General features: G+C 43.6%; 7 protein-coding genes across 7 annotated transcripts; 2 read left to right on the forward strand and 5 right to left on the reverse strand.

The window, feature by feature from the left end:
* Window positions 1-33949: 33949 nt before the first annotated feature.
* Window positions 33950-46450, reverse strand: cldn19 (claudin 19). Its single transcript, XM_034533125.1, has 5 exons — window positions 45644-46450; window positions 40724-40888; window positions 40337-40421; window positions 38335-38481; window positions 33950-34847 (listed from the first exon to the last, which is right to left on the reverse strand). Exons 1-5 carry the CDS (start codon window positions 45864-45866, stop codon window positions 34799-34801), a joined length of 669 nt encoding a protein of 222 aa, XP_034389016.1. The 5' UTR covers window positions 45867-46450; the 3' UTR covers window positions 33950-34798.
* A 15361-nt stretch (window positions 46451-61811) lies between these two features.
* On the reverse strand, window positions 61812-74929 carry p3h1 (prolyl 3-hydroxylase 1). The gene is made up of 15 exons (XM_034533721.1): window positions 74385-74929; window positions 72194-72346; window positions 71487-71676; window positions 71270-71401; window positions 68918-69057; window positions 67987-68076; window positions 67827-67879; window positions 67574-67701; window positions 66572-66699; window positions 65839-65934; window positions 65586-65736; window positions 64419-64536; window positions 64223-64298; window positions 63083-63223; window positions 61812-62593 (listed from the first exon to the last, which is right to left on the reverse strand). Exons 1-15 carry the CDS (start codon window positions 74823-74825, stop codon window positions 62117-62119), a joined length of 2514 nt encoding a protein of 837 aa, XP_034389612.1. The 5' UTR covers window positions 74826-74929; the 3' UTR covers window positions 61812-62116.
* Window positions 74930-77048: 2119 nt separating this feature from the next.
* Window positions 77049-80421, forward strand: c5h1orf50 (chromosome 5 C1orf50 homolog). The gene is made up of 5 exons (XM_034533209.1): window positions 77049-77242; window positions 77704-77819; window positions 77908-77994; window positions 78243-78374; window positions 79125-80421. The coding sequence occupies exons 1-5, from the start codon at window positions 77194-77196 to the stop codon at window positions 79308-79310; spliced, it is 570 nt and encodes a 189-aa protein (XP_034389100.1). The 5' UTR covers window positions 77049-77193; the 3' UTR covers window positions 79311-80421.
* A 148-nt stretch (window positions 80422-80569) lies between these two features.
* On the reverse strand, window positions 80570-84540 carry ap5b1 (adaptor related protein complex 5 subunit beta 1). Its single transcript, XM_034533208.1, has 3 exons — window positions 84246-84540; window positions 82991-83788; window positions 80570-82654 (listed from the first exon to the last, which is right to left on the reverse strand). The coding sequence occupies exons 1-3, from the start codon at window positions 84381-84383 to the stop codon at window positions 80723-80725; spliced, it is 2868 nt and encodes a 955-aa protein (XP_034389099.1). The 5' UTR covers window positions 84384-84540; the 3' UTR covers window positions 80570-80722.
* A 675-nt stretch (window positions 84541-85215) lies between these two features.
* On the forward strand, window positions 85216-98319 carry nuf2 (UF2 component of NDC80 kinetochore complex). The gene is made up of 13 exons (XM_034533689.1): window positions 85216-85469; window positions 87787-87861; window positions 87984-88060; window positions 88248-88309; window positions 88400-88497; window positions 89214-89287; window positions 95018-95111; window positions 95191-95253; window positions 95401-95538; window positions 95658-95798; window positions 96944-97119; window positions 97870-98005; window positions 98101-98319. Exons 1-13 carry the CDS (start codon window positions 85347-85349, stop codon window positions 98206-98208), a joined length of 1365 nt encoding a protein of 454 aa, XP_034389580.1. The 5' UTR covers window positions 85216-85346; the 3' UTR covers window positions 98209-98319.
* Window positions 98320-99529: 1210 nt separating this feature from the next.
* Window positions 99530-109405, reverse strand: cfap57 (cilia and flagella associated protein 57). The gene is made up of 21 exons (XM_034532086.1): window positions 109249-109405; window positions 108749-109062; window positions 108397-108656; window positions 107961-108126; window positions 107731-107883; window positions 107253-107386; window positions 106844-107009; window positions 106629-106742; window positions 105845-106057; window positions 104996-105169; window positions 104483-104644; window positions 103725-103880; window positions 102858-102951; window positions 102570-102760; window positions 102280-102453; window positions 102016-102174; window positions 101111-101254; window positions 100702-100818; window positions 100077-100211; window positions 99788-99931; window positions 99530-99691 (listed from the first exon to the last, which is right to left on the reverse strand). Exons 1-21 carry the CDS (start codon window positions 109403-109405, stop codon window positions 99530-99532), a joined length of 3489 nt encoding a protein of 1162 aa, XP_034387977.1.
* Window positions 109406-116913: 7508 nt separating this feature from the next.
* On the reverse strand, window positions 116914-132514 carry efcc1 (EF-hand and coiled-coil domain containing 1). Its single transcript, XM_034533130.1, has 8 exons — window positions 131774-132514; window positions 130081-130490; window positions 121917-122068; window positions 121228-121363; window positions 120269-120425; window positions 117848-118006; window positions 117182-117251; window positions 116914-117047 (listed from the first exon to the last, which is right to left on the reverse strand). The coding sequence occupies exons 1-8, from the start codon at window positions 132467-132469 to the stop codon at window positions 116914-116916; spliced, it is 1914 nt and encodes a 637-aa protein (XP_034389021.1). The 5' UTR covers window positions 132470-132514.
* Window positions 132515-143518: the final 11004 nt, after the last annotated feature.

The following is a 143518-nucleotide window of genomic DNA, read 5'->3' on the forward strand; positions in this document are numbered from 1 at the left end:
TTCATACATTAAACACAAGCGCCACACCATTCTCGAGGTGTTGTGTGTTTTTTGTGTGTGTTTTTTCTAACAGCCTGAAGCTAGAGGAGGGAAATTATTCCTCTCCAGATGTATTGCATATGGATGAATGAACGAGTGCCAGGGAGATCATGCGCTACCGATATGCAAATGTGGGGACTAATCGCTCCCAAAATAAAAATGACCAACATCAGCAGAATTCCTGCCTTCCTCGAAACAACGCGGCTGAACACTCAACCAACTCGCGTGGGTTCGTGAAGGCGACTGCCGGTTATTTAGCAATCAAACTGCGGTTGTACCTGTAGTCTACGACTGTACCATCTGCTTCACCTTGTGACAACCTTTAGCAAGCAGGTCAATCAGGTATTCACAAAAAACTTTCACGCTGCATTAATGAATAGTTTTATGTCAGGATACACCCGTCCAACTTGTTCAGTCTCAATACAGATACCTGGGTACCGATCTGATGCCAGTGTTTAATAAGCTCTATAGGCCTCACTGTGTAGAAGAGACTGGGCTCATTCCTCTATGTGTAAGGCAACATCAGGCCTGACATTGTTCTTAATGAATAAATATATTTTTAAAGAGACGCCTGAATTAAAACTGACACCGATGTGAATGTCCCCGATAATGTCTGCGCTAAACTGATTGCAGAGCGCAAAGCTAACATGAGGAATTTCTGTGGGATCGAGAGGATTTGTTTGGTAGCCATACTTCTTTCCACCAAAAGGGAAGAATTGGTTTGAGTGGAAGTGAAATAGAGGCACTTTGGCTTTTGTGTGTACCATGCATGGGGGGGGGGGGGGGTTACCCTGTTAACATGGGCTCTGTCCGACGCACTGCTGGCGTTCTGTTTGGTTGAGATCTGGAGGCCACAGAATAGACCATTCAATTAGCCCTCTTACCCCCTGATCCCCTGATGGACGTTTATGTCCTCTACTTCTTATGTGTCACCTGCGTCTGTATGTCTGCTCTGAATTTCCACTATGTGCATCAATATTTTTGTCCTGTGTGCGAGTGGCTGTGTGAAAACGTGTGTGTGTGTGTGTGTGTGTGTGTTGTTTTAAACCGTCAAACACGACATGGCAGCCACTCTAATCTGGGTTGATGCTGCACGCAAGCATTGGCCCAGATGTGTGTGTGTGTGTCTGTCTGCCCCTAAAACACGACATCATGACATGGAAGCCTGCCTCAGGGATGACACAGGGTTAATGAACGATTTAAGCACACACACAGACACACACAGGAACGCCTTGTCACACGGATGATCACGTCTCGCTACTCACCTCCCCCTCTACCACAACTTTCTCTGCCACTTTCATCTGTTCATCAATGAAATATGCATGTATTCAGATGCTGGGGTGACTAAGTCTCAGTGGTGAGCAGGGTCATCCTTCAATCAGAGGATCGGTGGTTCGATCCCCGGCTCTGCTAGACCACGTCGATGTGTCCTTGGGCAAGACACTTTACTCCAAATTGCTTCCGTAGCTGTGCCTACTGTGTATGAATGTGTACTCCTGAGGGGAAGGTGGAACCTTAGCCCCTCCCATCAGTGTCTGAATGGGTGAATGATGTCATGTAGTGTGATAGTGCTTTGAGTGGTCAGAAGGCTAGAAAAGCGCTCTAAACTTTTTGCACTGGTGGTGGAACTTTTTAAGATAAGATTAGTGAGTCAAATCATCTCAACCAAAGATATTGGGTCAGAAGGACGGGGGTCCAAGGTGGTCCATTGGCCCCCCTTACTTTAAGCCCCGGACCCAGCAATATAAACGACAGTGGAGGAAGAAAGCATGTACATTGCCATGTGCAAATGGCCAAGACCGGGTGCAATCCATGTTGCACATATGTTGTTCTTGTTTACATATGTTTACATATTTCGGCATAGTTACAGCTTGATCTGCTACCATCGAGTGGCCAAAAAGATCAATTGCTGGTGCTTTAAGGTGGGTCCTGCTTTGTGGAGGGGCCCTGCGTAAAAAACCTAGTTTAAAGAACATTATTATTTCTTCTGTTTAGCCACATTAGCTTCTACGCTAACATGCACCTTTTCAGGTGGCAGAGGTTTTGTGATGCTAACAGCACATTTTAGGATCCCGTGCTGAATTTTGCATACAGTCCAAAGATTTCCTGGTGGCACACGAAACACTTCTGACATTGTCACTGTCAGTAGACAGTGACAATGTGACAATTGTCACTGTCAGTGAATAGTTCAAAGCTAAACATACATGTGGAGGGTTGCACACACATAGGCTACTAGCATTAGAGCATAGAGAGAGGAGAGAGAGACATTGGAAAAGACAGCATTTTGACACATTTCGCAAGAAAGATGCTTTTGTGATGAGTATGAATAGAAGCCAAAGTTTCCTAATATTGGTTTTCTCCAGTATTCACGAACATGTCTTCACAAGATTGTCATGTTTCTGCAGTAATGGGCACGTGAATACAATGAAGAAGTTGCTACTTCAGCATTCCCATCCCACCTTCACCCCTTTTTTTCAGGGCAGTGTGAGACGCTGCGGGACGGATGGAAGAACTAACAAATTAGTGAACGGGGGTCCGATCTATTGTCCCCCCCCCAACCACCTAAATGTTCATGAATTAAAAAAACAAAACAACAACTTGAAACTGCACCACTTTATTTTCTACAAATAAAGGTGGCAGCTATTCCATTAGCTGTAGCGGCGGTATAATTAAATGCCCGGTGACAGCCATTTAACGGCGATGACCTGGGGGTCTTGATGCCTTAAGTGGTGGAGGCAGAGGTGTGGCGGCAGCTCACAGCGGTTCGCGGAAGGTCGTAACAGGTATCGGTTTGATGCTAATTGGGGCGGCGTTGCGGTGGGCAAATAAGGCGGCGCTAATTGGCGGTCAGGGACACATTTCAAGGACATCTCAAACAGAGGCATCTGCCGCACTCCTGAGCAATTACAAATACACACACACTCACACACAAACATGCACAAGTCCTTGGACAAACCTTTGGACAAACAGTGGCATCTGTGCTTCTCAGCGGCAGTCCTAGGCCGAGCAGAATGCCCGGTTGTGTTCGTCAAACGAGCATCTCCGTCTTCGTGAAGGGGATTCCACATGACCACGACTTTGTCTGTTGAGGGTCCACGCATGTCATGGTTTCACATCAACCCTCGACGCCACAGATGCGTCAGTGAAAGCAAAAGTTGTAGACGCAGGAAGGGCAAACTCACCATGCCCAGAAACCTCGGCAGGATAGAAGAAACACAAAAGCCTCCATCTCTCCTCCAGGCTGCCGGGAGCAGGATTAGGCCGCCTTACCACCGAACAATGGGCAGACTGTTGCGCTGATAATGTAATGTTAATCAGTAATGCTTTTTTCCTCCCCTTCATCTGTTGCAGCTTCACGCTCGCTGTTAGCTGCTGGAGAAACCGAAACAGTACAGTAAATTATGGAGAGGCCATAGGGCTCCAGAGGGCCATTGATTCCGTCATTTCTTCCATTGAAAGAAGCCCAGGAGGTGAAGGGTCGAGCTGGTTTGCGTTGGCCTCGATTGGTGCGATGCAAGCTTTGAATCATCGTCTCCTGGTCTCAAGAGCACAGTTGCTCAGGTGAAAGACGAGGGGGGGGCGTAATCATTTACGGTAAAGATACCATTAAAAGCCTGTATAATGGCGATAGAATCCCAACTGGAATGTCTGGCTGCAACTATTATCACCCTCCCACCCCAAAGGTCCTTTTGATGTGCTGATCATGTGTAACCCTCCATTGCATGAAAGCTTCCTTCCGTAATGAATTTGAAGTGCTGCTGAAGAAGCCGGGTTATCGTAAAGAAATACTTGGTGATTTCAATATAAACTCGTTGGACAAAAAATGATGACCACTATACTATATAACAAGAATCATTATTAATGCTAAATTTTTGACCGACACATTTTATGTGTAATCTGACTAAGCCACCATAGACATGATGACAGTATTTGACATTAAACTATATTATGATCTCATACCACTACGATTAAGGTTCAGGTGCAAAAACTTTAAGGAAACATGATGGTTTGGGGTTAAAATGACATCATTCATCAGGGTATCTTTCCTGTCCGGGTTATAGTAATAATTGGACTTTGTGACTCTAAAACAACATTGCACTATACTTTCTCCTTTGCCCCTGACGCTCATATATTCTCGTTGAATGAAAGACATATTTCGTTCAAGTGACATTTGCCAAAACGACTGATCCTGTTGTTTCTTTGGGGGGACAGTTTCTTCGATGTACACGACACAAAGATGACGGGTATTGTCTTTTAGCGAAGGGAAACAATGCAAAAGTATAAATATATGCCTTTTAATAACTAACTGCAGTGTGTACTATACATTAGTAATCCATGGACTTCAGTGGTCTGACAGTTGAACTTGTACTCTGTGTGGTAGTTGCAGGTCAGAAAGGTCTTTGCAGGGCTGCGTGTCTGAATGGGACCATTGCATGACTGATTTTCCAGTCTGAAAAAGCGTGTGTGTGTGTCTGTGTGAGTGTGTGTGTGTGCGCGTTCACCAACTGGTCAAGTTACTCCAGTCTTCTTTTCTCTCCTCTCTGACTGCACGCCTCACTGGCCTAACACTGTCTGGAGCTCCTCCTGTGTGTGTGACAGAGAGAGAGAGTGTGTGTGTGTGTGTGTGTGTGTGTGTGTGTGTGTGTGTGTGTGTGTGTGTGTGTGTGTGTGTGTGTGTGTGTTATAGACAGAGGCAGAGAGAAAGACAGCCAGCCCCTGGGAAGTAGGATGGTGTGATAACACTCAGAAATGATAGCTTAGCCCTGGAGAGCACTTGACACGCAATATCTCCTTCCTCAGATCGACACACACACACACATCTACACACACACACACAGCTGTCACAGTGAAGGGTAAACAAGCAGCGCCAAGGGCTCTGAGAGCAGGCAGTGAGAGGAGACTCAGGCCTCATCTGTATGTGTGTGTGCTGGCGTCGGCACATGGGGTGGGAGTGGCGTCTGTGTGTACGTCTGTGTGAAACATAAGTAAAGTGGACCAAATTGAGTCTATTGCCACTCAAACAATAGACAGTTTGAGACCGGGGAGAGGGGAGAAAGAGAAGAGTACCCAGTCAACGTGGACATGCCGCTTCTAGATCTCATCTCACCTCCTGTCTTGAGTTTTTTCTTTCCCCCAATTCCCCTCCCACCTTTCACTGGCAGACAGCGTGATGGAACATTAAAATGTCAGACGTATAGGCACATCAAGTGGTATGGCGGCACATGAGGCTCGCTGTGGAGGGAGGCATGAAAACTTTAGTTCTGCTGTATTCTGTTCTTACCGTCGCCAAAATCACAAATGTATAGCAAAATTAGCAGTGTCTGTAAATGCAAATGGAAGCTCTGTGCACAGAAATCAATTTTCTCACCATTAAAAGCGTTCCGTGAAGGAGTCACGATAATTATCTAATTGCACCACTGGCAGAATTTGTTCTTGCGTGAAGAAAAAAATCTCCTGATCTCTGAATGAGGGACAAAATGACCCACCTAAGTGTTTTCTCTACGAGGAAGCGCCACGAAAACTGCAGTTGCTCAAATGGCCATTTCAGGTTGGCTCAAAAATAGGGTCAATCCCAATAGACCCCGTGTTAAAAATGACTATTTATATTGTAGCATAAAGTTTAGCTTAGTCAAGAGTGTGGCAGCTTTGAATGAAAACCTTTCACTCTTCAGAAACCTTTGGTTGACTTAAAAGAGACTGTGGCCATGTTTTATGCAGTCTTTATACAGAGCCCAATGCCTCTATTAGATTTGAATATTATTAAGAAAAATAAACAATTATTGCACTGCAACACCTCTCAACACATGCCACCAATCACAGTTTGTCTGTCACGCACTGTGTGTAGAGCCTGATTGGTACACCTGCGCCTTTTAGTTTGGTAAAATCAGACTCTGGTTCCCGCCTTGATGCGATTAATTTGGGGAGATGTGGACCCAAACAACCGCACCGAGACCCTTGAGAGGAGGTGGTCTCAAACAAACTCTGGAGTGGTTTGTGGTGGGGAACATGATCCGACCCAGATCCGATCCAACTACCAGGTGGACCCTGCAAGTGTGAGCTCAACGCCTCCTGCAGTTAACCGTTGTACATGCTCAGAGTTAGCTCCCTTGTTCTACTCAGTCGTCTGAAAGAAGCACATTTTCTGTTAAGTATTCTGGAAGTAATGATTCATCGATCTGGATCAATATAGGAATTAAGTGATCAACGCCCTACTATCATCAATGCAAAGTGAAAACATCAGCGTCACCATTTCCTTCCAAGGGCACCTCCCTCCTACAGAGTCCAGGTATAAAAATGTCAAATTATATTTTAGTTGCTTTTTTTGAGTTGATATAAATGTACCTGATTGTGTTAAATGGGCATATCATCTCATCAATCGCTGATTGTAATATCAGTGTATTGTATCGTGATCTAAGTCTATTTTCCCTCAAAGTGCATTTAGCATCCTGCTAGTATAGTTTTGGTATATTGCTGAGCAATACTATGTTTACTTGCACACTAATATTTCAGTATTATTCAAAATATTCAGAATTTGATTCGGGTCATGTAAACAGCATATTGCCTGTTTACGGTAAGCTCTGTGCGTTGTACACATATCAACTTTTAAACAACAAGACAGACTTGGATGTCCACAGGTTTTGGAATATTTTCAAGAGACTGCCTGCTGTGTTCGCACGTCGGAACAAGCTCCCTGCTGGTTATGTTGATCAGCGCGGCTGCACAGGGATATAAGTGGAATATTCATCTTCACTCATTTTATTAGCCATATGAATTTAGTCTTTTTCAGAATAAGGGCAACAAAACGGAATTCTTATTGCACGTAAACGTAGTCAGTGTTGCTGTGACAGTAATATGCACTGGTCCACAACACAGCACCTTCCTCCTGTATATGCTTTCTTGATCCCTCCCCGTCTCACTAATAAGCGGAGTGAACGTTCTCACGATGCAACTTGGTTCACGACATCTTTCTCAGCTGATCTGGACCAGAGCAAACAAACAATAGGTGCATTAAGCTACTATTAGAAGGTACATTTATACTCTGTCGCAGAAATGTGTGTGTGTGTGTGTGTGTGTGTGTGTGTGTGTGTGTGTGTGTGTGTGTGTGTGTGACATTACACTGGCTGATAATTGATCAGTAGCATCACAGGGTGTTTGGGTTTTTGATCAGCATTTCTAGGAGAGTACCGAGGTAAAGACAGTGCTGCAGCTGCTCTGTGCCAGCCGGCTTGTTGTTTCCTACTGAGTCATGACTGGGAGCTTATAGTCCCAGGTGAGGATGTCCACGCTTGAAACTAAGCTTTTTAATAATGCTCTGAGTGAGTACAAAATCATACTGCAGCTCTCCAAATGAGCATTTCAGATAGTGTGTATGAAAAACAAATCCTACTTCTTTCAACTCCATCCAACTTTGTTGTTCAGCAGTCCTTCAAGGTATCAAAGAATACCTTTCTACCAATCCAATTCTCTTCTGACTTTTTATCCCGAGAGAGAGCAATCACATTTGTTCCCCCTTGCGTCACACAGGTAACATCTGCCGTTTATCTTTGAAACTCATATTATTACTGGCTTGTGAAGCAAAACGTTAGGGCCACTGCACTCGAGTTGTGAAATAAATCTCACTGACTTTGGGTTGAAAATGATCAGATTTAACTAAGTGATTAGTTGATGAGGGGCTGGTCTTCTTAGATGAGTATATGTTCCCATGATCCCAGTTAAAATAAATCATGAATATTATCCTTTTTTCAAAACTGCGATATAAACATCCCAAAATGTATTGATATTAAATTGTTATTATTCTCATTTGACCTGATAGAGAACATTAAAGAGTGAAAGAGAAAGAGGATGATTCCATGAAAGAAATACTTCACTCGACTGAAAATTGTTAAAATTGGTTTTGATCTACTACCAAGAATAATTTATGGCTATAAGCCATACTATTAAAAAACATTGTGGGTATACATTTAACCCTATTTTTAATGATTTGGTTTGATGAACCACAAAAAACTGTCAAATGAACATATTGTGGTAATGAATCAATAAGGCAAAATGTTCGTTGCCCTCTTTCTAGCTCAATAGGAGGGCTGGGTAGACTGAACTTAGAGGTGCTGAATACGAGATTTGGAGCATTTCTATTGACCATGGAAGACTCTCAAAACCGGACGGTGAGGCGCTAGGCTTCCGCGACACCGTCGCAGTACAATTTTGTTTCATTTCACCCAGACGACGATCTTTACTTATCTTTCCTCAATGGTGACCACAATCACAGTCATGCGATAAACAGTAAAGTTGGACTTGTCCTAGACGATGTTTAAACATGAGCTATAATAAAGATTTACAGTTGCATTAATCAGAATCAGGATATTTTAATAGCCAAGTAGGTTTACACCTACAAGGAACTTAGCGTGGGGGGTTACAGTTACTGTGCAGCTAATCAGGGGATTGAGGTGAGATGTCACTGAACCAAAGGCACATTTCCCAAGGACATGTGCAACTCTGAAAGCAAAAATAAATTAAAAAAGAAGCAGAAAATCCCCTAGGAAAGATACACAGACAGTAAAGGACATGCGACTTCTGCAAAAGGTGCCAGAGAAACAATGCTCAGAAATGGATCGGAACTGTGTAAGCGCATGGTCAGCCTAGGGGCAAAGTGGAGTCCTCTGTCAGGTACAAATACACCAGATGCTTGAGTTGTAATAGAAGCTCATGAAAGACGAACGTGGGATGCAAACAACCCGTCACTTTAATGTAAACACATAAAATCAAAAGTATTGAGAAACATGGTGTTCAGGAGTACTTAACTAACGTCGGTCTGTTTCAAACAGACAGACGTGGAATTCAAATTCAACGGAGCAAACAGAAGAGAGATTTTACTTTCAATACACTGACCTGGAAAACACATGTGGTTCACCCAATCCAGTTATCATCTATTTCCCAAACACACAGCTATGCTTTGCAGCCGTGTAACTCACCACAGCATGGCAGCACCTGGAAATTGGTATCATGGCAGGGTGCACATCTCCCCTCGAGCATTTGGCACTGCATTGGAGGGGAATCATCAGGCTTGTGGGTGAGGGGAAGGCAGCAGATAGGAATTCACCTCCCACCCGTCAACACAGCACAATGGCAGCATGTTGCCCAGTTTAACGACAAAACCTGAAATGGGGTTAAACTGAAGGCAAAAAGAAAACAGAAACAGAGAAAACTGACAAACGCAAGTTCTGGGATGTCATTTGAACAACGTTGAAGAAGGCTGCCGGAGGCTTAGTAGAATATTAATCCTCAGATTAAGACAGAATGGGATCCCAGGATGATGGGATGTAGAATAGATACAGGGATTATTAGATATTGTCTGTCTCAGTGAATGTGACGAGGAACGGATACAAGACAGATGGTGTGACCACATTCGTGTGATCAGATTTAGGAGAAATTGTTGTTAATAATTTGGGGTTATTGCAAACACATAGTCTGTATGTAGAAAGAAAACAAAAGCCATTCATCCAATGATAATACTGAGATCTTAGCTAATTCTCATCGCTCTAATGAATCCGAATGATTTCATCTGATTTCACCAGAACCCGAGCCGGTGACACAGATGAAAGGCGTTAAGAATAACTATTATTATGTCATATTGAGGCACCAGTATCAAATTGATTGAGTATCACTTTGGAAATAGGTGCAGTACTCAGCTGCAGCCAGCAGCCGCTAAACGGGCTCTGGTGCAATCGCTGCGGGCCTCACCGCCAATGTACGTTGAATTGGGAGTGTGGCGGTGTTGTCCAAGAGTCGAAGAACAGAAAACATAGCTTTGTGTTATTATTATTTCCTGTCTTTTAAATCCCTCGGGAGCCACAAACGCAGCTTTTAATGTCGCGGCCAGCCGAGCCCCTCCAACAGCAGCACATAGTCGCAGAGCGCTGCAAGACTCCACCGCAGGCGGGGTGGAGAGAGTTTATCTCTTCCATCCTTTCACATGAGGTCCGGCGTGAGTGGCCGGGGCCGCGAATGTTGCGAACCTTTCACAGGGCCACGAGATGACAGAACAATCTGCTGAGTCTGCAGCTTGCAGATCACAGCAGGGGAGAGGAGAAAAAAGAAACTCCTTTTGGTGTTTGACGCACAGCAGCCACCGCTGCCCGCAGCTAATGTCACACAAGCGCTACAAGAGAAGGAGGACTCCTCGCTACAGTGCTCTCTCCGATTTCTGTCAGAACCGTGTCCCGAGGCGAAATGGTCTTCACAACATCAGCCAATAACTAGAAAACACACACACGCACACACACACACACACTCGGAAACGTGAATGTGCTCACACGCCGGTTGCCGTCATCCTTTCAAACTGTTCTCGAGGGGTGATCAGAATGAATTTGCATATATTCTTAAATGTAAGCACTGAACTCTGTAATTACCCGTAGCCCCGAGTGTGTGCGATAGACTGTGCCCGTGATTGTTTGTGTGCGTGAAGACGGGGGCATGTTTTCGGCGGTAACGAAAGGGGAGGCGCCCTCGCTGAATGCAGCCCCTTCTAGCAGCTGTCTAACACAGCTGTGGCAATTCATAAAAGATACACTCGCATACCGGCATTATCATAAACACACGCACACACACGCACAGTGTTAAATCTAAGAAGGCCTCCCGGGGACGACACCTTCCTCCTCGTGTTTCCATGACATAGGCGATGATAATTAGACTAATTCAAAGTCTCCTCAGAGCGAGGGCCGGAGATGAGGCGAAGGGAGGCAGTCGCCCCCTGAAAGCACCGCAGATAGGTAGAAACACACACACACGCACAGGGTTGATGTGGAGTTCATCCAGCTAACTTCCATATTGTAGCATAACATTACTGCACCAGGAGATCCACTGGGGAGTGAACCAGAGGGCCGAATTGGGATTGGGGAGGGTACCGCAGGGTGGCTTCCTGACAGTCTGGAGAGAATGGACAGCTGACCTGTGCAGAGCTGAAGCTCAGCCTCGCTGAACTCGCTGTGATAGTTTCTGAAACTCAAAAGCGATGCACTTTCAAAACTAACTTTTAATTTAGTTGGTGTGTAGTGATGTAATGTACATTTTGCAGTTCAAACATCTTGTAAGGCTTTATAATATCACATGCATGATGAGCATACATGGACCTTGGGGGCTACAAATATATAATTTGAGGATATGAGGATGGCACTCAGGCGGCAACCTCCAGGTCTATACATTGAAGCCAATGCAGAGGTTTCTTAGTATAGACGTCCATGACAAAATGACTCTACTTCTCACTTTTTTTAATTTTATTACCTCAGTATTACCTCAGTAAATATTGTACACATGAGTTTATGGTCTGAATCTCTATTTTCAAGTCTTCTTAAATACAGCATGATGTTCATTGAGTAAATTATGGTTAATTTAGAGTCAAATGGACCATAAAGCAGAGTATGCTTTAGGGTCATGAGATCACTACCAGAGAGTTGTCCATGTTTCCTTCTTAGAACCTAAAACCCTTTCACAGTGTGTCTTCAGTTCATGAAAGTAGCATTTTGGTCACCCAGAAATCCGGGTTGTACTTAGCTCCACCTTCTCCCGCACTTCTGGTTCCAAAAACCAAGATGGCGACAGCCAAAGACAAAGATGGCAATGTCCAAAATGCCAAACTCAAGGCTTTAAAACCACAGTCCTGTTTTTTAATGTTTGCAGATGAAAATAAGACCGTGAGCTGAGTCAGCAACTTTTGTGGTCTGCGTAAACATACCTGAAAGACTTAGGAACATGGGACTTTTGACAAGGGTAGGTTGACACAAAGCGCAAAGGGGATTCCAAAACAGAAAGAGTTCATCCTCTGGGACAGCATAAATTGCTTCAATACATGTCATGGGCAATCTTCCCATTATATTTTTATGTTTTCTGCAAAATATTCGGCCATATACATGATCCCAACCAATTTCAGTGTGGCAATTTACTTTGGAACATGGTGTTTGACGGGTCAATTGCCATTTTTATATCAAAGTGTCAAGTGTATTTCTATGCGTTGGAACAAATACAGCGTATAAGTTAAGAGAATCTGTTTTCAAATTCATACAAATGCTTTGATGCAAGAGCCAGTCTGTGTACAAAGTGAATGGAGGGATCTAAAGTGCAGTGTTGTGGAAGGATACAGGGAGCTCTATGACCGTCGCTAACGACGCTAACATACAGTAAATAAGACTTTTAGTGTGTCGTCGCTTCATCTGTTGGAGCATAATGTAAGTAAAGCCCCATCTAACGGGACATTATGCTTGTCTAAGCAGCCCTGCCGAGACTCATAACTACCATACACGTCTGTCACACGCCTAGTCTGCTGCAGTGTTGTCACAGTTTCATAATCAAGTTAATTCATTTCTATCCTTTTGCATTAATTCTTTTTGGAGTCTTTTTTGATGTTGTTGTTTTTTTCTCGCTTTTCAACAGTCAAACGGAAACAAACCAGAGCATTTCCAAACTCAAATTCCCTCTCCACCACATAGGGAAGAGAAACAAACAAACAATCACAAAAGAAGAGGGTTCACCCGGTGCTGCAATGGAGTTCCAGTGGAGGGTATATTGACGACAAATAAAAACAAAAGATGAGTTTGTCTTTTTCTTTTGGAGTGGAAATCTCATTTTGAGCATGTGTTGTGTTGGTTGTTTTGTTGGTATGGAAGCCGAACATCAACCATGTACACATACAGTGACACTGCAACGATATGAGAATGAGATTGGCAGGGGGTTGTTTGAAAATGTTGACCAGTCTGGCGATAGTGTGGTTTGGCACACTTATAAATAATACATAAAAATATACCATGCTGAAAATAAAAGTTGGGCCCTTTTAATAAGTCCGACCGGGCGAAGAACGATTCACTGAGGTTTTACAGTCTTTTCATACACCTGGTAGAAACAAAATTACACTAAAAGAGGTCATGAATGTCTGTGGACAGAGATGGACCTCTATCAGATGACGCCTCGGATGTGACTAGACGATATCACAGTTTCAATAACAATATGCTAGCCTGAATCTGTCTTTTCTGCTGTAATGAAACACAGACATCGTGACAGGATCAGCTGCCGGGTGAAACGCATTCAGGGATTCAGACCCAATAGAAGTTATGAATTTCAGCTGGTAATTTACAGCTGACTACAGAATTAAACATTCAGGTCAACTGCCATTAAAGAAGATAAACTCCAGCAATGGCAGCACGCGGTAAAGGTAATCAAAGTAATCATAAATTATAAAGTATAACAAATTTTCTTTTCTTCCAAGACACAGAAGAGTTATATTAACTGTGCAGGAAGTTGTGGTGTCAGTTTAGCCGAGCCATTACACTTATTGGCCCTGTTTGCTGGGAGGCTCACGACTAGCCTCTGTGCAAAGTCTTTTAGAAACGTCTAGCAACTGTTAAGAAGTGATGTGTTTATTACCTCAGTATTAGGGCAGCAGTTCAATTTTGCCATGATTGTTGAGCCTATATGAACAGAAATGGAAAACAATGTGTTGGAATTATTTTATCTCAAACAAATGGCGGACACATAGCCAGTCTTTCCACTAAGCTAGGCTAACCGTGACCCGGCTCCAGCTCTGTACCGAATGCCCAGACACGAGATTAATATACATTTTCCTATTTTTTTACTAAAAAATGCTTACATGCATTAATGTAAAAAACAACATTATTTTTCCATACTGTCCATCTTAATATACCTGTATTCACCCTCTGTCTGAAACGCTCTGCATCTTTCTCTTTAAGCCACCCTTCCCAGAGATTTCAGCTCTTTCGCATCGGCGCTGTCGTCTCAGCATCACTGCAGCTCACTTGTGTGTCCGCTACACCGGGTATAGCATCACTTACACCAGTGACTGTACAGTTGTGACATCACAACCTTATGGGAGTCCTTACGGCTTATTAAAGGCACAGTTTGTGAAATAAAAAAAACAGTTTGGAGATTTACTTTATAATCAAAAAAGACTTCATACAATATGCAACCTTTTAACAAATCTCAGTACTTTTCTTTCATTGGGGCTTTTAGAATCGCTGTTTGCTAAACTTTATTATGTAGTCCAACAATAAAAAATGAATAAAAACATAACAGCAGTCCACAGACTAAAACTGGACCCTTTATTCAACCAAAGAAATAGCTGTCTTGCCTTAATGCTAGGCCTTTGCATATTCCTACTTTTTGTGTTGGCTGTGGCAATACGGTTGTCATTCACCTTGGCTGGAGCCAGTGTTTAGGGCCAACGATAGCCATAATCATACCTATCCACACAAAGACCCCACCCCACCCTCTCCTCTGCCCGGGCTCGCTGCAGCCAAGGGCACGGATTACCACAAAAGAAAACAATTTAGATGGGCCGCAGCATGCTGCGTCCATCGGAGTCAGAGCGGATATGAGAGGCAGGTTCTTTGTCCCCCCCTGATATTTATCTGTCCGAAGGGCCGAGCAGGAGAGGAGATGTCGCTCCGGAAGAGAGGTCTCCCAGGTCGGCGGCCTGGTATTAAAGCTGATCCATGCAAGTGTCCCAGGGAGATAACACCACACATCACGGGTCGGCTCGCAAAGAACAATCTGAGAGAGAAAGTGGCACCCAGATGCATGCGGACGGGAGGGCGTTGTGTGGTATCACTGCCAAACACATCACTTCTTAATCTGGCATGTAGCCAAGGATAAACCCATCTACGCTTGGTCTGGATTTAGTTTTCTTTTTTTAGCTGACATAATCTTCATTATGAAAGTTTAAAAGATGAAGTATTTAAAGGACAAAAAAGCTTGGAATGTGTTGAACGATTGAATTGTATGGAAAATTATAACCTTGAGGCCACACACTATTTGCTTTTATTTATTTTATTGTCCCTGGTCCAGACTGATATATATATATATATATATATATATATATATATATATATATATATATATATATATATATATATATATTCTTTGAGGCCTCCTGTGTGGATTAAGCCCCAGCTACATTTCAGTTTTCATCAGAAAGTTGTCCTCCCCACTAATTTAACTTACTTTTTTACTCTTTTTTTTTTTTTTCAAAGACTAGTGAGTCGTGTATGAAAGTGTACACTAAGCCCGGGCTCTGTGAAGTAGATTACCCTTGACTAGCCGCCTGTGAGTCTGGACAGACTGCAGCGAGGGAGCATGTCAGCGGCAGCATGGTGAAAAAGTGGCAATCAAATAAAACGAGAGCGAGTCCGAGCGAGGCGCTCCTCGCTTCTCCCGTTCTTCGCCGCCTCCTCAGGGTTAAACCCGGCGAGATCAATCCACAGCTGTGAAGTGGGAGAGGGCACCTTGAAAATGCTGCTATTTATTTGTTTGAAATGTTCCTTTCCTTTCTTGTCCTCTCGGAGCCACCTGGGAATCCGCCATTGATTTCTACTTCAATAACTTGACCTCTGACCCCCAGAAAGGGGGACGTGACGTCCCTCGGCTGGCTACGCGCAGCCAGGTGTGGTGAGGGAAATCTCCAAGCCTCTATTTCGTGGCCTCGCTCATTTCCGTGATTTAAAGTAAAGAGATTTTTCTTTTTTCTTTTTCGTTCTTTCCACTTAGGTTAATTGCGGTCTGTATTTGGGTCCACAACAAAAGAGCAGAAGGCAGTCGCGGACTCACAGCTGTTTCATGTTTTTTTCCCCAAAAAGCTCAAAAGGCCAGCAGCCTCCATTTCAGCTGCAAACCCTGAATCAGAGAGAGAGAAAATTGGAACATTTACATGCATCTTGAAGAAGGAGATCATCTTTCTGCGTGTCTTTTTTGTACCGTGCGTCTGTCTCGGTCCCCGGTCTTATCTTGGCGGCCATGTGCCACGCCATGCGCCAGTGCAATTTGGAGCGACTTTCTGCTGTTTGCAGATGGACTCCCTGTCTGTAATGTAGTCCGGACCACCTGATGGGACGCAGTCAGCCGACACGGAGGCGGCCACAGGATTCACACTGCTCTGCCATCTCTGAAAATGATGGAGCATATGCAAGTTCAAGATCCCGATGCAGATTACAGGGATTGAGCGGTATAGCACATCAATCAATATTGTCCTAATTATGCAGGAAAGCTGCATCTCAGCCGCCACGGGATCACGCGCTGAACGTGGCGCATCCATTTGCACAAGTTCATCTTGAGGGAGCTATAACGGTAGGGTTTATTAATAACACTGTTATGGATTTATGTGTATGGTGTTATTCTTTTTACATGAAGTTCCTAATGTGCCTCACAGTCGAGAACAACGGAAGACAATCAGAACAAAAGGTTGCAAGGGCAGAACAAAGATAACACATGTAGGGTATGAGAGGTGAACCCTGGGTAATCTGACTCTGATAATACACTGTATTATTTAATTTCATAGTGTAAAAAAATTGCAGAGTACATGAAAAGATTAGAGTTTGTTTTCCTATTTTGTGGCGTGAACATTTTTGATGTTATGGATATGTTCAGAATATGTCACGTCACCTCCATCTCCCTCCATGTTTCCTGTTGTTTGCCACTGCTTATTATGCATTTAAAGAGAAATCTAATCTTTTCAAACTCCGTATTTTGCAAATTACAATATATTTGTTCATGTATCCGATCGAAGCAGGAAGACGCACTCGGACCAGGATCCACAAAAGAAAAAGCTATTGGCATGCAAACATGTCACAAAATAAATACTGGAATAAATTGTGTCCATGAGAAATGAATTTTCCCTTTAACAGCAGAGACTTTATATGTATTGATGTGATGTTTTACTTTATGATGCAGTGTTTCTCTCTCACTGTCTCACCATGCGATGAACCAGGCCTGGATGTGGCAGATGGATGCAACCCAGGTACCGTAATATCCAACTGTAACTGGGCTATGCCTCCTGTTGTCTGTCCTCATACCTAAAGACCGAGTAAGTGACCCAAATAATATACATATGCATATTACATAACTCTCACAAAAACACCTATAATTAAATTGTTGGTCATCCTTTGTTGATCTTCACCTACAAAATTGTGAATAAAGACTTTCCGTCCAGACTTGTGGATTGTGGGATGATTATCAAAGGGGCATTTTTCCTGCACACACACATAAGCCCTCTGAGGAAAATTTGTAATTTGTGATATTGGGCTATACATCCAATGATGCATTTCATGCTTCTTGTTCTCCAAAGTCCTAACTAAATGTCAAACTTTTCTAATCTGGCGGGCCAATGTTTGTTGTATTTTTGGAGCAATGGGCTTTTAAAACAATGGTTGTTTGTTTTCGGGTTAAGTTTTTGGACAAACGTGCTTTCGGGCCAATAGGAAATGTTTTGGACTTCAAGGAACAAAGGGTATAGGGAACAGCGCTGAGGGAACATGGGGTAGAGGGCACCTCGTGATGAGGGAATATAGGGCTGAGGGAACATAGAGCAGAGGGAACAGGGTTGAGTGAACATAGGTTTGATGGAACATAGGGCTGAGGGAACATTGGGTTGAGGGAACAGGGTTGAGTGAACATAGGGTTGAGGGAACATAGGGCTGAGGGAACATTGGGTTGAGGGAACAGGGTTAAGTGAACATAGTGTTGAGGGAACATAACACTGAGGGAACATAGAAACGGTCCCAACTTCAGTGCAGCTTCAACGAGCTGCTAGCATGGCTGTAGACTCTTGGTCTTGTTTCACAATAAAGCAACATTAAAAGGTAGATATACACTGTAACGTGCATGTTTACTATCCGGGGAGAACTGAAACCTGCATAGCTGTCTGACACTGTGGGGACTGAACACAGCCCTCAATAGAACAATAGAAGATTTGTCCAGTGTCCAGAAGGTCAACAGAGACAATGTCATGCTATCAGTCAGGGTGTTACATCTGGAAAAGCGTGGCTGTTACAATGCACCCTTCCTCCCTCCCTTTCTAATTGTCAGCAGCTCACCAAAATAGGGTGCGATTGTGAGCTAGAGGGACGTTATATCAGCACCTGCTTTTTCTCTGTGGACTACACTGGCTCTATCCCATCTGGCTTCAGGCTGCGAGAGGTTTACTGAGCAAGAAATATGCTAAAAAATAAATAAATAAAATACCGCGTTCTCTTGGCCTTGCTTCCCCTCCCCTCCTCCAGCACCACAGCCCATCTCTTACCCGAGCATTCTAGCTCGTCCAGATCTGGCCTGACCTATTTCCTTCCTCATCACCCTGTGTTGTCAGTTAATAACCTGGAACCTGGGAGGAGGCATTGCACCGCGGCAGATAGACAGCGCCAAATCAGCGTCATGTGTGCTAAATACGGCGCTGGGGATCATTATTTCTGATTGGACCTTTCAAGTGTTTTTAGCAGCCAGGGGAAAAGAAATGTCCGGGGAGACTTCATTTCCCCCAACGAGATCCACGTCTATAGCACGAAAAGTGTTTACCTGGGCACAAAATAATAAATAATCGGCGAGGCGCCGGGGCCGGGGATAAATGGCACGTCTGTGACTCGGGGCTGATGCAACGGATAGAGCGCGATGAAGGGATGATGAGCGGATATTCAAGATGATGACGGGTGATGATCCGTGGAGAGAAAAGTGACATCCGTAACCTCCATAATCGTGTCTTGTGGCGCAGCAGGGGGGACGGAATTCAGCTGGCTCACTGAATAGACAGTTTAATCGCCCAAGTAAAAATCACTTAGCGCGGCCCTCTACGCCTGTCCTAAAAGGATTGGGAAGGAGAAGCGAGGTAGCCCGCCACTTCATTGTACCCACCGCGCCTTCAACCTCCGCTCTATCCACCCACGGCCTAACTACTTGACTGCCATCTGCTTGTTGGCTCGCTGGAGAGGGGTCAGAGCCGGGGCATCTGAACAGCCAATTTCGGCACTTTAAAATCTCTCCAAGTACCCCCGCTCTTTCTCGGTCACATCCCACACACACACGCAGGGTAACTGGAAACTGCTAATCACCCTAGCAGGGTGCTCACTTCGAGAGCCAGGCAGAGGATGCCTGTCAGTCGGAGGGCCGGGCCGGGCCTCGAGGTCGATGAGGAAATGAGACGAAGAGCCCGCCCTCATGTTTTTCTTTTTCACATGTTAAGATCGACTGGGTTTGAAGGAACGTTATCCAATCTTTTTCCTCTCCTCTTACAGTTTGCTGCGTTACAAAGGCTGTTGTTAGTAACATGAACGCAGACAATGTTGTGCACATCAAAGTCTTCGTTCGATCCCTCTTTACCACCCCCCCCACTCCGTCCGTCTCGCATCATCCCGCTCTGCCTCTGTGATGTGCCCATGAACGAGTTACTCCGGAGTGTGTGAGTATGTGGTGTGCGTGTGTGTGTGTGTGTGTGTGTGTGTGTGTGTGTGTGTGTCTGTGCGCAGACAACCAGAAAGGAGTGCCAGCGGTGTGTTGCCCCCGGGGCTCGGACCTGATCAAAGCAGAGTCTGTCAGTTCGTAGGTACACAAACAGCACAGAACAGAGAGAGAGTTGTGGGAGAGACACCGGCACAGAGTGGGAGAAGGGAGGTTTGGGTAGAGCTGCAGAGATCAGAGAGCATTGGTCTGTCTTCAATCAGGGTTATGTGGAGGTCAGGAAGCGTCAGCGGGCACTCCTCCTTGCTCACCTCAGTTTGGAAGAGCACGTAAAAGGGAATGTAGACTGAGGTTAAACTATCCCAATGATGATGACAGCAAACTGCTGCTTTATTAGTCTCAGTTTCTGCCTGTGTTCCAATACTTCTCATGGTTTAAAAACAATAACAACAATAAAATAGAAAAAATATTTATTAGTTATATTTATCTACCTTTATAAAGTGGGGAGATCTAACTGCTGGTGCAGGCGTGTGTGCTCAGCGAAAAGCTTGCTAATTAATTAAAACAAGTAAAACCAAAGCAGAAATGTGTTCCAACTTGCAGTATCTCTACTGGCTACCAGGGGGTGTTTCCTCTGGTTGCAAAATGTATCTGGTTGCGTAGAGATCTATGAGAAAATACTTCTCACGAGTCCCTCAGTATAACACTGTAAACAGGATTTTCCAGTCTTCTTCAGTACAGCATGATATTCATTTAGCAAATTATGGTCCATTTAGAGTCAAAGAGTCCATTAGGCAGAGTTTGATTTAGGGCGGGCTTACTGTGGTTCACAGGTCGTTACCAGAGCCGTTTACGCCGTCACTACGTCACTCCTCCGCATTCTAGATATGGTAACTTCTGTTCATTGGATGCAAAATAAAAACAACCTGGCGACAGGACGGCCATAATAAAAAATCGCTGTACTCAAGGCTTTAAAACATCAGTCCACTAACCAATGGGTGATGTCCCGATGACTACATTCTCTTCTAATGTACAGTATGGGCTGCATTCAAAACCTTGAAGCTGAGATCATCAGAAGCTTTGCAACCGCAGCGTTATAAAAAGCCAAATAGACAATTCAGCTTGCCATCCTTTTTCAAAAGAAAAGAAGAGTTGCATGATGCTAACTGAGTCAAGAGGCCAATGACGGGGATTGTGGTGGTAATGCTAGCTAGCAGGAGCGGCTGCAGGAGGCTAACGTTACCGCGGCAAGAGCTCACCAGATTCTCCGACAGCTAGCCAGGCTCGACAGCAGGAGGAGGCGCATCAGGATTTGGAGTCAGAAGAGAGTATTTTTAGTGGATAAGAGTTTAGGACGTAAGGTATGGGATGCACAATATTTGGAACCCAACTCAGTTCAAGGTTCAGCAGAGCTACTATTAATTGTAATTGTTTGGTAATGGGGGGGGGGGGGGGGGGGGGGGGGAACTACCAAAGGAATGTGTCATGTAACCTTGGCTGCACTCATGCCAGGACCAAGGCAGACATTTACTGATAAGGCGAGAGGAGATGCCGTAGTACTGCAGGCTGTTCACAGTCAGTCTGAAAAGATAGCCACTAGGCTACAGCTGGAGGACTTGCAAGGAGCAAATGGCTTTGAACATGAGATTGATGGTCAAGGGGTTAAATGGAGCAAGGGGTAGAATTCCTCATTCCAATGTTGCATGTGCAAATATGCAGGAAGATACATTAGATTAAGACGTGTGCACCCAAACTCAGTGTAATGCTGGAGGAATCTAGTAGTTTAAACAACAAGAGTTAATTGATCATATACCTTTGGGTTATGGACAAACCTACAAACTCTTGTAGACTACTGGACCTCGACAACTGGACCTTGTTGTATTGGCCCTTGATTTGAAGCATGGCTATTATTACTTCCTGATCCAGGTACCATCATTCTGATCAGGCTACACTTTTATTTGAAGTTCATTTAGCCATGATCCAGGACATTCACCCTAAATATCACTGTCCTGAATGGCTATCAGAGCAACCTGAGCGTTTCCTAAAATTAGTTACGAATGGTTGGAAATCTTTTATATTTACTCGTCTTTAAAAATATCTAGCTCTTTAGCTTCCAATTGTTCCACTATGCTCCCTAGCTCTCTAACTGTGTCTGTTTGGTGTTGGGCAGGTAGTGTACACAGGAGGAGTGGGTACAACAGCTGCCAACAACTGGAGCTGGGAATTACTTTGGGAGACTGAGCCAAAGTAAAGTTGTGGGCCATAAACACAAAACAGTGAGCTGAAAGATGCTAGAGTGTAGGCACTTCGACCAAATGTGTCGGGAATACCATTGGGAAGCTACATACTGTATCAAAACCTTAAAAAATAAAGATAATAATGGGCTGGCCTGTTAATCACACCCATAGACCCATGCTGTTAATCTCTCTCCAACTCTTTCTTCTTTGTCTGTATCTGGCCACTATCCCATCGCACACGCAGAGAAACACCCATCAGCTCCAATGTCACTGCAGACGTGCCTTCGGTGGCGTCGATACTCGCCCAAATGACGGCACAGACTCTCAAACGTAGCGTTGCATTCGGAAAAGGGTTGTTTGGATGAATCAAAGCATCGAGCATTCCTGACACGTAGCTGACGACTCTGTGTCTCTTGAAGAAAAAAAACAAGTGAGGAACCAGGGGGGGGGGGGGGGGGGGGTAATAGAGCACATCAATGGGCCGGGAAAATTAGAAAGTTTGTCCCTGATGCACCTGTCAGAATGAACGATTAAGATATCTAATATGATGTTTAAAGGCTGCGGGGCAGGCAAGCTGATAACGGCTCAATAAGGCATCGCTTTTTCCTCGCACGTTAATTAGCTTCTTGCTTGCTTTTTTTTGGGGGGGGGGGGGGGGGGTATCTATTAGAAAAGCATAGAAGGAAGAGAGAGGCACCTGCATCAATCATACTTATTTTACGAATACTAAAATGAGCTAAAGAGAGGAAGTCTCCTTCAGAAAGCATTGTAGGAAGAATGAAGTGAGGCTGGTGTGAAGGAGAGTGAGAGAGATAGTGTGTGTGTGAGAGAGAGACAGAGATGAGGCGAATCGATAAATATCACTCCGGCTGATTGGACCTAATTAGAGACATAGAGAGGCATTCTGGACGGGACTGGCTGGAATTGAGTTGGCCAAGTTGTCAGAGCCAATTAGGCCGCTGTATTATTGCAGCAGAGAAGAGAACACAGAGATTAGATTAAGTTTTGCGTGTCGCGTGTGTGCGTGTGCATATCAGAAAGACGTTGCCACCAGGAGAAACAAGGCCAGGTGAGTGAGTGTCCTCCTGTGGTTTGATAAAGTGATACAACAGCAATAATAATCACTCATCGCTCATCATGCACTGTTCCCTGACACAATACTCCAGCTGTCAGCTGCTGGGCGTGCAGCTGCGGAGACACACACTTTTTTTCCGTTCTTTTGTTACTGCATCTCTGACTTATCGTGGGTTCAACTGCGTTTGCATCCCCCTTCCACCGCGTGCATCTGCGCATGAACGCGTGCCAACGTTTGATTGAGGCCGGATGCAATCACTCGTGCGCGGTCGATGCAGCGACGGGAGTCCTTTGAGTCGGCTCTAACGGAGAAGCAGACCTGGGTTCAGCCGGACTTTTGCAGTGGAAGCGTCGCCGGGTAACAGTCGTGCAAGGAAAAAACACGGCTCCATTTTCAATCTGCGTTTTAGCCGGAATGGAGATGGGACTCGTCTGTAGTCCAGCAAAACAAGTGGGGGTGGGGTGGGATTTTTAATATTATTCCTATATCCTGTGTAGCACGGTAGGCCTTGCTCTGCCTTCAGCCATCTCGGAAAAAAGACGTGAAGAAATTAGATCTCAGGAAAAGTATCAAAGCAAAAACAGGAGAGTAATGAGAATAAAAGAGACAAACTAACAGGCATGACTCTTCAGTGCCGCTGTCTTTGAAGACGGCTCCACTGAAGAGTCATACCTGAAAGACTTCAAAGATCAGCGAGACACCACAGAGCAGATGGCAACACAGGGCAACACAGCGGCAACATGTCCCGTTGTAATTGTTGGGAAGTTTAAAGGACTTTATTATTTTTACTCTCCTCTAGGTGGTAGAACTGTTTTTTACTGTCCAGGTTCCTCTGGAGCTGGACTGGATGGAGCTGCTGATTACGATAAATATTGTATTTATTATTAATGGATGGAAACATAAATGCACACTTTGATTATGTCTTTTTGGCTCATTTATCACACGAATAGCTTACAGTTTCTGTGGTATATTTTGTGTGCATTAAAAGGTGCAACGTGCAAGATCTGGCCATAATATAAAACATTTAAAAAATGTGGACGCAGTTATTGTGCTGTCCCCCCCTTGGTTTGTGGACTGCGGTTCGGAAGCCTCAAGTTCATTTTGGCGCAAGTGACTATATTTCGACCGTGGAGGAGTGGTGCTGTAGTAGAGAAGCAGTATATGGCTCTGATAGCAGCAGCGACCTGTCAATCACAAGGTAGTCCCGCCCTAAAGCATACCCTGCTTCGACTAAATGGTCTTTTTGGACACTTTCATTGGATTGAAGTCCGCAAAACCCCCTTTGGAGAATGTCCGATCAACGCGGAAGTAAAGCCTCCGAATGTCGAACACTTTCTTCAGCTAAAGTGGTTTACTGATACACTTTTGATTACTTTCTCCAGCCGAAGTACGCGACATCCAGCCCCCCATAATTTGGCATGCCTGGCGTAAGTGCAGCGTTCGATTTTCGAACCCTTTCACCGGATTGAAGTCTGTGAAATGTCATCGGAGAACGGCCGGTGCTGTGATCCCAAATGGCTCATGGACTTAGTTTTTCTTGTTGACATCACACAGCAGCTGAATGTACTGAACAAGAACTTACAAGGCCAGGGGCAGCTTATCAGTGCTGCCTATGACAACGTCAGAGCATTCTCTACAAAACTTGTATTATAGAAAGCCCAGCTCTCTCAGACAACCCTCTGCCATTTCCCAGCATGCAAGGCACTCATGAATGTGGCCACACCATTCAGTGGTGAGAAGTATGCTGATGCCATTGTAAAGCTACAGGAGGAATTTGATCACAGGTTTGCAGAGTTCAAGACACACAGAGCCACTTTTCAAATTGTTGCTGACCCCTTCTCCTTCGATGTGCAAGATGCCCCTCCTGTGCTTCAAATGGAGCTCATTGTTCAGGGAGGTGAGTGGAAAAGCAGACAAGCTTGGACATTTTTGAGAGAATTACCCCCCACCTTCACTGAGCTTTCCATTTCAAGTGGTCCATGTGCCTTTTTGGGAGCACATATCTGTGTGAAAAGTCAATGTACAGGTCCAAACTTACTGATGAGCATCTTCAAGCCATACTGAGGGTCTCAACTGCTTCCTCCCTCAAGCCAAATGTGGCTCAGCTGTGTGAGAGGAAGCACTGCCGGGTCTCTGGCAGCAAGGAATAGGCAAGAGAAGCCTATGTTCTGAAGAACCCGTTCATGTTCTGAAGAACCCGTCCATGTTCTGAAGAACCCGTTCATGTTCTGAACCGTTAATAATAAGGATTGAGAAGATTGGATCAGTTGTACTGTTTTTTGGAATACTTGCTGGCTCCGTACTCCTTCCGGTGCGTCCTATAAGGTGTTTACGCAACGGTTCTATTTATATCTCCACAGTAAAACGGCACAGAAATATGGCTCGGATGTTGCCGTAATCTGTAGACGTTCTACTTCAAGATCGTAAGTGATTCACACATTGAGCCAAGCGCTTGGACGTGCCATGTGACGTTTGTGTTGAGCTCCGCCCTTCAACGATATTTGTGGAATCGTGTGTCCGTCGATATTTTGTGTGAAGCTATCCAACTTATGCTGCGTTCACACCAAAAGCGTTGGGAATTTTTCGCATGAGTAGATTCCATGCAAAGTCAATGCACAGACGCGAATGGTTACAAATAAAGCTAATTTTTGCCGGGCGGCGCGAAGCGAACAATGTCCGCTATTCGAGAATATTTGCAACGCTTTTGATGTGAACGAAGCATAAGGAAATCACTAAGGACCTGCCCACCTTACGCTTCGGAAAAACACTGCAGTTTTGACTTTTTTTTATATAGGACATATTCTGTTCTTGTTTGGAAAACTGTACTAAAATATATAGTATATATTTAGTTTAAAAACAAAAACGGTTGTAATGTTAATTTTTCATTTGCATACATCCCATAATACTTGATCTGTAGTATGAAGTCATTTCTCAGTCCCATTTTCCCTCTCACATTTGGTGAAAGTACAGACAGAAAACACTTTTACTCAACTTTACTTTCAATAACATTTGGTTTTAGACATTTATTACATGTATCTACTATTTTATTCATATATTCCACCACTTTTGTGAACCTAATGCTTTGGTAAACCAATTTCCAGCACCATCACAAGAGATTTGAAGAATTGTAATAACTTTTCAGTTTTAGCGCCTAATTACCTCTTTACATTGTGCCTAAAGACAAAGGTGATTACTTATATAGATAGCTGAGATTGTTCTGCCATATTTGATGTATAACACATGTGTGTATCAAATGCAAGTGCCTTTTAAAAGGTGAATTTAAGAAATTATGTAAAATTGAGAAAAAGACCTTAGACCCCAGGGGGTTGAAGTCCCTATCTGTGTGATTTGTAAACATCTGATTATGGCAATTACTAGAGGTAGTATTAAAAAAATGCACTGCAGGGACACTGGAAATGAAAGGCCTAAGGAAAACACATACTCCATATAATTGTTTCACCACTCCACAAGTTAAATTAAATGTTGCTAGAATCATATAAGAAGTCAACACACGGTGGAGAAAGCTTGAAGAACACGTAAAGTATAGGAAACAGTTCTCAACTCTAACAATAATACCAGACCCCCTCTGGTCGAAGACGTTTTGACTGAGGAGAAGCCCCAGACTGGAGAAAGTTGCTTCTCTTAGCGAGTCTCCAATCAAAGGAGGATTGATTCCTTTGACCTTGTTCAAATCAAAGGCAGTGGTGCAGAGGTCTCGTGCAGCTACGTCTCAGTATCCCCCCTCCCATGTCCAAACCGAGTCATCACACATACACAGCGCTAACTGTGGTAACGCTGATGAGGAATCAATAGGCGATTATGAGCCTCTTAAGCCGTGACGTCAGGAGATGGGAAGGGGGGGCAGATTGGGACGGGGATCGCGCACCCAAATTGGGCTAATAATCACAAAAAGATGCAACTGATAGACAGAGAAGGACAAAAACTGCCAATATTCACAAACACAGAAACAAATGACTATTTAAATGTGATCTTGAACACCACACACACACATACACACAGACCGCTGACTTGTCACTGTGACTCTCCGTGTTCAACTCCCATTACTAATCACTGGCCCAGCAGAGACTCCAGCAACCAAATCCCTCTATTTTTTATTTTTTATTTCAGCATATTTATTTATTCATAAGACTAATCTTTGTAAATCTCACTTTTAATTATTGTGAAACCTATTAACGCTCAGTATTAATATGCAGAGAGCTTTCTGGATTCAGTATACATCCCTGAAAGTAATTATGGATATGAGGTTTTTTTTTCTTCTTCTTTTCCACTTGTAACAACTCTTCCCAGTGAGGTGTGGCGCGGTATAGGAAGACAAACACTGCCCTCTTCAGCCTCCCTGCAGCAGCTCGGCAAGCCTGCTGGCATTTCCAACAGCAATCCGTCTGAACATCTCCATGCTCCACTCTTTCTGTCCCCTCCATCTGTCTCTTTGTCTCTTGCGCTCCCTTTAACATTTGTTCTCCCTCTGTGATGCTGTTTGAATGTTTCCTCTTTATCTCTTGTCATCTCGGCGCGCACTATCTCTCCTCGCCTCATCCGAGCGGCCTTAAATGGCAGAAGATTTCTTCAGATGGAGCCGATATATATATTTAGATTTTTTTTTTTTCTTCTCACTTTTAAGTCAAAGTTGAAACGGGGGTGAGACTTCTCAAAGGGTAAAAACAAGAGAGGGGAGCAGAATGGAAAGTCATGGTGCAGTTATGAAGGTCATGCGTTAATGTGTTTGGATTCTTGATTCCAGCCCAGAGAAGGCCTCCTCCCCCACCCACACACACACACACACACACACACACACTCCCCAATTTTGGGGGGGAAGTGAGCATATTCACTGACAGAGGAAGGAATTCTTGCTGAAAATGCTGAAGCCTTAGTTTGTTTTATTTTTTTGTAGTTACTTAGAATCAGAAACAGTACGTTTGCACATGCAAGAAATGTGGCTTGGTGAGTGCTGCGTGACAGTTAAGCAAGTGCAATAGTACGAGACATAATTTATTTAATAAAAATATGAAAATGTATAGTAAAATATGGTAAACAATCAAGTGTATATTTTTTATTTTTCTTTATTTTAGTTTTCGTGTTGTTTATTGGTATCCCATCCCCTGGTGTGTCAAAGCCTTCAATCCCAAACTTGTGATGTCACCAATTAGAAAGTCTGGTGCTTCATAGACAATGAATGGGAGACTATTTTTGTTTGTTTTCTTCTTCTTTTTAACCCAAATGCAATGTATTCCTTTATTCTATTGTATTGACAGTTGTGAAACAAGAAATGTACTCAGAACATTCCCCCTGAGTGCTCTGTGTCATCTACAGCAGCGTTTCTAATTCATCGTCCATGGAGCAGCTCCATGCTTTATACTTTATGACATCATGCATTTGAATTTCAGCACTCTATGTTTTGGATTTGAGAGAGTTGTTTAATATTCAATATTGAAAATGGCCGCAGATCCCCTTCAGGTACATTTGGCTGATACTAATTCGGTACTTTTACCTACGTAACGGACCTGAACCCGTCTTCAACCGCTTCTGCATGGCTCATTAATTCCAGTTAAAAGTCATAAATTTAGCTGAAACACAATCCTGTCGGGAAAAATCAGCTGCACTTGTTCAGCCTGGTGGTAGTGCAGCCAGTAGTGCAGCCTGGTGGTTGCTGTGCAAGTCAAACCAAGTCCTGGTTCGTACTGTGCAGTCGAACCAAGGCAGAAAGTTGGAAAAAGGGCGTATTTTAGGAAATATTCATTCAAAAATATTATTATTATTTAAAATGCCCTATCTTACCACTTAATCATAAGAATCATGATAATGCCCATGATCAGGCCTTTTTACACGTTCCAATGTGACTCCTCGTCCAGCAAGGGGCTAAAGGTCAGCTGACCTCCGTGAGTCTGAGCACCCGCTGCCGAGGCCTGTGGAGGGAGTGACAGCCTGGTGGGCCTGAGGACGTGTCACGTGACGATGTCTTACATGGAGCATGTGCCAGGTACAGACACACATCCACGGCAAGCACGTTATCCAAGGCCCCTCTAAAAAGTATTATTATTATTATTATTAAAAGTACAATCTGAGATGTAAAGTAAAACCCCACCAAAATGCAAGATGACAGAACCGGAACCTACCAGATCTTTTGAACACACTGACCAATAATACTCAAAGTATTACATTATATGATTACATTTAGTTCAGGTGTTTTAGTGCTGTTGCTGGCTAGTTTGAACTACTTTATCTAATGTGGATTAGAGTACAGTCTAACAGTCATGTATATTAAACCTAAGTACAAATCGTAGTGTGGATCAGTAAATATTCACAAATCCACCAACATTAAAACCAGAATATTGATAAAACACAAAAAAACTTAAGTGAATGAAAGTACTGTCTTGTGATCATTGTCACCCCTTTAAAAACTAATGAAATGTATTTTTCTATTTTAATATTAATAAAAAGATATTTGGGAATCCCCCAAAAATATTTTTTATTAAAAGACAAACAAAGTAGAGGTGAATTTCAAGGAGTTCTTTTTATTTTATTCTTTATTTCAATCATGAACTTTGCTTATATTCATTCGATTGATTTTACATACACGTAAGGGACAAGTAGATGGACTAAAGCCACATAAATCAACATTCATGGCTTACGCTAGTTTTACGTTAGTAGTTAGATAATATTGAGAGGCAAGCGAGAGAGAAAGAATCAGAGTGATCCATTTTCTAAATCTGGTCTAAACTGTTTTCTCTCATGTGTTTAGGACTTGAACAGATGGAAGTGGAACTGTTGTTGTAATACTAATTTGGGCCACACAAGGCTGCAGTGCACCACTACAACATCTTCTAAATAGGACTACAGGCATGTCTTCTTCCTGGTGAGTTTGAATTTCTCCATGCACAACACATTGTGTTTTAGCAAGATATGTAAATTAACACATCTGTAAGAAAACATGAATACTTTCAGTCCTATTTATGGAGCAGTGGTGCACTTCAACCTCTATTGGCCCAAATTAGTATTACAACGACAAACACAGACGCACACAAAATCCTTTATCTGATTGCTTACACAGATGAAAAAAAGTGGAAAAATAATAAAAAGAAAATTGCTGGAAAAGGTTTATCAAGGAATTTAGATGGAATATTATTCCAAACCCTTTTTCCCATCTTCCTGAATCATAAACACAGGAGAGACAACAACTCAGCAACTTTTTAAGTTCTAGAGCTAAACAGGGAATATAGGCTACTTGAATGTGCGCTGCGCTGCCTTTGGAGACAGAGTTTTCAGTCGGGGGTGTTTTTTCTCATCCCTCCTTCTCACACCTGATTTGCTGGCTATGAGAGCAGCGATGGTGGGGATGCGTGTTCTGCCCTTGGTCTCAGTTCTGATCATAATTCCTGGCCTGGGGGGCACCAAGTTGGTCGACAGCGCCCTGGCTCGGGCCAGGCTGCTGCAGGTCTCTGGCGCCCTCTGTCTGTGCGGAGGTCAGTACTGCGGCTCCTCACTTGCGACAAAAACGGACAAGTTAATCAAATCCAGCCTAAAGCAGTTTGTTGGGTTTTGTGGTTCCTGCCTAGTGGGAGACTACTTTGGATTCATATTATTCTGGTTCACATTTCCACACAACTTCATTAGTTACACTTCAACAGTTGTAACGTTGACCTTCTGACTCGTGTATTGGTTTAAAAATGTGTGTGTGCATCTTAGGGGCGTGTGGTGCAGCTGGTCTTCTGTGGTATGGGGTGGACACTTACACCAGATATATACTAGAGGTAGGTGTCATTGCACAACACCTATATTATAAGAGTTGCTTTTTTCTCTTTTTGAATCCAGCCACACCAGTTTTTCATGCAGCCAGTATCAACCCCATTTATGTCTTTCCATTTACAAAAGAAAAATGTCAAAATTGTTTCCCATTCAGAATTCTTCAGCATATGTTGTCTCAACAAAAACACAGCCAAATTAATTTCCTGTCTAGCAGCCAATAAGCTCACCTCTCTATCGCACTTTAATATTTCAATATTTTCACCGTACTGACAATTAAAATTGTATCAGCACTGTGAATCAAGGAAATCCAATGTATTCTTTTATTAAGATCCTTATTATCAACAGCCTGTTGTGGGTATGTTAATTATCTGGCAACATGTTGATAACAATAAACCCCTTTAATTCATGTTTACCGTTTCCCGGCTCCTGAATATGCTGTGTTTATGTGTGTCAGTAACGGTGGGGTTTCTTTCTGGTAGGAGGAAACTGAAGCTTGATGTCCAGCTAAGAAACAAACCTGCCAACTCAGGCTAAAATAAGTTGAAAGAGCTGCACAGTGCAGTTAGACACTCTGCTAACTAAAGAGCAGGCGATAGAATTCACCAAAAAATAAAAAATGGTCTCACAGAGCGAGAGGACATGAACCTGCAGCACAGGTTTAATGATGTTCACCAAGATTTTTTTATAAAAAATCAAGGTAGACGTTCTTTCGAAATCACAGAATCCATTTTTCCTGAAGTTTTCTAATAAGAGAGAGGAGGAATAATCACAGAAAGTTGTCATGCCTTGAAGGCAAATTCAAAGTAAGCCATAATGTGCTTGCTTCATTATTTCTGCATCTTCCTCTCTAACAGGTGACTCTGGGGGTGCTAGCGATAACATTTGAGTTTGGACTCTCCTACTGGTTGATGGTGGAAATTGTGTTCTGCTCTTTTACCTCAGCTGTATTGACGAACAGGAGTGCATTTCATATCTACGATGCCAGCTGGACGCAACCGAGACTCGCTCCAGGGCAGGAAGCCAGAACCAACACGAGAGTGTCACAGCAGTCTACGTCGAACTGCAAAACTTACATTTAAAGCTTTTTCAATAAAGTTGATCCATGAAGTGCGGATGTCTGCTCTCATTTCACTTTGAAATATGCAGCCCAGTCTCAAGGAAAACATGTTGGCATTTTACGTTTCTGTAAACCACGAATATGTTCCCTTGCGCTACGTTGTTCCCTTGCGCTACGTTGTTCCCTTGCGCTACGTTGTTCCCTTGCGCTACGTTGTTCCCTTGCGCTACGTTGTTCCCTTACGCTACGTTGTTCCCTTACGCTACGTTGTTCCCTTGAGCTACGTTGTTCCCTTACGCTACGTTGTTCCCTTACGCTACGTTGTTCCCTTACGCTACGTTGTTCCCTTACGCTACGTTGTTCCCTTACGCTACGTTGTTCCCTTACGCTACGTTGTTCCCTTGAGCTACGTTGTTCCCTTGCGCTACGTTGTGCCCTTGTTTATAGTTTAGCAATAAAAGGAAATTCCATAGTTTCCAGTCTCACATTCCAAATTGACCCAATCTATGGCCTGTCTCAGACATCATCCATCATTCAAAATGCTAAGAGTTCGAAAACACATTCCTATTTGCATCATAATGGTTTTGTTTCTGCTGCAAGCTTCGGTTCATTGGGTTCATTGTGCATGTAACCTTGGCTCCGTGTTCCCACATACTCATACAGGAATTACAGTAAATGACTATCTCATATCAGTAAACGCTTACCAAATATCTCCTACGGAGCTTAGCAAGATGCTGATACATGTGTTTAATTCAAGTTGTAAGAGTGATATAAATCACGGTTCTTGTGAAATGTTTTTGTATAGTATACATATTGGAGCAGATGTCCTTGTGGGAGATGTGGGTGTTTTTGCATGACAGTCTTAAGCGGTGTGAACGGTCAGCGTTGCCGAACAGACTGTATAGTCATGGGTAGTGTAGGCGCATCCGTACATGTCAGGTGTATGTGAGATTTCACGTCCGTACTCTGTTCCCACCACTGGTGTCTTCAATGTGCGTTTTTCTCAACCTTATTTAAACTCTGTATACAAACTCATGGACAGCCTGTCTCGTTTGATGAAAAAGACAGAAACTGAAACTGACTGTGTATTTGTACAAAAATAATGTGGCATTGATATGATGTTCATTAAAACTAAACTACATTTACATAAAGTTGAAGCATCCATAAACCTTAACATACCGAAGCTGCCATGTGCAAATAATGTAGAAAACAAGAATTAAATGTGTTCTGTAGTTTTGCAGTATGGTCAGATATTGATATTGTTGTCGGTTGACTCAGTCGACAAAGACTGTAACTTTGAACGATTTGATTTTGCTTACCGCTTCTCAGACTGCTCAAGCCTCATATTAACTTTGGCTAAACTTTGGAATGCAGTTTTGCCCAGAATGAAAGTTGTGTATGTTGTCTCCCATCTCTTACCTTGGAATAGCTTTGGGGGAGTATTTCTTCATGGCCAGTATAGACAGGGGTAATGATTGCAACGATAAACTCTTGCAATTTAAAGTTGGACATAGTTGGTGCATATTGTGATAAAGAGTGTAACTTTAAAAAATGTCAATGTAATTCGCCATGATTTTACTAAGGGGTCTAAGTGACTAATGGGGGCAAAACTAAAAAGGTCCAATATTGGGGGAGAACGTTGAAGACGGCAGTTAAACGGGCTGCAATATAATCGCTCAGGGCAACTCCTTCTCGTCAATGTACCTCCAGTAAAAGAGCTTGTTTTTGCTACTGAAAGGCTAAGATTTAAATTGTAGGTGTCTGGCAACATTATGGAAAGAACCCCCAAAACATGTTTCTCTACCTTTCACTTTCGGTATGTAATTGTGACATGTGACTAGCCGGAAGACAAACGTGAGTGAGAGTTGGAGAACAGAGTTTGAAAGCATAGCTTTGTTCTGTCTTATATTTTTAATGTTGAAAAGATTTAGAGGATTTCCACAATGTGGATGCGACTCGAGATCTCTGAACAAGACTTCTCCGAACAATAACAAACGGACCGAATCATCTTATAGGTAAAGAAAAAGGTTTTAATTCTCTATAGGGTTCTTTCCATAATGTAGTCAGACACTTATAATAACAATCTGAGCCTGTCAGTAAAAACAAGATGTATATTGACGTTGAGTGATTAAATGGCCACCCGTTTAGTGACTGCCATTTGCAGAGTTCTCCCTCAATACTGGATCAATTTAAATGTTGTTAGTCACTAAGACACAGAAACATGAGAAAATAGGGTCTAGGTTGAAAAATACCCAAGTAACCCAAGTAGAAGCTAATCCTTTATTCCAAGCTTGTGATTTAATAAAGGTTTACGGCTGAAACTCAACACCGAAAGGAACATCAAGCCTTGTTATCAACTGTAGCAGTGGTGAGTCCACCTTTGAGAATGTGCCACAGTCCAGTGGAGCAGAAGTGGAATTCCACATCTGCAATTATTGAACAACGGGGTGCAAAATAAGTCTTTGAGCCGCGAGGGGAGTGGAGTGGGGAGTGAGTGAAAAGTCAGTCAGGGGTGAAGTACATGACTCATGACTCAAATCCATTTTACATTTTTTTTCGTCTCTGTTTGCTTTATTCTAAAAGAAACAGACATAGGTAAATGAGATGATACACAACATTGAGGGAGGGGGGGGGAAGGGTAAATATTAGAGAAATGAATGGCGTGGTAAATAAATGCAGGCTTGAACGCTCAGTCAACGGGCGTTCCTTAGTACAGTAGGCAACACACAGTACAGTACATCCTATAGAGTCCATAATGCAACGACTCTTGTCATGTCATTCACACAAAATCATATTCGCACTTAACGAAACAAAATGAATACACTGGGTATATCCTCAATCCAGGCAACATGGAAACAGGCACACAGCTTTAATACAAACAGTGGCACACAAGGAACAATGCTTCAGATCTATCATACGTATGTGTGTCTTGTGGTACTGCAGAGTAGCTTCACATTCATTTCCAGAAGTCCGACAATAGATACAAAAAAGGCACACAGAACTGCTGGCAGGGGAACTATGGACACACACGTCCCTAAAGATGGTACTGGAGACTAAAGAATCCATGAAGTCATCAGAAACAAACATGTGCACAAACATGTGTTATAAGGCACTGTAGTAAAACATTATATATGTAGTAAAAAAAAAAAAAAGAAACAAAGTAGGTGGTATATACACCCGGGCATTTTAACATGTTATAGAAAAACATACCCTGAATGACTGTCTCTCCCAAAGTCAGCAAAACAGACCAGACCAATACATCTACACAAAGACTCTAATTCATGTTGCTGCAATGTGCTTGCTGTTAATAAATTCTTTAACGGTGTCTGTTTTGAAGTCCTCAGGGAGAGGGTTTTGTCTGTAGACAGAATCTAAACCATGGTAAGGCCAGAAGAGTCTCCCAAACTACAAGTACTGCTCCCTTTTCTCTGGTGGGGTACTTTTAACATTTGGTCTGCAATTCAAAAGGGAAAAAGAACACGTTTCAGTCAAGGTACAGTCACAGCGCACAAAAGTAAACCCAAAAGTAAACCCAAAAGACACATATTACAAGAAACACCCAGAGGTCATAGGATATAAGAGAAATCATAAATCAGCACAAAACAAAAACCACAAAAGGGGTTTCAATTCATTGTTAACGTTCGGCCAATAGTGAGACAAAGGAGGGCGTGGGAGGTGTAGTAGAGGGTTCACACGAAAACAGAGGAGGCCACCTCATTTCTTAAATAGAAGGTCTTAATTATCGTCCTTTAGGAGTCCATATTTACAGAAAAGGCTCAGAAGGTAAGGGACAAAAATGGGAGACGACAATGCGTCTTGGTTCCCATTACGGTGCAGATGTAGTAATGAAGAAAGTGAAGTATTCTTCAAGAGGTCCAAATTTAGGGTCTAAGAGAAGAACCGGAGGGGGGAGATGAGGTGGGGGAGGAGGGGAAGACAGTGGTTGGACAGTCAGGAGAGTCCTCGATAAAAGGCATGGGGGCTGATCAGTCGGGGAAACTAGTTTCACTCAACAACTCTGCCCTGAATTAGAGGAGAGAAGAAGACAGTGAGATGAGAACAGGAGGAACAGAGGACAGGAGGGGAAAGAAGAGACACATCAAGAACGCTCAGATTCTCGCACCAGCTATGAAGTGTTAGAAAGAAAGTAGAGGTTCTCATGATCACGGGATCATACTGACGTTAGCAGGAAAGAAAAAGGTGATGGAAAGTCAATGAGAAGGAGCACGGGAGGTGATGCTACATGTCAGCTCGCCACAGTTTAAAGAGATTACATATTTTAAATAAATATTAGGCTAATCATGATGGACTGGCTGAAGATGGGGACACTCTTGTGGAGAGTTAGATGAGAAGATTGGTACACTAGAGCCACCGGAGCAAACTATCTAGCTAGACTAGGTTAGCTCAGCTTTTGTGTCCAAAAGTAACAAAATCTACCGGCCAGCTCCATAATTAACAATAATGATGTCTCATTTGTTATGCTTTTTTGTCTTTAGGCACAGCCAGGCTAGCTGTTCCTCCTATTTCTGCTCTAAATGATATGCTAAGCTAAGCTAAACTCCTGCTTTTAGCTTCATATCTAAAGATAAGAGAGGGGCATCATTCTTCTCATCTAACTTTCTAACAAATAAGTATACTTTCTGAAATGCCAAATGATTACTCTAAATGTACATTTTCTTTTCTTTGGACATAGCTTTACAGGTAGTTTCTTTTTCAATTTAAATCAGACTTGTTGACCAATCCCTATTCAAAGCACAGCTGCTAATGACAGACAAGTGACGCCTGACATCCCCCTTATTTAAAGGGCACAAGGAATTTTCTATAGACGTACAACCCCCACCCCAATCTGTCAGAGCACTCCACAAACAAGTGTCTACCAAGAAAAGAGGCTGTATGACCGGGAAACAGGGGGACTAGGAGCGTTTCTAAGAAATGTTAATGTCTTTATTATCTGGAACAGTGATGGACCGGCTCTTTTAGAAACACAAACGGAGGCACATTGATGTGGGAGCATCAAGCGAGGAACTCAAGAGCCAATTTAGGCCCACTGTTGAGTTTTACAGGCTCCACCATGGGGAACATTTAAAAAACATTGCAGACATCTATTGTAATGCATCCTCGTGGAGTAGTCGATGGTTTGCAATAATACGTGACAATCTAATGCTGTGAAGTTAAGTATGACATTTATATTATTCACAAGTCAGGTTTAAACATGCTCACTTAGTCGATCATAAAGTAATAAAACTGTAGTCTTATCGCTTATGATCCTCAGTGAGATTAATACCTGTGTGGGAAGTACATGAATTAGCTTGAATCTTGTTATACAAGAGAGAATATGAGATGATAGTATGTATGAATCTGGAATGATGGTGTTAGTAGATGAAGAAGCATGGTGATGGTGTGTCGATGAGATCCTCTACTTTCTCTTGGTGTACAGTAAAATGGTGGAATGACCATTAACATCATTCATACTCAGTCAAACTAAGAATACATCTTTTTTTTAACAATTCACCTCCACTGCTGCAGTTCAGGTTGTGTCTTTATGTGCAGCCATCTTCAAGTGGTTGTTTTGTGAAATGGGACTACGTAAGAACAAGCTTCTTTTAAAGTGAGGAAGCTCGTTAGCGGTTACAAAATGGCTGCCCGGGGCCTTAATTACATGGGACGGTGAACACAGCTGTTTCTTTATTGTCACTAGTTGGTTTATTCACATGTTAGTTTCTCTTTATAAGACCGTAGCTACTGAGATCATGCCCTCTTGGGTTGTTATGGAGTTCGGAAGTTGTTTAACAACCGGGAAAATGTTCCAGTCTTCTTCAATACAGCATGATGTTCGTTTAATAAATTATGATCCATTTAAAGTAAAATAGACCATAAAGTATGCTTAAGGGTGTCGCTGGCTTGTGATTGACAGGTCGCTACCAAAGCCGTACATAGCATCTCCACGTTCCTCCAAACATGGTCATTTTCGCACACTCTTGGGGATGGTCAAAATATACAGTCCATGGTTTGAACCCAAACCAAGAATTTTTCCTAAGCCTAACCAAGTAGTTATATTGTGTAAGTAAACCTACGTTTGAAGTTTATTTTATTAAGTAGGTCTCAATCGAAAAACTGTACGTTTCCTGTGAACTGACACCTATACAGTGTCCTAGTTTGAAGCGTAGGGCCATTGCTGAGTGTCAGTATTTGACGAGTTGGGACTGAGAACGTGTTGACTTGCTGGATATTTTATAGGGCGATTCAAGACTTTTTTTTAACTCAGTGAAGAGGGGCTCACACAGTACAACCTGCAGCTGTGCTTATAGTTTGAGTAAAGAGAAGTTTAGTACAGTGAATTTGTTGGCTGACCCTTTACACAACATAACTGCACCAGTGGAGTGTGAATACACAAAGAAATATATAGGGAAAGCACAGATGCAGCTCCAACCAGGAAGCATAGGACATGCTAATAAAGTTCACTTTTTCAGTATTTCTAGCTCCATGTCCGTTGTCTCTGGGTTTCTGCTGTGACACACCTTAGTTTTCCTTTTTTTTTTTTTTAAAGTGGGTGACTGTGTTGTGATGTTGGGGGGCAGATTAAAGCTACAAATTTAATTTTCATCTTCAAAAATATATTGAGATATTAGAGAGGTGTCCATGCAGGCTATGTGTCATAATATAAGTAAGCTGGATGATTGACGTGAAATATGTAGGTTGTCTGCTCACAAATATTTTATTAAAGTTTGTAGGGTTTTTTTTAGCCACCAAAATACATACAACTGGTGGATGATGTGCTTGTGTGAGTACCTGTGTCTGCAGTGTGTAAGTACTACATTATTGCATGTGTGTGTTTGATAGTCTTTTTGTTTTGTTTTATAATTTGAGGAAAAGGGTGTTGCCAAGCGTGTCCAATGCTCTCTGTTTGGGTGGCTGCTGGAGGGGTTGGGGTTTACACGTACTCCCTGGTTGTGGAAGGCTGTGATTGGCGGTAATACTGCTGCCCTCGTATGTCCTCTTTAGAGCAGGAGCAGCACAGCAAGGAGCCGCCCAGGACCGTCAGACTTGCCGCCGCCCAGCCCACGAACAGGGCCGAGCCAAACTCATACCTGTGCAAGTGAGAGAGAGAGAGGGAGAGAGAGAGAGAGAGAGAGAGAGAGAGACAACAGGTGTACAGGATTGCTGCTAGTGTCCGAGATTTTACTGGTTTCACTTCCTTCGGAGATGTTAATGTTATAAGCTCCATTTTAAAGTAAAAAACAAGACTTGCTGAAAGCACCTTTACCCAGAAAATATCAAAGAATATCAAACCCAGAAGAAATAATAATGTAAACAATCTTGTATCTTAATTATTAGTTTTACTTATAAATGCACTTTTCTGACTCTCAAAAAAAGACATGATGACAGTAGTGAGTGTATACTACTGTGCATTTCCTCATTTGGAGTAGGCCATACCTCTGAGGGTATTCCCAAAATAATCTCACTACGTGTTTCAACACAATGCTCTGGCACAGATTAAAAGAAATGTATTTTACGGTTGGAGACAGGTATTCAGGGCTGCTCAAAATACAAAAAGGATACTATTTTGCTGTTTTAAGTGCAACTAAATAATAGTATCTCTGATACAACTGTTGCTGCAGCTAGTCATATTCATCAACAATAATTAGGAGCTATCAGCAGCCTAGTAACTAGTAACTATTGGCAGCTATGGCTAGCCATGTGTATCAACTATAATTATGTAAACATAAGCAGCTAAAGCTATAAATGTGTATTAACTATATTAGTAACAGCAGCTAAAGAAAGATTTGTTTATCAACTATAATTAGTAACTATTAGCAGCTAAAGCTATCCATGTTTATCTACTATAATTAGGAACTATAAGCAGCTAAACCTAACCATATTTATCAACTACAATAAGGAACTATTAGCAGCTAAAGCTGTTAGTTAAGTTAACTTGTGCATTTTATTTTGTGCTATTTTTTTTATTTTATTTTTTGCATCAAGGGCCTTGTAACATTTTCCTATAGTCATCCTTTGTATAATGACAATAAAGATAATTTTATTATATTGTAATAGCTAAGCTAAACATGCTATTATTTTAGGAAATGTTAACAGTTAAAGCTTTTTGAGAGCAGCTTGGCTGAATGACCATCTTGGCCAATCAGGGTGTGACAACAGTGTGACGAGCCCCCTTCCTTCGGATTTAGGAAAGGTGGAGAACTACAGGACACAGATCCTTCCTGGGTGTAAAGGATGGCAGTTTATTTTAATGTAAAAACAACTGTTGCATATCCAACTTCAGACAAAATATGAGACTTCTTCAATGCTGTTACTGGACGCAAACTGGTCTGCATTACTTTGGAGGCCGACGTCTGTCAGTGTCTCTAACCTCTGCACAACCTCTTCTCAGCAGCGATTCAAACAGACATCACTCACTTTGTCTTGTTAAATGGGAAACGACTCTAAGGAAGCGGAACGTGTTCATCTATTATTAGTGCAATCATACTTTTGGTTATTTCGAAGGGCAGCTTTTAATAAGGGGGTATTGGGGGTATTTGATATGAGATCTATTTAATGTTGTGTTTACATGATGGTATCCTGTATTCCATAGAATTAAACGCAGGTTAACCCAGTAGATTGTGACAAATCCACCGAATTAATAGTTTGGTGGTTTCAAGATTATGACAATAAACTGCCAGCATTTGCCCATTGCCTCAAAACAGTCCCATACACAGTATGTATTATGTGTAAAATTATTATATTTTACACAATATTTTATTTCAGCCGATATACGAATATGAATTTTAAGAATTTTAAATGGCACATTCATGTGTCCTTAAATTTAAAATCATTAATTTACAAAGTTGCCATGTTTTCTGAGAGCATTTAATGGGCCACGACACTACGACAACAACAAAATATACTATGTATGAAGTTGAGTTTGTCAGCAGTTCTTTCACATACCTGGCGTTGGGCGGTGTGTTCGGGTTGAAGAACTGATAGGACACCTGAGTGGCATACCAGGACACGGACACCAGGGTACATAGACCTGTGGGGGGGCAGGGGGGAGAACAGATAAGTAAGCATTCACTGGAGCTACAACAACACACAAACGAACTGAGATGAATCCGCATCCTATTTCCCCCCTCTGGGTTGGTGGTTTATGTCTGTGGTCAGCGACTAATGTCTTTAAAAGGACCACTTCCTGTTTACAGCAAGGACTCGTAATTACAGAGATGACCCCCCCCCCCCCCGCCCACACCACTGTGCTGGTTGTCGGAGATACTGCTGTATATCTATATGATTGGTTACAAAGTAAACAGCATCAACGGAACACAGCAGAAGTCCCACCTGCAAGCAGGAAGAGAGCTCCTCCGGCCACGGCGATTCGGGTCTTGGTGACTGGGTTGTTGTCCCCCACCTTGGTGCACTTCATGCCCACCACGCTGACGATGATGCTGATGAAGCCCAGCAGCACGGACACTACCATGAGGGCTCGACATGTCTGGATGTGGACTGGATAAAGAAAATGGAAAAGGGGGGGCAGAGGGGAGCACAGAGTGGCAATACAATAGAAGATATGGAAGAAAGGGAAGGGAGGGGAGAGGGGGAGAAACTGGTGAGGGAACATATCTTTTGAGTCCATCACTTGTAACTAAAATGCACATATCTGGACATTAAAAGTGACGATTACGAGGGTATGAAGCTGGTAGATGGGAGACCACATGTCCTGTTATCCCGGCAGGGTAATTCCTGCCCTATTTCGTTTCCAGAGGTGACTTTCTCAGGCCAGGCTCTGGGACCTTTTTAAACGACCCTGTAAATCTTCCCCAGATAATGCTGCTGTGGTTTTGCCTTCTCAAAAATCTAATGCGCCGCCCACAGGGGCCTCAGCACACACATAACTCAGTGGGAGGAACATATTTACACATTATTTACACACACAGACACACACACACACAATATCTGTAGGTGGAATAGATGAAATACACAACTCTCTCTCTCTCTCTCTTTTTTACACACACACCCACGGAGGAGCTGTAGGAGGGCCTGCTTTACATGTTTCACACAGTGGGATTAGTGTGGCTTTGTCACAAAGCAAGATTGTTTTCACGGGGGCCATCGCCACAGCGATCAGACTGATGCCTCAAACCTGTTTGAGGCGACGCAAAGCGCTTAATGATACTGTCAGTGTCTTGTCTCATTTGCAGCGAGGGGATTGTTGACGCCCCAGCAGCGGAAGTAGACACGCAAAGTCCCGTGTATCCAGATTCTGATAACAGACAAAGCTGACAAATCACCAAAAGGAAAACATAAAAGAGCCTTTCATACAGGTTGAACAGCCAAGGTCCTTCGCATTAAAGCCGCAAACACAACGTCACTGAATAGCCTTAAACAGATATAAAAAAAACAACAACAATAGAATAGTTTGAAGAATTCAAGGTCCACTTACAATTTTTTTTCAACTCCATTTCATGTCCTTCAAAGCTTTGTTGAAAAAAAGGTAGAGAGTGAAGCCTTGAGCTCGTGTTTTTTTGGCCAAACTTTCCAAGGTAAACAAAAATGTTTCATGGTCAACTAGAACAGAATAGAATAGAAGATAACGGCTACTCTTAGCCTACTCTGACAATACTTAAGCTTTTCAACTCACAGTTGTTGTTTTTTCGTCAAACTATTACTACTTTAATTTCCAATTAGATTCAAATCGATAGAGTAGCTTGAGAAAAATGTTGCATTTATCCTGAGATTTCAATCACAGTGAAGTCTTCAAAACTCTGGAAAGGGGCTATTAAGAAGCTTGAGCAACAATTTTTTTTGGGTCAAAACTACGGTTTCCAAGGTCAAGAATGATTTTTTGTGCTCCTAGAATGCGCTAGAATATAATTGTTTGACCAAAAAAAACAATCTAAATGAAATGTCACATTTAGCTTTTTCTCTGAAGCTTTCAAATGCATCTCACCATCTTCAAAGCCCCCCAAAAGACCTAGTGACAACAATCTTTTCAGAGCTTTCAACTGCATCTCACCGTCTTCAAGTGTTTTGCAGAATCAACAGTATAATTAGAATTAGAAGAGCGTAAAATAAAATAAAATCGACAAGACCTGTTTGTCGAATGACTATTTCCAATGTCAAGAATAGAATTTCACGCTACATTAGAAGAGACTTTATGTGTGAGAAAAAAAAAGTCACTCCAAAAAGAGCTCTAGGTCAACAGCCTAAGCAGGAACCTGAAGTCATCGTTTGTCATTGTGACAAAAATACACACACCATCATTCATGGTGCAGCAGTGAAGTAGCATTTCAGAAGCTGATCTGAAGGGACTTATGATGGGCGGGGAGGATGTAACAATCTTTGAAGTCTGATTTATGGCTCCAGAGCTCCTTTTGATTGACTCTCTGTATAGTCTTCAACAGAGAGAGGTTTGATTTTCCGTTCTTTCATCCATTCTTGAGCATTCCTCTTTTTTATTTCTGAGGGATGTGCGGGGGTTCAGGCCGATGCTCTGACCCGTTTCAGTTGGTGACAAACCAGAAGGGCGTTCGGGGGCCTTTTGGGGTGAAGGAGAGGCTAAAAGCAGGGAGGGATGGAGGCTGGCTCCCCCATCTCTCTCTCTCTCTCTCTCTCTCTCTCTCTCTCTCTCTCTCTCTCTCTCTCTCTCTCTCTCTCCAGCGTCCAAGGTTGGCAGTGCCAGTCACAAGCTTTCAATGAGGATGTGTGCGAGCTGGTGTGTGTGAGTGTGTGTGTGTGTGTGTGTGTGCGTGTAGCCACTGTAAGGTCCTATTGTGAGGTCACTTGTGACTCTTTTGTATGTAATATCGGTTTTCCCACGGACTACACAACTATGAAAATTGAACTCATATCTGACAACCGCAGCCCTTTTTAAGTTCAATTGTACCTCAAGTGCATACTTGATGTTCAAACCTAATTGTTTTACCACATATTAGTTCACATATCCTAACTGGTCAAGACTAAGCTCTTACAGTAGGTTACAGTAGGTATATATACTTGAATGTGCGTATACTGCACCAGTGCCGGTGTAACTTTTATATTTTTCTCATTGTCAACAAATCCCATGAAAAGATGAATGTATCCTACTAACAGGTATAAAGTGTGTATCTTCTTCCTCTGTGCCATAGCGCTCTATTGTTGTCCAAAAACCTTTTTGAGCCACACTGTTGCACCGGGTGACATTTTGCTTCATTACAATGACCACTCCCACCGCAGTATATTTTTGAATCAGTCCCACAAACACTGTCCTGCTGTCTCAAAATGCTGCAAATAGTCCCCAACAAAATGCACTGTGTCCTACTATTTGAGAAAGATCTGCTAAAAACTACAGTGCTCAGCTGTTTTGGGGAAATTGCTGGGCCTTTTTTCAAATATTGCTGAATTTTTATTTACTTCTTTAGGAGGAATCATTGTGCTTGGGGCCACAGACTGCATAGAGAAGTCAGAAAGTATTGGAAGGCGAACAGGTCTTTTTTATAGGATTTGTCGACTATAAAAAAAACATACACACCAGCCTTAAACATGAATTAATGACAATACACGGGAAGTTGAGCTGACTTGTCTCCTGGGCAGGTTATCCAACTCAATATTACCAAATACCGTGTTCTCATCTACTTAATCTATATCAGCAGGCGCAACTACACTTTTACATCAATCTACGTTACAGAACCGGAGACAAGTTGACAGACGAGAAACGTCATCTTTTTTCGTCCGGCCTAACATTAACACGAATACAAGGTTTATTATGTTATTTTGTGTTTCCGGTTGTGAAGAGCTGTCCTATCAGCACCACCGCCATCCTGAAAATGAAAAAAACATCCTTCTATCAACCTGAAACACCATCTCCTTTTTTGAGCAAAACAAAATTGTGCAAACCCGCAGAGCAGGTCCAACACTTTCTTCCGCCACGGCTGCTTGGCCGCATCAGTGGAGCGCAGCCACAGTCTGGTGAACAATTACACCCTCCATCACATGCTGCCCCCGCTGCGAAAAAAGTAGCCCGTGAGAAGAGCTCCTTCAGAACTCATATCAGCGCCGGTGTTGGCTCACACCAAACGCCACCCCACATGATCGAATGCCGATCTGCTCCGTTTCATAATCTGTTTGGGGAAACACCTGGACGACCTTGTGATCGATCGAGACTCGCTCCGTGCTGCGTTCACCCAACACTGCGCAGTGTGTTTAACCCCCTGTTCAGAATAATTTCTTCACTGTGCTGTCTGCAGCCTGAATCTGCACTCACTGGGTGTGTTAATGAACAAACGGAACAATGTGCGCGTGTGGGAAAGACGGAGCGCATTCTGGGAATATCTCTGGTGTTTTAGCTCAACACTGGCCTTTTCTTCTCCGAACAGCCCCCATTCATCGGCGAAGGACAATGCGTCGTTCTTATCGCCGCGATGAGCCAAAGGAGATGGGGGGATTGGGTCGTTGCGTACTTTTTTTGATCCAGCAGCTCACCAAAATGTTTGCAAACCGCCTCTTTTTGTTGCCCTAAGGCGAGCGTGCCACAGCGGTAAGCGTAATCACAGAGAAAAAAAACTACATTGTTTTATGAAAATGACTTGTGACCTGAGAACCACCCCCCACCCCCCCTGTAGTCTTTCATTATAATCTGTAATAGGTTGATTTAAGCAGACAGTAGATGGATGGGTTCCTGTAATCTGCGTTCCATTAATTATGAGTCACTAGGTCCTACTCACATATTGGAGATGACAGGAGTCTCATATTCTGAGCTAATTTATGTCTGAACCCCACATTCCTGATCCCCCCTCGCCCCTGTCCCTCTCTGACCCTCACTCGCTCGCAAATTACGCTTTGTAGTTTTTAATTGAACTTAATGATTTTGCAAGATTTACAGCTCTTTTTTTTTTCTTCTGTTTTTTTGCAGATGATTGATAACTACAATAGCTGTTGTGATATCATCTAAATTCGGGGAAGACAAACTGAGTGTGAGGTTTTTTTTCCCTGGATCTTTTTGTTGAAAAGACGATTTGATAGAGAAAGCAACGTGAGAACGTTGGTCGAAGAAATCGTTTTTGGTGATGCTTTGCGAGCTGATAATTGAATTATAACTGCCTTTTCATCATCTAGCGAATGTCACTCAACCAGCTCAACCCACTGAGATGTCAGCATATTTCTTAGGTTTCAAATATGATGACACTCAAAGAAATTAGCCACGGGAAGAGGTTTTACCAAAAACAGAAGATGGGAGACAAGAGAATCAGAGAATCAGACGATGAAAGTTAATATGGTACTCACTGTCCAGCGAGAGCATGGAGTCAAAGATCTTGCACTGCACCTGTCCTGTGCTCTGCGAGGCGCAGCTCATCCACAGACCCTCGTACAGACCCACGGCGGTGATGATGGCGTCGCCAGCGTACGACGACTGCTTCCACTGGGGCAATGCGGTGGTGGAGATGATGCCGATCCAGCCACCCAATGCCAGGAAGTAACCCAACAACTGGAGACCTGAGTTAGCCATCCTTTTTGGGTTTTTTACTTCTCTTTTAGCTCTGTCCCTCTAACTCCTGTCTGTCCCTCACTGTTTTCCGGTCGCGATGGCTTTTTGTTCCGAGGGTGACCCTGGCGTGTTGTCCTGTCTTTGAGCAGTCCCCGTGGAAACACCTGTTGTGATCCTGTCACTTGTTTCACTAGTCTCTATCTGGTCACTCTGAGCATCTACCTTCTGCCTCTCGGCTTTAACTTTCATCTGTGTAACTCCCCCTCTTTCTCCTCGTCTCTCAACTCTTTTCTATTTTTTTTTTTGTTGCTCTTGAGCTCTCCACGTCAGTTGGGACGATGAGTCGAATGTCACCCCTCTGGACCTTTCCCGTCTGATTCGTTGATGTCTCTGGGGCACGGTCAAAGTGGAAGAAAACCTTTTCTTGTGGTCAGCGGTTCTGTTCATCAAGCATCGTCGCTGGGCTGCCTCACTCTCTGCATGGCTTCCACCAGTGCGTTCTCTCTCTTTCTCTCTTTTCTCTCTCTAACTCTCTCTCTCTCTCTCTCTCTCTCTCACTCTGTGCTGCTTGCTTACTTTCCCCCCACTACAATCTTTCCATCTGCTCCTGGCTCAAGTGGCTCAATGAGGGGTAGCATGGATAAACAGAAAAAAAAGAAAGGAGTAAAAAGAAGAAAAAAAACGTGAACACAAAAAGTCCTTAACAGGCTGACCAAGGAGGGATGGGGTAAAGGGCTCGTCTGTGATTGGACTCCTTGGTGGAGTAGGAACGCCCACTGGGAGGGAAGAGGGATGGGCTGATTGGGCAAACAATCCCTGTTTCAAACGGATAGGGAAAGAAAAAGATGGGAAAAACAGCAAGTCACAATGACCAGTTCATTAAAGGTATTTTCTTAAAAATATGTTCAAATCCGATTTGAGTTTAAATCTGCATTGCTATCACTTAATCAGACCCTCCGACACGCTGGTGTTCTAGGTCTCGCATGCATTGGTCCTTCAAAGGTTTTGCCCCGGCTGGAGGTGTGGACGAGGTGGTGGTAAAAGTGCAACAAACACACGTAAATCAGAATCGAAACAATGCCTGGCTGAAAAGGACGTGTCACAGCCAGACAGGCTCTCTGGGAATTATGGGCCGCCGAGGCAAGCCTTCCACCCCCCACATTACCATGGTGACCGGGACAAATGAAGAGAGAGAAAGAGAGAGCGGGAGCTCACCCGACTGTACATCCTTGCGAGCTGCAAACGCAGACACACTACAGTCTTTGGTGTGTCTTTTTGGAGAACTTTCCCACAGTTTACGCGCCCCCATCAGCTCTGCTTCAACTCAACTCATTACGTTACCTTTAAGTCCCATTTGGACTAACCACATCGTTCCATTCTGCCAATTAGACTGTCCACGGGGTCCTCGGTCCCGGAGACATCGCAGTTTTATCACATCTGTAAGAGACATGTCTCACCCCCACCCTGCACGCACGCACGCGCACACACACACACACACACACACACACACACACACACACACACACACACACACACACACAGCCTGTCTACACAACATGTTATTGCCTTTACTCTCCAGGTTGGTCTCAAAAGACTTTGGATATATAGATTACTCATCGAACGTTTTTCTCACTTTATTCCATGTGTTAGCCGTTTGCCCTTTTGTTTGCCTTCTTCTCATCTCTCCTACCAACTGGACCATGAACTTGTTCTCCCATAACATCACAAAAACAACACAACACGTGAACATGCATGTGACCGCACTTATCCGGCACTGAGCATGTCTTTGAAAACTCCTAGCTGCACACACACACACACACAAATTCAAACACATATATGGATCGAAAGTGCGGTACATGGAGGTCTACCTCACGGGTTCATAGCATAGAAATAGAACAGAAGTAGAACAGACATGGAGCAGTTTTCCGTGGTCATTTGACTGGTACAAAAGAAAATGCCAGTTGTTACTTGTGGTGGCAACATTTCAGAGAGGCTGTAACGTGTGGTCGCAGCTTGCTGTGAAGTGAGAGGACGTAGCTCTGAAGATGTCAGGCTAGTTAGCTAAGTAGCTTGTTCTTCTCCGGAGCGGTGGGGAATGAGGCAGAGGGACCTTAAGACCCAGCCAGCTGTTTGTATCAGTGGGCTAGCTAGCATACAGCCATGTTTTAATGTTACACTGGTTACAGAGAGTAAGTCGATCAAAGTTCTCACTCATCCGGCAATAGCAATGTGGTTTCCTACGCTGTGACAAGAGTGTGTGGATGTAGCATAAAGTTGTCTGATTTTACTCATTTACTCTTGACGCTTTGTTACGTTACTACTTTACACATTTTAGTAATTATTGCAAAACCTCAGCAAAGTGAATCTGCAACTTGCCATAAGACTTATACGGTGTTATAAGTCTAGTTTATACGGAAGTCAGCCCACTACAACTGACATATCGAAATGGCCGCCTCTCTGACCGTCCTGCTAGGTGGATTTGATCGGGAATGTCCCTTCTACTCCTTTTCTATTTCTATGGTTCAAACCAACCCTGGTTTATTAACCTCCAAGCCCTTCTCATCCACACTATTATCATAGGTGTGCATATTCCTGGGGTATGTACAGTATGTGTGACCGTACCTATTGTGTGCTCAGGTTTGCAGTGTCTAATGAGGGGCTTGACATATGGGGTGAGTTGTGGTCAGAGCACAGAGGTCAGCTGAGCACTGAGCACAGCTGAGGCGAGAAGAGATGAAAATGAGGCAAAGCAAGTGCGCCGGTCAGGTCAAGTGTGGTGGGTGGAGGGCCTGGGGCTTTCTGATTTTGAATCATAACAATACACTGCCATTGGTGGGGTTACAGCGGTACAAGTTCAAGCGGGACACACTCCACTCAGCAATGTTTTGAGTGTCAAACAAGCCTGTAGGCTGAGAGCAAACATAGATGTCGAAAATGCAGCATTTGACCGGATGCATAGTTTGAAGCTTACGGCCACTGACCAAATGTCTGTATTAGACGAGCTGGGAGTGAGAATGTGTTGAAACGTTACACACTTTTTATTACCCCAACCATGAGGTCACTTATCAGGTAAAGACAAACAAACATATGTCCTTTAGGCATATCAACAGACAACAATGCCTTGTATGTTTATTTGAAAGATGGCTCTGAAGGTTGTTCTGAGAGGACAGGTCACAAGAGCTAGCTTTTTGCTACTAGCGTACTAGCATACTTTCAGTTGGTCATGTCAAGATGGTTACCCACAAGTTGTGAAAACATGTGAAAACTCTCATGAGACTCGTTGCCCAACGACCTGTCCTAAACTTAACTAGTCAAGGTCAATGCCCAACCTTAAACATTCAAGGTCAATACCTAACAGTAACTATGTGAGGTAAATGCCTAACTTTACCATTCAAGGTCAATGCAGAGCCTTAACTATTCAAGGACAGTGTCTAACCATAACCATTCAAGGTCAATGGCTAACCGTAACCATTAAAGGTCAATGCCTAACTAAAACCATTTGAGGTCAATACCTTAACCAGTCAAGGTCATAACTTCCGCCATCACACAATAATTTCACAACTTGTTATCTTTTAGATGTGCCCTTTTGGCGTTCGAGTTGCATTGTAGATGCCAAGATGTTATCTCTGCTTCTTTCTGGTTAACTATCTACTGTGAGTCTGAATGTTGTCGGAGTGCAATACATATGCAATTGTTTGCATAGTTTTTTGTGATACAGCATCTCACTCCGATCTCCCGCACCCCAACAGGTGCGTATAGTGTAGTTTGTGCTGTTCACAGTGTTGAACATTTATAAAATTCAACAAATTCAGAGTGTCCCGATCTTTATGGATAAACCAGACTACATTGACGGCAGTTTTCATAGTTCTTTAAGAAGTATCAGTGTGGCTAAGCAAGTTTATTTAAAATGTGGGTTACTGTTTGAAATGACTACTCTTCTGTTAAAACGTCTCTGAAACATCATGTTTCTTTCACTTTCAAGTTACTTCAGTGTAAACCCTCTTCCATAAATAATTGGATAATTGTGAAAGGACATTAATATTGGTGAACGTGTTACCATTCCGAGAAGTCTATAAGTTCTTGTGACTTTTCCTAAAGATCCCTGTAGTGTCACTCTGTGCTCCAGCACCATTACTGATGGATACAGCCCACTACACTACTCTTATCTCTTTGATTTGACTCTCCCCAAACAGGAAGCCAGCAAAAGAAGTTAACAGTGTCTCATACCAAAGCACACACAATTAAGACATCAGGGGCCTATCAGATTATCTGGTGTTGTCAGGGTTACGGTGAGACACATGTGGACATGTAAACAGTATTGGTGGAGGATTATGTAACACAACAGGCAGGTTGTGGATTAGTGCAACTTGAAGAAACGGATAGGGATTATTCAGTGAAGCAACTTCACTTTGATGTCACATGAGGGAAACTTGTATGCAGTCATACATCTGGAAGATACTATACATTGCTATGCAAAGTTGTACATGAGTTGAAAAATTCAAAAATAAACTGAATTGAATTGAATTGAGTTTGCAGTATTTCCAGAGACCTTCTAGGGCTTTCCAGTAATTACAGTGCGTCAAGCCTTTCCTGTCGATGTTTTTCACCCTGGAGAGCTCACATGAAAAGGTGGCATTTGAATGAATGCTAACTCAACACAAAAATGTATAATGTATATCTCTGCCCCAAAGGAGAGCTCCTCTGGACGGGCTCAAGTGCCCCTGAAGAGACTGTTGGCTCTGCTGATTAAGGAGTTGAACAGGGCATCTTTTCAACCACATTACACAGCAGCATCAAGTGTCGCATTGGACAACAACAAAAAGCAGGAGGAGAAAAAAAGGAGAGAGTTGACTGATTAGTATACTTATTGTTGTTCACTAATGTCGTAATTGCTTTTGATTATGTCATTTTGGATATTTAATTCTGAAAGCAACTGCGAGAGGCTGACGAGAGCCCTTTCCAAGAATGCCCCATAGTCCTGTTCATTTAATGACATGCAGAGGCGCACGTCCTTCGAATTCTTTTCATCCCAGTGTTTCCTAAACTCACTGTGGTCAACCTTGCTTTCATGCCTGGCTTCAGTTCAGCCGTTGGGTCAGCGCCTTCTGGTGATGGCAGTAGTGAAGCGTGTAACTGTCAGGGGAGACCCCTCCTTTCTGTCCCCTCCAACCTGCTTATCCCCCATCACCGTACTGTCTTTTATCTCCTCCCTCTTCTCTTCCCTCCAACTCCTGGCCAGAGGATGCATGGTTCAGTGGGTGCCATCAGTCACTCCCTCTCTCCATCGTCCTTCCCCACCTCTTACCTCTTTCCCTCTCCCCAGATTTTCCAGACCCCTGCCGCACTAAGCTGAGCTTAAGAGTCAGCTGAGCTGATCAAAGAACCGTAGCCATGTAGTGGCTAACAAGAGGCGAGAGTTCCCAACGACACAGGACCTCCCAGGGGTTTCCACCGACATAGAGCTACTGTAACTAGAACGGACATGGAAGGACCCGGCTGATAGATGCGTTGCATGAGTAGTCGTGTGGTATACTTACACAAATGGCTGTCTGGTTTTCTGGGAATAGGTACTTGTTCTTGCCGTGGCCGAGCTCTTGACCAAGGGGCATTTTGCCGATTTGCTCTAGCGATTTTACATCTGCCGAGAAAGCCACCCTCCATGACTTAGCATCCCCCTAGTGCGGGGAAGGCCCAGGTCTTGTTCCCACCACTGCCCTCCCTCTCACCTCACCGCCCCCTCCCTCTCCATCTACCACCCTGCCCGTCATGTCGACCCCTTCCAGTTTCTTCAGTATGTTCTGGCCCCCTATTATTACTCTAATTAGCCCTAGCAGGATTCCCCTCCTCTTCCTCCTCCTTTGTTACCCATTTCCTCTTTTGTACTTCATGACATTTTTTACTTCTGTTTTCACCCAAACTGCTCTTGGACTGTATACTGTAGCCCTGCCATAAGCCGCTGGTTGACCACAGCAGGGACGAAACCAATCTCCGGCATCAAGCTTGGTCTTTTTGTTTGCTCGTAAATGTTGGACTAGGGTTGTCACTTTGTCCTCTAAATCTTGCCTGTTGCTCAAAAGAGGGAACAAGTAAAATTACCTTTAATGATTTCCTAATGAAAACATTCCAGTGTGTCAGCGGGCATTCCCAAAATGCAGTCAATAAACTGCTGTTCTCTTTGCAAATGCAAAAAAGGAGAAAACTCGTGAGCAGTGCTAAAATATAATCATTACATTGATCCATCTGAAAAGTAATGTGAGGGGGCATTTTAAATCATGGATATACTGTAGGTAAGGCTCCCTGCCGACTTTGTAAAACACAATTGCCATACAGTAGTTTTACCACAAAGGAAAATCTGACGAGTCACGTTCACTTGTGGAGGCACTGGGAATGAGCAGAACATCAATTCTACAACGTAAATCAGGATTAGACTACATGTGTTGCGTTGAAATTGATTCGAACAAATTACTTGTTTGATTCAATATTTCAATACTATAAAATCTGTTGAATTGAGTTTGAAGTTAATTCAGTTAGTTAGTTAGTCAGTTAAAATCAAAGGACATACAAAATGACATGGAACAATGTGTGAAGGGAGAGGAATATATTCATTATTCATTCCATCTGAATAAAAGATATAAAACAGTAAAAATACTTTAACAAAAAAGAAACCCAAAAATGTAACTTAAATTCCAGCTTTCAACAACATCTCAGTCGTGGACAGAGTTTGCTCATACAGAGCTAATGAGATCGAGCTACTTTTATCCACTGAGGAAGAGCATGACATATGGATATGGATAGTAAAAGTAAAAAAATATTAAACGTTAAATACCGTTACGGGGGCTGGACAGGTGAGAGCTGCGGTACACCCTGAACAGGTTGCCAATGGATCGCAGGGCTCACGCATAAAGAGACAGACGACCATTCACGCTCACATTCACACCTACCTGTAGAGTCAGCAATGAACCTAAGCTGCATGTCTTTGGGTTGTGGGAGGAAGCCAGGGCTGACATGAGGAGAATATGCGAACCCCACACAGAAGGGCCTAATTCCGCTCGCGGGTTCCCAAAAGCACTGCATCACCTTGTTGCCCTGCCAATCTCAATATTAAAGACACAGGTATATACATCAGAAAGATTATTGTAGATTAGTCGTGTGTTGTCTTCGATCATAAATTGTCAGGGAGATTGGATTTATTCAAGACCTGAAGTGTAAATTGTTCAATTAAAAAAATACATGGTTTGTAGAAAAAAAATGTTCCCGTGGTGTGAACTGTATCAAAGTAAGGGTTACTGGATTTGACACTCATTCAAAAATACTTACTATTTTTGCCTCTCTACTTCTATTCCTCTCCTTTATCCAGAATACAAAAAGTTATCCAGTCTATGCTTTGTCTCTGTATTCTGGCGTCGTTCCCTTCCTGCCCTCTGCCTCTTGGCACCTTATTATGCATACCCCCCCCCGACCCCCTCTTGTACCAAATCTTTTGCACCTGCATGTCCAGGCTCTATCCGGTTCCCCGAATTCCTGAAAGCACTGTGCTGATCTGACCCTTGAAGAAAGTCAGGGACATGAAGGGGAAAGGAGAAGGAGGGGGAAAGCCTTTTAGTGGTGCTGCTGTGCTGGTGGTAGTGGGGAGGGCTCCTCTTATGAGTGTGCATTTATCTGGAGATGGAAAGAGCTTTATTGTGGCCTAAGGTTAACCGAGGGCTCTGGAAAAGGACTGCTTTCAATGGGGTTAGCCTTTCTGGTCTGGAGTGGGGTTCCTCTGTAGCAGTACTGCTTCCACTCACCCTTGATGGATTTTGGGAGAATACCGTATATGCTGGGTTTCAATCCAAGGATTGTGATACCAATTTGAATTGTATCAAACTTAGAAAACGCCAACGGGAATGGCAACTGCTTCTTTTTTAGAAATTCTTTTTTATTTCTTCTGAAGAATTGATATGATACAGAACTTGAAATGGATTGTCAAAATAAATGACAACATAGATCTGGCAGAATAAAATAAGCGAATGATCTGATCGTTTTGCAAAAAGAAAAAAAATCAAATGTGATCTTTGAGTAAAAAATGCTGTCTGTGTATAACACGCGTTCCTTGTAATGTTGATCCTATCTCCAGTATATGGCACTGCTAATTAGCTAATGATAATGGAATGCTGGGGCGTAATCACGACACGCTTACAAGTACCTGCCAATATATATAGAAAGTATCTAATTGTCCCCCGAATAATGTGTTCATTTCAACAGTTCTTATAATCTTATAATCATAATAACCAATCTACATACAAATTTAAATGAAATATGACCCTACTAGTAGATCTAGCCACAACCCCCATTATTACTGGCCGTTGAACTGTGTTTGACATTGCACCAATAACCATGAAAACTAGCAGTGACATTAGGTTTTTTTATTGGAAACCTGTGAAACCCATGTTCACTTTTATGAGCGACTAGACTCTTATTCTTGTTGTTATTTATTGTAAAACAGCAAAAAATGTGAGAAGTCAAAAAGTCTGTTTGCGTGTGTGTCAAAAGTCCTGGAAAACAATCAACACAGATGAGGATGGCAGTACAGTGCTGCAAATGTTTGCTCGGGATGACCTTCTTTTCCAATGTGTGAGAAATTCTCTTGAGTGATGGGGCTTTGGTGCCTGGCTATGGTCATTCTGCAGTGTGTGTGTGTGTGTGTGTGTGTGTGTACTGTACGTGAGCCCAACATCAACAGACAGGCAGTGGGAGGTAGAAGGGCAGTAGGCCTGAGGGTGAACAGTTGAGGGATGACTATAGAGAGATTAAAAGGGAATGTGAGACTTAATCCACTGTCATACAGCAGTCCCTCTGAGTCTCCACTCGCCGAGAGAAAGAAAAGAAAAGGAGAGCATTCCTCCCAGCCCCTCGCTGCACAGCACACGGACCAGGGGCTACAGACGCCATTCTCCTGCCATCTGGCCTTAACCAAACACTGAACAGCCCCTCAACCCTGATCTGCCCCAGCCCACCTTCCCCACGACCCTTCTCACCTTCTCCATCTTCACTCTCGAGGCTCTACAGTCTTTCACCTCCTCCTCAGCTCCCACTTCACCGTAATGCCACAAGCACAGTTTTACCCTTACCTATAATGCGTAGAATTGAAAGTCCAGAGTTGTTGTTTTCCCGCCTCAAAGAATTCTAGAGTAAATGTACTTCTTCCTCAGTCTTGATCTCCATTTCCCACATTACAGGAGAGAAGTAGGATGAATTCCACACCGCTCATGTTCAAATATGTGCCACTTGCCTGAAACCAGCACGTTTTCCCACATCCACCAAGCCTTGGTCAAGGACTGTGTTATGTAATGGATGTAAACATTCAGGGGTTAGCACTTCAATGGGATGGTCATGGTCTTGATCCAATGCAAATATGGGGTAGTAGCAAAGTGGAACTTCCTAACACCTAACACACTTAGTCTAGTTTGTTAGCATTGTCATCGAAGCGTAACCTCCCTCCCTCTAGTTCTCTCTGAGGTGAACACTAAAGCTGATGCGGAAGTGACTTACAACTTGCATTCTATCTACTGACCAGCTCCTCTGGTTGCAAAAAGAAGTCTGGTTGTATAGAAGTCTATGAGAAAATGACTCTACTTCTCACTTGATATATTTCCTCAGTAAACATTGTGAACATGAGTTTATGGTCTCGATCTCTAGTTTCAAGTCTAGTCTTCTTCAATACAGCAGGATGTTCATTTAGTGAGTGATGGTCCGTTTAGAGTCAAACAGACCATAAAGCAGAGTATGCTTTAGGGCGGGGCAACTGGGATGGACTGATCGCTCCTGCTACCAGAGCAGTATACGGCATCTCTCCGCATTCCAGATATGGTAACTTTTGTTCATTGCGAAATAAATCAACTGTTTTCAAAGATTCAAGGCTTCATAACGGCAGTCCTCAAACCAATGGGTGACGTCACGATGACTACGTCCACTTCTTATATACAGTCTATGGTTGAGAGGCAATCAAAATGATCCAGATCTTGTATAGCACCTTTAACTCATGAGTAAATGTAAGGCATCTCTATGCTGCAAATGACAAGCTGTTAACGCTGTCTGGGTAACATTTAGCCCACTGTTTGGATACCCGTGTGTACAGAACCTTTCTCACACTCTTTGCCACCTTTTTATTGACTGCTATTCCAAAAATGTGTCATGTACCTGCTGTCTCGTGAAGGAGAATCTCCCCCTCGCTGTCTCGTTCACTTCCACTTTTCCCACCAAACGCATGCAGTAAATACCTTTTTCCTCTTATGCGATGTTCTGTTGTCGGTCCTCTGTGCTAACATCTTTTCCCAACCCCTAGAACAACTTTATTCTCCCATCTGCCTCGCTGTAAGTGGGTGGCAGTGAGCCAAGCATCCTCCCGGTCTGCTTTTGCCGTAACAACCAGAGGAGACGTCTTCATTTTGAATGGGACAAAAGGGCCTCCAAGAATCACAGTTGTTCACCCGGAGGCTTATGCCTACAGGCTGAGAGCTGGAGATTTGGGGAGGAAGGTACAGGTATCAGAGAAATGGGGAGCGGAGGTGCCTGGGAGGACTAGCCGATCACCATGGAGTTTAACCACTCTGAAATACCCCCTAGCACTGTCAATAGCAGTCTTCACAACATTGCAAACACTTCGGTACTTAACATATTAACCTTCAACACTGTGACTGAAGGCAGGACCTCTACTGTGCATTAGGATCATTTGTCTACATCCTTTTTTATGAGGGCCAATAAAAATGTCATTCAGCCGTTAGTGCTGCAGTTTATTCAGGCCCATTAGCTCCTCCACACAGCGCTAAACTAACATTCTTTACCAGAAACATAACTTTAACCAGATCCTCTCGTGCACTGTTGTGTAACTCTCTCTCTCATAAATGCACAATCCGTAATCCAAATGTCAAACAAACATTTACATTTTAAAACAACACTGTCAGCTTTCTCCGCCAGGTGTGTCTGCAACCACAAATGCTGTAAAGTTTGATTACAAATACAAACGTATTTCGACCGCAAGCGTATCAGGCGCATGTTTCACTCGCAGGTCTCACGCAACAGACGTGTTCTCAACTGTATCAATGCAGCCGTCTGCAGCTTCATGTTGTATGGGCAACGCTTCCTCTGATCAGAAACAATCAGTCCTGCTTTGTGTTTAGTTCCGTTAGCTGTTAGCTCTCCCAGCAGCTGTTAACAGTATAGCTCTCCTCCTAACGACGTAAGAGGGCATGCTCCGTTGTAGTCAGAGCTTGGTTAAGTGTGTCATTTGCTAAGCTATATTTGGAGCTTACTTACATTAAATTGTCCTGCCTAGGCGTGCAAATCAAGAGAGAAATAATGTGTGATGCATAGTGGAAACAAGAATCCAAACTGAAGCAGTTTGTCACTTGGTGAAGAGCAGTGGGGAGTCAGCAGTCAATGATGAATATATACTGTATGTTTTCACAAGTGTGAATTACTGCAACCACAAGAACTCCTAGAGCACACAGTCATAAATGATCACAAAAAATATTATTGATCCAGCAGTATGCAAGATTAGCCATGGACAGACGTACAGACAGACACGGAATGCACACATGCGCACACACACACGTTCAAATACATAAACTCCTGGCTGAGATGACAAATCCATATCAGTAATGTTTCAAAGCTCCAGAAAAACAGGATCATTTTATGAGCAACAGACTTCATTCTCAAAATAGTAGGACATTATTATTTACACATTTGCTTCAAAGGTTTTTTTTGTTACAGCACACAACACTCTTCGACATAATAATGTAAAGAAATAAGCCATTTGAGGTTGAACGGTTAAAACATAACGTTAGCAGTATAATAATTTAACAGTGTAAACTAGCAGCTGCCTTACAGGTAGGATGTGAATCCATAGAACTATGATATGCTTTGTAAAATGGTTGCCAGTAATGTAAGTTTATAATAATTGGCTTTCCTCCGCAGCTATACATGCGCCAGACCTCCTTCTTCAGTCTCAGCTGTGGTCCCATGCCCAGGCCGGCACGGCTGTGATCCCAGTCCTATAGGAGAATAAGGAGACAGTTCATGGCGGAGCTGAAGTCATTGGCCAGGCATCCGTCAGAACAGCCACCAAAACAATGGACCCCTCTGTCTCACTAACACAAGGTTGGTTTTAGACAAGAGGCTGAACAGCGCTGACATGGACCGGCAGCAGCAATGGAACTGACAGCTACAGTTTGACCTCGCCTTGTACTGTAACGCCTCACAGTCCTGCGGGGGGAGAGGGGAGCCTGTTTGATTATTATTAGGGTCATCACCTCAAGTCAATTTTGTAAAAATTACCCTTGAAACTGTTTTATTCTGGGCCTGAAACACTTAATTTCAGTAATTCTGTATTCTTTTTCAGTCAGAACATGCGGCACACGCGGCACACGCATCTCCCAGAGGGCTTAGCGAGGGTTTGCAGAGATAAGTGAAAGGCCGATCTTGAAAGTTTCAGCCAAAAGCAGTCGGACAATGAAGGAAAAGTTTCCTTGCTGTATGTGCTGTCGCCGGTAGCCTAGAGGAGCCTAGAGGAGCCTAGAGGAGCCTAGGGGAGCGCAGAGGCAGCGGTCATGTCAGTCCTTGGTAGCGTGCTGTTTCATTCTCCTCTCTCCGGAGTCACAGTCACAGTTAATCTCGGCTCGGCACCCCGCTGTGCTTGACCCCAACCTGCCACCTCCGTCTCCATGACCACAGTGTCGGTGTGGCAACAAGGGCCGACCATATATACACACACACACAGGCCCATGGCGATGCTCTCGCACAGCTTTGTGGAGTTTTAAAGATCGTTTGATACATGTGGAAAATGTGTTGAAATGCGGTCCGGCTGTAGGCCGAACAGTCAGAGATGGCTGTACCAATCGCGGACTAGACTTCTGTTGTCTACTGTACTCTCAAACCGCTCCCCCCTTCTTTCTCCCACTATCTTCTGGAGAAACAATGGTCAAATCCATTGGTCACAAATACACAGAAAAACAAAGCGCCCTATGTGTGTTTTTCTCTCCCTCTTTCAATCAAACAAGAGTAAGACGATACAAAGAAGGCACTGACAGTACACCGCATACACACATACACACACACACACACACACACACACACACTGCAGCAGGGCAGAGGGATCCTGTTCATGTATTCTGCCGCTGTAGGAGGTTGGGAGTTGGTTTATGCATGACAGCTGAGTCTATCTGCCCATCACATTAATCACACTACAAGCTCAATTGAACTTAAATTGCCCGTCCTCTGACTTTTGGAAAATTCTTCGACGGGATCCTTTGTGCCTATATATATGTATATGTGAATATCTGTATTTACATGGACATTGTATGCATGTATGCATGTATGTGTTGGTGGATGAGTGGGTGTAGATTTGCATTGCACTGCATGCGTTGCAGAGTGAAAGGGTCCTGCGTCAGCTCTGACTGCAGGGTGTTTGAACAGAGTTGGAAGAATCTTTCACTAAATATTTGACTCACACACACACACACACACACACTTGACACAGTCTGTATAGCAGGCTTCATACGAAGGGCAGCAGTGGGACTGTCAAACACCTCCTCTACACTCCTCTCTTGAAGAACTGGGCTACTACTGTGTTGTGGTTATCATTTGAGCTGCCATAATTGCACCCTGTGTGTGTGTGTGTGTGTGTGTGTGTGTGTGTGTGTGTGTGTGTGTGTGTGTGTGTGTGTGTGTGTGTGTGTGTGTGTGTGTGTGCGTGTGTGTGTTGTCCAGATGGCCTCTCTGTGCTGGCATGACTTCATCCACATGCTAAACCTACACAGACATCCCTTCGCATACGTCATAGCTGCCTACACTAAGTCCAGAACAGCTAGAAAATGCATTTAAAAAGGGACCGTGTTTACTAATGATCAGATGCAGATGATGATTCATGCTTTTATTTATTTCCATCGACACCTTTGGTTTCCAAATACTTGATACTAAAGCAGCAATAATCCATATATTTATAACAACAATGTTATACCACGTCCCTTTGTGGTGCTGACAAACCTGAATCTGCAGCTCCCCTCGGTTTAATGGGGATTTATAGTGAGTTTCAGCTCACGGTTTAGCTGTCCGGCCCACAACTTTACTGTTTTGGTTCACTCTCACAGCTCTAGTAATATTGCTCTAACAACCCATTGCACACTACTCGGCAGCAAACAGCAGACACAGTTGGAGAATATCTGTCGTACACAGTGAAGCAGCCAAGAAGAGTCCTAGGAGTTGGTAGAGACCAAAAATAGAGCAAAAAAGGGAGTGAATATTAAACCCAAATTAAACCAGTGGACACAAACCTGACTATCCACTTACTGTAAAAGGTGAGAGTCAATGTTGTGTTCACAGCTTGTTTTCTGCTGCCTTTAATTTGTCGCAAGCTGAGGGACACAATCACACATGTGCGATATTAACATCGGTGGATATTCGTCGCTCGCTCACTTCCATTCTTTGTGAGCGAAGAGGTGGAAAAAAACAACATTTGCTTCTGGTGGCAAATGATAAAGTCGTTTTGGGCCCAATGGATCCACACGACCAGAAGAACCAGAAGTTGTAATTCCACGGTTAGTCCACTATGTCAAATTAACTTCACAGCCCACCACTCTTCCAGGGGAGTTGGTCACAACAAATAGCAAAGACAGGTGTGGGGCTGGCCCCACTTGGCACTGCCCACATTCGATACGAATATCTATATCTATGACCTTTGCCCTAAAGCCTCTTAACATCCTAATATTCAAATAGAACTGACCTGAAATGGAAAAATCCCTTTTTTTGGTTGAACCGCTCACAAATAGACATTTTTCTTTTTTGAAGGGGTCGCAAGCTAATAAAGATGAGCTCCCCATTGAATTCAATCCTATTCAAGATTCTTGTGATTACATTTACTCTGCATGGTTGGGCACCTGCTGATATGAGAGAGCCACAGCAGCCCTGTCAAGGTTTGTTGATTGTACCTTGCTTCCGGCGTAACACTAAAGGAAAGTTTATCCATCACTCTCCTTGGACCGAAGATCTGTGAACACGCAACCTTCCTGCTTCGACATGATTTGTTTAGCTGTATGTTAATTTAATATTTTGCTGTCCCTGTATTTTATCACATTTGTCTTTTAATGTGAAGCCCTTTTTGATATCTGCTTTTCAAATAAAACAGAAAGTATTATCAGCAAAATGTTCAAGAAGTATCAAAAGTAAAACTGGCCTGTTTTAGAATGACATAATTCTATATATATTATAATTGAAGCATTATGTATAGTACATGTGTATGTACATTTGTTTTTTTTGAACTGATTAGGTATCTTATCCTGCAAAATAACTAGTCACTATAGATGTGTAGTAAATGTAGTAAGTAAAGTAAGAGATATTTCCCTGTGAAATATAGTGAAGTAAAGTAGCATAACATGGAAATACTCAAGTACAAGTATCCCAAAAAAATTTCACAAGTGCGTACTTGAGTAAATATACTTCCTTAATGATGTGCTTCCTATCGAACGAGGCTCTGTGGGGACAAGCTGAGGCTTGAGATTGAGAGAACTGGTAACTGGTATCTTTTGTGAAGAGCAAAAAAAATACAAATCAAAATTTAATGAACAGCAGCGTCCACAGAGAAAACAGATACATCAGTGAGGGCCTTAACTTCAAACTATTCCTTTTTCCCAAGCAGGCCCCGAGATTTATAATGTGACAGTGCTGAAATGTGCTGAGCCTCCAAGGAAGTCGGGGAGAACAATGAGCACCGCGGCTTTGAATTATTCAGGTTGAAATCAAATCACAGCAGGACTTCCCCCCGAAATCTTGAAGCTTGCCACCTGAGGATTGCTCTTCAAAAGTGAATTTGTTATGGTTTGTTTAAATGAGCAGGGCGATTACCGAGCGGCGCTTCCATCCTGACACCCAGTGTCGGCTTGGAGGATTGCATCGTGTTTTTGCTTCTTTTAATTAATGAAAACTCACCACAGTGTAGAAAACATTTTTATTTTATATTTTTTCAAACGGTTGATCTGGGTTTTTCTCAACAGAAAGGTTCTGCTCATATTAACCCCACACCCCCACACCCCCTCCTGCACCTTTAACCTTCACTTGGTTCCAGAACGTGTCATGACAAACAAAACTAAAATACGGAGAGTCCAAACGGAGATGAAAGTGGGTACCATCTATACAGACGCAAAAGCTTTGTACGCCCGAAACAAAGGGTGGTTGAAGTGATTCGGGCACTCTAGTAGAAAATAGTAGGAAAATAGACACCGTCACAGGCGCTTGTTCGATCACAGCTCCTCCTTGTCGTTCTCAGAATCTGAGGCCGACGTGCCAGCGGCTTTGGCTCTTTTGGAGTCCTTCTTGGCGGAAACTTGTACCGTCTTTTTGATCGCCTGCTTGGCTGGCGTTTTAACCGTCTGTTTCCCATCTTTTTTAGCGGCAGGTTTGACTTTGTCTGCAGTCTTGGCCTTGGCTTTCGGAGTGTCTTTGGCTTTGGCTCCTGCTTTCGTTTTGACGACCGGCTTCACCTCCGCTTCATCCTTTGCCGGGTCGGCTGGTCCGTCCACCTGCGCATCCACTGGTGCCTCCAGCTTCTGCTCTGCTGGTTTGTCATCTTGCTTGTCGGCTTTTCCGGGGTCAGCCTGTGCAGGAGGTTCGACCGCTGTCGGTTTGGGCTCGGAGGGGGCGCTCGCCTCCTTTTGGATGAACTCCGCATTTACAGGGGTAGAAAACATCTTCAGCATATCCTGAGCTTGGATTCTCTCCTACGGTTCAGGAAATAAAGAAATATTTGAGGGAAAACAAAGATATAAAATTAGCCAATTAAGGACGAAAATGTCATGACCAAAAACTCAATTTATATTAGATTGGATTCATGATGAGGATGTTTGGAGAAAATTAGCCACTGGCTCCTGTGAAAATTATTGTTCCATTAAGATATGACGGTTTAAATGAGGGTACACATTATTTATGAATGGCCTCTTTTAGTTATGAATGATGAAAAGACTAGTACAAACTCAATACTGTTTTATTGCTGAGCTATTAGGAGAGTTTTGCCATTGTCACAATTTCACTTTCAAGAGTTTTAATTTGTTATGTTCCTCTTACAGCACAATACATTTCAACTTTAATTGAACTGCATTGCAAAACCATCTGTAAAATGAATTGATTTTATACGCTAATGGATGCTACTGTTAGAAAGTGCTATTGCATAGCTAGTTATGCTGATGTTGGTCCACAGAGATGGTCCGTACCTTTTCCTCGTGAGCAGGATCCAGGGTGAACCACAGCGCCACAGCACACCTCTGGCCCTTGGTGACAGATCTAACGCCGTGGGGGTTTTCCTGTCCTGCTCCGAACCCGATCACACGGCCACACTGTGGCCGCACCTCGGCCTGAAGAAGCATGAAAATATATAAACATGTAACATTTAAAAGTAGAGAAGTGTAATGTTTGTCATCACCTCCGCCAGGAGATTATGTGTTCGGTCCCGTCTGTGCATGCGTGCATCTGTCTGTTTGTCTACGGCTAATCTTGCATTCTACTGGACGCACACAGTCATGTATTATTGGACCTCTTGTGGATGCGGCGATTCAAAAAACATAATATCATACAACAATTGCTTCAGTTTGTTTCCGTTAAGGATTACGAATTGTTCTTCTCTTGATATGCACCCCTACATAAGACAATTGTTAAAATGATGGATGGATGGATGTAACGATCAATCACTTGTCAAATGACAAACTGAACCCAGCGCTGATTACAACAGAGCTCGACTGGTCATGTCAATAGGAGGAGAGCTAGTAAGCTGTTAGCAGCCAGAGTCCTGTGGCGTGTTTGGCTGAGAGACCTAACAGAGCTAACAGCTAACTGGGCTGATACAGCTAATAGAGCTAACAGCTAACTGGGCTGATACAGCTAACAGAGCTAACAGTTTACAGGGCTGATACAGCTAACAGAGCTGACAGCTAACTGGTCTGATACATCTAATAGAGCTAACAGCTAATTGGGTTGATACAGCTAATAGAGCTAACAGCTTACCGGCTTGATACAGCTAACAAAGCTAACTAAACCCAGGACTGACAGTTTCTGTTCAGAGTAATCTTTAAACGGTCAACGTGAAGCGTTACACAATGAACTGCAGTTAAGCTGCTCTGAGCCACTACAGATAGCTGAATGAATAAAAACAAGAGTGTATCTGTTGTGTTAAAACACGCTTGCGGTTTATTCGAGCAGCAGATGTGGTTTGTATTCATTCAATCAAACATTTCAGCAGTGGAAGTTGCAAACACACCTAGCGGAGATTTGTACTCTTCTGATTAGACCTTTCAATTGTTTTGTACATGCAGCACAGGTTGAAAAAAAGACGATGAAAGGAAAAGCTGAATAGTTACCGTGACTGTTTTAGCGTCCAACTCTGTGAAAATGAATTCTCCTCCCTCAAAGTCATTGTTTAGATAAAGGATGGCACTGCAAGGGAGAGACATCGGGATGTTACGTTAGTGCTCGTCATCAGGGTTGTCTGGTCAAAGGGTAGACTCTGTACTGTACTGTGTGTCTATGTGTGTGTATGTGTGTGTGCGCGGTCACCTGAAGTCTCTGTGTGTGTATGCAGGAGGTTCCTTTATACACTCGTTAAGCTCGGAGACCAGCAGACAGTTGTCCACGTGAACAGGGTGACTCAGGTCCTCACGGTCCTTCTGCTTCTCTGAAAAAAAAACAACCGTGCAAAGGAGAAGTTAGAGCATTTCAAACAGTGATCGCACAACTTAGACCCCTCAAGATGCTTTTCAGCCAGCGTGGACTACGCTCTCATCAACCTGGCTACCCGTTTGCAGCAGCAGAGAGCTGTTTTCAACAAACAAGGTTTTGATAAACCCACTTTAACTCTCTACCTGACCGGCAACAAACAGCAGATGAAGTTACAGAGCAGCTGGGGAACATAATGGAACATTTAGCAGCTTTAGAGCAAGATGGTTTATACCAAGAAACTAGAGTCACTACCTTGCAGCTAGTTGAATGCCTCCCCCAACCAGTCAAGTTACAGCCATGTCTGTCCAGAAATGTCACATCAAATCATGATTTCATCCCATTAGACATTTGTCCGAAAATGTCATAGTTAGCATATAATCTCTTGAGATGTGGCCCAAAAAGTTTTTGTGAGGTCCTTGACCTCTGACCACAACGCTTGTTCCACATTTACTGAGATATTGGGTTTGCGAGAATGAGACGTATGTGTGGACATACAGTTGGACAACAAACATAACGCTTCTGGCCACAGCCGCTGCCCTCTAGCGGCCGAACGTGATTAATGCAGCTTCAAGCTTTTAAGGCTACCATTTGGACCACTTCTTTGCAGCTTTGCAACTAATGATTAGTAGCAATGCTATGAAGGTAACATTTGCAACAGTCACGCCCATACAAACCTTGAAGAAATAATGGGATTTCTCAGAAATAGAAGTCACAAAAATGAAAGTAAGTTATCCTGGAGACTTGAGGTAGTTACTGAAAACTACTGAATGTAATTTGTTTGGGGATGGGTGGTGCATTAGTGAAAGGGAACAATTTTGAGAAAACTACATATACTTCCTAAATCCTCCCCATTTTCCTACTTCTAAAGACTGAACTTGTTCTGTTGATGTCTCTGACGGATGTGAAGGATAATTTCATGAACGAACCAACAGAAACCGTCTGGGGACAAAAGCCGGTGGGTTAGTCTCTCCGGCAGACCCAACCTCAGCGAACTGGCAGACTTACCGTCGATGGCGGAGCGACAGACCAGGTGTGAGTAGGAGAAGTAGAGCGGGGCGTCCAGACGGAAGTACGACTCCACCACCTTCTTCACCTTCTCGCTGAGGTCGAAGAACAGACGGGCGCTCTTCAGCGGAACCATCCCCTCCTGTCCGAGCTGTGGGAGGTGAAAACACAGTTTAATGGCAGCAACATGGATGGAACTAACGTCACTTACTATTGCTATGCTTGAAAAGACGTTGGTCGGGGAACTACAGACCTTCACGGCCTTCAGGACGGTGACTCCCTGGAACATCTCACTGGGGGAGTGGGGGGAGGGGCGCCCACTGTAGCCGTCGCCTTTCAGAGCAGCCGCCTGGGAAACATCAACATCACGTAAAATGAAAACCAAAACACAGACATGGGACACAAACAGGCATCTGGAAACATGAAAATACTAGTCTGTGAAAATAAATTAATAAGGCAAACTTGTAAAAACTGTATATTAATGCCAACACTATACACAAGTGTAACTTCAATTATGAGGTATAAGAATTACAGTATGTGTTAATGATGTATATGTTAAACAAATTATTATTATTATAATATTTATACATTTTACTTCTTTTTGTGGTACAAACTGTAACTGCAACTGTACTCCCTTTTTTAAAGTCAGTGTGGCTAACGTGTTGGCAAAAAGTTGAATATTTACACATTTTCCTCTCTTTTAGCTCTTACTTTAGCTTTTGGTTGCTAGCTGTGTCTGCGGTGGGGCGCTGGACGGGTATTGCACAAGTGGCAACATGGTGTTGGTACTTGTCATCGCTTACAGTATTTACTCATGGTATTTTGTGTAGTTTCACGTCTGTTCATGTGATGGTTTTACATTAACGTGGCGTTGCGTGTCATCCTGTCCGTCCTGTTGCACCGCCAAAGCAAGTCCCTCAAAATGTTTGTTTTCATGGCAAAAAGAAAGCTACACTCCTACACACTTTGTCCTGTCCATCACTCACATTGGAGAGGCTGTGCAGCTCCCTGCACTCGTCCTCGCTAATCACCCCGTCCAGCAGCACCCGCTGAGAGCCGTTCAGCTGGTTGGCCGTCATGGTCACCTTAATGTCGTCGTGCAACAGAGCACCACCTCGAGGAAAGAGGACGCAGGGTCAAGGAGAGTAAAAAAGTCTCAGGGCCCTGTTTAAACGATCAGTAGCGCGTTGTCTCGGGCGCTTAGTGTGTTTCACACTCAACTTTTGAGCAAAGTAAGGCGCAAGGTGTTATCTCCCATTCCCTTTAAAATGCTATTTAAAGTGCAGATTTGAAATGTCTTTTTCAATAAATTGTGACTTTATCGACCCTGGAAAGTTATTGAAAATGTTTGGATCACACCAATACTAATATTATTAGTGTAGCCCGATCTTTAGCTGACACAATGAAAAGTCAAACAATAAGAATGTTATGAATGAAGCTTCAAAGCGTCCCACCATTCCGTACAGTCCTAGAATGTATCGTCTCATATTGATCAGTTTCACATTGTGTTTACCGACTTCTCTGTTTACTGTTTGTCGCTGTCCGTTGATGGAGGGGCGCTGAATTCATGTTGCCGTGGTATGTGGGGTTCTGTCCCCTCAACAACTCCTTTTTATTGCATATGAGCATGTGCACCGATCAATGGACGTTGAATATGTTGTTATGTAGGAGCAGCTCACCATCTGACTAATGGGCCCTTTAAAAAGCAGGAAAAGACTTTCTCCTCGGACATTAGACCATGTTTTTTGTTGATCAATGGCGTTTTCTGCTGCCTCGAGATAGAAAGAAGGCACCTGACCACACCGCAAGACCAACGAGATGGGCAAAAGTACATTTGCGAACCTTTGAATTTTCCAAGGTACTGTATTTAAGGTTTTTACTGCTGTCTGTTTAAAATATGAAAGATGACATGACGATGAAAAGTTACAATTAGGAACAAATGCACCATCGTCTCACTGACATCTTGTAATCCGGGGGGTAATATTCACCTTCCTGCGGCGCTATGACCATGGCCATATCCGAAGAGTCCTTCTTCTTCTCCTCGACCAGAGTCTCAATCTCCTTCATGAGGTTTCCTATCTCCTCCGTGATCCTTGCCGTGGTCTCTCTGTCGGCCCTGAGATGCACAGACAGGTGGGAATGACAGAGGCCATGACATCACTTCCACAGTAAACGTATCCTTGCCCCGAACAGAGGTGTTTGTGTGTGTGTGTGAGAGAGAAGCTGTCTCTTCAATCTTACTTCTGCTTGTCTCTCAGCTTCTTAGGCATGACATCTTCAGGTGTCCATGTGTCCTGAATGCCAAGTAACAGTAAAAGGCACCAGTCAAATACCGCCCTGCATGAGGCCGTTGCATCAAATAGGCAAAAAGTGATCGATAAGGAATTACTTGTTCACTCACTGGATCTACAAAGGTGATCCCAAAGGCTTCGTATCCAAAGTAGAGCAGCTCTTTTTCCAATATGGACTGCTGAATGTGCAGTTTCACCACCTGCAAGTAAAAGAAATTAATAAAAATCAAACTGGATTGCATCTGTTGAAACCCAGTCCGCCAAAGATAGCTCCAAAAAGATATGTCAAGAAGATACCCTGTTCGATTGAAAAAACTACGGGGCATTTACTGATCTCTGGTTTTGAGCGGCCTCTAGTGGTGACCAGCAGAACACACTAAACTAAAAAAAAAAAAAAGCGCTCATTAGACATAAAGAGGCTGTTGAGTCTGAAGTCCGATCTCAGTTTAACACTGAAATACACTGTATTCATGCGTATTTATATTGACTGCAGAGACCATTGAGTTAAGAAATCCATGAATTAATTAATTCAGGAGTCACTTCTGTAATAGGAAGGTAAAAAACGTAAGATAGGACCAGCAGCTAGAATATATTTGTATGTGATAACCCTCCAGGTCCCTACAAATAAGACAAATTAATGGTAAAGCAATTTTCTTCGTATTTCCAATTGGTTTCAACAGGATCACCCACAACGACCCCCTTGGGGGTGTTTGTTATTATAAAATCTGAGCGATGGGCCGAAAAGCCAGAAATCAGTGTTATATCGATCAACAACCCTATTAACCCACTACAATTGGTGTCGAGTATGGACGTTCGGAGCCCGGGGCAGTGAACAAATCTTTGAAAAGGCAGCAAACAGTTTATGTGCTTTTAGATCACTGTGCTTTTCTTTGAATGCCTCTCTTGTACCCTTGAGTGCTAATCTTTCTCTCACCACATGTAGTGTAATCTGATTTACTGCCGGTCATTATGGATTAAAAAAAAGGCACTCACAAGACGCTTCGCATCAAAAGTCTCTGGCGGGCGTAGTGTGAGTCGTACCTGTCTGGCCGCTATATCTCGTGCCTTGTCTTCGCCCAGCACGGCAGAATAATAGGCCAAGTTCTGGTTCATCACCTCGTCGCCGGGGTGGAACAACAGGAAGGTCTTGGTGCACTCTATGGCCTGCTCGTACTTCTCACCTGGACAGATGGGACAGAGAGAAGAGAGGTATTGAACATCATGCTGTATTGAAAAAGACTTTAAACTAGAGATTGAGACCATAAATCAAGAGAGAGGTTCAGTCAATTTCTCATAGACTTCTATACAATCAGACTTATTATTGCAACCGAATGGATCGCCCCCTGATGGTCAGTCGAGAGAATGCAAGGCATTACCGCCCTGAAATGCAACGGCGGACCGCAAGGCAGACGGTTTGAACAACTGGCAGTGGGATAAAATAATTGAGAATGATGGCGAGTGCTGTTAAGCGACAGTTAGGAGGAAAAGAAACAACATATTTCAGCTGCTGCTAATTCCATTTTGACTATTCGTTTTAAAAACCTGTCCCCTGTGAGCCCTACAACTGTATGTAACTGCAACATTATTCACTTGAAAAGGAAAGGGAACATTATTTGGTTCAAGTAAGAATTGCAAGATGGTGAAGGGGGAAGAGAACTGGCCTCTTCTGGGAGATTCAAAGAGGTTAAGAACTGTGATAATAATTTGATTTTGCTGGAGAATGTCAGAAATGTTCTAGACAAAATAATGTCCTTTGAGGTGATTAATTGCTCCTTAAGAGAAAATGAAGAACATGTGTTCAACTGTGGTCAGAGATGAACCTTTATCGTGAGGACTATAAAGACAGTAACCTTAATAAGGAGGGGTCCCCTGTTTACAATTCGAGAGGCATCCTTACTAAATTATTGTAACACTAATAAAGGCCAGATGGCTGTTTGGGGCTGTCAAAATTACATTACTTAATTATTCCTTCTTATAAAACACCTATAGGTTGGAACTATTTTTGCGGAACATGTCTAGCTGGTTAACGCTTTTGTTACTTCTAGACTAGATTACTGCAACTCCTTATTATCAGGCTGCTCTAATAAGTCTCTTAAATCCCTCCAGTTGATCCAGAATGCTGCAGCTCGTGTACTCACAAAAACTAACTAAGAAAATATCCTGTATTAGCTGCTCTGCACTGGCTCCCTGTAAAATCAAGAATCACATTTAAAATTCTTCTCCTCACCTACAGAGCCTTGATTGGTGATGCACCATCATATCTTAAGGAGCTTGTAGTACCATATTGCCCCACTAGAGAGCTGCGCTCACTAAATGCGGGGCTACTTGTGGTTCCTAGAGTCCTAAAAAGTAGGATGGGAGCAAGAGCCTTCAGTTATCAAGCTCCTCTTTTATGGAACCAGCTTCCACTTTCAGTCCGGGAGGCAGACACAGTCACCTCATTCAATAATAGACTTAAGACTTTCCTCTTTAATAGAGCTTATAGTTCGTGCTGAATCAGGTTTGCCCTGGTCGAGCCCCTAGATATGCTGCTATAGGCTTATAGGCTGCTGGGGGATGTTTTAGGATACACTGAGCACCTATCTCCTCTTCTCTCTCTACTTATGGATGAATTTACATCTCTCCATTGCACCTTATTAACTCTGCTTCCTCCCCGGAGTCGTTGTGACTTCACGTCTCGTAGGGTCCATTGGACCTGGAGGTGTCTGATGCCTGGTGAGCCGGCCTCCCACGCTGGCCCTGCTGATGCGCCCCGCCCCCCCTCCTCTCTACCTCCTTCTGTTTCATGGATTGGAGTTCCATTCATACATTGTCATATTCATGTAATGTGTTTATGTAACTCTGTAATGCTGTTCATTCTGTACACATGACATCTATTGCATCTGTCCATCCGGGGAGAGGGATCCTCCTCTGTTGCTCTCCTGAAGGTTTCTTCCCTTTTTTCCCTGTGAAAGGTTATTTTTGGGGAGTTTTTGGGGAGTTTTTCCTGATCCAATGTGTACAGATTGTAAAGCCCTCTGAGGCAAATTTGTAATTTGTGATATTGGGCTATACAAAATAAACTGAATTGAATTGAATTGAATTATGAGAAGGCAAACCGATGCGAGGGGGATAACTTCACGTATAAATATATGTATTTCAACATGAAGATGCATTTTAATTTAACCTCACAATCGAAGATCAATTTCCATAATCAAACAACTCTTTGGAACGAAATTCGTTGTAAATAAAGCGACTTCTCATCACTGAGTACCTCCTCTGTCATCATCAGTCAATACAATACGGAGACTGGACGGGAAGTCGTTTCTTTTTTAAGATTATTTTCCCAATATTCAGCAACGATATCTGTCCACTTCCATTGCGGTTGAGGACGTTGGTTGTTGTTGGACTCACTGTTGTAGTAGGAGAACTGCAGGTAGTTGAAATGCGAGGGGAGGAAGTCCTCAAAGGGCTTGTCTTTGCCGGCAGTTGAGGCCAACTCCACCGCGCAGTGCTGCTTACAGTTCAGCACCTGCATGTAGTGGTCTGACAAAAGGACAATGGTTAGCAACTTCATGCAAGTCTTTTCTGCACAATCCCCCCCTCCACAAAAAAGGAGATTCTGTCTCACCTGTCATGGTCTGGAAGAGGTCGGCACTATACTCCATGTAGTTGTACCCGTCGTAGTTGTAGGCTCCCTCACACATCGCTTTGCACTCCTTGTCGGCAGTGAAGTACTCATCTACGGCCACCTCGAAGTGATTTGCCGCCAGGCCGAAGGAGTCATCGCTGTAGTAGCTCTTCCCCTGCAGGAACTCGGCCTGAGAGAGAGAGAGAGAGAGAGTGCAAAATTACTAATGCTGGGACATATAAAAGTGTGACTTTTCTAGGTAATAGCAGGGTACTAACAAAGAGCACACAGGGTTATTACAAAGACGGCTCTGGGTTTCATTTTGCTAGTTGTTAGTTTGAATCAGCATCAGATTATTGCACAAGTAGGTTTTCACCGACAAGGGATTTCATTTGGTGCATGGATAAGAAACAAAGTACAATAAAAAAATACTTAAAATATATAAAATCTAAAATAATAATGTTAAATTTAAACAGTTGATAAAGGAAAGAGCTAAGGCCGAAACATTTGTACAGCTATTTGAAAACGTCTTGTGACAGCTTGACTGTAGGGAATGGACCAGGTGACATAATGGCCCGAGATTTCTGAAACATACTGAACCACAAAGTGCTGGAATGTGACCCAGAGAGACAAAACGTTGCTCCCTTTAAAGTCTGGCCTCGAGGCAAAAAAAGGCCATAAACTCAACAGAGGTGTTTTGCTCTCACCATATGCGGCTTGGCCTCCAAATCTTTGAAGTCCTCCGGCTGTACTCCTGCCATCATCCGGTAGTAGTCCAGGTTCTGTTTCATCTCCATGTGATCTGGGTTTGCCAGGAAGAACGTGTGGGCAGCTGCCACTGCCTTGTCCAGCATATTGATCTGGGAAAGAAAAAAAAGAAGGAAAAAAAACACACAGGTGTTCAGCTCCTGGCCTCTGAATAAAGATGTGCTAGTCAGCAAAACCACCTCGGAAACATCCAGACCCAATTTGACAGGAATGTTGCCATGTGAAAGCGTCTCTACGAGCCTCTCAGACCTGGTTTAGTCCATCCAACCTCCTAATCAGCATGGATGATAATTGTGCTGTATATAAAGCTCTTTGCTAACACGTTGATACAACCTGATACAGTGAGGCAGCAATAAATTATTTATTTTCACAACACAACATCTATATATTATCACTTCATGAGGTCGTTATAGCTAACGTTTTAGCGAACTGTAGCTTATTTCACACAAGCAGAGCAACATTAGCATCCGCGCTGAGACATGTTTCGGCCCTCCTGGCGAATGAAATTCCGTTATTCTGTCCCTTTTAGCTCCGTTTTTGGTCCCCACCAACTCCCAAGGGAAATGTCTCTTTAGCTGCTAATGGCTCCACTGCGCTCACTGGCTCAAAGTCGCTGACTTTGTTGCTCGTAGCCGTTTGTGGCTGCTGGTTAGCTTACAGTAGGTTGAGAGGAAAGTAACATTGAGGGTCAAGCAATGAGGAGAAAATGCTTCTTTTCACATTGCATCATCATTTGTCCCATTCTTCATAGAAAAATGTGTATATTCTGTCCCAGTTGTACTTGACTAAACTTATTCAATCTGGCATGAAAAATAAATCCTATTTCAAGTCCAAACCAGTCTCTTACTTCACAATAACGAGATATGTTGCATTAAGATGATTAATAAAGAGGCATTATGTAATTTGTAGGTTATATTAACCTATAACATTGACCTGCAGGAATTGCAACCACTTTTTTCCAGGGCTGTGTTTTGGCAAGATTCTGGCCATGCAATACTGTATATATATATATATATATATATATATATATATATATATATATATAGAGAGAGAGAGAGAGAGAGAGAGAGAGAGAGAGAGAGAGAGAGAGAGAGAGAGAGAGAGGGAGATATAACGCTATATATTGATCTCATTTTAGGAAAGCTGATATAGTATAAAGACAAGGCTCCATTCGCCAGAGTATATGGCTGATGATAGATAACAACACTTCTGTCCAGCATCCAGGGTGTTTGAACGCCGCTGTCTGCCACGAATCTTAGCGTTCAAACTATTCATTAAAATCCCATTGTGTTTTTTGAGAATCGACACAGTATCACAAAACGACAAGTAACACAATACTCAAGTGAATCTATATTTTCTCGCACCCCTGACTTATTGACTTCTACATAATCCACAGCAACCCCCGCTTGTTTCTGTCATTTTAGTGGCTTGTAAGTAAACTTTTAGGATCAGTGACCAGTAAATTGGGTTAGAGCTGCGTTCAAATGAAACTGATCAACAGGATTTTAGTCACCCTACTATGTTATTATCAAAGTTTTTAAAGTTAGAAATTTGAACAACCACTTTGGTTAGAAGGTCGGAACTCTTATCTGCCTATTTGTGTTGCTATATCCTGCATTATGGAAAATGCACTGTGATTATATATATATTTCTTATTTCAGTGACAGTTATGATCGTGCTGCTTTCAAGTTCTGCCTGAGGGTAGTATTTTTCGATTAAACACAATCCAAGAAAACTGTGAATATGAAAAAGTTTAAAAAAAAATAACAATATAGGTAGTCTAACTTTGCCCATCTCACTTTACAGCTACAAGTCCACCAACGTGGCATTATTTACCCCTTCATCTTTTGACAAGTGTGAGTTTGTAAGTAGAGTTTGAAAGCAGCACGATAGGCCTTTAAAAAAAATCGACGTCTTTACGTCAAGACTCCACAGAAGCTTGACTCCACCTTAAGACGTGGCACGGTTTTTCTTGGTTTTGGGGGGGTTGGGGCTTTTGCAATGTCCAACTAAAAAGTTATTTGATTGTTTTAAACTAACACATGAAGACACGTCTGTGATGTATGCTGCATTTTCACAAGGGGACAGCCCTGACTGGAGCTCATTCGCTGCTGCACTTAGCTTGTATACCTTAAAATACGCGACTTGCAGGTAATTGTAAGGGGTCCTCTTCTTAAACTCCAGCGCCACATCTTCAGTGACCTCATGCAGAGTCCGGGTGCCCAGCTTGTCCGTCTCGCAGGAGTTCACGCAGTCCGCCCGTTTGAGTATTTTCTGGAAGAAGCCCAGGTCCTCTACGGAGCCGGCGCCCGGTAGAGGAGCATCCATGCCGGACGGGCGGTCGCCGAAAGCGGTCTGGTTGGCGCAGCTCAGGCGACACTGAGCCTTCACGCTGCGGACCGTGGCTTTGTTCCGGAGCGCCTTCTCCATGTTCAGGATCACAGTCAGCCATTCCCCCTTATAGTAGGCTTCCACTGCCGTGTCGAAGAGGAAGTCGTAGGGCTCCAGAATGTGCGCGGCGCACGAGGGAGCTAGAAGGGAGAGGAAGAGCAGCGCATAACGGAGCTCCATGGCGCTAAAGATGTCGGGGCTCTGTAGCCCGATCCAGGAGACGAGGAGCCGGTACGAGGGAAGCGCTGTTAACTTCGCTCTCCCTCAGTAACTTCCCTGTGGGCGGGGTTTTTGCAAAGTTGAGCCCCCCCCACCCCCCCCCTCACATTCTGTCAAATGTTCACAATAGCTAAACCAAACAAAAAATCATATTAAATCCAGGCAAAATCATATTATCATCATCATCTTCATCATCATAATCATAATCATCTCTTCCTCGAATACAGACTTGTTTCTTTTCACAGGCTTCTGAATATGTTTCCCAGTAAAAGAGACTTAGCTGTATTGTATTGAGGGTCATAAATGTCAACGTGTACAGAGAAGGCAACAGCATATATATGCGAATCAGAACTGTTTATTGCTAAGTACGTTACACATAAACTAATTTGACTTAGTGAAAGGTGCATAACAATAAACAAAAACAGAAAACAGTGCAATGACATGAGACACATTTTTTAAATATAAAAATGTACAATAAAAATATGGTAACATTTTTTTATAACAATATACTTTGAAACAACTGTATTTCAATAATAATATCAAAAAGATGTGCAAGAGTGAGTGACAGTGACACAATGAACGCGATATTCTCATGTCACAATATAATTTTTCTTCACAGTATTAAACCATATCAACAGAGCGTACTTTTGTCTTATTATAAAGACACGCGGGTCTCGTTATTGTAACAACCTTTTCTTGTTCTGTGGAGCACAAATAAGCCATGAGTTAAAAGCTGCGGATGAGCGCTTTTTGACTTAAAGCACTTCCTCTTCCTCACGCACAACTGAGACAAACAACTAGATTTAGAAGAATATGCTATTAACATGTCAAAACATTTCATACTCATCCGACCCGGTCAGAATTGACTTTTACAAAGCAAACTTCTTCTAAAACAGCTTATGAACATGTGTTGTCATTGTGACATAAGATCAATCTATACGAAAAGTGTATTGTTTTTTATTATTATTATTAGTATACGTTGTTATAAATAGTTACTTATTTTGTTATTAAGAAAATAAACGTTATAACACATTTTCTAATCGCAGGAATGCTGCAGATGCCTTTTCTCATCATTAGCAGATACATTTATACACAGACCAGTAGTGGTCTATCTATAAGTGTATTTGAGCTACTTGTACTTAACTTGAGTATTGCCATTGTCTGTTACTTCTACCCCACTACATATCAGACATGTTTTAATGTAGATGGAGTAAAAAGTACAATATTAGCTCAAACGTCTTTATTTGTCTGACAGCTGTAGTTACTAATTACTTGTGGAATTAAATTGTCACAAAGGTGAAAACAGAACTGTCTTTCTGAGCTCATTAGCACAACTTGACACCTTCAAAAACACCTTCAGCTCAGACTGGAAACTTCTGCTACACCTGCATGTTCTGTGCGAGTTGTTCCTTTTGTTTTCCACTGAGGTCATTCGAGGTTCAGAGGGTAATGCAGCAGTAGTATGAATACAGAAATACCATGTATAATACTGTCTGATGCCATTTTGTTGCAGAATGAGCACTTGACGCACAATGAGCACTTGCCGCAAATACTTAACTATTGTTTGAGTAAAGTTTTGCGTGCAGGACTTTTGCTTCATGGAGTATTTTCACTGTGTGATATTGCTACTCTTATTATACCACTGCACATGACTATATTTAACTTGTTCGGTTATCCACAAATAAAAACAACTAGAAATACTTCAATAATGGAGAAACAACCTCTACTAGCCTTCCACCTATAGACTGTATGTTTTCAAAAGCCCTGAGTCAACACTATTGTAGTATATCATATACACCCCTGAGTATATCCTATACCCCTGTGGTTTAATGCAGTGTTAAGTTGTTGATTTGACAAGTGTATCCCAACAACTATTCCACGGTGACATCGCGACTTTGCTGGTTTGGTTTATCAACAGTGACACATCTTCGGTTTTAAATGTTCTGTAGCGAGGTGGGGCTGGTTATGTTATGCCCGAAAACTCATCCAAATAATAATGGCATGGAATATGAAATATACCACATACTTTGGTCTTATATAGATAGAACTTTGGATGGAAGTTGTACACTGGAAAAGGTGAATGTATTATAATCGAAAAAGATCCGACAAAGCGTTTTATTTGAAGTCTTTTTGCATAGGCACAAAGTAATACTACCATTTGGGCAAAATGTGGCGGAGATTTAGGACCCCGTGAAGCCTCCAGTGTTTCTCATAGTATTTTTGGTCAAATATTAGCCGGTTACAAAACCAGCAGTTGGACGGGGGGGGTGTTATATAACAAGTGTCACACGAGAGAGGAGTTCGTAGTAAAAAACTGAACGAAGACAACATGGACAGGACGGTCAGCCTTCCCAATCAGCCCGACAAAACCACCACGGGTAACAGAAACGGACCGAGTGACTGACTGTAACGTAAAAACCTCACGTCAAGCCTTCCCAGCGTTCCGAGCAATAGTTTGTTTTAAGTTGTCTCCCAGAGCGTCACTGTCACCTCGAGTGTGGTTGTACTTCTTTAGCTTGACTCGAGGTCTGCATTTCAACCCAACCGAATGACGTCAGCTCCATTAGTTGTTTTGTTTTATGCTGCGTGGTTTGCTAACATACTGTTCACCCAATGTGTCGAAGAGTTTCGCGACTGTGCCATTTGATTCATGATGTATTCGTACTGGAATCGTAGTAGCAGCTGTTGTGATCGTCCAGTAGCAGCTACTACAGATAACAGATATAGTAAAGACGGCGCTGCCAGTTGCAATGTGACTAGTTGCATTACCAATCATGTTTCTCCTGATGATTCGGTTACATGCATGGTATAATAGTTGTGTGTATTTTTTTTGCCACAGTGACTCTGGTTGAGAGCAGCAGCGCCCCCAGCGGGGTGGATCTGGTCAGTTCCTACCAGACCAACAGAGTGGGGGACCCCATGGACTTAGTGGCCCTGGCATCACAAGTACAGAGGGTATGGACTGAGATGTATTGAACACAAATAATAATAACTCTTGTTAGTGAGGTAATAATATATATATATATATATATTTTTTTTTTAGGGAGATGATTTTACAAGAGCCAACGCTTGCAACAAACTGACAGTCATTGCTGACCAGATCAGATACTTGCAGGAACAGGCGAGGAAGGTGAGCAGCAAAAACGAGTACATGCAATGAATGTGGTAGTGACCTTTTCTTTTAATGCTGCTGTAGCTATTTTGTGGCTGGTCATCTGATCGTAATGCAAGCAAAACACGTTTACCTCCCAATATCACTGCACATTTTAACAATATGAGCACTACGGATGAGCTTTTAGCTGTTTATCTAGTAGTATAATATAAGATAACACAATATATGCTCTCCTCTCTCCCTCCCTCTCTTCTCTCTCTTCCCAGGTTTTAGAAGATGCCAAAAGAGATGCCGACCTCCACCATTCTGCCTGTAACATTGTGAAAAAAGCAGGCAACATGTATTACCTCTACCAGCGGCCTTCCGGACAGAAGTACTTCTCCATCATCTCCCCTAAGGTCAGCATTCTACTGACGCATACACCAACCAACCAGAAGTCCATAAAGCTGCCTTGAGCGTTATGTGGATGCAAAGTGTTACGACATGCCAGCGAGAGCCTGTTGCTTAACATTCCCCTCAGGGAGCGTTCCTCCATCTACACATGAATGCCTCACCAAACGTGTGTGTTTGGGATGTTTCTCGTATTCAAAGGTCACGTAACTAAGAGGAGAGCTGATAGTGAGCAGACGGACAAAAAAAAAAAAACACTGGCGGGTTCAGGTTGAGTTTGACCAGTTGCAGTTTTTATTTTTTGTCATCGTGGAATGCCGGGGAGGAGCTTTAAACGAAGAAAATGTATGTGTTGCAACTACGTATTCTTTTGTCATCGTTTTCATCAATTATTCTGCCGTTAAGTTTCTTGAAAAATGTCTGAAACTGGTGGAAAATAGCCATTTTAAAAGGCCACGGTGAGACCAAGTTGCTTGTTTTCTCTGACAAAATAGTGTAAAATCTAAGAAACTAGTCATTTTACTTTTGACTGGACACAAAAAATTCATAGGCTGGAACTAGATAGTGTTTTGGTATTTCTGCTTGAAAAATTAATCACATGATTCAGCTTTTTGAACAGAAACGAAACCGAAAGAGGGAGGGAATTTAGGGTTTATTAACTGATTTATAGAAGGGAGGAAAAAAACAAGTGTTTGACTTCTGACAGTGCAGCACAGTTCATCATTGTCCTACTTCCTCCTCCCTCTCCCCTTTTGAAGGAATGGGGCCCAAGTTGTCCGCACACATTCGTCGGCGCATTCAAACTTCAACACGACATGTCCTGGACCCCCGTGGACCAGGTGGCGAAGAGGGACGCGGAGATCGCCATCATGGACAAGGTCCTCAGCCAGCAGACCGCCCTGCCGCTTTACACGGAACCCAACTTCAAGGGCCTCTCGGAGTAAAGGATTTTAAGAGGACACATGGAGACCAAGATCCATTCGGGGACTGGAACCGCTGATGTCAGAGCATCTGTTCCAGTGTTTTGGTAACTTTCAGACACGGACTAAAGGAGAGACGCTACAGGTCAACATTTTAACTGATGCTATCATGAACCTTCCCCAGTTGATTGCTGACATTAAGACAATAATTTGTCGTATTACAAGCTGTCTGAAATGTTATCTTTAAATATGAAATTGGGGCATTATCTAATTTTAAAATGTGCTAATTTGCATTATTTTGCAGAGCAGAAATGTGATTGTTGGATAAAGCCTGTTTCAAAACTCCTGTTTTCATTTTGTTGACATAAGAGTGAAAGTTTTTTTTTACAAGGGTGATTTTGGATATCGCTTCTGTATCGCTCCGTAAATCCAGAAATACTGTCCACAGCAGATTAGAGACAGCTTCAGACTAGAGAGGGATGAATCTGTAATGCTTACAAGTTTTGTGAGATGTTATGAAAATACAGAATTATCTAATAGTAACGTGCACTTAATTTAGGAGTCATCTTCAGATGCAAATAAACAAAGTAGTATAATATAAACCACCTGAATGTTTTTTCTTTCCACTAGTCTGAAAGAAAAATAGCCCAAAAAGAACAAAGGTTTTGCCTGTACTGTCACACAGAGCGCAGTGAATTACTACAAGTCTTAATTTGTATACACATCGATTGGTGATGTTAGTGTCAGCCTTCGGGATGGTTTACTAGAACTGAAAATACCAAATGGAGCTGCACTGGCCAGCATGTGCATTAACACTTTAAAAAAAATCAAATTAAGATTTGAATGTTCTATCAAATCAGTTTCACTCACATTTAGTCGATTATCTGATGCGTCACACGGAACAAAACAAACGGCATGATCCAGTGTTTATCTCCAGAATGTATCGTGTATGCACAACAAACACGATGAGTATACCCTGCTCTGCTCATTTGTTTTTCTCTTAATGAATTATTCATTGTTTACGCATGTCTTCTTCTCTGCTTTTGTTTCCAACAACTGTAAATCAGCGTAAATCCAAACAGCATGAACTGAGTCTTGTGATTTGAAAAAACAAAAAATAAACTTCATAGGTTAATGTGTCCTTACTTTGAATTTTAGGAGGGAAGTACAACTTCTGCTCAGCCACCGTATTAGTGACTCAAGTCAATTATGTCTTTAATTTATCGACTGTAACCAATGAGGTTGTTCTGACTATTTGGGAAATAAACATACTTTCACACATGTTTAATTTCTCGTCAAGACAATTAAAATGCAAAAGCTTTATTTTGAATCGACTGTCTTCAGCAACTTAATTTCAAGTACAATTGGAGTATGACTGATGATGATTTTGTTATTAAAATTATTGTTTAAAAGCGAGCAAGTAAGCTGAATCCCAGTCAAGTGTCTTCCTGTGAGGACGTGATTGTCAGAAGATAAGAATTTAGGTGACGCAGAAGCTGCCAGTTATCCACGGCGACATTGAAGTGCACAGGGTCCCCCGGTTTTATCTTCAGCAGCACGTGAGACCGCGGTGGGAGGAAGAAGAGCACTTTGACCTCTTCTTCCTCGGACAGATCCGATATGAGGTAGGGGAGGAAGTGTTTCTCCACCAGGTCAGTGAGAGCCCCCTCCTTCAGCCGGCAGCAGAACAGGCTGGTAACACAGTCTGCCGGGTCCTCTCCACTTTCTGCACCCATTTCATCCCACAAGCCCTCGAACAAGCACCGTCTGCTGCTGTTCCCCCAGGCCGGGGGGGCGGGCAGCGGCGCGAAGACCTGCCGGAAGGCCACGTGGATGTGCGGCAGGACGGTGAGCCAGGAGAGGCCGTCCTCAGTGGTGAAGATGGCGCTGGCGTGGAGCGTGGTGGGGTAGGGACGCCTGGGCTTCAGTCTCAGCCTGACTTCAGGCGGCGGCCTCCCCCGGACCAGACTCGGGACGCTGATGTCGCCCAGCTCTTCGTAGTGGTCGTCTGTGAGGCCGAAGTGGAGGCGGATGCTGAAGAGCTGATCGAAGTGGGAGTCGCTGTCGATGCGAGTAAGCCGGTAGTTTAAGGTGATTTCTGAGGCGAATCCGGGGACGAGGAACTGAGCTCTGTATTCTTCCAGAGCTGCGTTGGCCTCTGTTGGCAAAGTATCATTCTGGTGGGGGTCGCTTACTTCCTCGGTTTGTGTTTCCCCTTGAGGCGGCTCAGAACGGGCCTCGATTAGCCCGAATATCGACTTCTCCGTCTGGTGAATGGTCAGCGCGCTCGCCAAGCCCTCGCTCTCAGCCATGATGCAGGACAGCGATCGCTTCGTGACCTGCCGCCCTCCCTCTGCAGAACCCTGCGCCAGAACCCCGGCCAGCTTCTCCTGGGACAGCGTGGTCAGGAGGGTGTAGTAGAGCCGGGCATGGTCCTGGATGTCCGTGTCACCGTAGTGGCAAGTGAGATGCAGCAGGATGTCGGCCAGAGGCAAGAGCAGCGAGTCCAGGCTAGGGTGGACGAGGAGGCGGCGGCAAACCCCCAGCAGGCCGTTGCCCAGGCGCCAGTCGCCGGAGGTGCACAGAGAGGAGGGAGACGGAGCGATGACGCTGGATAGGAAGCTGACGGTGCTGTGCTGGTGAATCTCTCCCTCCTCCGCCACACGGGCCAGTGTCTTTAGGTGCCAGCTCAGTTCTCGCGGGGTGAGCCGAGCAGGCGGGGCATCGGCGATGACTCCCTGGAGGGCCCTCAGGAACCCCACCGCCCAGTCAGACTCAGCGAGCTTGTCCTGGGCCCGGTCGGCCAGGTTGACGATGTGCGGTGCTAGGTGGGTGTGGCGGAGGTAGAGCTTGCACAGCTCCTCTGTCAGGCTGCGACAGTAACTCTCCACGTGGCAGAAGGAGAAGAGGAAGAGGAAGGCGGCCCTGAAGAAGGTGACAACGATCTCCCGGCTGCCCCCGTTTGCCACGACGCGCAGCAGCGAGGTGAGGTGCTCATAGAGGTAGGCCAGGCCCCTGCTTTCCTCCCCCTCCCCTTCCTCTGCTTCCTCCAGGTAGACCAGGGACAGCAGGTTGAGGCGGGCCAGCGCTGTGGCGCCGTCGTTGAACACGGTGGGCGCCAGGGCCGAGGCCAGCCGCGGGGTTAGCAGCACGGGGAGGGTCTCGTCGCCGTCGCCGCCGCAGCCGATTGGCCGGTTCTCGGGGAAGTGCAGGAGGCAGTCCATGTAGAAAAGCTTCTCGGGCGTACCCAGCAGCGGGTGCTGGGAGAGCACGACCAGCCGCTGGAGGATGAAAGCTTCGTCCTCGGCGCTGAACAGGCTGTCGGTGAACGCACACTTCAACAGCAGCGTGGCGTGGAGGAGGCAAACCTGGGAGGAGAGCAAAGAGTTACTATGTTAAAGCTGCTTATGTGAAGACTTTTTATTGGATCTTTTTCTTTTATTGTCATTTGAAAAAGCCCAATGAAGTAATCCCCCAGCCCCCAGTATTTTAATTCTGTGAAGCAGTCCTTCTTTTTACTCGCGGGTTCCGCCTTTCCCCGCAGTATTCAAGTAAAATTCACATGCAGAGCTTCACAGGAAAATGTTATTCAATTGAGATGAAACGAACGTTTTAAGACCTAAACACACGCCAATAAAATGCTTGTAAACATGAACTGGTGAGTAAAGTACATTGGATTCTAGTTAATTCCATGTGACACAAACCTCGCTCGTGCCCAGCAGTCGCAGCAGCTGAGCTCTGAATACGGCCGGAGGGACACCAGGCACCATGGCAACTACCTCTGTCAGTCTGTGTAGCAGTGCAGCCTGGCACAGAGGAGTGAGGAGGTAGGACTCCTCCAGAAGGGAGGAAAGGACCGAACGCAGCTCCTTACAGTCGGGCCCAGTCTGGAGGGTCGGCACAGTACCCATGGGTCCCAGGATAAGGGACGATAGTATGGCCGAGGGGTCTTTGTCACTCATCGGGCCCGAGTCCAGCTCGGCCTCCCACGCCACAGATGTATTTCCTTCCAGAAGCGCCTTGAGGTGCTCAGCGCCAGCTCCAGTGTCCTGGGTGAGCCGATACACAGCGTTTCTCAACACCAGAGTGTGGAGTCCCGCGTAGGCCTGGTGGAGCCGGGAGGTTTCCCGCTGCCTGAGCCCGCCCAGGAGCTCGAGGCGCTGCGAGAGGAGGCCCGGGGAGCAGGCCTCCAGCTCCCGCAGGCAGTCGCAGGCCGTGGCCCGGAGGGAGCGCAGAGCGCCATCCCCGTGCAGGTCCCCGGTGTCCTGGGCCATCTGAAGGAGCAGGTCCAGGAAGTCCTGGGACACACAGGAGCGGACGCTCATGCAGGCGGTGCAGACGAGCACGGTGGTGAGGGCCAGGAGGAGGTGGCAGCGGAACTGGACGGACTTGGGAGGACACTGGTCCAACACCGACATGAGCTCCAGGGCCGTCTCCTCGCCCACAGAGTCGGAGGGACACAGCAGGGTCGGATGCTCGCATAGCGGGGACAACAGGAGGACCTGAGGTGGATGCAATGGAAGAATTATGGACATAATAACTTGTATTACATTAAACACAACACAGGAAAACACCACAGATAATACAGGTAATTATTAGTGTTCACTGCTGTCAATTACTCAATTAAAAAACAATCATTTTTAAATTTTGTGCGAGCAAACCGTCCAAAAGAGATGTGTAAATGATGAGTAAAAAGAAAACCCGGTTTGAGAAACTAGGTCCAGCGGGGTTTGGGGGTTTCAGACCCCGCTTAGGGTTTCGTTGACACCGGAAATGCCAAAGTCCTTTTAAAAATCGGTCGATTAAGTGTTGTCGGCTGAACCCACGTCGCACAGCACCAGTGCGCGGATGTGGAGACACGGTTGCTTTCGGCTCGCTCTGCTCGTGACTCTCATTGCGGCAACACATTAAGGAAGCATGGGAGTTTAATGTATCGTACATTTCTTTTGTTGTTGTTACCTTAACACTGTAACTGGCTCTGTCATCTCGGAGCTCACGGAGCAGCTCTGCGAGGAAAGCCTCAGCTGTTGTCCTGGAGAGGAAGACAGACGGACTCCGGGAGAAAGCGGAGATCCTCTCGGCCCAGTTCGCCGCCATTGTTGGCTCAAACCCGAAACCTTTGCGACGAACGAATGAGCGGATCAGAAACTCCTTCCAAAGTCATTGCACGCAGTAAGCTCTGACTTTGAAATGTGACAGAAAGTTCCCCTCCTCAGCATCCAGGGGCACAGCAGCAGTGAGTTCCGTGTTTTGTCACGTGCACGTTTAACAGTCGCGGTGTCACATCAGCACCCCCTGCTGCTACGGAGGGTCGACCAGTATGACATAGAGCTCAGCTAAAAGAAGTTTCAAATGTTTTTAATAAATAAATACAAACAGTTTGTCTGGAATAATCCTGCTTTTTCCAAATTACATTTCAAATAATGTTCTTATTTTTACTTTGTTCGGAGATAAATCATGCTTTTCTACATTGCAAAAGAACAGCAGTCTGTGAACTCTTCAAATGGGATTAAGCGTTGCTCCTTTAGTTGTTTTACCGCCACACCACAACAATATTATATATTAATACACAAAGGTTTCGATTAACTAAATAAGTATATCCCTCTTGGCATAATCATACAACATCTATTAAGACAATATACTATACTTGTCTTCACCATTGCTTATTTGTATAACTGTAAAATAGCTGCTATTTTATGTTTTTGACTTTATACTATATATTATTGTGCACAACTCTTATTTGGTTCTTAATTTATAACGAAATGTGCTTCGTAAGACACCCAAACATTACACATTTTAAATTAAATCCTAACAGCAGAATGAGGTCAACATGAAAGGGGGAACAGTTCAAGAGTTGTACACGGTGAGTGCGCTAGAGGGCGCTGGTGAATCATCTCTCTCGTACAGAAGAAGAGTTAAACGACCAATCAGATTCGCCTTGGAGAAATCAACAAGGAAGTCGTATTTAACCCGCCAATTTTTGTGTCGTTGTTGAAAAGTTCCTGTGTGCGCGCGTTTGTGTTTTAATCCCTATTTTTAACTGGCACTAAAACTGCGACAATGTCTGAAAATACATTCCCCATCTCTAACCCGGATGCGATAGTGCATTTTTACCGAACCGAAGTTCTCACCGGTCAAGAGGCAAAACACTTCACGAAGAGCGACCTGACTCCAACTCCAAAGGTAAAGGAAACACCAACGTCTGCGAATAGAAGAGAAACGTCCGATAATAGCGACGTGATGAGCGGGTTTGAATGGTCCGTGAACTGTAGTGTAACGGAAATGGTGCAATAAACTGAACCGAGGAGTTTAATATTTTGATATAGCTTTATAGCGGGTAAAATAAGTCTTGGAACACGCCACTACTTTTCTATAACAGTATATTTCTAAAAGGTGCTATTGACATGACATGTTCACCAGATGTCGCTAACAACCCAAGTCATCCATACATACAAAGAAATTAGCTAAGTTATGTGTAATAAAATGGAATGACACAAAGAAAAAGTATTGGAACACGTTGAACAAAAGCCAACAACAAAAGCCTTTGTTGGTAACGACAGCTTCAAGACGCCTCCTGTTTGGAGAAACTAGTTGCAAGTATTGCTCAGGTGTCTTCAAATCTTGAAGCTTCAAGATAAATATATATGTATATACAGTGCATCCGGAAAGTATTCACAGCGCTTCACTTTTTCCACATTGTTATGTTACAGCCTTATTCTAAAATGGATTAAATTCATTATTTTCAACCCATAATGACAAAGTGAAAACTGTTTTTTTTGCAAATTTATTAAAAATAAAGAACGAAAAAACAACATGTACATAAGTATTCACAGCCTTTGCTCAATACTTTGTTGAAGCACCTTTGGCAGCAATTACAGCCTCAAGTCTTCTTTGGTATGATTCCACAAGCTCGGCACACCTATTTCTGGGCAGTTTCTCCCATTCTTCTTTGCAGAACCTCTCAAGTTCCATCTGGTTGGATGGGCAGCATCGGTGCACAGCCATTTTCAGATCTCTCCAGAGATGTTCAATCGGGTTCCAGTCAGGGCTCTGGCTGGGCCACTCAAGGACATTCACAGAGTTGTCCCGAAGCCACTCCTTTGTTATCTTGGCTGTGTGCTTCAGGTCGTTGTCCTGTTGGAAGATGAACCGTCGCCCCAGTCTGAGGTCCAGAGCGCTCTGAAGCACGTTTTCATCCAGGATGTCTCTGTACATTGCTGCATTCATCTTTCCCTCAATCCTGACTAGTCTCCCAGTTCCTCCTGCTGAAAAACATCCCCACAGCATGATGCTGCCACCACCATGCTTCACTGTAGGGATGGTATTGGCCAGGTGATGAGCAGTGCCTGGTTTCCTCCAGACATGACACTTGGCATTCAGGCCAAAGAGTTCAATCTTTGTTTCATCAGACCAGAGAATTTTGTTTCTCATGGTCTGAGAGTCCTTCAGGTGCCTTTTTGCAAACTCCAGGCGAGCTGTCATGTGCTTTTTACTGAGTGGCTTCCGTCTGGCCACTCTACCAAACAGGCCTGATTTGTGGAGTGCTGCAGAGATGGTTAGCCTTCTGGAAGGTGCTCCTCTCTTCATAGAACAACACTGGAGCTCTGTCAGAGTGACCATCGGGTTCCTGGTCACCTCCCTGAATAAGGCCCTTCTCCCCCGATCGCTCAGTCTGGCTGGGCGTCCAACTCTAAGAAGAGTCCTGGTGGTTGCAAACTTCTTTCATTTCCAGATGATGGAGGCCACTGTGCTCATTGGGACTTTCAATGCTGCAGACATTTTTCTGTACCCTTCGCCAGATCTGTGCCACGATACAAATCTGTCTCGGAGGTCTACAGATAATTCCTTGGACTTCATGGCTTGGTTTATGCTCTGATATGCAGTGTTAACTGTGGTACCTTTTATATAGACAGGTGTGTGCCTTTCTAAATCGTGTCCAATCAACTGAATTTAGCACAAGTGGACTCCAATCAAGTTGTAGAAACATCTCAAGGATGATCAGTGGAAACAGGATGCACCTGAGCTAAATTGAGTGTCATGACAAAGGCTGTGAATACTTATGTACATGTTATGTTTTCGTTCTTTATTTTTAATAGATTTGCAAAAAACTGTTTTCACTTTTTCATTATGGGTTGTTGTGTGTAGAATGTTGAGGAAAATAATGAATTTAATCCATTTTGGAATAAGGCTGTAACATAACAAAATCTGGAAAAAATTAAGCGCTGTGAATACTTTCCGGATGCACTGTATGTATATGTATATATATATATATGTATGTGTGTGTATGTGCGTATATATATATATATATATATATATATATATATATATATATATATATATATATATATACACACACACGTGTGTAAAGGAGATTTTTTTTGTAAAGGAGATTTTTTTATCTCAATGAGGCTTTTCCTGGTTAAATAAATTTAAATAAAAAAAATATATATAGATAGATAGATGCCGATTGAGTTCTGTCTCACTTCTGTCTCTCTTTCAGCCAGAGGCGATTCAAACGCTGTACATGAGGGTGTTGCATCTCCTGTTCCGTTTCCGACCTGAGTGCCACTCCATGGTGAGTACCAGGTGTCCCCAGTTCCACTGAGCAGTCTGATGATGACCATTGCACATTTATGTACGGAATGTTGTTATCTTTCCTATGTTGAAGATGTGTTTTTTCTCTCTTTGTCCCCCCAGGTTCCACTTCTGGAGAACATTCAGAACCCAGTATATCATGAGGGGGCCACATCTATCATGAGCGTCTACATACGCATGTGAGTTTTCTTTCTTCCTTCGTCATATATATATATATATATATATATATATATATACACGTGTGGATGTGTATATATTAGTATGCACCAACCTCCACTGAATACTTTATTTAGATCTATGTAAAGCCAAATAGACTCTGAAACTGGGTTTCAATGTGTTTTGTTGCTGCGTGTGATCTTTTCACAGGCAGCAGTTTCTGCCCATGTGCTTGGTTTATGATTTTTCGCTGAACGACCTTCTAGCTCCAAGTACGTACATGTCTGTTTTATTTTATTTTTTCAGATTAACCCGAATTTTTTCCTGAAACCATATAACCGTACTTGTTCTCCCCTTTCTAGAAAAACAGAAGACTCTGACTGTTCTGAGCGCCATCATGAACTTCCTTCACTTCAGGAACCAGAGGATGGACTTGATCTTCGAGAAGCAGGCCAAATTTGTATGCCATATTGGTCCATACTGGTGTAGTGATGTGGGTTTGGGGGGTAGAGGCTAAAACAGAGTGGTCTTGTATCCCGTGGGTCGATGGTTAACATGCTAGGACCGGAAAGCATAATAATCTCTGCAGCATTGAATCTGCCCTCAATTTTTACGTAACTCTAGGTAATCCACTGGAGGCCAGCATCGGGTTCTATAGGCAAAAAGACAGATTCAACAAACAGACAACAAAGTGGCTTCATCTACATAGTAGCAAGAACCAATCACCCAGATAATAAATAAGTTGAACATGATGAAAACATAAAATAAGACATCAGATTACATGAAAAAAGATATTTTAAATATACATCGTAAATGGAAGCTAGGTAGCCGTTTTAATGCAGAGAAGATCCTTTATGCTTCCACCTTCAGCAGTATGCCCCCTTCCAAGTTTTCGTTTTTTCAGCACTGGCCCTACTCCATAAACGGTAATATTTATACTACTGTTTCTGTAGTGACAAAAAGACTGCTCTGTCAAATGCACGATGGATCACCCTGGGTTTGTATTGTTCTTATTTATTGAAATCCTAGACAAAGACTGCTTTTTTTTCTCTCTAATTTATATCTTTATAATCTCATTATAAAGCATTATCAAGATTTCTTTCTATAAATAACAAGGTTGCAAACATGCCCCTGGTCTCAGTGTGTGTTTGTCACAGTTACTCTCCTTGTTGTCAGAGGGCAGACATGGACAGGCTGCAGACTTACACCAAAGGCAACATGGAAGCAGAGAAGAAGATCGAGACGCTGACGTGAGTAGATATGTGTGGCCGCTTGTCGTTTGGTGCACATCTGCTTCCAGCTGCTTTAATGAGATGTTTTGTTGCCGTTTTATATCTTTTTAAATGTTTGTTGGGCAAAACAAGCCCATTTCTTCACCCTGGGCTCTCTGAATGTTTAATGAACCAAATCTGTAGGCCAAATATTAATTTCTTAAAGGGATAGTTCACCCCACTTCACCACTATTTTCTTTCCACCAAACCACTTCCTCGTGCTGGTGCGCAACTCCCTCCGAAAGTATGTAGTGTAGTGTCACGGGCTGTCGCTAGGACAGGCTAGCCTGGGGCGGTGCAAAGAGAGAGATGAACACAGGCACGTCCAAGGGTATTTAACAAAAAGTCCAGGTTTATTTCCCATCCCACCAGCAAGGTAACATCCAAAAACAACAAAGTCTCAAAAAAAAGGTCCAGTTAGGTAACACAAAACATCCCGGAGGAGAAAGTGGTTAATTAACCAAACAAAAACTCAATCCTGGTGAATCCAGGCTACGAGGTCCTCTCCCTTGTTGTCCTCTTCCAGGTGCTCGTGGGTTCACCTTCCGCTCTCCTTTCCAGGTGCTCTCCCTTAAGTCTCCCAGCCCTGCCTCAATCAGGTGCCTTAAGCAGCTGCAGCTGGGTGAGCGGTGAGGCAGGCTGGGAGATGTAGTTTTTGCACTGGTGGCCACTCTGTAGCGTCCCTCCACTACCTGTCCCCTTGTGATGCCACATATCCCTCTCCCCGGGCCTGACGTCCTCGGCAGGGTGAATGAGCACCAGAAGGCATCACGGCTGGACAGGGCATCTGCGTTGCCATGGCGTCGCCCTGGCCTGTGAATGACAGAGAAGTTAAACGGCTGGAGGCTTAAAAACCACCTAGTTACCCTGCTGTTTGTTTCCTTATTTTTTGCCATCCATTGCAAAGGTGAATGATCTGTTACCAGAGTGAACCTCCTTCCAAGCAGGTAATATTTGAGGGTTTCCAGGGCCCATTTCAACGCTAGGCACTCTTTCTCCACTGTGGCATAGTTCTTCTCCCTTGGCAGCAACTTCCGGCTCAAATACAGAACGGGGTGTTCCTCACCTTCCTTCATCTGGGCTAAGACAGCACCCAGGCCCATCTCAGAAGCATCTGCCTGGACCACGAACTCCTTGCTAAAGTCGGGGGCCATCAGGACTGGTTTCGAACACAAGGCCCTCTTCAGGTCGTTAAAGGCCTCTTCTGCGGCCGGGCACCATACGGGAATGTTTCTTGGTCGTCAGTTCGGTGAGAGGGGCCGCTATCAGAGAAATCCGGGATAAAACGTCTGTAATAATTGGCCAGGCCCAAGAAGGATCTCACCTGTTTTTTGGTCAACGGCTTTGGCCAGTCTTGGATGGCAGCGAGTTTCGCATCCTGGGGTTTCACAAGGCCCCGCCCGATGGTGTACCCCAAGTAGTTGGTCTCCCCAAACGCCAGCCTACACTTTTTGGGGTTGGCGGTCAAGCCTGCCTGTCGGAGGGAGTCGAGGACCTTCTGAACCCGTGGTAGGTGGCTCTCCCAGTCTGGGCTCTGAATTACCACATCATCCAGATAGGCCGCTGCATATTCTCGATGGGGTTTCAGTACTTGGTCCATCAGGCGCTGGAAGGTGGCGGGGGCTCCAAACAGGCCAAAAGGCATCATCCGGTACTGCCAGAGGCCTCCCGGGGTGGCAAAGGCTGTCTTCTCCTTCGACCCTGGAGACAATGGAACCTGCCAATAACCTTTGGTGAGATCCAGGGTGGTTAGGAAACGTGCCTGGCCCAGGCTTTCAATTAGCTCATCGACACGAGGCATGGGATATGCATCAAATTCAGAAATGTCATTTACTTTTCTGAAATCATTACAGAACCGGGCTGTTCCGTCCAGTTTGTCAGCCAGGACGATGGGGCTTGACCAGGCACTCTTGGATTCCTCAATCACGTTCAACGCCAGCATCTTCCTTACCTCCTCGTTAATCAGCTTCTTGCGGGCCTCCGGCACCCGATATGGCTTTTGGTTCACCGTTTTTCCCGGCTGGGTGCGTACCTCATGTTCCACCAGGTGGGTGTAGCCTGGGAGGGATGAAAATACCTCCTGATTTCCTTCTACCAGCTCCTTTGCCTGCTGCCGCTGGTGCGGAGAGAGGTCCGGGCCTAACTGCACCTCGTCCCGGGCGGGTTCTCTCGACTCTCTGGGGGAAAGGCCATTGAACAACACCTCTCGCTCATGCCATTTCTTTAGGAGGTTAATATGGTAGATTTGCTCACCTTTCCTCTTCCCTGTTTGTCGTACTTTGTAATTGACTTCCCCAACCTTTTCAATTACTTCAAAGGGCCCCTGCCAAGTAGCCAAGAACTTACATTCCACAGTGGGGACAAGAACTAGGACTCTGTCTCCAGGGTTGAATTCCCTGGGTTGTGCTGCTCGGTTATAGGCGGCCCTTTGATCCCTCTGAGCCTTCTCCATGTGTTCCTTCACAATGGGGAACACAGCTGCCATCCGGTCCCGCATCGCCCCCACGTGTTCAATCATGGTACGATGGGGACAGGGTTGCTCCTCCCACGTCTCCTTGGCGATGTCCAGAAGGCCCCTGGGTTTGTGAGAATACAACAGGTCAAAGGGTGAGAAGCCAGTGGAAGCCTGAGGCACCTCTCTTACCGCAAACAGAAGGTAGGGTAATAGCTGGTCCCAGTTTCTTCCGTCTTTGTCGATGGCCTTCCTCAGCATGGCTTTCAGGGTCTTGTTGAACCTCTCCACTAGCCCATCTGTCTGGGGGTGGTAGACCGAGGTTCTCACCTGTTTCACGTGTAACAGCGCACACAACTCCTTGGTGACCCTCGACATAAAGGGGGTCCCCTGGTCGGTAAGAATCTCCTTTGGAATCCCCACGCGGCTGCTGAAGAGGAACAGTTCTTTTGCTATTTGTTTAGCATTGGCCTTTCTTAAAGGGACGGCTTCCGGATAACGGGTGGCGTAGTCCACTATGACCAAGATGTACTGGTGCCCTCGGACACTTTTGGGCAGGGGACCCACAATATCCATGCCTACTCGTTCAAAGGGGGTTTCTATAATAGGCAAAGGGATAAGGGGGTTCCGGTACGTCGGTTTCGGAGCGGTGACCTGACAATCTGGGCAGCTGCGGCAGTAGTTCTCTATCTCCTTGTGGACTCCGGGCCAAAAAAACCTCTGTAACACCCTCTCTTTAGTCTTCTCTACGCCCAAGTGCGCTCCCAGCAAGTGAGTGTGGGCCAACTGCAGAACTGTGGAGCGGTGAGGCCGGGGCACAAGTAGTTGCTCAACGATTTGGTCCTTACTTCTTGTTACCTGATACAAGAGGCCATTTTTCACTGAAAAATGAGGGTAGGAAGGGGTCAACCGGGTTCCCACCAACGTTCCCTCTAGGACCTGGACGTTTCTTAAGGCATTACCCAGAGTCAGGTCCTGCAACTGTGCGGTTCCATACTGACCTTTTAAGGGGCAGTGTTTCTCGAGGGCCATCAGTGTCCTCCTCACTTGGCCCAGGTTGGGGCTCAGCGTCATCAGACTCAGCTCCACTAGAAGCTTCTGCCAAGGCTTGGACTGACACTAGAGGGGACAAGCATGGTTTGGCAATGTTAACCCAGGTTTTACTCAATTGTGGATGGTTCGACTTACGTTTGCGGGGCTCTCGACTAAGCTTCTTTAGGGCTTCCCTCCACAGCATCCGGAAAGCTGGGAAGTCACGCCCGATCAGGACTGGGACCGGGAGGTCCCGGATTACTCCCACCTCGACATTAAACGTGCCCTTAGTTGTGGTCAGTTTCACTACGGTGGTCGGATACTCTCGGGTATCTCCGTGGACACAAACCACCGGGACGGGATCGCCTTGAGCCGGGGACGTTGCCTCCAAAACTGCCTCCTGGACTAGGGTCCGAGCACTTCCTGAATCGAGCAAGGCTTCTAGGTCCCGTCGATTCACCTTTACGGGGCACGTTGGTCGCCGGTCCCTACTTTTGCCCAGGAGGGCAGCAAAGTGGACATGGGGGCCGCTGGCGGATTCCGCTGTGGGCATGGGCTCGTCTAGCCTTTCACACTGCCAGGAGATGTGGCCGAATTTGCCACAGCGATAGCACTGGCGGGGCTCTGGGTTCCGGAACGCTCGTGGCTGTCCAGGTGAACTACCGCCTCTGCTGGGTGGGTCCGAGTGAGGGTTGGCCAGGGCCGGACCTCTTTGGCGACGCACACTTGGCCGGGCCAGAAGCCACCGGCGCTTCACAGGGTGATTGGAGCATGTCCGAGGCCGCCTGGAACTGTTCTACGGCTTCTACCAACCCTGTGGCCGTTGTTAACTTTTGGTGGCCAATTATTTATTTTTTGCCTCGTACGGTAGACCCCGTAGATACTTGTCCATAACCAGGGTTTCTATCATGTCCGCCGGGCTGTGTTTGTCCGGTTCCAACCACCTTTTCGCCACTCGTATCAACTCGTGTATTTGGGACCGGGGTGTCTCTCCGCTTAGGAAAGTCCAGTTATGAAACCGTTGGGCCATGCTAAATTTGGTGAGCCCCTGGCGACTCAAAATCTCCCCCTTTAACTGGTCGTAGTCGTGGGCAATATCAGCCTCTACATCTCGAAATGCTTTAAGGGCCTCACCGGATAGGAACGGCGCCAGAAGTCCAACCCACTGTCTCTTTGGCCACCCTTCTCGAGTCGCCGTAGCTTCAAAGGCATGAAGGTAAGCTTCCACATCGTCGGTCACGCCAAGTTTAGGGATGTAATCAGCAGCCCTGGGCTTCGACTCTGGCCTCTGCCTGAGCTCCTGCTCCTTCAGTTCATTAGCCCTGATTTGCTGTGCCAACAGGGCACCGCTGATTTCCTGCTGCGCCCTCTGGCTCTCCAACAGCATCTGCATCAGTGGCTCCATTTTGGATTGGTGGCCTGGGGTTTGAAGTTCTGAAAAAAAGTTGGGACAAGTCGTCAATATCTCCTCTCTCAATCATCCGCACTTTGGCCCCAGTGCCCGCATCCTCCACCACCTGTAGTGTCACGGGCTGTCGCTAGGACAGGCTAGCCTGGGGCGGTTTAAAGAGAGAGATGAACACAGGCACGTCCAAGGGTATTTAACAAAAAGTCCAGGTTTATTTCCCATCCCACCAGCAAGGTAACATTCAAAAACAACAAAGTCTCAAAAAAAAGGTCCAGTTAGGTAACACAAAACATCCCGGAGGAGAAAGTGGTTAATTAACCAAACAAAAACTCAATCCTGGTGAATCCAGGCTACGAGGTCCTCTCCCTTGTTGTCCTCTTCCAGGTGCTCGTGGGTTCACCTTCCGCTCTCCTTTCTCCTTCCCAGGTGCTCTCCCTTAAGTCTCCCAGCCCTGCCTCAATCAGGTGCCTTAAGCAGCTGCAGCTGGGTGAGCGGTGAGGCAGGCTGGGAGATGTAGTTTTTGCACTGGTGGCCACTCTGTAGCGTCCCTCCACTACCTGTCCCCTTGTGATGCCACAGTAGATTGATAAATAGCACTACAAGCGGAAAATATATAGTGTTTAGAATTTTGGGGTAAACAGTCCCTTTAATCGGGCGTATATATTAGACATGAATAACTCATGAATAATTCTGTTTTTCATGATCCTAAGCGGTCAGAATGCAAGTCGTTGCGTGTCCTCTCCAGTCTCATAAAAGACAAACGTTTCGTCCTGCACTCTTTTATTTTTCTTTCTTTTCTTTCCTGGTCCACGTTCAGGACCATCCCACCAGAGCAGCAGGCCGAGGCCGAGGAGCTGGCAGCCGTTCTCTCCGAGCTGCAGTCCACCAAAATCCACGAATACCAGGAAGTGGTAGGTGGTGATGAAGCACAGTCGCATGAAGAGATATGGTGTGTGAGCGCTCTCCAGTAAAAAACAAATCTTATTTCAGGATGCGAAAAATGAAAGCATCGCAGAGTGGAAAGCCAAGATTGCGGAGAAGACTCAGAAACTGGTAGGTGAACGTTTGACACCAACAATATGCGTTTGTGAATCAGTTCCTGAGGTGCTTTTGGTGCGTGTGCCAAAAGCACCTCAGAGAGAACCCAAAATCAAGCCCCTTTATTGAAAAGCTGTGCTGTTTTGGGGGTGGGGGTCTCAGGCCCAGGTGAAGGTGGACGTCTGTAACCTGAAGGAGGACGTCAGCAAACTCAAGTCTCAAATCGTGGAGTCTCCAGAGGAGCTGAAGACTCAGATGGAGAAGATGAGGGAGAACGTCAAGAACATCAAGAGCTCCAACGTGAGTAGAGGGGGGGAAAAAAAGTGTGTGTGTGTGTGTGGGGGGGGGGGGGGGGGGGGGGGGTCGTCTCCAGAGAGCTGCCGTTTTGAAATGACAATTTGTTTGGTCTTTGATTTCAGAAAGAGATAGATGAGCAAATGGTGGAGCTGCAGAACATGGTGCAGAGTGTGACTCACACTGAGGCCGAGATCCAGCAGATGTACAGCCTGCTGCAGGACCTGGAGAGCAGCATGAACAACACCAAGCAGCGGGCGGATGAGGTACGCACTACACCGCCTGTCTCACCATCCTCTTCTGCTCCGTCTTCCATGAGGTCACCTGCGAAATAACAGATTGGCCGCTGCGCGTAGTGAAGGTAGCGATAGCAGACTGGTTACCTTTTTAATTAAAAATCAGTATGTTATTATAGTAATGGCAGAAAGTGATGAGGAAAATGGTTGCCTAGATTGTCCAACATTTAATGCAAATATAGCTAAATAAACTCTAAAATTCTGTATTCATTTTATTTTTTTGCCTGTCGGAAAAAGTTTCAAAGGCCCAGTATTAGTCCATGACCGTGTGTTTAAAAAAAGATGACATTTTGATTTATTTGTAAAGTGAGGTTATATGAGGTACTTATCCCGGGCCTGAAAGGTAAAGCCAAGGAGGAAGTGCCTTAAACATGCATTCTCTCTACTGACCAGCAGGGGGCGACTCCTCTGGTTGTATAAAAATCTATGAGAAAATGACTCTACTTCTCTTGAATTATTCTCTCAGTTTACATTGTAAACATGAGTTTATGGTTTCAATTTTAAGTTTCAAGTATTCTTAATTACATCATGATGTTAATTGAGTAAATTATGGTCCATTTAGAGTTAAATAGAACATAAAGCACTGTATGCTTTAGGGCGGGGTGATTGACAGGTCGCTACGTTATCTGGTCATGGGAGTTGGAACGTTAACCCTTTCATAGTGTTTTCAGTTTACGAAAACAGCTATATTTAGAATATTTTCCCTGCCTTGTCTTTCTGTCGGCTCTTTCTCAGTGGGGAACTGACTGTTATGTTGATCGACGCTCTCTCCCAAAGCCACCAATCTCCATTTACAAAACCAGTGTTGTACCTGGCAGAACACGGGAGCTGCTGGTCTACCACTGCCTCCATCGGTTACTTTGTTTGTTATTTTGTGACTTTGGTGCATCCGAAACTAACCCTTTTAAAACGCCAAAGTTACACACAATAACACAAAACAAAGTTAAAACGACTGTTTCTCTCAAAAGAGTCTGGTGGCTTTGAAGAGAGCACAGATAACTGCTTCCGTTTCTCATGTTGGCAGTACATGCTGGTAAAACCTGTGACCTGGAAACACCGGAACCCTTTCTTTACTGTGTGTGTGTGTGTGTCTGTGTCTGTGTGTCTGTGTCTAGCACAAGGAGTTAACTGCTCAGTATGAGAAAAAGCAGAAGGAGCTGAGGAACCTGTGCGTGGAGGAGGGCCAGCTGAAGCGAGCGCTGGCCATGAAGCTGGACAAAGAGTCCAAACATAAAATCCGCAAGCAGAAGAAGAAGGAGATGAAGGATCAGCAGATCCAGGACGTGCTGGGGTATGTTGAACGCATCTGCAATGCCATGGACCTTACTGGTGGTGTAACCCTGGATTAATTACACAGTTTAACCGTCCCAGTGTGAAATAACGTTTTACTGCCGATCATTATCGGCTGATATTCAGTCAAATATCCAATCAGGACATCAGCATTCATGCTTTTCTAGTCGCGGATCTCTGATAATGTTCCACTCTGAACAAATGATGTTTAATCAACCGTAGGAGAGCTGCTAACAGCTCTGATTATTCTGATTTATATCAAATGTGGTGAAAACCTTTTAACTTTGATAGATTATGATATATTAATAAAACTCACTAATGACAAGATTTTTTTAATTAATAAAAATACAACGCAATAGATGACTAGCAAAATTAAATGATTTAGAATTTCACTGACTTCAGAACAGGTAATTAGTATCTGCGGCAAAAAAAAGCCTGTGTATATGCTGTCCCTTTTGTCTATTTTTGTTTTGTTTTTCGCGCCGACCCATAATCCGTAATATTCAATTCAATTCAGTTTATTTTGTATAGCCCTAAATTACAAATGTGCCTCAGAGGGCTTTACAATCTGTACACATATCGGATCAGGAAGAAAACAGAAAAAAGCCTTTCACAGGGGAAAAACCTTCAGGAGAGCAACAGACGAGGATCCCTCTCCCCGATCTGTTTGATCCCGTATAATTTACATAGCAGTCAAAGTGATAAACATAATTTGACGTTTGAAATAACCAACATTGAACGATTCCCCCAGACAACGCAACCAAATCCACGAGAAGCGCGAGGAGATGGCCGACCGGATCCAGGAGATCTCCAGAGAGACGCAGCAGCTCAAGGCCAACATCCAGAGCCTGAGGGACGTGAGCAGCAAAGAGACGGCCAAAGCTCAGGTGCGTGCTCCGCCAAAGTCATTATTTGTTGTTGACCCGCGGGTTGAGGACTAACGCGCTCCTCCCTCTTTCCCCCCCCCCCTCACTGTGTCCAGGCTCTGTACGACACCCTGTCGGCTTCAATGGACAAGCTGCACGAGAGAATCGAGACACACATCGTGGACCTAAAACAAGACGTCACCAAGATGTCTGCACATTTTTAAACGTTCACTTCTCTACGTGTTTTCCTTCTGTTTGTTGCCTTTTTCCCCGTTACTATTTAACATGTTTAAAATGTTGTGCACCAGTTAATAAATCTGATAAGACCGAAATGAGCCAAATATATCGTATTTTTTTTTCAGGAATGGCGAATTTGTTAACATTGTTGCACCGGTGTGGCCCAGATATCGTAAATGAGTATAATAATATAATTGTAACACTATGAAATTATTAAGATGGTCATGATTTTATTTGCAGAGAACAACGGATATTGAGCCAGTTTAAGAGATGTAGCACCCCTTAAACACACGAACATGTCACTTTCTGTAAAGTAAAAAATCCGACGTCACGAGCCAAGCTGCCGTAACGTTTGCTCGGCTTTGTTTGTTCACGACTCGACAAACTGGTAGTTTTTGGATGTAATGCACAGAAGTGACATTGTTTTCCTTTTTAACCTTAATCCGACAGAAGGGTCTGCGGGGAACTCAGTCTATCTCAAAGGTGCTTTATTTATCATTCCAAATGTTCATGACCATGTCAATCAATTTGTTCCCAATGACTTAATGTCATTGTTTTTCTGTAAAAAAAAAAAGATAATGCAACATTTGCATATTTAAACATAAAACTTTAAAAATAATTGTCAAGTTATTAACTGAGGAAGTTTCTTGGTGATATCTCTAATTTAGTTTTATTCTCAGACTGATCCAGAAATCTGCCCTTCAGCAGCTCTCACATCCACCAACCTTTACAATTTCATTCCTATTCATATTTTGAAGTGTTTTTCACAGCCTGATTTATACATTTTATTTCAGAAAACATGGAGAAAATTGACTTGAATATGTCAAGAACATGAAACAAGAATTTTGAACCTGGCTTTATTCGTTCAAATTTTCCGCTGTGGAAATTCTGCACAGATTGAATCAGACAATGCCTCATTTGCATATTTAAACATACAATTTCAGAAAACTTGGAATGGGTGTTGGGCAAGAAGACATCCAAACATCTAGAGCTCTAATAACATGCTTTCAAAAATGCATTGGATGTAGTAACATAAGCGTGACGTTCATGTTGACCATATTGGTTTACATTCTGAATTAACAAGAGCTATGGTTTTGAAACAAACATCTTCAAGATGAAGATGTGGTCAAATGAGGGCTTTTGGGGTCTTGTTGCAAACAATATCTCTTCGAAAGCATCCCAGGAAACTGGGATCAGAAACTGATGTAATCAGCTGATGTTGCAGCACCTGCACGTATTGGTCAATGAGTTGGTCAACGACGACGTGGTGGGTTGCTCTCTCCGTGTTTGCGTCCTTTCTGACCCCCGTTAGTTGTCGCCTTCAGGTTCGGCCCCCTTTTTTGAGGCCCTTCCTGCAATCTGGGACCTCTTCAGGTCGGCCAGCTGAGCCATGTGATCTTTGACTTCGGCCCTCGCCAAGTGCAGCTCCTTGCGCAGCTCGTTGATTTTGGTGAACAGAGTCTCTTTCTCCTGCGGAGCAGTGGACAGTCGCCGTTAGCACGCCGCGCTTTCAGTCAATAATAGGACTGCTGTGGTTGGTCAAAGGAAGGTCCTGTTTTAACGTACCTTCATCATCCTGACGTAGACTTTCTCGTGTTCCGCAGCCGACTTGGCCAGCCTCGTCTTGAGCCCGTTAACGATCTTCTCCTGGTAGTCACGCTGGCGACCGAATGCCTTCTGGATATCCTCGTCAACGCTGCTTTTCTTCACCTTGTAAACGGCACAGAGCGTGAATTAAATTACAACAATACAACAAATTATTAACCCCTCTCTTCCAGTGCCCCAGTGATGGCGCGATGGGCCCTCGGTATCCCGTCAGCTCTGAGGGTTCTACGACACTGCGTGAACCACTCACCACGTCGGCCTGCGATACGTAGCTGGCGTAGATCGTCCGCACGCTCTCCTGTAGTTTCCTCGGCTCCTGGATGAAGCTGACGCAGTCGTGGAGGTCCGACTTGAGCCGCTGGAGATGCGTCTCCAGGTCCTTCGCCTGGCCACAAAAAAATATATCAGAGACATCTATCTCATACAGAGGCTTGCTTAATACGGCTCCCTACCAAACCTGAATCACCCTTGATTAATATTAAACATGTTCATGTCCAGATTCCTAGCTTTACACTTCGTTGGATTAGTGATGCACTTCAGCTTCTTGTGTAATTACAACAACAAACAAACAAAAAAATGTCACTTGTTTTTTAAGGAACTTAGAAAGACTATCCTGATAAAAGCGTTTTAGTTTTTTTGACCTGTTTAGTTGACCTCATTAGTCTGACTCAGCGGATGTCGAATGTGGCTATAAGTCTTCAATTGTCTGCATTTCTCTGCCGTTTAGTTTAATCTACCACACACGGGCCTCTTAGTTCTATGAGAGGAGAGAGAGAGAGATATAAGATCTTTTCAAACAGCGGTTGCGAGCTGTTTAAAAGGTACTGAAGCTGGAGAAGTAGCATGCACCAAGAATATAAACCAAGTGTGCTCACTATCAGCATCTCCTTATGGATCTCCTTATCTTTGGTCCTCAGTTTGAGCCCCAGGTCAGAGATGCTGAGCTTCAGCTGAGTGTTGCTCTTGTCGATTTGCACCAGTTCCTCCTCCAGCTTTCAAAGGGGGTGGGGGGGGGAGACAACAACAACAACAACGCTGTCAATACTGCAGAGTGGCACAGCGTACAGGTGGGGAAGAAATTCAATGCAATCTGTTGTCCTGGAGGCAGATTGGCCCATTTCAGAATCATTGATATTGTGTGTGTGTGTGTGTGTGTGTGTGTGTGTGTGTGTGTGTGTGTGTGTGTGTGTGTGTGTGTGTGTGTGTGTGTGTGTGTGTGTGTGTGAGAGTCACAGAGGGAGGTTATCCACAACAGCTTATGATGGAACACACACACACACTCACCTGATGGATCTGCTCCCTCTTCTCGTTGATGTCATCTTGTTGAGTCTCAGTCTTGTTATTCAACTCGCTCAACTGGAAATCGAGAATAAACTTCAGCTTCTCCAGTTCCTGGTTCTTCTTCTTCAAGCTGCAGATGGTCTGGTCCTGTATGTGGGAACGGAATTCAGTGGAAGAAAGTTTGTTTTGGGGAGTTTTTCCTGATCCGATGTGAGGTCCTGGGACAGATTGTAAAGCCCTCTGAGGCAAATTTGTAATTTGTGATTTTAGGCTATACAACATACACTGAATTGAATTGAATAATCTCCAGACTGAGAACGAGTCGTTTTTCAGAGGTTGAGGACGACCCAATGTTTCATGTGTGTTAAAGCACTTTCAATATCGTTTCTCCTCACTGACCCCAAATCAGTCATGTAAGCCCAAATTAAATCATATAATATCTGATTCCAAAAGCATTTACAGGGCCATGTTTAGTCTATGGTCTAATTCACATACCATTTTTGTTTTATATATTTTTTTTAAACATCACCAGGCAACTGATACAGGGGGTCTCCAGAAAGTTAGCCCTCCACCTACACAGAGAGTCTGGTTTACTTTAAAAGAAACTGTGTTATTAAGTGTAAACAAAGCTTGTTTGACAGTTTACCAATAGCCATCTTATATTTTGTTTACGCGAGAAGGGCTGGGTTGACATTGGCGAAAACTAGTGTTTTTTCAGTAACATTTCAGTAAGTTCAGAAAGACTGGATGGAACCCAACCTTCCTGCTTCAAGATAAAACATGACTAAACTAAAGTTTTTATAGAGCAAAATCATTGGATCAATGTCAAAAAGAGACAACCCGAGCCCCCAAATGAAAAATATGGAAACCTTGCTGGTAATCTATATACTCTAAAATGTGGATGCCACCTTGTCCTGGTTGGTGCTTTCGTGTCCAGAGATCTGCTGCTTCAGGTCCTCAACGTCGCTCTCCAGGGAGCGGATCAACCCCAGCAGCCTGAGTCGCTCCTGCTTCAGTTGGTTTATATCTGCGCACCTGTCATCGATCTGTCTCTGCAGACTGTAGAGCTGTGATCACGCCACCGTCCACCGGAAAAGGAAGAAAGGTCGATTCAACGAGAGACGGACGGAGAGAAAGAAAGATGAGAAGCAGAGAACAGGAACTGCGGCCACCTTTTGCGTCATGAGACTCGAATCTCCTTTCAGGTTCGCGTTGGTCTCTCTCTCGGCGTGCAACTTCTTCTCATAATTGATTTGGATGTCATGGATCAACCTCCCCTCATCCTCCTCCACTTGCCTTGTGAACTCCTTGAACTCACGGACCTGCTGCTGGGCATCCTCCTCATACTGAGCAAAATAGAAGTAGGAGACAAAACCAAAGTGGACAGGGGAACTTCGGCGTCCCTTCTACTTCTTAAGACACTTTCTGGTTCCTTCAAGCTCCGCTGCTCCTTCTGACTGACCTGAACCAGCAGCTGAGTCTTCTCCTGCAGCTTGGCCTCGAAGAGCTGCGTCAGCTCCTCCAGGGATTGGACTTTGCTCTCCTCCGCCGCCTTCAGCAGCTTCTGAGAGTCTCCCTGCATACTTTGATATTCATGCTGAAGATCCTGGTACCTCTTGTGCTCCACTATCAGCTTCTGGCTGTAGGATAACTCTGTGTGTGATTGACAAAACGGATTGATTGATCTACGTAGAAAACAGGTCACACGGTCCCCTGGATTGTGCCGACGCTGATCCCGTCTTCTTCCTACCTAAATCCTTCAGCTCCAGTGAGTGCTTCACAGTGGCCTCTGTTGAGCTCTCCTGGTGCTCTTGTTCCTGCTTTTCCATCTCTGTCTTCATGGCCTGTAGGTACAGAAGATGTTAGGATTAGATAATAAATATTATGTTGGGCGTCATTGGGCAAGAAGTCTATAATAACCTTTCAGCATATTGTAACTCAAGTTATTCGGAGAGAAAACTCGACTTCTGCATCACCTATTAGCTCAGTTTTCCGGCTCTGTTTCTGGTCCATGAGGGGTGACTTTGGCTAATCACAGGTCATTTCAAAAAGAGAGCGTTCCTATTGGCTGTTCTACAAAAGGAGATGCTCGTGCACGTCCCCTCAGATGGTGAAAGCCTGACTCAACTGCGGAATGTCCTGCACTGCCTACGCTGAAAGACAACAATGTTGGCGAGGCGTTTCAGAGATTGAGAGAAAAATTTGGTAATACTTTAGCCTTCTGCTAACCGTAGCTCACGGCAGCACACGGCTACGGGCAGCAGAACGCTCTATGTGACATGCATCATCTGATGGGAGGAGATTGGGACAGACTGGTGCAAGATAAGGGTTTGTATTTTCAAATGTTAGCATTTCTTTGTTTCATTTTTTTTTTTTTGCCTTTTCCAGAAAAGTGTCTACCCACATGCCCAATAGAGGGATGCAAATCCTGCAAATAGGTTGTCTATATGGCTTTCCTAATTACTTAAAAACATACCAATAGAAAGTAATGAAAACATGTTAATAGTCATAGTAACTAAGAACAGGCATTGCTGGTTCCTGGTATATATTTTGGCCATAAACTGTAAGGGTATTGAGTAGATTTGAAGTGGAGCTGGCTGGTAGGTGACAAGCAGACCTGTTGCATTGTTTTCAGAGATTCTATTTGCTGGGTAAACTTGTCAGAAAGCTCCTTCATCTTCTCATTGTAGTTCATGTCCTTCAGGCGGAGCTGGTACTCGTTCTCCATCTGCAGCTCCTCCAGACGCATCTTTAGCTCCAGCATGTTCTGGGTCTGCAACACAGACAGACAGCCAACAGGAACACAGGGTTGGATACTTATGTAGGAGGTTCCTATATGTTACTCACCAATTCCTCTGACTATTCATTTTTGTCACTTATCAATATCAATGAGATCAACTGAGGTAAAATTAAAGGGCAAACTGTATTCAAGCATTTGCATCAGCACAATATATAGTATATAAATGTGTGAATATATATATAAAATATATATACATGTGTATGTTTATGTGTGTAAATAAATAAATATATATATATATATATATATATATATATATATATATGAAATGTAAATGCACATGTTTATGTTTATGTGTGTAAATATATATACATATATATATATATATATATATATATATATATATATATATATATATATATATACAGTATATAAACCGGGGGCGGGCTGACCGCCATCTACTGTTAAGTACCTTATACCAATACCGTGTTTTTCAAGCTCATGTTAACATACTCTGTCCACTCGTCATCTCAGCATGTTTCATCCTACTATCATTAACTGAGACATATGGAAGTAAAATGACCGAATGCAGTCACACACACACACACACACACACACACACACACACACACACACACCTTCTCCTCCAGGTCTGACTTGGTGACAAGGATCTCTTCAGTGTGGACGATCTGCCTGTTGCTCTTCAGTCCTCGGCCCTCCTTGTCGATGACCTTCCACATCAACAGGCAACCATCTTCTGACACCGTCAGCAGAAACTGATCGTCAAAAGTGATCACCATCTGAGGACACACAACATCAGCAGTCAGTTCGACAGACTTGTTATTATGGTTGACACAAGAGATAATTTCTCCGTCTCAAAGTCTTCCATTAGTCAAATCACACAAAGGTGACATTCAAGAAGGATTTAAAGGGATTTCAAGAGGTATCATCTCATTTCTCTCTTCAGAGTCCCTAAATGTCAAAACGTCATGGGAGCAGGGTATAGGAGAAGAAATGAACGGTCATTTTAAAAATCCTGTTAAAAACATGTTGCCAATGGGAAAAGCTCCAACAAAAATGGTTTTAAATAAATAAATCGACTTCTCTGTCTAATGAGCGAGTGCACAGTGTCCATCAACATGGAGACCGACCTTGGTGACGGGGCCACAGTGAGCCTGGTACATGATCCATTCCTTCTGGAGAGGTAGCGGGTATTTAATGGCTCTGATGGTCCCGCTGGAAGTCCCGGTGAACACGACCCTGCCAGAGTGAGACACCGCCAAGGCGGTGTGAGCAACCTCATCAGCCGGAACCTCCTTCAGGACCTGTGGAACCCATGAAATACTCAATTGGGAGGGCAAACAATATTGGATTTCCTTTTCCTTGAGTGACAGTGGAGTACATATTTGATATAGAGTGCAGAGGAGTATGCAAGAAGAAGTAGTTATATAGTAAAGTCCTTATTCCTTCCTGCTTTATTGCAATGGATACATTACCACAGGTGGATACATTTTCTTTTATTTGTATCTTAATATGTGATGTTGCACCATTATTGGTAAAAGATACAAAGCATAGAATGGTTTGAGACTTATATGAGCCGGCAGTCATAACTAGTTTGTGTCTCTTTGAAACAAGCAAAGTCCTCTCATTAACTTGTGTCAAAGGTGTCGTGCTGTATTTTCATCAGCTGTGTGAGGAACTCAAGCAAACAGGAGTAACTTTTACTTTCCCAGATTGTCGAAGCGGTAAAACGATCTAGTCTTTTGCATGGAAAAAAAGCTAAATGTCCAAATGAAGAGATGCACATACAAAACCCGCTCTAATCAACATGTTGTCATTAACAATGGATCCAATTAACTTTGTGTATTGTGAATCACTCGTAGTGGCAGTGGCCTTATCTCTGCTCATATGGTAAGCAGCCTCATATCTTTCCTAAAACTCCCACATGCTCCCCGCGCTTCCACTTGATGGAAAAGGGATACAGTAGAGGTCTTACTCACCTGGCAATCTTGGATCTCCTTCAGTGTGAGGTCCGATCCCACGGCCAGGATGGTCTTGCAGTCTGAAGAGAAGGCGACGTCTGTGTAGCTGCAGGACTTGAGGACGCTCTCAGACTCACGCTTGCCAGTGTGGGTGTTCCACTCGTACACGGCGCCGTCCATCCCGCATGACACCAGCCGGGTGTCGTCCAGGCTCCATTCAATGCCTCGCACCTGAAAAGAAATCTAAATTGTACTCCAAATACTGTATAACCACTGTCTCTGACTTTGGACATTGTCCTGTCAAAGGCACACATGCAGTGTGAATGGAGACTTTAGCCACAGAACACTGAATGGTTATTTCCTTTAACACCAAAATACCCACTGCTGCTGTTATAGATTGTAATTAATAGTTTTAATGCACATTTATTTGAATACGTTCATATCGATTCATAAACGTAACTGTCAATATAAATCATAAATGCTATACATACAGTATTTATTCATGACTACATGTACATAATGCAGTCTATGTATATCTATTCAGTATTTATTTATTTGCGTTAGTATATTTTATTTGATATCTTACAGAACTCTCATTTATTCAGTTTTTTTATTGTTGGTCATTTGTGTTTTATTATATATATCTATATAATATTAACTTATGTTATATGTGTAAATAACAGTGCTCTCTGTTTAAGTACATTGAGGGAGATGCAAAAGGGTCAAATTCCCGAATGAAGGCGCTTCTAAACTCCCTCACTCATTCCACATGCCGTGCGATGCAGCCTCCTGTCCGACTCACCTTCCCATTGTGGCCCTTCAGATTGAGCATGTTCTCAAAAGAGGTGACGGAGTAGATGTGGATGACGTTTGCGTTGACTGCCGCAAACACGTGGCCACCGTGGCTGAAAGCACACTGAGGTGTGGCGAGAGAAAGTGTGAAAAAAAAACTACAACGAAACGGTGAGCGTTCAAATGTGCGTCATGTGGGTGTGATTGAACCAACGTGTGACCCACCTCTCTGCAGCTGCGCACAGTGAACTCCTTGATGGTGCGGATGTCGTCGATGAGCAGGTTCATCAGCCTGAGTTTGTCTGAAAAGCCCACCAGGATGAAGAGGCCGCTGGGATGCAGTGCCACGCTGTGCGCCTCCTCCTGGAACTCCTTGTACAGCTCCAACAACCTGGTGGCAGAACACAGGGAGGAGCAATGGAGACACACGGTAGCGTGCCATAGTTCATATAAACATGATACTGAACACATGGCTCGATAGGTCGCTTTCCCTAATTGCGTTTTATTACCATCTATATGTCTACGACTCAAAACAAATAAACAATTGTACAAAAGACTGTAGAGAAATTAAGTAAATACATTAACTCGTCATGAACAAAACAGCAACGAGCTTGGGAGTGATTTTGTCTCTTACTTTGTTTCATAGTTCCAGATGCGAACAGAGTGGTCCAGAGAGCTGGTGGCCACCAGGGGCTTTCTAATGCAGACGGACAAACCAGTGATGGACTTAAAGTGGAAGGACTGCAATAGGAACTCAAAATGTTCCTTCTGTACAAAAACAAAATGCAAAATGAATTGTTAATTAAGTCATAACAATAAGGCATTGTTATCTTTGGATCCGGTAGCTTCAAAGGCATAGTTGAGTGTTAACAAGTGCACGATAAAGGATGTATTAACTCCGACATGGTTTTGTTCATGCTTTAGATCCAGTAGCTGCAAAAACCATAGTAAACTGTTAATAAGTGCATAGTAAAGGATTTATCAAGAAAAACACAAGATTTTATTCACGTTCTAACGCAGTGGTCTGATTCAAATGAAGGAGCGAGGTTGTGTTTTTGTTTTGAAACACAGTGCCACAGTGTCAGTGATGGTGCAGATATAATGGACTTTACCTTGTGGATCTCCACAGAGGAGAGGCTGAAGCTGTACAGCTGCCCTCTGTCTGTGCTGATGGCCAGAGTCTCCTCTGCTGGACTGATGCACATGGTGTCGATCTCCTGGCATTCCGCCGGGGTCAGCTCATTGCTGCGTGGGTCTGGTGGGATCTTACACATAAGAACAAACATGTGATCACTTGGGAACATGCACAGAGTCTGCAGTACCGCTGGTACTGAACACTCACCCGTATCTCCCTGCTCCTTCTATAACCGTCCTCCTCGGTCTTCTCAAAAAGACAGACGGCGCCGGGCCCCAAAGAGCACGCAAAGCCCTTGGAGTAAGACAGAATGGCTGTGATGCGAGGACCTTCTCCCACGTCATTGCCTCTGATCTTCTTCAAGTGCACTTGCCTGTGCAGTGAATCATGAAAAGAAAATAACAAGTATATTCAGCAAAAACCTTAGCCCCAGTCATGTGATTTGAATGGGAGGATCAAGTCATTGTTGGTGTTTCGGTAGGATTTGTGATAAACTCAGTGTAATCTTTCATTGATGTAAAACTCATTTGGACTAAACTCCCATCTGCAGATTGTGCTGCATGTGACACACCTGCCATATGAAAACAACCTGTGGCTACGCGACGTCACCACATCTTTACAGCGACGCGCTCCTTCCTCTGACCTGTCAGAATGATGCTGCGCGGCCGTGGAAGCCACGTTGATCTCTCCTCGCAGGTCTCCGGACTCGAACACCAGCAGCCTGCCTTTGTCCGTTCCAGCGATCGCCCGCTCCCCGGACGCCCAGGTGTGACACAGGATGTCGACGGACTCCACCTTCGGGCCGCCGCTCTGCTTCAGGGACCCCTCCGAGTAGCGCAGCAGCTTGAACACGCCGCGTCCGCTCACGCAAAGATGCGTGTTGCTGTACGGGCTGAAGCTGACCTGGTGGGACATCCCGTGAAGGAGTACAAGGAGCTCGGAGGATGCACGCATGCGCTGTGGCTGCACTGATACGTTGAGCGCGGCTGACTCACCTGGGTAACGGAGTTGTTTGGGTCACTGGTCTTCACCGTTGCCAGAACCTTCTGTTTCTCCCAAAGCCACAAGATCAGCATCCACTCCGGGCCCCCCGTCTGGCCTACCAGGTACTTGGAGTCGGGGGAGAACGCCACGCATACAAAGTCCCGCGCGAGCGCGTCTGCCGCGGTCAGAACTTTCCTCTTCCTGCCCTGCTCGTGCTGCAGGTCGAACACGGTGACGGTGGCCCTCTCGCCGCACTCCGACACCGCCAGGTAACGCCGGTTGGCGCTGATGGCCAGCGCGCGCATGCCCCGGCTTTTCTCCGAGCCTGCGGAGACAGCAGACAGCTGCACGTGAGACAACTAACCTAAAGCTTAATGTTAGAGAAAATAAATGGGATTTCACCGGGCTGATAGCACGTGAAAGATATCACCCAAACGGGCTTTACGGGAACGACATTAGAGAGGCGCCTTTAATTCTTCAAAAAGAAATGTCTCCGCTCGTCACAACTTACCTGGAATGAACTTCTGACATCTTTGGGCAGCGTTGTAGCACACGCAGCTGTTTCCGCTGGGGAAAACGACAGTGTGCTCGTCGAAGAAACACAAGTTGTTGCTCACACCTGTCCGCAGACCGAAGATAAAATGAGACTGCGCAACTATTGTCGACATTTTTTAGTTTAAAGAAAATGTTTTCTCCGCACACAGTATTTAAAATGATTAGAATCTACAAAGACTCTCCACAAACAACGACTAATTTAACGTTACTACTTTTCAAGAGCTTAACTAACATACAGTCATTTGCTTTTAGCATTCTCTTTAGCTTTGAAAGCCAGAAAGGAGCAAACGCGACAGATAGGGGTGATTTGAGTCCCGTCGCTAAGCAACCCTAGATATCCCGCGATAACTTGAAAATTCGTTGAATGAGCCCTCGCTTCTTTTTTGCCCAAGCCTCTATCCATCCACCATTTCATACAGCCATTGCAATCCCTCCCCGTTTATTTACGTTTCCCTGGACATTAACCAGCAAACTGTTGTTTTTGCCTGCTACTTTATGATGTCCACATCTTTCTTAATGAAGTCTCGCGGGATTTCGGGGGGTTGCCTAGCGACGCAACTCCACTAACAGTGTTAAAGACATGAGTTGTCTAGTGATGCTAAAGCTACCTGCTTCAGCACTGTAGGACTGCTTGTACAGTTTTTAGTTACTTAGTCTACTTTACTTAAGCATTTGTATATCACTTATTATCTTATTATACTTACTATACTTCTACACAGGGCCTATATTTCAGATGGTGTTTATCTGAAAGCCATACTAGCTCAGCCTTCTCTATTTTTCCACACAAAATAATTTTATGAAATAGATGCAATATCAACGATTACCCGTTAGTAAATTATTTGTTTTGTGGGTGTGATTTTGTTTGGTGAATGTAAACTCAGCTGTCATAACAAGCAGCAGGAGAGCACCTTGTTAACCTCTTGTATACTGCATGCTCAAAACATCATAGCATTGTTTATTAAGGCTGCTCACGTAGCATTTATCTTTTTATTTACAGTCCAAAGAAAAGGACCCTCTCAATCATTTTCCAAACAGCACTTTGAACAGGTTCCAAAGAATTGAACATAAAGACAGGACATTTGTGCAATAGAATTAGGCATGTTTTTGTAAATGAGAGTAGTTATTAAAAAATATTTTTATTCTTTAAGGTAGCAAAGATGTCTCGTACAAGACCTTTGCCAGGCCGAGGACAAAAGCAACATTTATTATATTATTTAAAGAACCAGCCACTGTCAGAACAGCCAGAACAATTTATAGAAACAACAGGGCAACAGACAGAGGACAGAAAGAGATATGGACAGATATGGACAGCTTCTGGGCAGGAATGGCAACAAGGAAACATAAGGTATACATTTTTTTTGTCAGGTGTGGCTTGACTACATCTGTTGCTTTTATTGATGCATGCATATATTGTGTTATACATGATGCAAACTATGCATGTTGTATCTGAAGTTTGTTACAGTATACTTACAGGATTAATGAAAACAAAATATGGTATGTTTTTCCATTTTGTTCTTGGTTCATTTTCAATAGGTGACAAGAGCCAAAGAATTTCAGAGGCTTGCTGCCGTCGCCACGCTGGTCCTGGTGTTGCCCCATTCAAATGCAGATGCTGAGAGGGTGTTTTCAGTTGTGAGACTAAATAAAACAAAGACCAGAAATAACCTGGCATTGAATGGCACCCTGTCCTCCATCATGCCCATAAAGATGGCCGACCTGGAGCTCTGCTTCAGATGGGTGCCCCCCTCAGTGGTCAGAGGCCTCCAAGAAGGCCACAGGCCAGTACAACCTTGCCCACAAATTGTAAAAAATTCTTATACCTCATTTTTTGTTATTTTATTTATGTGTTGAACCATTGTTTTGGTTAAAAAGGCTACTGTTTAAGCACTTTATTTGTTGCACTTTTTGTTTCATAATGAAAAATATTTCTTGCTTTTTTGCTCTTAAGAATACAATTGTTAACAATATAGGTTAGGTTTCAGTTAAGAATTAGTTGAATGCCATTGTAATCAAAATGTCAATCAACCTACCTTGGTTAAATCTTAAACACAGGTCTATTAATTATATTGTGGTACATATATGTACCACAATATAAGACAGTCATTGACGCACAACAATAGTTTTCTGGTTGAATGTTCAGCTCAAGTCTAGAAGGCCCTGCAAGTCATGAGCAGATGAACATGAATCAGAATAAGTTCAGGTATAGCACATCTTTAGCATACCACCCAAAAATCCACTAGAATGCATGAAATAACATCTACTTAAACCAACATTTCCTAAGAAAAGACTACATTGTGAAGTGTGTTAGTCAGTAACATCATGTGAATGCGTGAGCATGATGAAGTGCGGGGTGTAAACTAGTAAAGCCCTAACCAGGTATGAGCCGGACAGCGAGGGGAGAGCTACCATGGAGGAGGGCTTTTATCCCTAGGTGCTCCAGGAACAGGTGCTCTGCATCCAGTAATTGGCCACACCCACGTTCCTGTGACACGTTCACGAACACAGGGACAAATAGCTGTCAACGCCGCACTTGTACGGTGTTATAAGCTGGGCCGAGCCGCTATACATTGGGAGTATCAAATATGTACCTTACCTGTGTGTGCGTGTGTGTGTGTGTGTGTGTGTGTGTGTGTGTGTGTGTGTGTGTGTGCGTGTGTGTGTGTGTGTGTGTATGTGTGTGTGTGTATAAAAAATGCTAATATTAAAAAGGAAAAACAGCCTGCAGTCAATGTGCAAGCTGCCAATTGAATGGTGATTTAAGCTACTCTATTGGGTTCATATATTTGTAAACTGAAAGACGCTCATGTTCACAAGCTGTCCACTTCTTTCAGGTACTGACACCAAATAAGGTTCAAAATTACATTTACATAAATAAATAAAACATGGGGGGCCTTCTGAAACACTCGAATGATCGACATGTACAAAGCTGTTACATCAAAGTCTCAAGGAGGCTAATATTCATAATCCGTTCTTCAGTGAGATCAGATACAACTTTCAAGGACTTCATTGTCCTCCTCGTCTTCGTGACGGCCAACATAAAACTGAATAATTTTTCATTAGTTATTGTTATGATTCAATGTATATACATTTAAATACACTGATTACAATAGATAACAGTTTATCAACAATGTGGTCCATGATTTTCAAACTGATTCAAAGCTACAGTAAAAATTAAGCATTTAATATTCAGCTATCGAGTAGCCTGAAAGTGCAAGAATTATGTTTTCAGTCTCGTGGTTTCATATTTTAATTTATAAACAGGAAGTCTGGAGTCTTCAGTCAGGACTTGAGTGACCATTGCATGCGTTCGCTCCGGCCTCTCTGTCAAACGTCCACCGGTGATTGTGACCAAGCGCTCACTGTTATGAATCAACAACCCAAAAGGGAAATATAAACACTATAACATTGTAGTGTATAAAAGAATCAACCATTAAAGTTCTGATTTATAATCCAATATGAAGATAACGTGGTGTTTGCTGACCCAGTAGTTTTTAATGATCAAAAGACAGATTGAGATTTTGTTGTACATTTATTCATTCAACTCTTCAGGAGATAATAGTCTAAACACTATACACAGTTTACATGAAGATACAGTATTCTATGTGACAAATAAAATGCTTTAAAGTGTTTAGAATAATTATGAATCTTGTTCAGCCAGAAGCTTCCGTCTCCTTCTGGATTTGTGAGCAGATGCGAACAGCTGCTTCCTGTGTGTGTGAGGAGCTTCCCGAACCCACCAGCACAGAAGAAGACGGAGACAAACTACGTCCTCTGTGCCGGTGGGAACGGGACGCTCCTCGCCCTCTCGGTGGCGGGCGGGTGGTGTCGGGGGTTTGGGTGGACGGGCAAGGGGGTCCTGTCACAAACACAAGAGATTAATTATTTTGAATTGAACAACATAACATAACAACCTTTACATTAGTGTGTTGAATCTGTCCTCCAATGATGGAATCGTATTAATGATACTTCTGTAGTCTTAGTGAGGGATTACTTACTCCGCCCACTAACAGAAAGGCAACCGCCGCTCTCCATCTGGTCCTGTGGTCCTCCATCCTTCTCATCTGGTCCTGTGTTCCTCCGTCCTTCTCATCTGCTCCGTCGTCACGGAGATCCTGGATGTTGCTTCTTGTGTCACGTCCATCGATACCTAGTAAAATAGACTTTTCTTAACGTTAGTAGTTTTTATCACCCACCTTTCTGTTTTTTTCTGGTAATGAATAAAGTATCTATCTAATCTACAACTATATATCTTTTTTTATTTTTTTATTTTTTTATTTGCACAATTCAAACAATAAAATCACAACAGAGATAAATGAATAGCACAGTGCAGGAAGAGACAAAAAGCCAACTGGGCTTATTTGAAGCCTCCACCTATATAATATTTAAAATTTTACAAAATTACAAACATAAAATGAAAAATGCATAAGCTAGACAACAAAAGAAAAAAGAAAGAAAAATAATGTAATTATATCGTGCTGAGTAGGCAAGTGTGTGCATGTGAGCATGCCTTGCGTTTGTTTTACTGATAATTTCCCAGGCGAAAAAAGTATATACTTTAATGTATTTAAAGTATACTTAAATTGTCAAAAGTATATTGCAAATATACTATCAAAGAAGTGTATTTTCTGCAAATATATAAAAAATATATTAAAGTCATGCTTTCACCTATTTTAAAAAATAACAAATATATTAAAATATACTTCAAATAGTACTTGTTATAGTATATAATTATAATAGTTATATAGTTATAATAGTAATTGTAGTTAATACACAACCATACCAAGCTAACGTTACTCCCTTATGTTAGCTATGTTTTTTGTTCTTTCTTTTACGCCTAAATTTAATGAATTTAATATTATTTTAATTTCAGTTGTGACTGAGCTCATCGACCCAGGTCATGTGGAAATGTAAGTTGTGCTTTTTCTAGTCCCATCAAAGTCTGCTTACTGAGACATTACAGACCCCAACATGACCAGTATTCTACTGTTTCTCCCTTACAATGTGTGTATTACAACTGCATATGCACTTTTAGCAGTTTGAATTCCTCCGTCTGGTCCTGTGGTCGTCCGTCTTTCTCATCTGGTCCTGTGGTCCTCCGTCTGGTCCTGTGGTCCTCCGTCCTTCTCATCTGGTCCTGTGGTCCTCTGTCCTTCTCATCTGGTCCTGTGGTCCTCCGTCTGGTCCTGTGGTCCTCCGTCCTTCTCATCTGGTCCTGTGGTCCTCTGTCCTTCTCATCTGGTCCTGTGGTCCTCCGTCTGGTCCTGTGGTCCTCCGTCCTTCTCATCTGGTCCTGTGGTCCTCCGTCCTTCTCATCTGGTCCTGTGATCCTCCGTCTGGTCCTGTGTCCCTCCGTCCTTCTCATCTGGTCCTGTGTCCCTCCGTCCTTCTCATCTGGTCCTGTGGTCCTCCGTCCTTCTCATCTGGTCCTGTGATCCTCCGTCTGGTCCTGTGTCCCTCCGTCCTTCTCATCTGGTCCTGCGGTCCTCCGTCCTTCTCATCTGGTCCTCCGTCTGATCCTGTGGTCCTCCGTCCTTCTCATCTGGTCCTGTGGTCCTCCACCCTGCATTTGTTTATTTACTGATAACTTACATGATCAGAATAAGAATCAGTACCTTTTATTGCTAAATATGTTTTCACATACCGACGGTTTTTTGAAAAGTTGGCAGCTCTGATGTAGGCCAGTGGAAGGAGTGATAGGACAGAACATCACTTGTGCGGATATCAGAGTCAAGGAGGTTGGATAGTGTTAGGACAACATCATGGTATACAGACAGCTAAGGTGAATAACCAAGCAAAAAAAAGATGATCATATTTTTAAACAACAAAACAAACACAACTAATTGATTAGACTGTATTTTGGAAGGTTAGGTTGAAAAAAAAAAACAGACATGGGAAAGTGATCTCACATTTAAGAGCCTAATGTGGATGTTTGTTTGAGTTGGCAGCAGTAAGAGTGAGGCATTTCCTTCTTTACAGGCGTTAATAAACTGTATATATTAAAGAAATCACAGCAGTCCAGATTGCGAACGTCAAAGGCTTTAATGGCATGATTCAATAACACAACTGAGTGGTTTTTGCATCCGAGGATCTAATATTGAGACAAGTTTCATATTTCAGAACGAGCAATGCCGTATTACATAAAGAATAGGAAGACATAACCGTGGTGAGAAGGATTGTCTTCTCTTATTGTTTGTATGAAAATAACTTGTTGTTTCCCCCGGGGCACAGTAGTCTTATCTAAATTGTACATTTGTTCTGTGATCAGCCACACAAACTGCCCACACATTTTAAAAAAGGAGTACAAAAAAGACTATTGCAATTATTTGACCAATTTCAGCAAATGAATACAGACGAAAACCATGTGATACGGTCAAAAGCTTTGGAACAAGAACGAGTACATGGACCTTAAGTGTGTCTTTTTGTCAAAACAAAGACGTTGAAGCCATTGGGCATTGAGCACTGACAGACGAGTACCTGAATCTCATTACCTGGTAGATACAAAATGGCCAACGTTTTCCCAACATTGCCGATGCAGATGAATGAATCACCTGCACGCACAGCCACACATCACTAAGGCATCCCGAGGGTCGCGGAGTATGCACCAATAGTGTCCTCCATATTTGGTCAGATGAAACTATGCAGAGGTCTTCGTCATGACACCGCCTTGTCACCATGCCATGATACATATGATCTTGATATGAATGAAGCGCATGCAATGAGACAATGAGTTTCCTTTTAAATTCTATAAATCCTATCCGAGTTGTTGTTGACCGGTTGACCAGTGGAGGTCGATATATTTCACAGACTGCTTGATGCTCCTTTAAGGTTTAGCTTATTTCAACATTTTTACATTCAGAACTCTGATGTGGCGAAGAAAAGAAAATCCATATTGGATTGGAATGAAAGTATAGAAGCACTTTGAGGCAAGTATTAAAAAACTAATTTAGTTGATTCCTTTTTCTCTGTCTTCTCTCCTGAGTTTATGACTTGAGAACCGTTGAACATTTTTTTTTCATCTGTGAAACGGGTTTGTATGAGTGTTGTTGTAATACTCATTTCGGCCACAAGAGGCTGCAGTGCACCACTACCCCCATGTTTCTCACAAAAACATTCAGGATTTCTTCTGGGCGAGGTTTAATTCCTCCATGGACTCAAACTCAAGGTACATATATTGTGTGTTAGCTTATATTTCCATAGACAAACAACAACAAAATGTTAGGAACTTAGAAGGATTATCCGGGCAAAACCTTTTTTTAACCTATATTTAAGTCATGAGCACGGGAGAGAAAACTATTTAGATCAGACATCCAAGTCTTATCTAAATTGTTATACATTTTGTATTCTTACTTCCCTCTCATGGCTTCCGTATTACATACGTAAGAGTTATGTGCAATTAAAAGTTCTTGAAAATAAATTTCTATGGAGGAATTATGTGAATATGTACTAAAGCCCTTTGCTATACACATTCTAGACTAACATCCCGTTATATATAGCAGGGTCTGAGGAGTATATAAGCTACAATATAATACACTATACACATTATTCAGCTGGTATTTTGACCTCTCAGTGTTCTCTGGACAGGCTGCTGGAGCGCCGCCGGTCCAGCAGGGGGCGGTCTTGATTAGCAGGAGATGAAGAGGGCGCTCAGAGACCGCTGGCTCTGTGTTCGCTCCAAATGTCCACCAGCGGACAGGATCTCGCAGGCGGCCAGCTCATGATAGAGGGCGTTGAGCACCTCCAGGATGTGAGCTTTCCCTGTGCAATACAACAACAACACAAACAGAACAGATTTGACCGCTGAGGTCCATCCGAAGCCCCGAGTGGCTGTAAATGTTCATTCTCGCATTTCACCGGACACGGTATCGATTGGGCGCGCGCGCTCTACTAACCGTGTTGCGGGTCGCTGCAGGACCCCAAAGTGCTGAGCAAGATTTTCCCGAGGGACCGCCGCGAGACGTTCTGAAACGAGAGTCAGAGAGAGAGAGAGAGAGAGCTGTTCTCAGACGACCCGCCAGGCCATTAACGGGTTCACTTTAACGGGCAATCTGCGTCTTGCAACCACAGAGGCTCTCACACACATGTTCAGCAACTGCAATGAGGTCTATAGCCAATCCCAGTGGGGTTAGGACACAAAAGATTGGACAAAAAAAAAGACAAGCTATGCTAAGACATCTGCTGGCAACAGTGGACTTCATTAAGTTAATGTCCACGTGGAGGTCTGTGCTCGAACTGCTGCTGGTAAATACTTGTATTTGCTTTACTTTTCTGATGTGTCTAACCAGGAAAACTCATCCCGGTGCAGCGTGGGTGGCTTTTCTCTCAACTGCCAACCCAACAAAATGATTTCCATTACTTTGAGTTTCAGGTTTACTTCCCATGGAGGTTGAAACAGGATGTTTCACCGTGCTAAAAAATCAAAACAATATGTTGGGGCCGTAAAAATTGTAAAAACATGTTAACATAAAGTCTTGGTTGTCGGTAGCTTTGACCCAAAAACTCGCTGGTGTCAGAATTGACCTTGTCAAACTCAACAGTGCCCTTTAAATGCGACTGACCAGGTCCCTGAGCTGCTGCAGGAGCTGCAGGATGTCCGCAAGCTTCTCCTCCACCAGCGACAGACGAACCCGCTCCGTCTCCAGCATCTGCAGCTCCATCTGAAGCAGCTCAGTCTCCTCTGCCTTCTGCTGAAGCTCCTGCACCAGAGAGTCCTTCATCTGGAAGACACATACACACACACACACACAGACACACACACACACACACACACACCGTCACAATATAGCATGGTAACCTCCCTCTGCCTGGCATATAGGGTCGGGTCTCCTCTTGTGGTTTATCTTAAAAAAAAGTTTTACAAAGTCATTTTCATTTTATGAATTAATCTATTGTAACTGGTTTTTCATTTAAGAAATAGAGAACCTCCTGTCTCAACGACTTGATAGCAGTTTTCAATTAGATACAGTTGAAATGACACGCCCTAAAGTGCGTCTCTCGCATAGCTCGAGAACCGTTCATGCGATCTGCTTCATAGTTGGTGGGTGTATTGCAGTTTCACATTTTCAATCAACTTTAAATAAACAAGTGGAAGCGCTCTGTGCAGCAGCAGGGGCGGCGGAGCTTCAGGGCTCTGCGGGCTGAGACGATAGTGTTGTCCACGGTGGGCCTTCATCGGCTCACTGACAATAGTTTTACTTCTGGATGCTGGACGTACTATTGTTACAACCACAAACTGTATATAAGAAGAGGGCATAGTCATCGTGACGTCACCCATTGGCTTGTGGACTGATGTTTTGAAGCCTCGAGTTCGGCAATTTGGCCGTCGCCATCTTGGATTACGGCTGTTGCCATCTTGACTTTTGCAAGTGGAAGTAGAGTTAAGAGGAGTAACGTAGAGACACCGTAGATGGCTCTGGTAGAGATCTGTCAATCATAGTAGGCCCGCCCTAAAGCATACTCTACTTTATGGTCTATTTGACTCTAAATGGACCATAATTTACTCAATGAACATCATGCTGTATTGAAAAAGACTTGAAACTAGAGAGTGAGCCCATAAACTCACATTTACAATGTTTACTGAGGTAATAAATCACAAGAGAAGTTAGTCTTTTTCTCATAGACTTCTATACAACCAGAGGAGTCGCCCCCTGATGACCAGTAGAGAGAATGCAAGTTTTAAGACACTTGAATTGGAGGTTGCCGCTTGGTTTGTCGGGCGACTGGGTCAGTGGTTAGCATGCCCGTCTTTCAATCAGGGGGATGGCAGTTACAACCAAACTCTTTTTATTTCCCCGCAGTCAACAAGCGACAAGCGGTTCTCAATCAGTTGGCCCACTCCAAACGGGCATCGAGCCGAACGGCACACCCTCCAACAACGTGCAAGCAGTTTGTCCGACTTAAAGCCCAAATATTCAGTTCAATATTATAGAGGACCAATAAAACCTTGAAATGCTCTTTTAATAATCTGAAAAGCTGGATATAAATATATTAACCACATGTATATATATATATATATATATATATATATATATATATATAACCATTAAATATTCATAAATAATATTGAAAATAAAACCCTAGCCAGAAAAAAAAATTGTTATTGTCACCAAAAACCAACACTGTGTCAGTCTTTTCCTGTTTTCTGAAGAAACACAAGATATATTCTCAGGATGTACAGAAGTTGACAATCTTGCAAGAGCAGCTGGATGTGTCAAACTCGGTAATGTTACATTATTGCCCTGTGGGCCTGCTTAACAGCTTAATTCAATATAAATATACCCAACGTAAATGTTTGTCAAATGTTAAGGGCGAGAGTGAGTCTTTTATTGTAATGTAGGTTTTGTCTGCCAAAAAGGTTGGAAATCCCTGCGGTGCATCTTTACGTCATGGCGTACTGGAGGACAGAGGTCTCACCCCGCACATCCTGCGCATAAACAAAGCCTCACAGTCGTGACTTTGTTTAGCTTTTCCTCTCGGCGCACTGAGACGTTCTGGAAACACATTATGTCATGGCTCCCCTTCTGCCCGTCCTCCTATGTTGTGAAAATACTACTCGGCTGAAACGGGAGGGCTTTAATTTATGATAAGTGTCATGCGGGACAAGAGGGGGACGGGGGATGAGTGTTTCTAAGGTTCGACTCCAGTGAGAAACAGCTGCAAACACACACACGCACACGCACACACACACACCCACGCACGCACGCACACACACACTCTGGTTCCGGAGGTTTGGTTAGGTGGAAGCTGCAGGATCATGCCACTGGCTGTGGTTTTGCCTTTGAAGCCCTCCACTTTCATAACAACTCTCCAATCTAGTCTGACGCCACGCGGACGCGGCCACAGAGTGACGCAGGACGCAAAGCGAGGCAGGACGCTGTCCAGAGAGAACAGTTTCATGTAAACGCATTTAGCGGACCCGTGGCAGAGGACACCGTGATTCGCCCACCAGGGTGTGATGGGAGGTCAGTGGTGGTTAGTACCTGGTCCATGTCCATCTCCGCCTGGCTCTCCTTTAGCTCCAGCTGCTTATGCAACCTGGCCACCCTCTCCAGGAGCTCCACCACAGCGCTGCAGCTCTCCTCGCTCCTCGAGCTCCCATAATTGGACATCAGTTTCTTGAACGCCTTGTCGTCGCACCTTATCAACAACACAGGGCAACATTTTTAGCACACTAACACAAGCTAGCATGGCCTCTATCCTGCTGCCTTGTTAAAAAAAAATTGTGTTTTGAAACAAGGATCAAATCTAAATTCCTGTATGGAAGGAAGCCCATAGGGGACTTTAGCAAAAATGCATGTGTTATTTGAGTTAACTGAAGACCCGCCTTGATGAGGGGGGGGGGATGGACCGATTGCATTTTAATTTTGACACGTCATACAAATGTAAATGCGTTAGACTGGGAGTGCTGTGTTTGCATATTGCATTTGATCATTGTTCACTGTACAGCAGGTTGAGTCTTTTAAAATTAAATGTCAAATGCTGTTTTTATTTTCAAATTATTAGAAAATTGCATTTCCATTTTGACTTATTTGCATGAATGGAAATGAGGTTGCATTGTTTATGTTGCATAAAAACGTTTAAAAAGTCAAACAGCTTTTCCATTTTCTTTTTAATATGCTCAGGGATCGCCCTCTTTGTGCTGCATTTTTTATGAAATGTGCTTGTTTAGCAATTCAGGGCAACAATTTAGGTTTATTATTACATACAGTAGACAGTTTACATTATCATCTTAAGAGAGTCCTAAATGGACTCTCACATAAAAACACCATATAATACATCAACACATTATTTTGTATATATTTCTACTTGTTTGATTCTTCATTTTGCTCAAACGAATGTGAATAGTATATATGTAGAAGATGTAACGCTAGCGTCATAGAGAGCAACTGCTGTGAGCTGTGTGCCCCGCTTTGAGATCTGGTTCTGGAATGTGCGGTACCTTTCCCCGCAGCAGGACAGCCTCGTCAAGATCCTCTTCACCTCGTCCACCTGCCGCTGCTGATCGTCGGTCAACTTATCGTCCTCCTCGTCGGACGCCGCCTGGCCCTCCACCGAACGAAACAGCTGCTCCTCCACTAGACGAACACAACACACCATCGTGGTTAATGCAATCACTATAGTCATTATCATAGAGGGCCGTATAGCCAAAGGTGTGGGTGTGGGTGTGGGGGGGGGGGGGAGAAAGGATTGAGACTCGAGCTGAAACATTTCATCGGTTAGTCGATCAAGCTAAAATTGATCTGCAACTATTTTGGTGGCCAAATTATCGTTTTCAGGCAAAAACCCATCCGATCTGTGGCTCGAGCCTCTCCATCGTGAGGATGTCCCGCTTCTCCGTGTTTCATATCATGGACAACTGAACATCTGTGGGGTTTGGACTGTTGGTTTGACCAAAACAAACAGTACAGTGTCACTTTGGTCTTGGAGTTACTTTTTACACATACACAATATTTTAGACGTGTTTTATAGAATGAATAATACACAAAAGGAGTTGAAGCCCTATAGAGGGTATGTAAAAATCGCTTTGAATAGTGAGACTGGTTCCTATTTGGATGAGTTACTCTCTTTATCAACATCCCAGTAGAGACGTACATTCTACTCTGGACTTTCACGAGCAGTGTGTCTTACTTTTATCCGGCGTCGTCACAGCACGCCCCGTTGGAGAGCATCGGTCGTGCTGGGAGTCCGAGCAGCATCTCTGGCCCGGCCTGCTGCCGACGCCGGGCTGCTGCTCCTCCGCCCCGGTGCTGCCTGGGAGTTGCAGTTTCGACACCTCTGACCTGAACAGAGAAGAACTACTGCTAGTTAAATACAGCGGTCTGACTGGCACGCGGGCCGAGGGGGCTGAAACTGCCCATCGACATTTTGCACGGACGCGAAAAGTTCGGTTTCAAACCATTTGCCGGCATCAAAGGGAACATATCAAGTAACACAAGGCGGTGTGTATTAAGCCACATCTACAACCTCCACGATACTTTTATAGGCCTGTGATGTTGGACGCCAAATGTGGGTGGGGTAATTGAAGCCAGACATGGCATCTTTAAGGCTTTTTTACAGTAAAAGTGGGTCAGTGGTAGAAAGGCGCTGTTGCTGCGCAGGAGTTCGCTTTGCAAGATGTGACACTGGGTGGAACAAAAGACATGTCCAAGCACATGAACAGTTTCCTACGCTTGTCTAATCTGCAGATGAAAAGACTTTGGTTCTGTATGACATGTTTTCCCTCGTGTCAAAGGCACGTTCAAACATTTGTCACTTAAGAAAGTAAAAAAGAAAGAAAAAGAAAGACGGAGGCTGCAGTTTGCGCGGATCAATCTTTCTGTGATGGTTTGAGTTTTCTAGGCTTCGCCTGCCGTCTGCTCTTTTGTGTTGAGGGGAAATCCGATAGGGGGCCTTCGTAAATCACAGCATAAGTGTTTCCAGATGATGATGTCTTGCCGAAAAAAAGAAAGAATTTGTTTTTTTTCAACAGCCTGACTCTGAGGGAAAGAAAAGAAAAAGTCACAGAGCACTCATGCTTATATCCTGTTGGCACGAGGCAGACTATATGCCGTAAGACAACATTACACTCTGCCTCTGTGTTCTACTTTTCGGTTCCTTGGCGCATAAAGTGGGGTGAAAACGACTTCACTGAAGGTCAATAATCGCGGCATGATTTCAGGCAATCAATCAGAAGAGTCGTGTTTAAGTTAGTGGGGGCCACGGTGGAAGAAGGGGGGACGACGACACAGACACGAAGCTGGTGCACGGACGAGAACGTGCTCACAAAGCTTTGCTTGTTGCCGCGGAGATGCTCGGACTCTGGAATGAAGTGGTGGAGGACGTTTTTCTAAAGCAGGCATTGGTGTGACCAATTGCACTTTAACTGATGGCGGTTAGTGGGAGGTAGCAAGGCCATTGACATGCATTGAGGTAAAACTTTTTCAATTTAAATTGTGTCTTGAGAGACAAAACAAACACCCTACGTTTTAAAGCTATGGCGCAAAAGATTGACCTCTAAGCTGTCACATGAAACCTAGTTCTGAATAGTTTTGGACTGCGCCTGAGATTCCATCTGACAGGGATGACGGGATGTTTTGGTGATGGTGCCGAGCATTGGGAATTCCAACTGGATGAACGCAGACATCTGAAAGTAGTCCAGGCAGACATCCCGGATCAGGATTGGTTTCCAGGATGCAGCAGACGAAGGAGTTTGATGTATTTCGGCCGCAGAGCTCATCAATGTACCGAATGCAAAAAGCAGCATTGGGTGGGTTTGACCTGCCAAAATGCCAAAAAATATCTACTCTTCGACTTATTTTGCTGGGAGACAAAGTAAAATACACTGCAGACATCAAAGTGTGTTGTAAGTGTAAATGTGAGCAAGGATAAATTGATGAAAACTCATTTTATACCAGAATTTATCTTCGTGTCCCAATATACTCTAATTCAAATGTTGAACATTTTCCACAACTCGTAAAGGACATTCCTCGAATTTTTTGCAAGAAAACAACTTAAAGTGGTGTTGACTAAATTATACAACTGCACTATTATGAAACATATCAATGCTTGTGTTAATTGTTCATACAAAATGTATAAAACTCTGCATTTAATGGGTTGAAAATGGGCCAATGCACCTTTTCCTGTTTTAAATCAGCCACTGAACTGTCCAAGCTGACATACAGTTGGGACTTATCTGGGTCCACTTTTTTCCAAATGTACGCAGCGGTGTCACTGGTGGTGAAGTGACAATTCACACATTAGTTGCACTAATAAACAGGTTACAATATAATGTGTCAATCATAGGGACAAACCCACGCCCCAGAACTATCGCCTGTTTTGCAATTCGCCTCGGCTCCATTGAATGTTTTAGCTTCTTTCCGCTCACTGTTTTGGGCTTCCTACTTTAATGTTTGGTTCAGGCCCGCTGCTCTCGTTAACCGTGTTTCCAACAGCAGCGGGCAGCTGTTTGCGGTGAAAAAGCTCTGACTGTGCACTACCTGCCCAGGAATGGCACACGGACCAAGTAAGCCACTAGCTAGTGGAGCATTTAGGTACAAGCTACTGTACACCACAGGAAGAATAAAGAGCTTTGAATGAAATTTGACAATTTCGGGCTCCCTCACGGAATGCCATTGGGCCCACTTTGACTTTTTTCCCCATAGACTTACATTTGGAAAGAGACGTCTGTAAATCAGAGAATTCTTTTGAGTGGTGAATCCAAGTTCTCCTGCCTCCGTTCATGTGAATGAGCCGGTAACTGAGTGTGCTTACTCTGGGCCCACACGGGTGCAGAAAATCGCCTGAGGATCCAGGTAACGTTACACTCGGCAGTCCAACCTTTTTTTATTCACGTGCCACTGAGAGACTTTCGTGGTAATGAACAGGGCCCTGCTTCCAACGCTGTATCCAGTTGTCTTTATACATCCATGGATATTTCCCCTTCAGGGTTGTAACATGAAGAAATTAATGCTAATGTTGCTCCAAGCTTTTTTAGCCTCTCTTAGAGCATAGTTTTGGTTTAACTGCACATTTACAATAATCCCACAAGAACACACACAGGAGTGAACTTATCCTGTGCTATGTCACAGCATTTCTAATTAATAGGATCCTGTATTCTGCCCTATTAGCAGAAGTATAAAGCTTTTCTTCTGGCATCTTGGAGGGGGGGGGGGGGGGGGCAGACCAGCTGTTTGTTGTTAGAGCCGGGACACCCAGAGTCCTCCTTGTGTTTATCACAGTGTGCCGCTGAAGTGAACTTTCCATCAACACACCCCTACATCCCCCCCGGACGAGCGGTTTACAAACGAGGATCACGCTGTACCTGAGCTTGAACTTGAAGTTCGGTGCTCGTCGGGTGCCCTGGGGTCGGATATTAATCCCCTTGGGTCACGTACAATGAGGGCGGTTTCCAGGATACAAATGAGGAGGCTTCAGGGATGTGGTAATATTTTAGCACTAGCTGAGGACTTAACCCCCCCAAAAACAATGGCTGTAACATTTACAGAGGGTGGTGAAGCTTTTCGTTTGCGAGCAAAGTGCAAAGAACCCCCTCCCCCCCTCAAACGAGAGTTTGAAAAGTAGAGGGAGCGAAGTCCAACGAGCGTGGGTGGCATGAGTTTCATAATATATTTAGTGTGTGATGTATTTCTGCTGATGTCAGCATACCCCAAACCAGAGGGAGGGCAAGCAGGGCAGCGGCTCAAATGTGAAAAGGAGCCCACTTCTTGGCAGCGTTAAATATTATCTTAGAAAGGGTAAGAATGCTGCAGCGGCACCTGCTTCCACACAATGCCGTAGCTTTTGCGCGGAGGTAGATAAGCGGTCCACAAGACTCCCTCTACTCCTCCGCTCTCGGACGCCCCGCAGGGAGCATGAAAAGGCCGGGAGATTATGCCTCCCCTCGTAGAGGTTTAAACTTGCACACTTAGGAGACATGTGCTTGGCTCTCTAGAAATTCCGGGACTATAAATAGAGACACCTGGAATGGAGACAATATTAAAATTGAAGACATTCTGGAACACCAGTAAGTTTACATCTCCACTCTAGATTGTTTGGAGCACACACAAAAAAAAGAAGATGGAAAGCTGAATGAAGCCATTCCTCTAAAAAAAATTTTTCGGCATTTCATGAACAAACAGTCGAGTGTTTGCTCCTTCCTCCAGATGGTAGGCTTTCCTCCCCCTCGTTTCTTTTTTGTTCCTAACCGCTGTGCTCCCCATTGTCTCATCCCTCTGGCCCACAGTGATTTAGACTACATTTGCCTTTTAGAATAGAATGCAGAACTGAAAGTGGTATTTTAGATTTATCCCACTATGCAAAGACTTTAATTTGCTGACCTACTTCTGTCAGAGTCACAGCCCTTGCTCAGTTCTGTTATGGCGTACAAGCCAAAGAAATCACAACAACACCCACGTATCTTAAGTTTCATACCGATGACCACATTTTCCTCCTGATTTTCAACCGATTTCTGCTGGGATGTTGATGGAGAATTAAAAGGGGGGTTTTCTAGGTGAGAAAAAATGGTATCACCAAATTATAATGAACACGAAAAAGGAAATCAAATCACATTTTGGAACACTCTTACAGTGAATATGAAGCTAAAGCCATGAGCTGGCTAGCTAATGTAGCTTAACACATAGCACAAAGACTGGAAACAGGGGGAACAGTATAGCTTAGCTCTCTGCAAAAGTAACAAAAATCTAATTTCCCGCCCCTATAAATTAACATAACCATTACCTGTCCATTTTACACTTAATTATCTTGTTCTGATTGAACAAATAAGATATAAAGTGTTAACTAGTAACTAGTAACACTTTAAAGGTGCTGGTAAAGCATTCCAGTCGTCTCATCTTAGCTAACAGCTAACAGCCTGCTTGATACCTGCTTGAGCGTGGTATCAATCTTCTCATTTAACACCTGGCAACAATTTTTCAAATGTCAAACGTTTCAATTAAAGAAGGGGTCTCCAACAAGTCGCAAGCTACCAATAGCTGGCTAGCTGTTTCTAAGTAGCTAGCTAAAGGTTCAAAGAATACGTTAATTTGATAACAAAAAGTCACTTTGTAAAGCTGTTTAGCTTTCTAAATTCCCAGACTTCCCACCGGCTTCTGACACAAAATGATTATTTGCTAATCAGCTGTCAATTAAACGAGATGCGCTGCAGTGATGCTGTAACATCAGGCGATGTTTGCAGACTAGCAAGTGCACATCAGATTCGACAATAACGGCAAAAAATAGTGATGCCAATAAAACGCCAAAAATATACTTTTTTCATGAGGGATTAGGGATGGGCGATAATACAATATGATAATATATCAAATCGTATCATGGTGAAACCATATATCGAGATATCTTGATACACAATTATGTTGTCTAAATTGATAGAAGAACATACTAACTCAAATCTCTTTGAAAATCGGATTATTTGCACATAAATTCTTCATAAAATGACAAAATAGGCAGACTCTTTATTTTTTACATATTAAATTCACACAGAATTTTACAAAAATAGGCTTTACCGTGTGGTTATTTAATTAAGATTATATATTTAATTAATTACCAAAAAACCTATATTGTGATATACGTATTGTTATAGCGATATAAAATAACCTATAACGAGATATGAAATGCCCCATAGGGATTTTGGCCATATCGCCCAGCTCCATGAAGAAGGAGGGGTGTAACGTTGAGTGCCACCTCACCAATGTCCACAGCAACTTTTCATGTTACTTTCCGGTTAGTAGCAGTCTACGAACAGAGATGGTAAAGGGGCTCAAAACAACACTTACAAGTCAACCATCTCTTTTTTACCAATCTGACGGAGAAGGTCAACGAAAAAGGGTGCTTTATAAATTCCAGAAGAAAAATATTCTCAGTAGTGCACCGATGCCAAGTAAAATGGGTGGCTAATGGGTTAGTTCTCATATTAGCTGTTCTAATATAATAAGGATGAATAAGTATTGTCTAACCTCATCTTTATTATCATTAAGTGGAATCCACAGGGCCGTAGCAGTGCCAGCTCTCAACCTCCCCCAGCCCTGTAACTCTGTATCTCTGAGATCCAGCAGCATCCAAGTTAATCCCATTACTTGTCACAGCAGTTTAGAAATAAGCCTCAGGGATAAAGTTACGGTCAATCATTTCAACAGACCCCATGACATGCTACTGCATCTCCAACAGGGGTTCTTGCACCATTTTTAAAGTAAAATTCAATGTTTTTGAAGACCGTGACCAATATAATTTAAGACCCAAAATGGTGGAAACTATTTCATTGATAGAAAAAAGAGAATGTTTATTGAGTCCTGGTTTGGGACAAAACCTTTTCTTTCTCTTATCACTTTTTATTAAAACCTTTCCATTTAAACAAATTCACCTGTTTAACAGTTGAAGGGATACTGATTAAAGTCCTCAAAACATCCTGTTTGAAGCCAAAAGAAAAAGAAAAAAGGGAAAATACATGACTCTATTTGAAAACGACAAATGTCATGAGTGGGTATTCGGGTTGGGAAAGATAGCGCCAAAGATGCTGTCATAATACGACTTGATTGGAGCCTGCTAAGTGTTTGAAGAACCAACTTCACCTCAGCCCTGTGTGTGTGTCTGGCAGCGACACAGAATTGCTCAACTCCAACTGTGAAGAAGTTGTAAGGGAGTCAGACGAAGTTTCGTGTGTGTTACATGCAAACGGGATTTTCGGGATAAAAAATGACAGCTTACTTCATTTGGCCGGTACAAACCACCTCTGAAACTATTCGTCCCTGCACTTGCATCTCCTCATCTCAGTGGCAACGACGACGGAGGTTAACGAAAAAATACGAAGAACGCAACCAGACGCCAACATCTGTACCTAGCTAACATTAACATTACGTAAAACTTCTATTACTGGCGGAGTCTCTTGTTGTCTCATATTAAGTCTGACAACTTCAAAAAGTGGTTAAAAAGCTCAGAGAATGTGTGTACCTGTACGGTACACATATTTTCATACTAATCATACGACCTGGACTTTTGGTTCAATAGCTCACATCCCGTGATGTGAAAGCCACAACAGTTTTAAGCAATATGTGAAGGAGTGAAACTTGCACCTTCCCCCTAGCCCCATCTTCAGATGAGACACAACTGAGCAAGCATTGAGGCTTTCAGGGGGGAATATTCATGGGGCTTGGTTGCTAAGATCCATATAGGACGGGGGTGACTGTGTGGTATTGTTCCTTCGGGAGCAGAGTGAAAGAAGTGAGCGGAGAGATTGATGAGAACGGTCAGTCCGTTGAGGTTCTCACTCAATGGAGCTCGCTCTTGACAAGTCAGGGCCTTTGTAGCATTGAATTATTTTCCATTAGGGTATCAATGGAAGGGCAGTGAAAAGACTTTGGAACGCAGTCTGCATAGATTAGCGGAGTTTAGGGATAGAAAAACGGTATTGTTGTTGAGAAATGTGTTATTTAGAATTACCTTAAGGCAGGTAGTAGAGAAGATTTTACTCATATGGGTCTGGTTGTATGTGACTGTGTCTTAAGAGTCTATAATAAACCTTAGACAATCAGACCTGTAGACACTGATTATATGGTCTGAGCAGGTACAAAAAACGCAGAGATAAACATTAAACCCAATGGCTCTGTACTTTAAAAAGTCCAATTACACCCTTACTTTCACCACAATGAACAGTAGCGGAGCTCAGGCGGGGACGGCCCGCCACACACGACGCCTGTTAAATAGACTTAAACACAACAAGTCTGAAAATTGGGAAAGTACACCACATCAAGCCTTCATAAGTAGCATGGCGGAGCTTTCCAGGCGTATGGCCAGAAGTAAACAAGAGTAATTTTACTCAAAGAGGGATTATTATTTATTATGGCTCACTCTGGCCACAAAGGCCAAAACAAGCTCTTCTTTCTCATGACATGATGAACGGCCTGACACTTGTTTTACTCAGTGTTTTGACAGCTGATAGGACGTAATGAAGAGGTAAAAAAAAGGGCTTTGTCTAGTCTATGCCCTCTTTCTGTGACATTGAGGCATTTCTTTTGATGCATTTACATGTCACCAATGAAAAAATCACAAGAAGATACCTTTTTAATACGTCTAAAGAAAATCAGAAAAGTCAGTAGAGTGAATGCAAGTATTACAAAAATTCCACATTGGCTTCACTAGACAGAACTGGAGGTTGCTGCTTGGTCTGAACAACAACAATAATTGCACAAATAGAAATAGCAGAGAAGACTTTTGAACAGTCTCTCTTAGAAATTCATGGTGTTGATCGTGTTGTGAAAAATGAAAAGAAATGCTACACGAGTGACAGTGTTCCCGGGTTTCTCACCTGTAGTAGAGGAGCTCTGATTCCAGCTGGAGGACGTGCCTCTGCAGCGTCGGCACATGGTTGGCCTTGGCCTCCAGTTCCTTCACCTTACCCAGGCCGCTGAGCAGCGCCTGCCTGGCCTCCTCCACCTTCCTCCTCATGCCCACCTGCTCCCTCTTCAGGGTTCGGTTGCAGTCCTCCAGGGTGGCCACGGTCTCCTTCGAGGTCCACAGCTCCTGCTCCATCCTCTCGTTACACAGCATGGCCTCCTCTACCTGCAGGTCTCTGGAGCTCCGCAGCAGCTCTATCTCGTGGATGATGCTCTGCAGGCTCTTCAGGTTGCTCAAACTCTTCTGGCTTGCTTGTTTCTGGTGGGCGGCGAGGCAGCCATCCTCTGGTTTATGCTTGGAATGGCTTTTCCATAGTCCTACCTGAAAAAAAGAAGTGCAACAGGTGATAACAGGGGACCAGATCAAGACATTCCCTTAAACCAAATTGCACCGTCACATACATGTAAATGTTGTAACCAATGGTTATAGACCCCTTGTTAAGAACAACATTTGGGTTACCAGTTTGTGAAAAACATCTATCTTGTTGCTGGTCTGTCTTTAATATACTTTTATAATAAGCAAGCGAGTCAGCAGCTGTTGGATTTCTCCCTTTCCATTAATTCTGCAGTTATAAATGTTAATAAATAATCAATAAAGGGTCATTTTTTAGTACTGCGTTCTGATACAATGTACAGGATGTACAGCAGCATATGGTGTAGTGCAAACAAGAGACAGTAAGAAGAAACAAGATCAAAACCAGTTTTATAAATAAGTAATAAAAAACTGTAAAAAAACAGCAAAGAATCCATAATAGTTGAACTATTACAGACAGAATAACTGCTATAACTATTATTGCACAGTGTATTTATATTGTACACGTTATAACGTTTAAGTTAAATTGTAACAAATGCTTTGTCAATGGTTAATAAATAACTAATTGACGCCCTATTGCTCAGTTATGAGCCATTCATAAGAGCAATATGTGAGTCTTTGGTTTTCAGTAACGATCTCTTGCCATTGTGACTGTGATAATCACGTCCTTAATTAAATCACAAAAGAAAGGATTATGATTATGTTTCTCACTTCAAGCCATCGAGTCTGCCTTTATAAACGTGAGAGAGTCGCTCATCAGAAAAGGTTCATTGCCAAGCATGTTTGCACACACAAGGAATCTCTGGTCTATATAAATACACCATTGGAAATTAAGAGATAATGGACAATAGAACATGATAAACAAATACGTCTGTTACACTAATTAGGAATTATGGGCTTATTAATACCCGGTTTATTTAACACATGCTGATCAGTTAGAAGCCGCTGGTTGCAAGGTTGTGTCAAATATAGCTGACGTTCACCTTCCTCTAGGACGACAGTAGCTCCTTTAATTCAACACTCCTCCTACCTGAGTTAAAATCTATTTATGATCCACTTATTGACATACTTGATGGATTATCGTAATATTAAATACTTGTGGACATGTTTAAAGGACTTTTGGAAACATGGGTAGGCTACGACTTGCAACTTGCAAAAAGGGTTTACACAGTAACTTGTTAATTATGGCCGTAATAATGGTTATGAGTTATTAACTAATGCTGGATAGATGATTTCTAATGACGACAAAACATGAGCAGGGTTGTGTGAGTTCAGCACCCTCGTGCTCTCACCTGCAGAGCCAAACAGCGGGCGTCGCTGCTCTGAAGTGCGGCGCGCATGTCTTCGATGAGCTCGCGCAAACTTGCGTTTTCGTCCTCCAGCTTTGCTATCCGGTCCTCGGCCTCCTCCAGCGCCACTATCTCCTCGTAGCACTCCTTGGTGCAGGACCCGAGCCTGCAGCCGGAGGCGTGCCGCCCACCACCACCAACCCCAGCGGCGGCGGCGGGGCAGGAGTCGCTGCTCGCGCCCCCGGACAGAAGCTTCTCTCGCCGCCTCAGGGGGCTCCGCAGGCGGATCTGAGTCTCTATGTGCTCGCTGTCCTTCCCGACCAGCAGCCGGCCGTTCTCGTATTGGCGCCCCGCCTTGGTGCTGAAGTACCCGCACAGCTTGGCGTGGAAGTGTCTGAAGGTGAGCTCGTCGGGCAGGTTGTCCAGGACCCCGGTGCACTCCGTGTCCTCCGAGTCTTTGTTTAGTCCCAGGACGTCACACAGAATGTTGAAATCCTCGACGGGGATTTTCCCCCCGCCATGATAGTCCATATGATGGAAGATCTCCTGGAGGTACTGATCCAAGCCGGTAGCCAGAACTATGATCTCGTTCTCCACCCCCCGGTCCAGTCCGTAATGGTAAGCCAGAGTGCTGACCACCCATTGTGTCCTGCGCGCCGGTCGACTGTACGGATCAATGGAGTCTACTACGTCCATCATTCCCACCGAGAAACACCATATTTCCTCAAACTCAACGCGGTTACTGTGTTCCTTCTACCGTAGCCCCGCACGCGTGTTTGTGTGTGTGTGTGTGTGTGTGTTCGTGTTCATGTTCATCCTATCCGGCAGAAGCTCGACAGCGGAGTGGCGCAGCTGAAACGAGGCGTGTGTTAAGAAACGAAGCAAGTTTGAATTTAGCCCCCCCCCCCCCCCCCCCCCCCCCACCCTAAAAAACCCCAAAAGGGGTTCCCAACCAGGAGTCGGTAACATACACACATAGCCCCACTGTAGCAGTCTCGTACCGCCGTGGCTATATGGGTGTAATTGCCACCAGCTGCGTAAACTTTTGTCATTCGCTTTGGGTCAGACCTTGTTAAGATGTAAGATGCCCAGGAGACTAATACGCTGTGGAGCAGAGCCTATCTGTCTTTCTTTTTTTTTTACTGAGGAATTTTAACTGCGTGGTCTTTTACTCAGAGTTAAAACTCATAATGGGCTTTATTATTGCACCTTGCTTTATGCCTTATGCACTAAATGCATGAGCTCGTTGTATGCAGTTTTTTTTTCTGAACTCAATAATGCTCATCTGCATCAGCACCAGTGGAGTAGGAAGTATAGCCTATACACAGATATTTTAGTGAAAGTACTAATGTAAAAATAGCCTAACAAGTAAAAGTGAAAATTATACTTGCAAAAAAACAAAAGCATCAAAAGTTAAAATTCTATTTGCAAAAAACAAAAGCATCAAAATAGTGTACAAAAGTATGGTACTCATCATGCCGAATAGCCCATTTCAGAATAATACGTAATTATTCCTGCTTTCGTGTGTTCGTTCATACGTTGAGTTCCACCAAAGGAGGACATACTCTGTTCGTGGTGTGAGCTCGAGGAGATTGAAAATAAGTGGCACTTTTTGTTTTACTCTTAAGTATAAGTACTTCCATGTATGGATTTATTTTGGCTGGATGGAAAACTTAAGTTGTGCTTCAGGAAAGGAACCTTTTTTTTAAGCAGATTTTTTGTTTTGTTTGCATGTCTGGGAGAGGAGGCAGAACGTTTTAGTTTCAGATCGAGCGGTGAAGTAACCATTCATATTACAATTTAATTAAATGTACTGAAAGTGTGTCCACTGTGTTTTTGGAGGGTTGGCCACATTATGTGCATTCCACAGAAATAAAGATGTCGATCAATCAGAAGTACGTCACAATTGTATTTAAGTACAGTATAACCTACTTCAGTGAATGTTCTTACATCCCACCACTGGGATAATGACACACTCCATAAAGGTTCCTCTCCATGTTTATAGGCTATATATCCTACCATGCTTTCATGTAAATGTGTTAAGATTCGTCTTTACAACATGCAGCCCGTATTATGCTGGTTTATTATTTTCCCTGTGAGTTTTGGTGATATTTAAAGAGTTGAAGTATTCTCCCAAGTGTTTCCTTTTATTATAACACCAACATTATTCAAATAGCCTTTGTGGTAGAGGAGATACGCTCTGTTTAGTATGGGTATGCAAACCGTCGCACTTTTTGTTGCTAGAATTGTTTTTCTTTCTTTTTCTGTCTGTAGTTGGAACACACTCATTTTGGCTTTCACACTATTCCTGTTATGCTGTCAAATTGCTCAATGGAGTGTCCAATTGTTCAAAACAGCACGCGATGGCATCGACACGCCCCCTTCCTTCACGAGAGTGGTTTTCATGGCAACGCATTGCCCTAAGTTTGTGTGACAGCTCAGCGCTTTACAACGGAAGATAACATGAACATGAACATTCATTTAGTTTAACAATAGCTACTTAAATGAGTTAGCAGCTACGGAAACTGACGGACCAGATGAAGTGTCAAGATGTGCGGAAGTCTCGTTGATGAACTGACATGCAAGGTGAAGTCACGTTGACGTCCTCAAGAGTACTTTACATTAGAGTCTTCATATCTGGACCGAGAGCAGCTGCGGTGAGCGTACAAAGGAAATAACTGTAAAATGTGCTGTCGAAATGTTTTAATATTAATATGAACGTTGAAACACATAGCTGACAGAGAAATTGCAGTAATTATTAGTATTATTTAGTCAGCCCTATCTTTATGAAATAAGTAGCTAACGTTAGCTAGCTAGCTAGTTACTTATTTCGGTTACGAAAAACACATCACCGGGCAGTGACGTTGACCGGGCACTAACGTTGACTAATAACTTTAACTACCTGAGAAGTGGACAGGGTGCTATTAAACATGACTGTTAAATAAATTCACTCAAGTTGAAGTACACTAGCTAACTAATTTTGTAAAAATGTGCTTAAGTAACGCTAAACGTATTACAACCTATACCTAACTCAAACAACATTAGCAACAAGAGTTTGAAACAAAAATTGTGGAAAAAAAGATGAAAAGGACGACACAATAAAACACCAACAAAGAAGACAACGTTGGCAGCGGCTGCAAGTGAAGGAGAAAGTGCACAGCTTTTACTCTTTTTGTTTCTCTGCTTATTATGTTCCTGGTAGCGTGCACACTTGCAATGCAACTAAGTGGTTGTTGTTGTTGTGACGTTTTGAGAGTTCAGCAGTGTGGTGTTGTACTCAATTACATTACATTTATTTGTTATAGCCCAAAATCACAAATTACAAATTAGCCTCAAAGGGCTCTACAATCTGTACACATACGTCATCCTCTGTCCCGGGACCTCAACTCAGAACAGGACAAACTGGATGGACAGAAGTACGATATATGCTATGTGTACAGAATGAACAACATCACAGAGTAACAACACATTCAATGGATATTACATAAATTATTAATATAATAGGTAGTAGGCATGATGGAAAAAGTTACGACTACCAATAATAACAGCAACAGTGGATATAGTAGAATTATAATGATATTAAAATCAGTGGTATTGGCAATACTACTACCAATCCAACTACTACTAATAATGATAATAGCAGTAGGTATCGTGCAGGACCAGGGTCCAGATAAAGTTAGTAATGTGCTTTAATGGTGCATGAATTAATACGGAAGGAACTGGAGAAGGGTTGGCGTAAGCACGGCCATGACAGGAGGCAAGACCAGGGTCCAGAATAACCACAATCCATGGAAACCTGTGAGGCGAGAAAGCACTTCCAGGGAAGAAGGAAAAGTTCATCAGAAAGAGAAAGAGAAGAGGAGAGAGGAGCTCAGTGTATCTGTGGATGTCCCCCAGCTGTCTAGGCCTATAGCAGCAAATCTAGGGGCTGGACCATGGCAAACCTGAACCAGCCCTAACTATAAGCGTTATCAAATAGGAAAGTACGCGTTTGGTGTGAACGCACCATTAAGCCTACTCTTAAATGTAGTGAGTGTGTCTGCCCCCCGGACTGAAAGTGGAAGCTGGTTCCATAGAAGAAGAGCTTGATAACTGAAGGCTCTGGCTCCCATCATACTCACCTGTCTGAACGGGCACCCTTGCAAATCTTTACCACCTCAAAGTCCTAAATAATTAAATTATTTCATTAATAATTGCAAGAAAAAAATTATGAATACTTCCTATTGATAACTGATGCACTTATAACTACTTGTGATAAATAGCATTAGTAGTTAAATAACTGATGATTACTTAAGTACTCGTAAAAAATCGTCTACTCAAAAAAAATCCCAAACTGAATTTGTTACAGTAAGACAAGTATAATTCATCACTTCCACCCCTGGTTATACCGTAGCTAGCTAATGTTAGCAGAATTTAAAATAAAAACTGCTGTTAAAGTCTCATTTCAAGCTCACAATGAAACTGATTCCCTTATTAATGTATTGATTATTCCATGAACATTCCACCAATTGACTTACTGATAGTAGGATAATGAGGGTTTAATGTAATAATTAAGTGCAAGGCTATGTTTTTAGGGAACCTGTATCCCACAACTGAGGCGTAAGCCTCCTTTTTTGGGGTAAAATGTAAGGGTTTTTCATCCCCTTCAGAGTGTAAAACCATTCCTACCTGAGTACTGAAATAGAATCCATTAAAAATATACATTTTCACAAGAAAATATTCCAGACCTCCTACTAAACCTATCCCAACATTAATAACTAAAGTTGATCATTATTGACACACATATGACAATCTAATGTATAAATGGATAGGGGAAAAGGGTATATTAAAATCTAATAGTTAATTAATGGCTTTGGAAATGACTGGACATTTCAGGGGTAACTAAGGATTGATTAAGTATTTTAAGATATTGTTGTTTCATAGTAGCTATGTTACACACATGAAGTACACAAATGTTTAGGAAGGGGAGAGTGATGAATAACTGTCTTGTGCCAATTGTTTCTAACCTTCAATGTCTTCCATGGAAAATGTTACAGTGAAATAAGACCACATGGCCAACATGTCAGAGACGGGTCTTTGTAATCCACCATCGGACTGTTATGCTGGAGAAGTTACTCATAAAGGAAAGGAAGATGTCACCGTCCTTGAGACTGATTTGTTGTATGTGGAGCATGGTTTGGAAAATAGGTCGGGTTCACCTGAGGATATCCCGACGTGCACAGATGACAGCGACAACTACGTCACGTGGACAGTTGACATTGCCCTAGCTTTCCCAAGAGGTACATTTGTCATTCAAAATATATGAACCATTGACATAAGCTCCACAGGGTTATTGAAAAGTACTCAAAACTGAAGGTCAGTAGTATGAGTTAAGTGTGGGAATCTCAATGTGCTGAAATCAATACTATAATATAAGAAACCGATCACAGATTTATGCCATCCTTAATCTCATTTACACACACTTGTCCCCTTTTTAGGGGAAGACTCTGATACCCCTGAAGCTCTTGGAAAGGCCAAAACGGATTTGTCTACCGTTATGGGGAAGGTCTATAAAGCTCAGAGCTGCTTTCATATTCAATACAAGTTGTTGCCAGGTGATATGGAGACAGTCGAAGTGGACATAGTGGTGTTCGGGCCAGTAGCAACAATTTACAAAGAAGATGAGTTCAAGGTAACCATGACTCTGTGTGTCTCATTTATGAACAATGCAGGAGCATCCTGAATGAGCAATAATAAACAGCTAGAGTTACAGTAAATTATCAGAGTGGATGATTTCTGCCAACAAACCCTTTCAAAACACCCTGCTGGTTAATAACATTTTCTATAGTAAATGCCTCTCATGCAACAACAATATGTGTAACAGATTCTTAGAACGTGGAATGAAGGAGATCAGACATGGGTTGGTTGGACCCAGGATTTCAAGATCAGAGTCAACAGGGAGCTGCTGATCAGTTTACCTACTCATAAGATCACGCTCCAGATATGGAACAGTGGGGGCAAATTGTCCAGCCAGGCCCGCTGTAATAGAATGAAGCCCTTCCGATGGACACAGGATCAGCCTGAAGATGCAACGGACACATGTGGTGAGCATCAAGTTGTCCAAAAAACGCCCCAAACATTACATATACATATTGTGTATACTGTGTTTTATATGAAACTATATAATGAAACTTTACTCGAAGGTAATATCGAGACCATGGTAAACAAACTGAGATCCTTATGTGAGATGAAGTCCAACACATCTAAAAAGAACAGAAGTGATACGCTGTTTAATTCCAATACAAAGATGGGCTCAGAAACAGGTACATCTACAACTTTTGCCTTATTGATAATGGAATCCTAATCAATGGTAAATTATGCTACGGTTTATGTATGCACACTGGTGTTTTATTATATATCTTTGCTCAATGTCATGCCAATATACTTTCATGAGAGCTATGATATTTTTATAGACTTGAATCCCCTTGCCAAACCCACAATTGATGCTTTCAACCTTGAGGATATCAAACGAAATGGCACCATCTCAGTGGAAATCAGTCCCATTTGTTTGTTGGCAGGTGAGTAGCTTAATAGCTAAAACAGTGTTTTAAAAAAGAAATGTCTCCCTGCAACCACTCATCATCAGTTCTATTTGTCGCCTGGTTATGACCAGTTCAACCACACTTGTCACTTTTGTCTTTATAGTATTATGAGAGGCCGAAAGAGAGATCTAGCCATGTTTGTTGAGACATTTATGTCTGGACCAAAGTGTTGCGCCATAAGATTTACATTTTCAAACGTTAAACATGGCAAACAAAAAGTTGTATTCTTTTATTTTTGTGACTGCCAGGTGAGACCTCATTGACTAAGCGCTTGCCAGCATTTTCATCTGGTGTATTTGAGGTCATGTTCAACATCTCTCTGGACAGACCGCTAATATCTGACCAACTGAAGGCTGAACTCAATCCACTGGTCATCACCATTATGTCCGCCACCTCAATGCCTTCATCGCCGGTCCCTTTCCACGTCCTACAGGTGCGACTTACATCTCACTGTTTATTGACAATGCCGGCTGTTGTCATACAGCGTTGGTAGCTATACCAAAGACAATGAATGGGGTTTAATTTGTAGATAGACCACAAAATCAATTCATATTTAATCTACATAATCATGAACCAGGAAAAAAAGACTGTATAAAGACATTAAAAACCAACACCGGGCAGTTGACCCACACCAGGTCAACATTTCTTTGATTTATTTGTTACATAACCTCCGTACTTAAGAAACAACACTTTTGTACATATTTTATCCAAACCCACTAACTGTTCCTAAACCTAACTAAGTAGGAATGTTGCCTCAACTTAACTAAGTTGTTTCCTGGGAAAACTGAAGTTTATTTTGAAAAGACTCTATGCATGTAATTAGCGGAAACCGGCACGTGTTGCTGGACTATTTTAGGAAAATTAATGTAAAATGAGAAGTGACCTTTTTTGTGAAACATACAAACTGTTCTATTAGGATACATTGAACAATACCACAATGAATACATGACTTGAACTGTACATGTTGAATGTGTGTGTTGAATACAGTCCCTCCTCATTCCCTATTTAATCAAAATTCAATTTGCACGCTTTGACATAGCTGCATGGTTTTTTTTTCTCCCAGGAAAAATGTGTGCCTTTATATTGCCAGTACAAGTTCCGTGACTTGAACATGCACAGAACAGACTACCACAAGCATGGCAACAAAATCTACTTCAAAGATGTGAACGTGATTCTGACTGGGTTGATGAGTCCCCAGGAGCTCAGAGAGTTCCTCTCAGGTCCACCTCTTGAGATAGAGGTTCATGATCGAGACAGAAAGTTGGAAGAGACTCCAAAAACAGCAGCAACGTTTGGCACAGGCTCAGATAGCGATGACCTTTATGGTGCGGCGGCCATATTAAAACAGAAGACAGCGGTCGTGAACTCTCACGGTGTTGCAAGGCTGAACTTCTCTGAGCTGCTGCTTCAGAAGAAAAGCCTCAAGGAGTACTTGCAAATCAAATGTTGCCCTTCCCTTGACATGGAGCGGAACAGGAAGACGAGCAGGCAGCCCATGCCACCAGGCCATTATTTTAAAGCCAATTCCCACCTCAAGGTCGAGGTTGAGGTATCTCGTCCACTCAACGTTAATGATGACAGCTGTGCTGGTCCGTTTGGGCGCATCATCTACCTCTTCGACTACAACAACTTCTCCATGATGACCAAGCTGAGGTTGGAGATCCTCAGAATCAACGCATCAGCTTTCCATCTGGGCTCGCGCTCACCGGAAAACATAGAGCAGGCCCTATCAAATTACACAATGAACTTCGAGCACGACAAGAGCCAGGATCTGGATTTCGTTACGGGATTCCATGTGCTCGATAAGACGCAACACATATTTGTTCTTGAAGGGCTGAAACGTAGAGCAGTGAGGAGACTTTGGGAGGCCGTTCCTATGAAGTAAGCCCGCGGACACTATCTCGCCCTAACAGTTTTCAGCTGTGCTGTCTATTTGGATACTGTGTTTAGATTCCAATGAGAACCCTGAAGCTTGTGTTATGTTTTGCAGGCTAAGTGGGAGTGAGGAGGAGCGGGTGATAGTCCTCTACAATTCAGGCCTGGATTTCTTCAGGCGCATCTACGACTCATTAGATGTGGGCCTCAGACCTATCCATTTAAACAAGTCACTAGAGACCATCATGAGACAGCCTCGGGTCTACGTTAGAGGCACGGTCCCCCAACCCTGCTTCCAAGCTTTGTTAAGGTACCCATATAGTGAGAGTACGTGGTCTTAAGCGACCATTACTGGGATTTACTACATGAATACTGTACCAACTAACAGCTGTAATGGTCTTCATTACAGATGGAATACTCAGTTATGATAATGCACCTACTAAGAAGACCTTGATTATGTTGGTGTTAAATAAACTAAACCACAATACAAATCATGTAACTAAAGTATAATTTTAAGCAGTAAAAACACTGGTATGATCCTTCAAACTTGTGCATAAGATAATCTATTGCAAGTTGACTATATACATGAATGGCCATGTATATTTGTCGATAAAATGTGCAATAAACGGCACACTAGACTTCACTATGGTAACTATTTATTTAAGGGGACATATCATGCTCATTTTCAGGTTCATACTTGTATTTTGGGTTTATTCAAGAACATGTTTTTATGCTTGAATGTAAAAAGAAACACAGTATTTTGTCTGTCTGAATATACCTGTATTCAGCACTTCGTTTTTGTGCCTGTCTCTTTAAGCCCAGTACGCTCGGATTGCAAAAGGTACTTCTAAAGCCATGAGTGGAGATCCTCAGACCTCAGGATGTGTCCCCTTTTAATATCTGAGAAAGGCTTGTATTCTTTCTACCGTAGGTTGAGCCAGCTTTGTCAAGCGAGGCAACTCAAAGACGTGGTCCAGTGCGACCTCTTCCCCTCAGCTGACATGATCCTCGGCATGAGCAAGAACTATGGCACATATGGCGACCAGTGGAAGCACCGAGCCGGGGCAAACACGGAGGCGGACATGCCCACTCTGCCAACAAAAAGACCTGTGTCGCTTGGTCTTTTTGTTGGGAAAAGCCAGAACGCGAAATGGAAACGCAACATCCAGCTGCTTAAACCGCCCAAGGACTTCATTCAGGTCTGTGGGCCTAAATCATTCTGAGTATAATACAACGTGTTTATTAGAGCCACTCATGTGTTACATCATTTCCAAGGACAATGTCAAAAAGGTGCACAGGGAAAGTGAGCGGTTGCAGAAGCCAAAGGCCGCTGCGTTTGGGATGGAACTGTCTGCGGCCGGGCCGGTACACAACTACAGCATCCAGACTTTCAACTCCAGTGAGCGCGCCAAGGAGCAGCGCCGCAAAGTGATGGCCCAGGTTTGAATGCTGTATCAAATATAAAGTGTTTTATAGGTACATACTGTATATGGTGCATCTTTAAAAATCCAACACAAGCCAACTGCGAACACCATGGCAAGAATACGCAATATTCGAGGGAAACACTTTTCCGGAAGTGTCTGGCAAAAAGATTGAGTTAAATGCATTGTGCTTCTCTGGTGATAACTCCAGGCTCCGGGGCGGAGGTTCACCTACAGTCAGCAATATCACAGTGCTACAGTGGAGCCAGGACACGTGACTGCGGAAAAGGGCTCAAACTCCAGCACCGCCACCCCTGCCGTTTGGTTCCCACGCGTGCGCATCAATGACTCCAAAGTGCACCCTCGACACCCAGATGAGGCTCGTGTGGAAGAGCTGAGAAAGGTGTGTGTTCAGTTTGTTGGCAATCCCATGAATCTTAGCACAGGGGTAACATTTTTATGATTTACTCGGCCTTCTTTCTCTATGCTATTAGCATATGATAGGACATGGATATTAACCTTGCTCTTCTCTTCCAGCCATGGAGAGAAAACATCCTACATGACAACAAACTGAAGCCGACACTTTCAAGAGACACATGGGCCTGGAAGCGGCGCCACGAGGACTTTCAGCTCTACTGCAATCCTCCCCCTCCTGCAACTGCTTACCTGGCTGGTAGGCTGTGCTGCATCAACCAATCACCATGAGACACTTTTAATTGTAAAAAGTATTTCACCTGTCATGTAGTGACCTATATATTTTGTCTGTTTGACATCGGCTATAATTGTCAGCATTCAGTGTCAGTAGGTATCCATTAGTCTGAAAATGTCTCCATCAACAGTTGCCTCAATATACCTTAATGTTTTATATTTAATTTTGGCGCTACTTTAGTGTTTGATGTGAAGCGATTGCTGAATACCAAGTCCGTTCTTGAGAGTTGACCGAAATTCATGCCGTGTCCTTTTTTCGGTAGTAATAAATTAAAGTCCTGGTACTTTTTTTTCTCGCCACACAAACTGTGCGTGTGCCATTTCATTTAGATGGGGACTAACCCGAAACCCACACAATGGCACTGGTTGGGTTTAAAATGTCCCTTTTTTCAAAACAACGTAGCTTATTTAAATGATAAAACGGTACAGCACATGGGAAGACAGAGAGACTAGGCAGTGACATCTAGCAATGCACTAAGCTCAACGGTCAGAGTATCCAAGTGTGGATTTTTTCCTTTAACTGTCTGGGCTGTAAGCTTTCTTTCCCTCAGTATTGAGGGCCAGTATTGATATGTTTTGATTGAAGCTCCAGATGGCGGCTGTTTGAGCCAGTATAATTTTTTTTTGCTGCTGCTGCAGCTGAGTAACTCTCCCACACCACACTGGAGGATAGATTTGGTCAGGGAGGAACCTTGGCGATATCAGCAATGAACAAAAATAATCTGCTTTCGTTTGTCCTGTCCAACCATACAGTAAAGTAAAATCAATACTTTTATCAGTTATATGACGATAAAAGGACACAATCTATAGAGATTTTAATCCAGAGTGTGCTGTTGATCCTTTAGGAGACCTTCCGCAGCAGGAGCAGCTCAAGGCAGCCAGAGCGCAGCACTGTTGCCAGCCGAAGAAGCTGCTTCCTGGTGGCAGCGCCAACCCTGCCAGGCAACGCCTCCCCCCCACAGTTCAAGGGTTACATGGGAGGAAACAGAGAGAATTCAGGAGATTCTGAAAGATGAGCCCAATAGGTATTCACTGAGGAAACCAAGCATGCTCCTTAATGTACCATGTTCTTAAAGTGGAAGGACTTTTGAGGAAATTTGAGGGTAAACTTTGCGCAAGACAAATTCAAGAAATATTTGGACTGCGAGAGAGTGCCGTAAAAG

The sequence above is a fragment of the Cyclopterus lumpus genome, chromosome 5 (assembly GCF_009769545.1).
Source record: "Cyclopterus lumpus isolate fCycLum1 chromosome 5, fCycLum1.pri, whole genome shotgun sequence".
Taxonomy (NCBI): Eukaryota; Metazoa; Chordata; class Actinopteri; order Perciformes; family Cyclopteridae; genus Cyclopterus; species Cyclopterus lumpus.

Bases quoted from the DNA above. Each gene is read 5' to 3' on its own strand.
- cldn19 (XM_034533125.1), bottom strand. From the start codon at position 45,866: ATGGCTAACTCAGGTCTCCAGTTGTTGGGTTACTTCCTGGCATTGGGT. The intron at 40,889-45,643 runs GTGAGTACCATA...TTCTTTATCCAG, and splicing joins CTCCATGCTCTCGCTGGACA to TCCACATCCAGACATGTCGA. The intron at 38,482-40,336 runs GTATGTGAAAGA...TCACTTGCACAG, and splicing joins AACACACCGCCCAACGCCAG to GTATGAGTTTGGCTCGGCCC.
- p3h1 (XM_034533721.1), bottom strand. From the start codon at position 74,825: ATGGAGCTCCGTTATGCGCTGCTCTTCCTCTCCCTTCTAGCTCCCTCG. The intron at 72,347-74,384 runs GTATACAAGCTA...TTTCTTTCCCAG, and splicing joins TGCAAGTCGCGTATTTTAAG to ATCAATATGCTGGACAAGGC. The intron at 62,594-63,082 runs GTACGGACCATC...CCTGAACCGTAG, and splicing joins ATCCTGCTCACGAGGAAAAG to GAGAGAATCCAAGCTCAGGA.
- c5h1orf50 (XM_034533209.1), top strand. From the start codon at position 77,194: ATGGACAGGACGGTCAGCCTTCCCAATCAGCCCGACAAAACCACCACG. The intron at 77,243-77,703 runs GTAACAGAAACG...TTTTTGCCACAG, and splicing joins GCCCGACAAAACCACCACGG to TGACTCTGGTTGAGAGCAGC. The intron at 77,820-77,907 runs GTATGGACTGAG...TTTTTTTTTTAG, and splicing joins TGGCATCACAAGTACAGAGG to GGAGATGATTTTACAAGAGC.
- ap5b1 (XM_034533208.1), bottom strand. From the start codon at position 84,383: ATGGCGGCGAACTGGGCCGAGAGGATCTCCGCTTTCTCCCGGAGTCCG. The intron at 83,789-84,245 runs GTAACAACAACA...CATCCACCTCAG, and splicing joins GAGCCAGTTACAGTGTTAAG to GTCCTCCTGTTGTCCCCGCT. The intron at 82,655-82,990 runs GTTTGTGTCACA...CTCTCCTCCCAG, and splicing joins GACTGCTGGGCACGAGCGAG to GTTTGCCTCCTCCACGCCAC.
- nuf2 (XM_034533689.1), top strand. From the start codon at position 85,347: ATGTCTGAAAATACATTCCCCATCTCTAACCCGGATGCGATAGTGCAT. The intron at 85,470-87,786 runs GTAAAGGAAACA...TCTCTCTTTCAG, and splicing joins ACCTGACTCCAACTCCAAAG to CCAGAGGCGATTCAAACGCT. The intron at 95,539-95,657 runs GTGAGTAGAGGG...CTTTGATTTCAG, and splicing joins AGAACATCAAGAGCTCCAAC to AAAGAGATAGATGAGCAAAT.
- cfap57 (XM_034532086.1), bottom strand. From the start codon at position 109,405: ATGTCGACAATAGTTGCGCAGTCTCATTTTATCTTCGGTCTGCGGACA. The intron at 101,255-102,015 runs GTGGCATCCACA...TCCCACATACAG, and splicing joins AAAGCACCAACCAGGACAAG to GACCAGACCATCTGCAGCTT. The intron at 99,692-99,787 runs GTACGTTAAAAC...ACTGCTCCGCAG, and splicing joins TCTACGTCAGGATGATGAAG to GAGAAAGAGACTCTGTTCAC.
- efcc1 (XM_034533130.1), bottom strand. From the start codon at position 132,469: ATGATGGACGTAGTAGACTCCATTGATCCGTACAGTCGACCGGCGCGC. The intron at 122,069-130,080 runs GTGAGAAACCCG...TTCTCTGTTCAG, and splicing joins TCAGAGCTCCTCTACTACAG to GTCAGAGGTGTCGAAACTGC. The intron at 117,048-117,181 runs GTTAGTAGAGCG...TGTATTGCACAG, and splicing joins CTGCAGCGACCCGCAACACG to GGAAAGCTCACATCCTGGAG.